A 137,755-nucleotide genomic window follows, 5' to 3' on the forward strand; every position below is an offset into this window, starting at 1 on the left:
AAAACACCCAGACACAAACAGAGCAATGTAGTGTATGCCGTTCAGTGCAGTGAGGAATGCACAGACCTGTACATTGGGGAAACAGAAGAATCGCTCCACAAGAGCAAGGCCCAACAGGTTAGAGAAGCGAGCTCGGGCTGGGAGGTCGTCAGTTCAAACCCCAGACAGGATAAATCTGAGTGGGGAAGTGAAAGAGCAGCGCTTGTCCCTCCCTCATTATCACCACCACTGAGGTGCCCTTGAGCAAGGGCCTCAACCCATAAAGCTCCAGTGGAGCTGCTCAGTGGCCAGCAGATCAGACTGTGGTTGTACTGGGTGGCTTCCAGGTATGAATGTGGAACTGTGTGAATGTGACAGGTCGTCGTTGCAAATGAGAATTTGTTCTCATTTGGTTTACCTGGTTAAATAAAGGTACAATTAACATAGAAGAGCCAGCCTCTCAGGTCAGGACTCAGCAGTAAACCTGTTGCGTCTAGGAATGCAGGCTTGGACCTAAAATTGCAGAGACGAGGAGGCAGTGGAAGGTTTAGAGGATTTATTAAATATACGGCTTTCAACAAAGGGAGTCCTGAGGCAGGCAGGCAAAAGGAGTTCCAAAAACACTGAGAGAACTGAAGACTAGGGAATCAAAAAACACAAGGAACGGCGCGACGTAGGGGGCAACAAACACAATGATCTGACAACAGACAAAGGAAGCACAGAAACTAAATACACAAGGTAATGAGGGTAGTAAGGAGGGACAGGTGACATGAGGGCTGATGAACAGGTGAGACACATCAGGGCAGGGGAGACAAGGTGGGAAAATACAAGGCAGGAAGTAAAACAAGACATGACACAGGAGAAACAGACACTACAAAGTAAAACAGGAAACCGAAGCATGATAACACACAAGGATGGAACTAGGAAAACAAATCACAGAACGAACACGGGTAAAACATAACCATAAACAAATAACAGAGAAACAGCAACACACAAGGAATGATCTGACAAATTAAAACAGGAAAAACCACAACTGAAAACCACAACCATGACAAAACGTGCATCTGAAGGGCAAGGGACACACACTTGAGAATAGCAATTCATTTAAATTTGATTTATAGTATCAAATCATAACAATAGTTATCTCAAGACACTTTACAGATAGAGTAGGTCTAGACCACAGTCTATAATTTACAAAGACACAACAATTCCAATAATTCCCTCAAGAGCAAGCAATGCCCACATTTTGGCCACAGAAGACAGGTGATTTAAAGTGCTCATATTATGCTCATTTTCAGGTTCATACTTGTATTTAGATGTTATAATAGAATAGGTTTACATGGTTTAATTTTCAAAAAACACCATATTTTTGTTGTACTACACATTGCTGCAGCTCCTCTTTGGAGAACCACACCGTGTAGCAGTAGGGCAGGAGGCAGGTGTTGAGGGAGGTGAGCGTGCCTCAGCTTTCTGAGGAAGTAAAGCCTTAGTTGGGCCTCCCCCACCTGATGGGAGATGTGTGTTGTCCGGGTGAGGTCAGCCGAGAGGTGCACACCGAGGAACTTGAAGCTCTCCACTTCCTAGGCCTGTAACAATTATGACATACTTGTCTAATTGTCACTTTTCTTTACATAATCGCCGTTTCTTTGTTTCTTTTCTTTGCTAACATTAAGGTCTTAAGGGGTATGACTGGTAATTGTTGATTTTGTTTAGATATGCAAAATTGTAATTATATGAGTGATTACTGGTCGGACTAAATACTTGTATTATTATTTAAACTGTTAGTTGTTGGCATTTGACCCCATACACGTTCCTAGCAACAAAGATGATACAGTTAGAAAAATGTTTATGATAATAAAGAGGCGTGGTTTACTTCATAGGCTGTGTACTTGTGTTACTACATGATATGGGTCACATAACAGCTATAAAACCAAAAGACATATCCTGGGATTCGTTTGAATTTATTAAAAAAAGTAATAAATAAATAATTATTTTTAAATTTGACCGAAAGAGACAATTATATTGTTAATCGCAATTATTTCTGAGACAATTAGTTGTACAGCAAAATTTGAAATGGTTTCAGCTCTGCCTCTGCCTCTCTCCCCGTGAATGTAGAGGACAGAGTGCTCGGTGCGCTTGGATCTTCTGAAATCCACAATGACCTCCTTAGTTTTTGTGGTGTTTAAGTGTTTAAGTCCAGGTTATTGTGTGACACCAATTTGTAAATCAGGGGTCCAGTTGTACAGTTGCCTTTGCTCATCACAGAGAACTACTGAACATGTTAGACCCTTCTATGACTACTGGAGCCTCCCTGTGGTCTGTTTTGGTCAGTGCAGGAAAACAGGGACACGTCTAAATAAATAGTTTTTACATTTTCTTGCTTTTCCTTTCATAGCATCCAAAATCCCTCATTAACATCACATTCAGAACAAACACCTGTCACTGTCATGAAAACATAATAATAGGCTTTTTTTTTTGAAAGCAGACAATTTGACTTGTCAGTAGGAAAAAGCACTAATGTTTTACTAATGACGTTACCGATGGCTCTGTTGTGTTCAAGTGTCCCAGTAAAGTACTCTATCTGTAAAGTGTCTTGAGATACTAGAAATAAAATTGAATTGAATTGAATTAAATCATGACAGTGTGACAGTGAGCAGGACTGCACAGTACCAGGACCCTAAAATGGAAATGGAGTTCAGCCACCATCATTAATTCTATTATTTACAACTGTGTTTTTCTGTAAAAAGGCCAATACATATATTTACTGTGTTTTGTTTACTCTGTACGAATGACTATACTTTATTCATTTCCTTTGGCAATTATTTATCACCTAATATATGCTCCCAAAACACATGCTATCACTTTTACAGAGGATTTAAGATGGAGAAGAATAGAACCAACCTTTCACACACACACACACACACACACACACACACACACACACACACGCTGGTAGACTACACTATGGCTAAAATGCTGTCAAACTAATTATACAAACTATATACCTTGTATGCGGGAAATATGATACAAAGTTTGCTATGTAGAACCACATATCAATCCAATTCAACTCATTCATGACACATTTGTACTTTCTACTAATCTTACTCCATTGAGCCATCCAGTGGTAAAATGGAAAACTACAGATATGGTTTACACTGCAGTCAGGGGCTGTTGGTACTGCTGTTAGATGATCTTATTCAGTGGTGGTAGAAGTATCCGCATCTTTTAATTAGGCAAAAGTATCAAGTCAACAATGTAAAAATACTCAAAAAAAACTACAAAATCGTACATCAAAAAGCGTTTTCAGCAAAATGTAGTCTATTAAAAGTATTTATAAAGTACAAATTTTGCAGTAAAATGACCACTTTGACTATATAAAGTAAAGTAAAGACATCTTTATTGATCCCCAGTGGGGAAATTGTTCTATCTGAAAAATTGTATATTAATGCTGTATGGATCAGTCATCAGCCACTGATAAGAACAATGTTTGGGTTGCCAGGCTGTGAAAGATCAATTTGTGACACTTTTTTTAAGCTCCTTAGTTCTTCATGCAGACCGCTCGGATGGCCTCTGAGTTTGTGGAAAAGAGCTGCATGGCATTGGCACCACCATCCATTTATTTTAAAGATTATTTTTTGGGGCTTTTCCACTTTTAATTTGACAGGACAGCTAGGTGAGAAAGGGGAGAAAGAGGGGAGAAGACATGCAGGAAATTGTCACAGGTCGGATTCAAACCCTGGACCTTCTGCGTCGAGGCATAAACTTCTCAGTATATGTGCGCCTGCTCTACCACTCAACCAACCCGGCCACATCCCCATCCATTTATTAACAACTTAATTACATTAACTGCAGACCTGATGGATTATTAGTATTTATGACTGCATTATTCCTGAATAGAAAGTTTAAACCAAAGGGATTTTTAACAACCTGGCAACCCCAAAGATCTTCTTATTAAAGGCGTATAGCATCCTTATATTAATGATTAACCATTGATAATCCATTGGTAACGTTCCTGTATAAAGCCTTTATAAAGTATGACATATTACAAAGTGGTACCGCTAAATGAAAATATGTTACATGAGAATCCAGTCATACACCACTTATAATCAGTGGTGGAATGTAACTAAGTACATTTACTCAAGTACTGTACTTAAGTACAAATTCCAGGTACTTGTACTTTACGTGTATCTTTTCTTTTAATGCTATATATTTTTTTACTTCTAGCCTACTCCGCTACATTTCAGAGAGAAATATTATACTTTTTACTCCACTACATTCATCTGACAGCTTTAGTTACTTGCACACAAAACACATGTAGTTTATAAAATACTATGTTTTATTATAAATTAACCTAACAATATACCTACAGGTAGCCTACAGCTGAAATGATTAGCCGATTAGCCGATTTCCAGTTTTTAAAATGTGAGGATGTTTCTGCATTGAGTACTTTCACTTGTAATACTTTAAGTACATTTTTCCGACTTAGCTACATACAGTGTGGGAAAAAGCACAGCTGAAATTAATAACCTTAACGATGGCTCAGTTCCATCAAGTGTCCCAGTAAGCTATTTCAGTGAGTCAGCATGCACAATACCAGGACCTCTCCTAATATATATATAAGTGGAATGCAGCCATCAGTAATGATTCTGAATACACCTGTGCTTCTCCTACTATGACATGTCAACATGTCTGCCGTGAAAAAGGTCTATTAAGGCAGGGAAATTGGGGTGTTTAGTGTGTAGAACGTATAAACGTTGCTACTCTCATATATATACAGTCCGATTTACTCAAGAAAACCACAGTCTCGTTCAGAACAGCTTACACCGTGGCAAAGGAACCCGCTCATGACAATGCAGGAGCTTAATGGAGCCCAAGTTGGTAATATCCACAGTTAATAACACGGACAACCAGACGCGCAACAGGTTGCGCGAAGACAGCCAGTCTCCGCTCCTGTTTGTGGACCTCAACGGACCTCCTCTGGACAAATTCGACCCAGTTCCATTCGTCAGAAGCTGGATTAAAGCAGGACATCGCCTCTCTTCTTCCTGGAAACCAGGACGGCAACCACAAGAAGTCGAGCCAAGGCATCTTTGGTCTATTCTAACTTAAGGTCAGAGGCTGTTTTTTTTTTTCAATCTTTGCAGTGGCTGAATTGTGATGATAGAACTGATTGTTGTGCATGAGATGAGTGTGTGCGATTGTGCGTGTGTCCTTCGTGTGTTCGGCATACTGCATGGTTATGTAGGCCTTGTGGTTGGTTGTGGTCTTAGTGAAGCAGCCTTGGAGTTGGAGAAGTTGGAGTGAGTGTGTGTGAGAGAGGTGGTGGTGATGTTTGGCTTGTTGTAGGCTGACTGTCAGCATCCGCCGTGGTGCTTTTTTCAATTTGAGAGATGGCCTGTTTTCACGGTTAGGCGAATGTGCTTTGTGTATGTGTTCAATGATGTATCTGTCTGATCATATTTGCTGTAGATGGATGGTTAAATAATATCACACGATCCTACTGCAGGCTCTCATTTGTTGTGCACTGATTGCGTGCCAGTCTCCACTAGGCTATACCTGGCGTTGATTCAGTTGATTGCTCTTGTAAGTGCGCCACATTGGTGCCAATTATTGTCATGTCTGCATTGTAATGCACAACTTTGCCTCTCCTTGTTATAAAACAACGTGCTCCAAACAACTTTAGCCAATGCAACCTCCTATGTCAGTGTTGCTTTACGAATACTATAGCATATCGGATTATCAAAAATTGTTAAGTGTGTGTGTGTGTGTGTGTGTGTGTGTGTGTGTGTGTATGTAGGCTATAGACTGATTGTCTTGGCTTGCATCTAGGGCTGGGCGATATGGAGAAAATCAAATATCACGATATTTTTGACCAAACACCTCGATGTCGATATTGCAACGATATTGTAAGGTTGACAATTGGTGCTTTCACAAAATATCTTCCACATTTAGATTTTAGATAAATAACCATCATAATGTGGATATAATGTCTAAGTGGTTAAAGGCAAATAATAGAACAGCTAGAACAGTGGTAAATTCAGAAAATGACATCACTTTACTGTAATGCAACCTTTGAAACCAGGAAAAGACTAAACTTACCATGTAACGATATTAAAATTCTTCAAAGTCTAAGACGATATCTAGTCTCATATCACGATCTCGATATAATATTGAAATATTGCCCAGCCCTACTTGCATCCATGAAATACTGTAATGTTATAGGCCTACTGTATATTGAGAAAATTTAGATCGTCATATCGCAAAAACTGGGAGATGGGGACCCCCCGAATATTGATGGGTATTTCGCACACTGGCCGACATAATAACATGGTAGATATGACAGAAAATACGGAAAAGCATAATATGTCTACTTTAAGTAAAGGACCTGAATACTTCTTCCACCGCTGCTGATAATAACTAAGCAGTTTATTAAAACTGTACTTTGTAAAAATTTATCTTTTTATGTTTTTAAATTCTTTGATTGTTCTGTGGAGCACTTTAAGCTCAACATTTCCATTAAGTGTGCAACACAAATGAATGATTGATAATGCTTTGCCTCTTGCTTGCTTGACTAATTCATTAATTAATTGATAGTAAGTATTTCTTTGCAAGATCCTTAGGTCAAGCAGTTGTAGAGGAGATAAAGAGGACCTAATGGAGTTTCTGGGTTACAAATCTCTTACAGTTAATTGGGTGTGAAGAATATGCAGCCAAATGATGTTACTGATAGAGTCTAATTTGCTTGTTTATCATAATGGTGACTTAGTTACGGCTATTTATCTAAGATTTGCTAATGTTTAAAGACATTAACATCGCAAATAATTACATATTACATATTCACACTTTTGTCTCGCATTCTGAGCTAGAATTTAAAGTGCTCATATTATGCTCATTTTCAGGTTCATAATTGTATTTAGAGGTTGTACCAGAATAGGTTTCCATATTTTTGTTGTACTGCACATTGCTGCAGCTCCTCTTTTCACCCTGTGTGTTGAGCTCTCTGTTTTAGCTACAGAGTGAGACATCTCACTTCTGTTCCATCTTTGTTGGGAGTCGCACATGCTCAGTAGCTAGGTAAGGACTACTAGCCAGTCAGAAGGCTGGACTACAATAGAGCTGTTTGGAGCAGTTTGTGAACAGTGTTTTCTGTTGGAGATGGTAAGTCCCTTTGGGGTGGACTTTGGGCTTTTTCACTTTGTAAACCTATAACATGCACAAAAAAGATATATAACACAATAAAGGAAAGGGAAAAAGCCAAAAAGCATAATTTTTTAACTATAAAACTAATTCTCATTCATATTCTCCTATATGCAAAGTCATTTCCTGTTAATGTCCTGCCAAAATAACCCACCAATATTTTAGGGGACTTTAGGATGTGGCCTTACCTCCTTAGATGAAAAACAAATCAGACTTAGCCTAATTTTGGCTAATGAGAGACTAACAAGGAAAGCAGATGAGCGACTGAGTGTAGCTTACATCAGCTTCTCATTAGTGGTCAGTACCCGCCCTTCGCTTTATACCATGATGTCCTCCGCTGTTTACTGCTTTAGACACTTCACTTGAGCTTTTTCCATCTGCTCAGGGATCTGGGGATAAATATTCACCATTTATTACTTGGTGTCGGAGTAAATTAGATAATCAGTTGCATTTTCACTGCATAATTGCACTGTAATTGATAAATAAGCAAATAAATGATCAACATCCTTCCCGTGAAGATGCCTTTTATTTTGTATCTTTGGAAATCGGCGGCTGTGAGACAAAGACTAGACATAACTTGTTTGCATCACTGTCTTGATGTAATAGTGCTTTCACATTACTTTGATGCAAAAAATCAGATGTTGCTTCAAAGAGCTGCTTGTGAGGCTGCTGGTTAGTCCTTCACAGCACGGCTGTGATGTGCTGTACATCCGACAGATCACAACACAAGTATTCCTTGTTCTTTTTAAGGCCTTGCTGTTTATTCATTTTTTTTTTTTCCTACAACAGCAAATTACAGAAGCAGTATTGAAAATAAAAGTCTCCTTTTCTCGTTTTTGTAAAAAACAAAACAAAATCTGCACAAAATTCGAATGACAGTACAAAACGAAGCGTTAATAAGCCATGTAAATGGAGGGGAGAGGGACATTACTGTTGGAAAAATCTTTTATGCCTTTTTCAATAATGAAAACATCTCAATAATTTTACATTTCAGATTTATATCACATAATCTGAAACTATATATATATATATATATATATATATGTATATATATATAAAAAAGATGAAAGAAATTGACACGTGTTTTTTGTGTTTTTGACCTTCTTCTGTTGTTGTTCTTTTGCAAATGAACGCTATAAACACATAAACCTCTTAAATATATTTATCAGTGCAACATTGTTTGGATTCCACGCTACAGTATCCTTTTTCTCTAGTTTCAGCAGACCTCGCTGGAGCTACAGTCCTCCGTAGCTGTGAGCACGGACAGAAAAGGTGTAGAGGTTGAGACAACGCGAGGTCAAATCTGAAAATGAACAAGCTGAATGTGTTCACCATGGCACGACATACAAAGCACACGGATGTAAAAGACGTCACCCTTGTCAGGATCAAAGTTTTTGATTGTTTGATTGTGGTGCGGGAAAAAAACGCACCGAGTCCCAGTCCCATGGGCCCTTGTGTCCTGATCCTGTCAATCTCACATGGAGTTCACACAGAGTCCCTTCCCCTTGTAGTGGCTAGTGGTGGGATTGACCCATCCATCCTTCTGCAAACAAGAGAGTCTCAATGGAGATTTGAAGAGTCCACATTGAGGTGACATTTGCACTTCTTTTAAGCTTAAAAAGAGATAGGAAAAAAAAAAAAAAACCCTGTCACACATTGCTCTTCTCTACGAGTGTCCTATCATTCCCCCTCTTGATTTTCTTTCTGGGGGCTGTGACAGGGCCAAGCAAGTAGTCAGTTCTTTAGTGAGCGATGACCATTGGTTGAACTGTGGTCTTCTAGTATTTTGTGTTTTAAGTGAGAACCCCCTGTGAACAAATAGGAGGCAACCATCCTTTGGTAAAGCCACGTAGGGGAGGCCAGGTGACCTGATTCAGGTGACGCCACTCGATCCCCCCCCCCCACGCTGTACCAGTGTCCCGTCCTAATGACATCAGCTCTGACATCACAACGTTATGGCTGCTACACGTGAAACACGGATAAAGTCTTTGCGGTCCGAAAGGCCTTAAGCTACAATTACAGCATGTGAACAATACAAACTGGGTTTATCATGAGACAAGTGTGTCCGGCTAAAGTAATGATAGCACCATTCTTAAGTTAGTGTGTTTACCCCTCTTTTAGTATGCTCCTATCATAAGGGGCATCAGTAACAAAGTGCATTCAAGCTGCATTGGCCAGTTAGGACTTCCTTCAGTGAACAATCCACAGTGACGTTTGGTGGTGACAAGCGAGCCTAGGTCTTAGCTAAAGCAAAGCAACAATGATTGTTGTTATTTTTTCGTTACCGTTTGATGCATTCGACATGTGGTTTTCGTAAAGTGGGTGTTTTTTCGATGACAAATGGCTTGAATGCACATTGAAATCGCTGTAATATCACACAAATCTTACTCGTCTGAGCAAAGTGATCTAAAATAAAAAATAAAAAACCCATAACACTTCACCTTCCACAAAACAGTCAGAAGATTGTATTTACACACACACGAACCCATGAAAAAAGGGATACTGCAGCTTTTTTACTTTTTACTTTCTTTAAGAAGGGCAATAAAATATATTAAAACGTATTTACAGTGTGTGTTTTTTGGGGACAGAAAACAACAAAAAAAAAAAAAGCTGTGACAGACTGTTATCCTGTTTTGCAGGTATTTATAAGATAATGTGCCCCTGTTTCCGGTCATCATAACTTAAGCCAGGTACAGTAAAAAAACACCCAGATCAACAGAGGAGACCAACTGAAATGTACTAAAGGCACTGTCAGAACCATACGTTGCCATGAATGGGACCCTCACTTTAGAGGGATACAGGTCAAAGGGGAAAGGGGGTATGTGTTTTAGGGTCATGGGTTATGGGCACACCCTGTACGCCACACCACAGGGCAAATCTACAGTTTTGCCGGATATGGTTCATTTAGGATTTTGATACGTCTCTTTCAAAAAACAGCTTTCGTGAACTGATAATTAAAAAAACATTTCTTTCCCAGAAAAAAGATAAATACTTTAAACATTATTAATAAATTGGTCTCAACACCAGCATCCGATTGTAAAAATGAATGAAAATCAAAATAGAAAATTAAAATATCATCTAAATCATCTGTACATATTTTTTTTTCTTCTGTATTTTATTTGTACACAGTGTCCCCTACTGGTGGGTTCTTTTTACTGCAGCTCCTGAGAAAAGCATGGATCAGTCCAAACCTCCCATTGGTTCCTGAACCTGTCCCTCATCCAGCGAGTTGAGGATGTTGGCAGTCCTTTGAGCCTGTCTACTCGTGGATATACGAGAGGATATGCCTACAGCCAGTCTTGTGCACGCTCTGCGAGCTCTGCACATCATTACAGTCACACCAATGCATTGCAGTCCCAACTCACGCCTCTGAGTATGAGCTCTGTACATTGAGTTTGTCCTTCTTTAGCTTCACACCGTCCACTAGTTCAAAGTTATAGTTCTCCAGGGCTGATAAGTTCCTGTCCGACATGCCGCCGTGCGAGCAGGCGCAGTACAAGACCACGCCGCAGATGGCACCCAAGAAGACGCCCAGGGCAGACATGGCGATGATGGTGATGAGGATGGGGTCGAGCGTCTTCAGCATGTTGCCCGCTCCGCTGATCTGGTTGGTCTCCACAAAGTCTGGGTATTCGGTGATCTCTTCAACTGGAGTGGAGAGACAGAAGCACAAGAGGAGAGTGAGATGTGAGGTATAACATAACATAGTCTCGCTTTGCCAGACCTTCCTCCACAGCGCTACGGAGGAGGGTCTGGTTAGTCCACACAGCATTCTTGGGATGGGAGAAAAAACGTGCTCTGGTTTATTGGCATTTCTTTAAAACCAATCACAATTGTCATGGGCGACGCTAAGCACCGGGCAAAGCCACGGTGCCACTGCAAAATAGCCTCGGGAAGGAACTTGTTTTGGTGGAACATGCGTACGCTCAAAAGTAGTTTTAGTCGTGCAACAGAAAACTCAGATTGGACAGAGAGTCAAGCTAGCTGTCTGGATTTACCCTGCAGAGATCTGAGGAGCAGTTAACCATAGTCCTCACAAATCCACCGCAGTTTAAAATTCCAACACAAAGAAAGAGGAAGGTAACGGACATCCGGTCGAAACGAATGAAATCCGGAGGAATTTCCGGCGGCAACTAGAGATGTTCCGATACTGGTATCTGTATCGGCTCTGATACTGCCTAAAACACTGGTATCGGTATCGGGAGGTACTGGAGTTTATCTGATACCACGTAATAAAGCCCTAAAGAAAATCTATGTTAAAGTAGTTTATTTATGTTCTTTTTCCATTATAACTGACTGTCAAACTGGATAATAAAAGAAAGTTCTGTGGCGTTCATTTTTTCTGTTTGTTCGTGTTTCACAAAGAGTTTAACCTGAGCCAGACCAACAACAAAGATATAAACCATATCACATCCATACAGGGATACTAGTATACAGATGTTAAAACATAATAAAATATATGACACACTGGTATCGGATCAGTACTCGGTATCGGCCGATACGCAAGTTCGGTATCAGAATCGGTATCGGGAAGCAAAACATGGCATCGGACCATCTCTAGCGGCAACGGAGCAATCCCGGAAGTGGAACATCGTGGATATAGACTAAACATAACATAATTATGAAGGGTCTGGAGGTGAGCAAAAAGTTCTCCAAAAAGGATAATGCTAAATAAACCCTCCCTGTGAAATGACTTACGGATTTCATTGAGGCGATCCTCTGGTAGCATCGGCTCAGTGGGTACGTCAGGATCTGTTCAAACAGAAATTTGAATGAAATCCAATGTCGAAAGAAAATATATGAAAAACATTTCAGATCAAGAATTGAATGCAGGCACTGTAACAATGAACACTAAAAGCCTCACCTTTACAGTCCATCATGCTGAGTCCATTGAGAACCTTAATGTCATCCACAGCAATGTCCCCCCAGCTATTTCTCTCCACCAGACCTTCGATCACCACCTTTAAAAAAAAAAAAAAAAAAGCAGTGACTTTTTGGCAACCTTTTCTTGAATGGCACAATAGAAAGAGCATGTGTTTAGTGGCAAATGCCCAAACAAGTCACAGACCAATTGTGATTTACCTGATAGGCTTTGTTGTTGCGGGGCACGAGGACACGCCCTTCCCTCCAGCGGTTGCCTTGGTGACCACTGATCATCCACAGCAGGATGTCAGCCGGTCCATCAACTGTCTGTTTGCGCTGTTTGATATGCAGTGTGCCAATGTGAGGCCCGAACATGTGGTACCAAAAGGACACACACAGGTCTGCGTCCGGGGAGCTGACCATGGGGCTGACCAGCCGAGCCACCTCCGTCTCTTGGGGACTTGTCGCTAAGGTGTAGATGAAGTTCCCTGATCCACCTGTTGGATAAAAGAACTTGTATCACTGACAAAAACTCATGTACTGCGTCAAGAGGTTGACCTTTACTTATGTATGGCCCAATTAAGCGGTAGCCTACAGGGTCCTCACCTGTGTGGTCCATGTTAGGTCCAGTGTTGAGGGTGGGGGTGCCGCTTGACTGGATCTGCCACCTAGAGCCAGTGTCATCTGATGTCCAGCTGCAGAAGGAAGGGTCATTGGCCCAGCCGAAGTCGCAGGCAAACCACAGAAAATCTGCAAATGACAAAAGGTCAAGATCATGTGTCAGGAGATCACATTTCATCATGCGCCTATCCTCCATTACAAAAGGAGAAATTGCAAAGAGCTCTGCCGAAAAATGACCTGGGGGCCTGTCACGATATGACTGCAGGCTACACTTTGGGGCTTCATTCACTCAGCCATATCAGTTACAAGCACTAGAGGGCAGCAAAGAACTGTGGGACGTAAGCTTGAACTCCCAAAGCTGGGTGAGATTTAAAAAAAAAAACAGCTAACTCAGGAGAGAGAAACAGACCGGGACAGTTATGGCTCTAACATGAGAAAAGAGTGAGCCGACAGCATAGACGTCATGTAGACCTTATTTCTTGGCTACAGTTAATGATCTCTTTTAATGAATGTAACAGGGTATATACAAGAGGTTCAGAGGGACTCTAAGAACAGGCACAGCACAAAGATAGGGACACGGGGAGAGGAAGATGGGGTCTGGACATGGTGTCCAGTTGAGAAAGCAACATTCATTGCAACCCGCAGAGAGCTCAGGATTTTAATGAGAGCGGGGACTTGAGGTTTGAAGACGGCTATGGTAACAGTTCCAACAATGCAATCCCCCATGGACACTCACCGTGCTGAAGGAGCCTCAGTAGAGGCACGGAAATGTGTGGGAGCTCAGGCTTTAGTGTTTTTAAAATTGGATAAAGAAAGACTTCTAAGGAACACAAGGGAGCGAGTTGTTTGGGATGTCAGCCACGGCCTTAAACTCCTGCATGAGATGCCTTTAGAGATACAGGGAGGCCACGCTCCAAATAACAGAATATATGAGCCAATATTCCCTTTAATAATGGGAAGGTTTTAACTAGCTTCCACAGGCAACGACTCTATTTACCCATTAAACACAAAGGATGGAATTCCCATGTGGAACCGCATTTCAGACGCCAAGCCACTTTTTTTCGTCGAGACATCTCATTCCCAAATAAAATGGCTTTGGCTTTTTTTTTTTTTTTCATTCTTGGGAGGCTTCGACTAAGGCTACCATCAAGCTCTGGATAAGATGAGCAGCCACATGACTCACTTGGCCATTCGATGGGAATAAAAAGAGACTTTTTCTCGCCGAATGCCAACGGAAACTACAACCTCTGAGATTAGAGTGCACGACACGCCCACAAAAAGAAAGAAATACACAGAACTGATTAACATGCAAGGTTTGAGACCCTTGAAATGAAAAGTCAGACTGATAAGTGTTTACCCACAGAAATAAAGTCATGTTCATACACACACACAAATATACATACACACACACACACACACACACACACACACACACACACCTGCCACCTCAGCTCTCATCTACTGTATTGTAGCTGGTGCCCCAGCAGACTGCAGACAGACCACAGAGCCAGCTGATAGAGTGAAGGGGGCTGGGTGGAGCCTATGGCCCATTAGCCAAGGTCAGACTGGGGCACAGCCTCTCAGCTGGCTGCTGCCTCATCAACCTGCTACAGGAAATGGCACTAAGTGTGTGTGTCTGTGCCCCCCATTTTCTGTGGTCATTTGCATTGTGCTTCCCTGTTTTTGTGTTGCTGTGTGTGTGTGTGTGTGTGTGTGTGTGTGTGTGTGTGTGTGTGTGTTTAGTGTGCGGCAGTGTCGGCCCAGTGATTAGTGATTATGCTGAGAAGGCAGCAACAGAGCACCAGTGCTAATCATCAGCTAGCCCTGCATCACACAACCTCCCTCACCCTGTCAGCAGGAGCCTCTCTGGGCCATATCATCAGCTTTAATAACAGACACACATCAGAGGACCTTGAGCTGGCAATTATTAGCTAAGGTAGGCTTCTTGATAATTCTATGGTAATGAATTCAAAAAAACCTTGAGCAGTTAAATATTTACTCATCACATCCAGCGCTTAATAAGACGTAGAATCATTGATGGGAGAGAAACATATATTGTTTTTTGGCTCACCTGGGATTGTATCCTCTTCAGCAGTAGTGGTCTCTGGCATCGTGGTAACCCCTGTCACAACACAACACAACACAAGACATTAGCAAGGTTAGCCTAGCCTGGCAAGAGTTAAGTTTCTTTTCAAATAGCTGCACTCATGCACTAAATGTATCCATGCTAGCAAGATCTATCTAATCAACACATGCCTTGTCTTTCTCTTCATTCTTACAGGTGCCCTGTCTCGGTATTTCTACCATGACACACTTATGTAATACTTCTGAAACACGTGACTAAGACGCTGCCATGCTCATCATTGGAGACTGCTGGTTAATGGGGAGTGCAGGCAGCAGTGCAGGCTCAGAGAGTTACTGGGTTAGTGGGAAATGAGGCCAAGAGAAGTTAGTGGAAAAGAAGGTGGGTGCATGCATGCGCGCTTGCAAGTGTGCACAGTTAAGTGGCAGATTAGCTGCGGTAATCTAACTACAACAGAAAGAGGTGAAGCTGGGAAAGCGGAGCAGATCGAGTGTGAGCCATGGCAGACGGAAGGGCAAGAGGGGGGCAGGTTTTTTTTTTTTGCAGTCTCATGAGGGCGATGTTAGCACCTGTCACATCGTAGTCATCACCTGTGCCGCTGTGGCAGCTCGCCTGGTCGTCGTCACACTCGTCCGACGGGGTAGTGCTAGGGACTAGCGTGGTTGGCGGGAGTGTTGGAGCTGTAAAGATGGAGAAGAAGGGAGACAGCAGACAACATACATTAGAATTGAAGTTAAACATGGAAAATGCTTTTCTGATTTGGTTCACATTTAAACATTTTAAGCAAACCTTTGATTTATGCTTTTCCTTATTATTCAGAGAAGGTTCGCTGATGTGGTTCATTAGCTATTGCAGAACATTACATTCCTGTTGTTTGGTCGGATCAATGTCGGATCATGTTCTCAGCTTAAATGTTACACAGAGATAAAGAGGAAATATGCTGCAAGGATTTGAAATTACATTCATTGGGCAGACACTTTTGTCCAAAGTGAAGAGTTAATAAGTGCATTTCAACATGATAGGGACTGGAAGTGAATACGTCTTAGATAACCAAACACTAAAAGTGTGTTCAGACTGCCAGGATAAAGTTACTTGAGAGGTAAGGAGTGCTAGCATGGGGTGTAGATGTTGTCTGAAAATGTGTGTTTTCATAGCTAAAATAGAAAATAGAAAAAAAGCCAAGAAACACAAATATGTATTCGGAAGCTCAGCATGTTCTGCCCACAGTTACACACTCTGCTTCAATTAAGGCCTGAGCTATTACAATCATTCCTTTTATCATGCTGTGGAGGTGTGGGCGTATAAATAAAGTTGAAGCTAAAGCATGGTGCTTAGGACTTAGGCGGTTGAAACTATAAAGATGCAGAAACAGGGCTTGTTATTGGCTATAGGCAGGGCCCCTGGCTGACATAGTGGCCTATCATTACAGCCCCACCACACTTGGATGTGGGCATGGCCGTAGATTGCCTCCACGCTCCGCTGCTGCACAGCCGTGTTGTGGTGTGTGTGCAGAGAGAGAGAGAGAGAGAGAGAGAGAGAGAAACAGATGGGGGAAAACTGCCTGAAAAATGTATATGTACTGTACAGTATCTGTGTGTGTGTGGGAGCCAATGCTCTCGCTCTCTCTCCCTCTGCTGGATGAAATATGAGGCAGATCAGCCCCTGTCAGATTCAGGGTGGGGGAGGTCAGGGATGGGGTCAGCGCTGCGTCAGGGGAGCCTCTCACAGAAATGAGGATTTAGCCCTCCTGCTGTGGCTTGCTACACACGTACTGTACACACGTGCTTGTACACACTTCTACAAGCACCTGTGTATGTGCCTGATTGTGTATACATGCCTGTAACCACATATTTGGCAGGGTGATTGCGGTTGCTCCGTGTGTGTATACGTCTGTGTGAGTATGTGTGTGTTTGGCATTAACATTGAAAACAAGCATTATCATCTGACTAAAGCTCCCGGTGGGAGTCCATGAGGCTTACAACGGAATGGGCCTCCCTGAAATCCAATATGTAAATCCACTTAGGGCTAGCGCGCTACACACTCTTATATCGCTGAGCTGTTTCTATGCTACATCAGCTTTGAGAGAGACAGATAGAGAGCTGGGAAAAAAAATAGGGGTCGTTTTAAAGATAGCAAAGTGTGTGCGGTCCTTTGAAAGAAGAAAGACATGCAGAGGTTGGGAAAAGTGCGATGGGGGCCAGGCTGCAATAATCCTACTGGGCCAGGTGGGCTTTCATTTGATTGCCTCTAGAAGTGGCTAGCTATGGGGGCAGCTTTGATGTAACAGGAAGACAAGACAAATGTCCCTTGTAGGGATAAAGAGCAGGAGCTGGGCAGCTGTGGGCTCAACACAAGGAGCCCCCACATCTTTAAATAACCCCGACTGTGTCAAAGACATGAAGCACAAGCTACTTACAGCCATGTCATTAGCTAGGATGATAGATGGCTCACCTGTGAATAGGTGTTGAGTTAGGTTGTCATCATGGGTAGACAATTAATAATCTGTCTAAAACTGTCTACACCAGGAGTGAAAATGTCATTGGAAATGTAATCAACATACGGGAAAAAGGTTTTCACTCTGGGTAGTAACTTTGCCACCATAGGTGGAAACGTTATTGGTAGAGAGATCAGCACTACATGTAGAAATGTCACCACCATAGATAGAAAGAAATAACATTGCTTCTTAACCCCCCTGTTGTCCTCGGGTCATTTGACCTGTTTACAAAAACTTTCTATATTAGAACTATGACAAAAGAACGTTGGAAAAAGCTTCAGAAATGCAGGAAAGAAATCGACAAAAACATTATTTCTTTTTAAACGCTGAAAAAAGTGACCAAAAACATTGCCAAAGGTGACAAAAAAATTGGAAAAAAGTGACAAAAACTTCGAGGAAAGTGTAGAAAAAGAACAAAATGTCGAAATTTCGACCCAGAAAAACACAAGGTTGCATGGTTGACGGGAAGACAACACAAGGGTTAAAAAAACAACAAAAAAAACAAAACATGTTGTGACATTCAATAACTGCATTTAACCCATCCTAAGTATTAGGATTGGAGGGCAGCTGTACATAACGCATCCAGGGAGCAACTTGGGGTTTCGGTGTCTTGCTCAGGGACACTTTGACATGTGGCCAGAGGAGCCTGGGATCAAACTGCCAATCTTATGGTTGAGGGGCGACCACTCTACCCCTGAGCCACAAGCCACCCCAAACCACCCACATTGCAAGACAATACAATAGATTTGAATAGAAGTTCCAGTTTACCTTCAATCTCGCAGCCCAGGAGCTCAAGTCGCAGGCCCATGCCAGCAGGAGTGGCCCTCTCTGGGTAAATTCTGATGAAACGAGTCAGCAGGGGCTCCACCGACCTCAGCTCAGGAGTGTCGTAGTTGCTATTCCCTTCGAATATCTAGCAGGGAAAAGGAGAGAAGGTGCAAGGAAGAGGGGCAGAGATGAGAAAAGAGTGAGTGAAATATTGCTGATAAAGTCACAGCTGGGTATTTTTTTGACTGATACAGCTCTTCAAATGCAGATGCCCCGAGGCACACTTATCCCTGCCTTCTGAAAACCAGAAGTGGGGCATACCAACATGTGCTGGGTACGTGGTAAAAAGAAACAGAAGATGACCAGATCTCTCTTATCTTGCTGACATCTAAAGCACAGTTACATCTTAGGCAAGTGAAGCAGGGAACCAGCGGCAAAGACAGCATGACACACACCTCTGTCAAAAGGCGACTTTCGGCTCCTTCAACTCTGCCTCAGATCCTCCTCAAGCTACAGAAATACACGATGAAAAAGAGGAGGACGTGGGATGCAAGAGTAGCAAGCAGAGGAGGAGACAGAGGACTGATGGAAGTGGATTAATGGGTGTGATCACGTGAAGGAGCCTGGTGCACCTTAGATGCTGGGAACCTCTCAGGCGAGAGGAGAGAGGCAGCTAACTAGGACAGGGGGATATGGATCCTCCTCACTCCCTTCATAAATCAACCATCAACCCATCTGGTTCAGATTTATGCCCTGTCAGGGACGCTTGTAATTGGGGACGGGCTATTGCAGATCTTCTTGGAGGTGTGTGTGATTGTATATGTGCTTGTGTGTGTATATATATATATATATATATATATATATATATATATATATATATATACACACACATTCTTTGTGTGTAAGCGTGTGAATGCATTGGGCAAAGTTGGCGTGTGTCTTCTGTGCATGTGGTGACCCTGGCAGATAAATCTTGGGTCACTTTTCTATGTTGTACGTTCTCTCCTCTCTCGTCCTCCTCTCTTCCCTCTGTTTCCCCCTGGCTCCCTTCGCCCCTCCTTCTACCCTGGAGAGGTTTCACTATCCATTGAAAGGGTTGAACGGTGTGTGTGTGTGTGTGTGTGTGTGTGTGTGTGTGTGTTTGTCGTGCAGAATACAAAGCAGGAAGAGAGAACTGGGAAAAGGCTCTGAGAGACTTGCGATGCTTATCCTAATGTGATTCAAAGCACTGCTGAAATTGACTTAAAAAACGACTCCTGAATGACTCACAACTGCCAGGCACAACGCTCGGGTGAAAATTGACTAAATGTGTCATCATCGGCATCAATGCTCTGATGTATCCGAGAGACATTTTTAGAAGCATTTATTTAAATCATTTCCCACAATGCTGAAGGTAAAAGCCTATCTTTTGGATCGCGTTAGAAATCAAACTAATTCCAAGAACTTCAGCCTCGACCTAAAGAAAGCATTAAGGTGCTTACACACCAACCAGACGGCCGACCGTCGGCAGAAAAGCCAGTTGGACTGATCAGTTGGGTCCCCGAGGTCCAAAAAATGCCTCAGAACACACTGAGGCGACGCCGACTTGAGCGTACGCTCTGCGTGTGCACGAAACGTAATGCGTCTCCATAGCAGCAGGCGGCGCTGCTCTGTATTGTTTCCCAGAAAATGAACACCGGCAGCTGATTGGACGAAGGCGTCACGTGGTTCTTTTTTCTCCGGAAATTCACAGCCAGACTGTCATGGCCGGCTTGTTCAGAATATAATCTCATATTGTACTAAAATAGTTTACCGAAACATGTTTCTGAAAACATTTTAAGAGAGAAATAGGCCACGCAGTTTCTGAATCTGTCTTCATTTCAGATCGACAAAGGTCAGTTTAAAAGATTTTCGTCAGATTTTGAGAGGCTCATCCGCTCGCCGTTTCCGGGTGAGTCCCGACTGAACATGTCGGGTCGGCCAAAATAAAGGCCGACGGCTCCTCAGACGGACGACGGCACGGAACACACCGAACAAACTCGAGTCACCGACCTCGCCAGACGGTCCGACGGCTGATAATCGGCTCTGTGTGTCAGCGCCCTTAAGGGTTCTTTGGTTAGGGTTATGCTTCGGATGTGTAAGCAAAACGGAACACATGTCCCAGTCCATTGTAGCATACGATTAACAGAAGCCACGTAAAGAAAAACTCTCACCTTTGGCTTGCTCCCGCCGGTGTCCAACACCATCCTCCAGTCGGAGCCATTGGTGCTGTAGCCGAGGCGGAACTTCTTCATGAAGACTTTGTTCTCGCGGTGCTTCCCCCCCTGGATTATCAACCCCTTCACTAGCTTATCCTCGCCAAGATCCACCTGCAGCCATTCGCTGGTGAAGGGCTGGGGTTGGGGCAGCAGGGTCCACCCCGTCCTGCTGGTCAGCAGGCGGGCATTCTCCGGTACCCAGCTCCGGTCCGTATGGGAGGATGCAGTGATCTGGTTGTCAGCGATCAAACCTGATACCATGCCCAGCATGCCCAAGCACTGGTACTCTGAAAGACAAAACGGAAAGCAAAAGGTGCTCAGCTTTTTTGATACAAACTAATGACAACCTTCAGAGATGATGGCCAACAAAAGACTCGATCCATATCCAAAAGCTTGATGTTCAACATCATTAACCAATGCCACAAGTCTAGTTTGAGTAAGAGGTTGATATGAAGGGGCAACGGAGATAGGGAAAGTCAAAGTGAGGAGGACAATTCCCCAAACTCTTTGTGATGTTGCTGTGATCTCTCCCTCTATTGTATTTCTCTCTCTGTCTGCAGATCTCATGCATACTAATTCCTCTGCCTGAAGCGGTTGTCTCCAGGCAGCCAATTAAAACCCTCCACCCGGTTGGTGCTTCGACGTCCTGCATTCTGGGAGTGCTGTTCCTTTTCATCTCCCTTATCCAGCCGCACCTCCCTCTATAGGCTCACATATACTGACACACAAAACACATTCTCTTTGTGTTTTATCTGCTGCTGCACTCATCTACCTTCTGCTCCACAGCTGTCAACATCTGTGGGACTGCGTCTTTTAACACCTCGTTGTTTCCCGTCCACATTTTCGAGCTTTCTTCTCATCCTTTTATTCTACTCCTCTGATCTTACCCTATTCTAAGTCTCTGTAGGTGTCGACATCTATGAATATGTTTCTCATTCGTTTCAAAAGGGAGACAGCTGTTTTCACATTTATTTTCTTCTCCTTTTTTTCATAATGCCATCCCTCCATATCAAAAGCCGAACAGGACAGCAACCTGTTGCCGCAGCTCGGAAGCATTGTCGTGTTTAAACCTGAATTTCTTAACTTTCCACATGTTGTCACCTCCGTACAAGTACAAAGATATCCAGTGCCATGCTTTCTAAGTTGTTGCTGGTATCCTACGTAATAAAATGTTATTAATTGTTAAGGAATGACAACATTTCTACTGGCACTGTGAACCAGAACAGATCCAACTTAACCTGATAAACATTTCAAATTAGCAAAAATACATTTTTTGAGCAACAGTGCCAGTTTTTGTGTTTAACCCACTCTCCTCCCACATAAAAGAAATAGCAAATATACTGCTTTTTTTTTATGTTAGACTCTCGCTTTGAATTTTGACGTTACGTTTTCAAGGATTTATTACACTGTTGGAATTTTGAAAGTAGTGAAGTTATGGCCTGAAGTGAATTGTGCCTGGATTATTTTTTGGACAGGGCATTCTTTTTGAAAATGACCACATGACCAAAAAGATTCCATTCAATTCTATACATACATATATTATTTGTCCCTCTTCATGTAACATTTAGTAGTACTAGCCTCATAGTTCTTGTGTCTTGTGGGTCTAGTATTGAGTTTTGAAGCCAAAAGTAGAGCTCACAAAAGTTTCTCCGTGATATAATCACTAGAATTCTGAAACTTAGCAGCTTGTATTAGGGCTACATCTTACTTTTTGTCTCTTCCTAACACTTAATCCCAAGACACTGAGTCAGGGACCTGCGGTGAGCAATAACATATTTACTATCTGGCTCCCACGGAGGGATAAATCTAGGCATTATTACATCTTCTGTGTCTGTCTGTACGAGACAAAGTGCGCTCTGTACCGCTGCAGGACTCAATAGCATAGCTGTATCTGGGAAGAAAGAGCGAAGACTTGGGGAAAACAAGGCCTCATTCAGACTTCTCTCTCTGGTTATCTAAAACAGCTCCTATGCAGACCCGTGAGACAAATCTCTGGTCCTGCACTATAGAAAATCGAGGCTCAAGGAACAAACGCTGGCGGTGCGGAAGCCTCTTGACTGTTTTTGTGGGTTTCTCGACCTTCTTTCTTTCGTCTTCGGCCAAGATCTGTTTGAAACGGATCACAGCCTCTGGTAGAGCAAAGCTAAGGCACTGCACACTGATCGCCTTTGAAGTGGAAGGATATGAGGGAAAGGTATACTGTATGTGCGTGATTGTGTGTTTGTGTGTCTGATCTGAGTTTAGACACTTGGGTGAACTCCCCGGCTCATCTGGAGCTCTTAATTGACTTCAGCTGCAATCACAGAAGCTTCACAGATGACATGCATGCAATGACACACCCAGAGGAACAAACGTGTGTGTGTGTGTGTGTGTGTGTGTGTGTGTGTTTGTGGACTGCAAGCGTGTATATGGTGATACATGGCGGTGTGGGCATTTAGGGTTTGGGTGGAGCATCAGTGGTTCATCAGAGATATTTATACACCATGGCGTATTTACAAACAACAGGGCGGTGGATCTTTTTATTAATGAGTAGCTATTTGCATCAGCAGGGGCACGCGACCATGATGATTTAGGGAAAAACATCTTGCAACATTCTGGGGTACACCTCCTCCTCTAATCTGATGCCTGAATTATGGTCTTGACATCTCAAGTGGAAGTTGGAAAAAATGAACCTTAGAATAGTTTTATATAGCTCTATATAGCTCACATTTTTGTGCACTGTATATACTTTTCAGGAGAAGTGGAGATGCACTAAAAAGTTCATATTTCTTTCAACAAAAGTTCCTGCAGTTATCATAACTCAAGGTAGAACGGAGTGAGTCATCGAGTTTATGCAGCCCTCAAGAGCCTCGCACTTTCTCTCTCTCTCTCCGACAGTGCTGCTAGCCTACAGTGGAGCTGGCAGTGACTTCATAGCACCCAGGGGTGCTGACGTCCTTACGGAGGCCCTGTGGTGACTTCAGTCCTGTGATGTGTTTACGCTCTGTGCAGCGGTCTGGTCGCACGCCCGAAACACACGCCCCAGCTGTAACCCTGCTGTACCCACAGTGCCCTCTGCTATTACATGAACAGCTACACATATGTAATGCATAACTGCATAACTCCACACACACACACACACACACACACACACACACACACACACACACACACACACACACACACACACACACACACACACTTGGCTGGTTACAACTAATCCGGACCCTAACTGTAATCCAAGGCTTAATGCTGAACTAACAAAACTGACAACAAATGGCAGTTTTTTTCTTGTCCTTGTAAGATACGCTCCCTATTCAAGCCTATCCAAGTACAGAAGAACAAAATACACAGGCAAGCACTAATTAACATTCAATACACATGCTCATAAACCCATAGAGATGCAGACAGATGTGCTAAAACCATTTGAAAGTGAGCCGCACACACGCACACACACACACACACACACACACACACACACACACACACACACACACACACACACACACACACACACACCACTTATTACAAATAGCATTGACAAAAAAGCAAAGATGAGAAGAGCTTTTCCAAAAATCAAAGCTCTCTAAGCAAAAGGCAGACTGTCTAAAGAGGAGGGTTGAGACCATATAGATCCCACCCATCTCCATCTCTTTCTGCCTGCCAGCTGTCGGCTCCATTTATATTGAATGAGGTACATCTAAACATGGGGTAACATAAATAGGTAATCCTCCTTCCTGTGCCACTCCTCTATTATGCAGCAGTTAACTTTAGCCTTAGAGCAGAACTCTCACAGAGATAGAGCTTCATCTCACACCTGGCAGAAGTAAGGTGTTTGTGCAACTGGGGCCAGAGTGGGAAATACCAAGTATGTTGCAACAAGAAGGGAGCGAAACTAACATCTGGGCATGTGCAGAAATCCTAAATCGAGTCAGTGGCATCATCTGATCATTGCATTTAGTTAGAATATATGCAGTATAATATAGAGTTGTGCGTTGTCAGTGGCAGCTGTGAGCAAATATAAAGCTGAGGTGTGTGTGTGTGTGTGTGTGTGTGTGTGTGTGTGTGTGTGTGTGTGTGTTCAGATCAGCAGGGATCTGAGCAGTACCAACCTGATATCTTACATCCATACACCTCGAAGCGCAGTGCGATGCCTGTTTCCCAGGTAACGGGACGGATCCGGACGAAGCGCGTCAGCGTGGGTTTGGGCAGCATCGTCTTGGCAACGTCTGTTGGGTTGGTGTTGCCTTGGAAAACCTGTGATAGAGGCGGAAGGAGAGTCAATTATTGACATGTTGAATCGAGATGCTGTTTGGAAATTTGTCTGAGACCTTGGCTGCATTGAATCAGGAAAAAGGAGAGCGAAGTCAGGGAAAGGTTGTCATTCAATGAGATTAAGATGCAGTGAAACGGCAGGAGCTGAATGATTGGTCATATTTGTGTACTGAGTCAAGGTGCATTAGGTAGTGTTGGAAAATCTGTCTTTTCACCGTGGTGCTATGCTATGTACGACTAAACTGACCCCTTAAATTGCCCTAGCGCTTCGTCTTGCGCCATATGTAGCAGCACAAACAGGCTGTGGCCTATGACTGTGAAACCTAAGGCTGTATGTGTAACACTGACAAGACCATATTGGTTCAAGATGCCCTTTTTCTGTCCTCTAGTTCCAGATTTGGTGGAGGTTTTACTGCAGTGTCTTGTTTAAAGGTCAAAGATGCCACTGTTCTCCCCTGGGGTCGGTTGACAGTTTACTATCGCCATTCCAAGAGGCCGACCACCTAGCAAAACAACTCCCCGCAGTCCGTCACAGTTCATTCTGGGTAATTGAATCACACCGGTGAACATGTGACCTTCTGACCCGCCCACGGAGTAGCTGTGAGGCAGAGAGGAATCCAGCTGAGAGGAGCAGGATGGACACACTGATAGAAAGGACCTAAGATGAGCTAAAACAACACCAGCGCTGATCCATTAGTCCATACAGCCTGCCTCTGCAGCCCAGTCCCTGAGCAATACCTGTCAACCACGTCACTAAGGGACCGCAACAAAGTCATCCACTCTCTTAAATGTCACGCCGAGTCTCCTCTCCACTCGCTAACTGTAAAGTGGCTTTTTCCAGAGCTAAGACGCCAAACTGCAGGCTCAGCATGTAGCAAATGGCAACCCTCCGCACAAAAGCACTTTAGAGTCCGGAAAAATACAGGCCTGGCCTACCACGGCACCTTTAAGCCGCCACTTTACAGAAGGGACTGTGTACTTTGGGGAGACTATAAAATAATCAGGCCCGGGGATATGTGTATACAGCAGCACAAACACTTGTTCGGATGCTCTGTTACTGTTGGGAACTTTTTTTTCTTTCACTTGCGGCTTTGCAGTCTTTTACTCAAAAATGCCTTGGTGGTATTTACATGACACACAGACACACACATGCATCTCTGACCCCTCCGGAAGACCCACAGTGGACGGGGTGTTTGCCTCCAGGTGGACAAAACCTGGTCTGAAACAGCAATCAATGGTTACAGCCTGTCACGCTCCGGTCAAGCATGCCATTCCTCCCTTCCCTCCTCTTCTTTTCCTCTCTGTTCTGGATGCTCCTCTACCAGCTGCTCAAACATGACAGGCTTTATCCCTATCCCCTTTAACTCTTGTCTGTCAAGTCTTTTGTCATCCTTGTCTTTTCTTCGTCAAGTTGACGGGTGCCTGACATAAAACAGAGACTACATTCCTTACATTATCCTTTCTATAGCTACTGCAGTGCTGCATTAGCACCGCAGTCTGTGCTGGAAAATACCATCCACTTACAGTATATACTGTGGACGGTGGGTATATTACCATACAGAGGAAAGTGTATAATTGTACGTTGGGAGACAGACACTCAAGTACATATGGCTGGGTATTCCCCCTTTTGTTGAGTTCAAAGGCAACTTGGAATAGACCACAATTCAAGTCAGCTGGCTGCTTTTTAGAGACAGGATATTTCAAGTGCAGTGCATGCACAGCAGTGGCTTTTATGACGCAGTCACTGGTCAGGCAGAAGTAAAAAATGAACCATTATCTAGTCTGAGATGATAGTCTCACGTAGAGCTCAGGAATGCAAAAGTATCTAGAAAAGTTATCCGAGCTTTTCAGATTATCATTTTCAATTATAGTTTTAGAGCCTCGAGATGATGTCATTAGACCACTGCTGGCTAATGAATAATGAGGAACAGGCACTTTGTCTACACCTTTAACCTTAAACATATCATCTGTTTCTACGATAATTCAGATAATTCATTTCATCATTCTGTATGCCAAATTTTATATTCACAAGCAGAAATTTTCTAATTCATCTCCTAATTTTGCACCTTTTCTCATAGAGTTTAAATCTCTACCAAAGTCACTTAGATCGTTGGATAACAAAAAAAAAAACTGGAAACTAGAGCTTTTTTTCCCTGAAACCGCTGTAATGATTATCGTTTGTATTGCTTCGTATGTTTTTTATTTTTATCTTCATAAGTTTGTACACTTGATGTTCATGTGCTATTACTGTTTACCTGATTCTCTGTATACTGCATTTTGTCAATAATAAAAAATAAATAAATAGATGGGCTCACGTTGTAGGAGCTGAAAAATAAATAGAAAGATTTGTGCCGTAAAAAAATAAAATTAAAATAATAATAAGGAACAGGGTCCCCTACCTTCTGTTTGGAGCCTTCCTTCAAAGTGATCCAGTCCTCTCCATTAGAGCTGACGTCCACTTTGTAGGACTTGACATAGTAAATCTTGTGGGTCTCCTGGGAAATGGCGCCCTGGGTGCCAATGGCCGAGACGAACCGCAAGAAGCCAAGGTCCACCTGTAGAGGGTAAAGAGAGAAGATACACCTGAGAAAATGCTGCTTGAAATCTTCAACAGGAGCTGTAAGAATGACAAGATGTTTCCTTTAGGTGTTTAGGAAGATGCTGATTAACTGGAGCAGATATAGATGAAATACAGTGCCTGTTAAAATGCATGAACAATTTCAGTAGAAAAGGCTTTCAATGCATCGTCTGTGTTAATAATGCACTGACAAGCTGGAGAGTTAAAAATATAAGCCCACTATTAGAATCACCTCTGGCCACAGCTACCTGGAATTTAATAAACAGCAATGAAATGATATTCACATTAATGAAAGAGACACAGGATGACAACTTAATTTCCTGAGAGGGGAGACAAGAGCTTATCGGATAAAAGTGAATGTTGAATAGAGCGAGGTCTGCAATCACATTATCAAAATTAGTCAGGAGGAAAGAGAGATACAGAAACGTTGAATATCAAATATTTTGCCTTTAAAATATGCAGGGCTTTATAAAGTATGGATGGACTGCGGTACATTACTGGAGGGCTTTTATATTTTCACACGAGGAAAGCCAGAGGTGGTAGGTCAGAGAGTGTCTGGGTCTATGTCTGTTCTGTCATTGCATGTATATATATTTTCGTGTGTGTGTGTGTGTGTGTGTGTGTGTGTGTGTGTGTGTGTGTGCTGCATCCAGAGCTGATGCTAGGCAGAGAAAGTCACTGGTTTGCATCAGACCTGTGTCTGTCTGCCAACCATCACTGCAAGGAAAGGGAAAACACACGCACACACAGTCCTCTATATGTCACCCTGGCTTCTGTTTCTACGGTAAGAATAGCCTTTAAACTGGCTTTTGATGATGTTAATGAAGCTGCCTGACTTGACTGGGACTATAAGGCCTGACTAGCAGCCGGGAGGTGAGGTCCGCTATGGTTAGTTCTCGGACACACCAAGGAATGTTTCAGCCACGAGTGAAAACTAATTGTCTCCCTTTGACCTCGGTGGAGGCTCCTTAACCCCACTGTATCATACCTTCATCTATAACAGGAAAATAGTGAGTGTATTGTGAAACTGAAAGGCTTTAAAAGGACTGCTAAGTCCTCAGCGTACTGTATGAAGCAGCGGGCTTCATTTTAACAAGCGTTAACACCCTCTCTGACAGGCTGAGCTGACGTTAATGAGGAGTAATGGTGTTGCGTGCAGACGCCGCAAAAACCCAGCAGTGTGGCAGGATGACGGAGCATTGGTGGAACAGGTTTCCAGATCACGATGAGAGACGAGGCCTTTGATGTTGACGTGAGATGGAATGGCGACCAGAGTCTTGAGTCTTTTTCTAAGGAGATCTTCGGTATGTGCATGTGCAAGTGAAATCCTTTATGTGAGAGAGGGCAGACGGACACGGATGCGTGCACATATTTTAGAAAATCAAAGCCAGTGTGATCTGCCACCAAAAATCTTCATAGAGCCCCAGCATGCTTAAACCATACAGTCAGAGCCAGCTAGCTTTGTCAGCCAACCTTATATACAGTACTGCACCACACTTAATGACTGGGAGCAAAGAGCAGAAAAAGGAACATCTGCATGCCACAGGACGCTGGTCATTCCTGCTCCTCAAATTCACTTCCAGAAGTAAAAAGACATAAACAGATGGGGGCAATAAATGAGGTTCCACCATGCTATTCTCTCACTCTCTCTTGGCTACTCAAAAGGATTTGGATGGATGGAGACTAACAAAAAAGATACACACACGTCACATACAGAGACAGAATACTTTTGTTCCTGTCTACAGGCTTATGGGGCTTATACAGTAAGTCCCAGATTTCTTTTGGGTCCACAAATAGAGACAAAATCAAATCCCCTCAGCTTCAGACGGTTCCCATTTAATAACGCAGGAGCTGAATTCCTCTCTCTTAATGGCCATATGTGCCAGCGCTGGATGAGGAAAGTATAGCGGATGGCAGCGCGGCCCATGCTGGCGTATATTAGCCAGGCAGGTCTTTACCATCTGTGCTTAAATGGCCAGCATGACTCATTTTCAATCTGGACCAATAGCAAAGCAGCTTACTGAAAAGGCTTTCATCAAAAAAAGGTCTAATGGGAAGACTTGGCCTTGGGATTGTTCTCTAAAAAACATCTCATTAGGTGTAATGGAGAAGAAGAGCCTCTGGGAATGAAATGAGTGGCAGGGCTAATTGGGAACACTCATGGGTGCTCAGACTCAAACAATCTAAGACCCTGAGTGTGCTGAAATATGGGTGGTTTAAAGAGGGTTGGATTGATGTATGACTTTAATCAATATTCTGGGCTAGTTGGAAAGTTTTTTTTTGTTTTTGTAAATTAATGTTTTTATTTAAAGGGTAGTCATTTTTGAGGGCTTCTGTGCTATATGATGGGTGTGGTGAATTGGCCAGTTTTAAGGAGCTGAAAACTCTAACATACTTTAGTCATTTGTGGTTCAATAGTTTTAGGGCCACACAAACCGTAGAGATGCCGGGCCAAAAAGATTTATTGTACGTTTTTGGCGCAAAAGCTGAAATTTAATGATACTGAATATATGCGAGTCCAAAAGTGGCATCAGGGTAAGCTATGATGGGATGTGACCAGGAGGAAGAATGATGAAAGAGTGGAAAGAGGAAAGAGGAGAGAGAAGAGTGCAGAGGAGAAAGTTGGGAAGGGAAACAATCCGCTGACAGTGACGCCTTGGAAGATGTGAAGGACAGAAGCGTGGGGTCTCCAGTGAAGACGTGCACAGACTAGATCAATTTCACAGACACGAGCTGATAACAGAGCCTGGGTAATGAGCAAAGCATGATTTATTAACGTCTGCTTGTTAGAAGCAAAGTAGCGAGGACGAGCCTGCGCCAACAGACCGAGGTTATGGGTCAGGGAGAGAAGACTGGCTGCCAGGACGCTTTGGATGTAAAGCACAGTCCATCCCACACCACAGAGACCACAGTGAAAACAAACAGGCCCAGATAATGATTACTAGTGGGACTCCTTTTAGCCCAAAGCCACGGACAGCACTAGCTGAACTATATACATCAACCAATAACACTTGGAAATCGCAAGCGTGTGTGTGTGTCTGTGTGTGTGTGTGTGTGTGTGTGTGTCTGTGTGTGTGTGTAAACCAATAACCAACACTTGGAAATCGCAAGTATATAGTGCACAGTGGATCTCGGGCAAATATATCACTCTCTGATGATAAACTATTTGTCATCGAGCCCTGAAAGGCTGAATCATGCTCAATGGATGGTGTAATCACTGTGCAGAAAGGTGTGAATTATGACTCCTGATTTAGTAACTATAGGGATCAGCTGCATTTTGGGACTCTGCTGATCTAACAGAAAGAAGCTTGTGTCTGTTACTCATATACCATATTGTTATTTCTCCTATGAGAGTGCATGTTTGGACTGAAGCCCACCTAGACAAATGACACCATACATTCTGGGCATTTTGGTGCACAGTAACTCATATCTCAAGGGACACACACACACACTAAGCCGTAAACATGCCAGGGAAGGTAAGAAATCACAGAGACATCTCAGAGTCTTTCCATAAAGCAATGTCAGGCTGATATGTGGACAGGACTTCTGTGCGTCCTTGTCTCCCAGGTGTTTTTTCCTGCTCGAGGTAATCCAAAATATGTTTGACTCTGTGTGTGTGTGTGTGTGTGTGTGTGTGTTTTGTGTGTTCTCTACCTTCCTGTTGTGAGGCAAACCGATGACTCAAAGCCCCTTGCCTCACAACAGCCACTGTACACGGCTCCAGTTGTTTCTAATGACTAATGAAATCCGAGAAGCAGAAAAAGAATCAGTCGTGCTCGGGCTTGTAACATCAGCCGGTTAAAGCCTGGTGTGCATGCAATTAGATTTGTTTGAGGCCTATATGCGTGTGTAAGTGTGGGAAGAAATGATGGGGAATGACAGACGGGCAGTGTGTTTATGTATTTATGTGTGTTTGTACAAGTTTGAAGAGACCATTTTCCAATTATCCTTCAACAGCAGCAGCAGCTGTGGGCGAGATCATTACATCTATCCGTTTCTCAGAGTATTGTCTCTGTGCTGTGTGAGTCAGACGTGCAGCAAGGCCACATCATATGTATTTGAGGCTAAAGCCTAGTCATTGTTGTGTGGGTGCAGTGAGGAGACATGTGGTTTATAAGACCAGGGAGGGGGGGGGGGGGGGGGCTCAGAAGCTTTATCTCTCGCTGCTTGATTGGCTTATAATTGAGTTGCCAAGAAGTTGTATGCAACAATCGGTACTCTGGGAGAAGTTTACCAAATTCTTTCTTTTGAATCCATTTCCCTGCTTCCCCAAACAGAGGGGAGAAATAGCTATCTGTGTGTGTGTTTGTGTGTGTGTGTGTGTGTGTGTGAGTGTGTGTGGGCTGCTGACTGAATAACCGAGGCCTCTGGGGAATGAGTTTATTCGTTTTCCCTCACTAAAAACAACAACAAGAGAAATGTCGAGGGTGAGAATGGAGGGAGCGCTTCCTCTCTGTTCCAAAGTCAAAGAGCAGCTGGTAGACATAGACACCGGCCCCGCGTCCTGGAAACAACCTCTGGAAATGCTTTATGGATCTCAAAAGAATGGTATAGTTAGAAGAAAGATATCCTGGAATCATTCCGGGCCATAAAGTATGTGCAGAGCCTCTAGTCACTTTTTTTCTGCATACAAAATATGCATGTGTATATATAATATAATGTCCTTTGTATATTAATGGGAGAAACATTTTTGTGAACTGACATACATACAGCTACTTTACCATGCAGCTAAAGAGACACTTTCTAGCCCCAGATGCTGCATTTCTAAACCAGCTTTCAGCAATCTGTTCACTCATTTCATCTACTTGGGTAGCAGAAGCTTTTTGGAATAGCCGTATTACCTGAAAGTGAAATTAATTCTCCTTTCATGAAAATTGTATTACTCAAATGCTGCAGGACCTATGAGCTCCGCTCACGACCTTCCATTTATCACGATATTCACCTGACAGAGTCACAGTTTTTTTTAGCCCCCGACACCTCTTTGGTGGCATTAAATTATGCATGTCTTCCCATCTTCTCATTGCCGATCATCTGTTTTCCTGACAAAGAGGGATGTATAGGTTGGACGACAGCTATAATAAAATAAGAGCTTGTGTGGTTTGTTGTGTGTGTGAAGTGAGCTCTGATATGTACTGCCGCATGATTAAACAGACCAGCTGTTAGAGGAAGCATTTAACAGAGAGGTTTTTAAGATTTCCTTCCTTCTGAATCATCTTAAAGACTTTAACTCCAGGGCCATTCCCATCCTTGCAACACACACATGACTAAACGCTCTGAGTCATGATTATGGAACCAAGTAACAGTGATCAGGAAGGAAAGGAGGGCAACCTGAAGGTATGTCATGTCTGGAAGCACCTGACGATCTTATCCCAGGATATACAGCCGTGGAGGACCGTTTAGTGATGACGACTGGCTATAGCTGTGAGGAATTTTTTTTGGCCATAGTGCAGACACTGAAAATGACACTGATTACGGCTGAGCTGCCGAGTTTTCGTCTCGGGGGACTTAAGCAGCGCTGTTTCATTTCATTACATCATGCCATCCCTCATGTTTTCGATTTCTAGTCCCACTTTTGGGCTATCCTCCACTCGAGTGTGCTTCTCTATCCTCCCATTGATTTTCCAATTGAGAGCCAGGCCTGGGAGCAGCGAGGCACAGACAGCGTCCATTGTTTCCATTTGTACGACAGGATGATGATCTCACCGGCAGCTACATGCCAGCCTCCGCTCCTCCACTTTCGCTAGACTTCATCAACCGAGAAGCTGCTGTTAATTACCAGTCCATATTCTAATTACTCATCACTCGGGCACGGCGGCAAGCCCTCGAACAGGGACAGAAGTGAAGACAGACACAATGGCAATGAAGGGGGCATTTCTGCAACTCATTGACCTGGGGTAATTGGAAGCACATTCGGATGAGAAAGAAAAGCAAGGCATGGCAGAGCACGCTGGTTTAGCGTCTGAGCTTAGCTTAAGTAAGACAAACGCTACGGTGGCCGGAGCGGTTGTTGTCATCGAGGAAGTGTGCGATTAGTGGTTGTTTGGTTGGTGAGGCAGTGGAACTCAACCTGTTATCTTTGCTACGTGGCCCATGTTTCACAGTGCTGTTTGCATTATGGATTTACACGTTTTAAACTCCCATGTAAAGCTGTGACAAGTTCCTCAGTAAATGGTTTACTTTACCTTAAGATAAGTATCACATGCAGGAGATAAAGGAGCATACTGTGCAAACAAACACTGATATACTTCTCATTTTTAGTGATTAGACAAGCAAGATGAAAGAATTTCTCAAATGACTGGAGTAAATGGACTCACTATCTCCTCTCATGATTAAACTATTTAGGTTATCAGAGTTATGTAGAGGCTGATAAATACATAAATACCAATGAGGTAATTAAGGTATAATGCATCCTGGCAAGAAGATAATGGCAGAAGCCATTGCAGCTAAATTATACATATGGAGAGCAAAATCAACTCAAGCTAGTGTATGGGATAACGGACTGTATATTGCCATTATGAGATGCTCAATAAAGAGGCTTTCAGGTATTGACAGTTGGGTTCTCTCCAAGACAGTGTAAATTATTCATGTGCGATCAATGGCAGCTGCCTGACAGAGATTCAACCTTAGGTTTTATTGCATCATTCGGATGGTGCGGTGACTCTCGGTGACCATCAGATCCTTTCTCCGACGTATTTGACAAAGCCATTCCACACTATGTCAGCTTCTTTGCAATCAAACTGAGGAACCATCAGTTCTCAGGCCATGACGCGCCAAAAACATATACCTTCCTCTTAGAGGCGTATGTGTTATGTGTCATTCAGGTTTTCCTTATAGAGCCAGTCTGAGTTCATAAAGCAAGGATCAGGCTATAAGCTGCATAGTCTGGGGGTGTACCCTTTTGTTTTTGCTGCAACCTACTGCAGAGACCCCCGTTGTTCATCCTCTTAAGCTTCAAAGACAGTCATGGCTCACACAGGCAGATTATATGCACAAATCTCCCCCTACCCTGATATAGATCTGTAGACCTGAATTTTCAAGAGATCTGAAGAGAAAAGGGAAGAAGAGAGAAGTGAACAGATCTGAAAGGAACAAGGAAAAAATGAAATGAAGGCCTGTTTTGAAGGATTATTGCCTCTTTCTTTACTCCGTCCTCAAGCCACACAGCCCCTCAAAGGACATCTGTCCATCTCTGTGTACACCAAAGGGCTGATTAATGGCCCGGCTAACCCAGCACTCAATGCCGAACGACACCAATCTAATTACCCAGAGAAGAGCACACAGACTCTAGCATCTTGCCCACCTCCTCTCCATGCATCAGAATGAAGCAGCATTAAAATGGATGACAAATCTGGATTATGTTCAGCAAAAAAAGGAGGGCAGAGTGAAGGAAAATGCCCAGAAATCAAAAGGCTGCCTGTCATGAATAATAAAAAAACAGTCTGCCTCAGACTACAGTCAGGGAATGATAATGAAATAAATAATGAATTGATTACCATGCATCTGACGGCGCACTGAGATGATTTGTACGTGCCGCGAGGGGGCCTTAGCTTGTTGCAGCACTACGTACAGGCGTAATGAAAGAGGAATGAAGAATTTTACTCTTTTGATACCACTTGTGATAATTGGACCTCTGCTCAGAGTGCTCGACACAAGTGCATCGCACTCTTTCGAAAACATAAATTACGTGGCAACCACAGACTTGGCTCTTTCCCTGCGTCTGAAATTAGAAATTAGAAGAGCCCCAGTTTTGGTTTGATTAGTATTGGGAAATCAGCATGCCCATCAGAGCACATCCCCTTTAAAAATCCAGAGTTTACTGCCAAATCAAATCCTCAATATGATCAATATTATAGCAGGGATGGTCTAAAGTGGCAACAAATCATTGTGATCACTTGTAATTTCCGCTGACAAAATGGCAAACCGGGGTAGAGAAGCCTTCAAGCCTATGCTGTTACCCTGAATACACATATCTGACTATGAACAATGGATTTTCCTTTCAGAGAGAAAAATGCTTTACTACAACAGACTGTCCAGCTGCTAGAGAAAGTGGTAAGGGAGGCCGTGTTTCATCCTGACCCACTCAGATACATGCCGAGTTCCTCTGCAGGACAATATTGACCTGGCCAGACCCTTTTACTCAACCACAAAGCCAAGAATGCACACATGGGCACACATACGCATGGGAGACTGCACTCAAATCCGCTCAAACACTGATTAAATTAGTCTGAAGGAGCAACAAGGGCCCCTAAGGACAATATTTTCATTGCAATAATAAAGGAAAAGCTTGCTTATGGCCCTCCCCAAGCAAATATTTGGCTTTGGGTCAGCTCTGTTATTCATCCCCTGAGGAATATGTGGGGGCCAAACCTTTCAGCAATGAAGCAAAAAGACTGTAGAAAAACAGTAGAAAAAGAAAAACAGTCTGGGCATTTACAAGGCCTAGAGGCTTTCGGTTAATAAATCAAACATGCTCCAAATGCATCAAGGTAGTGTGCTTGTGTTACAAGGGGGGTTTGTGTTGTGAGTGGACTTGGCAAATGTGACTTAAACCCAGCTGGGAATGGAATAACTAAATCCTTAATCTTTCTACATAAAGTTCCCCCGGTGGGTGATGATCACTTTGTGCAGATAAGCCGACAGACAGGAAAATATGACAGTGTGTGTGTGTGTGTGTGTGTGTGTGTGTGTGTGTGTGTGTGTGTGTGTGTATATGGCTGGGCAGGATGCCTGGACTAAATCCCAGCATCCCCGGAGGCGGCCACTGTTATCAAGGAAAGGGGAAGTTATCAGGTAGGACAGGAAGACAGACGGAGAGAAAAGACACAGACAGACAGGTAGACAGTGACAGAGAGAGTGGACAAAGGCAATTTCTGTGAGGCGTGGACTCCACCACCCAGAGGTCCATCAGGCTGACATTCATCATCAAAATTGTTGAGTCTCGTCAGTGTTATGGAGACACTGCACCTCCCGAGACTGAAGGACAAACACAGAACACTCCTACTGTGTTCAAGCAGGCAGTAGTCACTTCCAATACTGCCTACCCCCTCAGACTGTGACTCACCTCCAACAACATACTGCAGGCAGTTGGCGAATTGTTCTATGCTGCTATGGTTTACTCTCCAGATATTCTCAACCTTTCATCAGTTACCGATACTTCCTTTAATGTAGATTTCTGAATAGTTTAATCAAATAACCGTCACCTCTGTGTGACATGAGAAAGGACGTGGTACCTGTATCCACTCTTTGTTTGAGTCCTCGGCCGGCGTCCATGCATTTTCATAGTAGTTGAGTCTGGAGCGCTCTGGGGACCAGCTGGGGTTGTACTGGGACGAGGCCATGATTTGGTCCGACGTTATCTCTCCGGATTCCATTCCCAAAGGGTCGCTACAGTCAAAGTCTAAAGGGAATGAAAAAAAAAGGAGAGTAAAAGTTGAGTCCTGAGCACCAGAATGTACCCAGCAGGGGCTTTCAGTGTCCCCCAGAATCAAGAGCTCGTCTCTGGGGAGGAGGACGCCACACGACAGGCACTCAGTGCTGCTGGCAGGAAAAGAACAGCACATCAGCGACGCCTCAGTAAATCCTTTCTGTTTCTCTCCTTTCTTTTTTGTTTCTAATGGAAGCCGGATGGAAGTGTTTCGCATTAAGACGTCTTCATAAAACATTCAGTGTGGGCTAAGATTAAGCCAGTATTAGCCGTTAAAGTGACTTTCACTCTAGTTATTTCTTCCACTGACTGGATCGGTTTCCCTCATCTCCCTGTGGGCAGTTTATCTTTTTTGCACACACTGACTATTTTGCCCAACTTGGTCTCTTGGGGGAGTTTAGGTGTGTGTATCTGTATTTTGGGGCCATATATCATACTTAACAGCCCAACCGCCTATGCTAGGAGTGGCTTCCCTTGTTTGTGTTGACATGGGGCAGCCGTTTTGAGGCATCGTGGGCTCCGGGACTAAAGACTCAGATGGGTCAGCTTGGGGCCGGCCTCTCTAACCCCTGGGGGTCAGACATGCTGACATTGGTGTGGACGGAGCTGCAGCGACAGATCGACGAACGATCTGACCTTTTGTTCTGAGCAGGAGTCGTATAATGTCACCACAACAACACAGAGGTATGGGAAGGCACACTTTCACACATTCATGTGGACCCTTCTCATTGTTTATTTACTTCATTTTTTTTGTTCCTGGTGGTAAAGTCATAAAGCACCTCGACAGTGTTTCTGTTAACCGTTCGGTGGTCTATATCCACGACGTTCCACTTCCGGGAGTGTTCCATTGCCGACGGAAATTCCGCCGGATTTCACACTTTGGATTTCCGCTTTCTTGTGTTTTTTATTTATTTTTTATTTTTTTAACTGCGGTTGATTTAAGAGGACTATGGTTAACTGCTCCTCAGATCTCTGCAGGGTAAATCCAGACAGCTAGCTAGACTATCTGTCCAATCTGAGTTTTCTGTTGCACGACTAAAACTACTTTTGAACGTACACATGTTCCCGAGGCTATTTTGCAGCGACACCGTGGCTCTGCCCGGTGCTTAGTGCCGCCCAAGACGATTGTGATTGGTTTAAAGAAATGCCAATAAACCAGAGCACGTTTTTCTCCCATCGTGGAATGCTGTGTGGACTAGCCAGACCTTCCTTCGCAGCGCTGTGGAGGAAGGTCTGGCAAAGCGAGACTAACCGTTAGTCACAAGCCCGCTTCTTAAGACGCACTTCCATAAATGGACCTTTGGCTTGTGCTTGTGTGTTCACGGTTGCACACACACACACACGCACGCACGCACGCGCGCACACACACACACACACACACACACACACACACACACACACACACACACACACACACACACACACACACACACACAGCGTGCACAGGACAAGGAGCAGTGTGGAGCTGCTATGTGGCTGCTGCCTGTGAGCTAACACAGATGGTCTCCCCATCTGCCACTATGCTAACACACCTCAGTCACCGGGTCAGCGTGTGCGTTTGTGCTTTACAGTGTCAACGCGCGCTTGCATATGTATACGTGCTCACGCGCGCAAGTGTGTCAGAGTCTGAGAGTGAGGCTGACAACACTGTCTCGCACCTCTCCACCCTCATCATCGTCTCTCTTTGAGAAGACTGCCCGTTCTTGTCAAACTTTTGTACTCAGACCCACATCACGTAGATAACTGGATCACAATCATACAAAGAGGCGTTTGTTTGCAGCTAAGGACGGTATCTGATCATGTGGGTTACTGACCAAAGCGGGGCTAATAGCCGAGAAGATAGCGAGGGTGGTTGGATGGGGTGGGGAGGGTGGATGGAGAAACGGGAACAAAAGACAAGCCCTCCTTTCATCACATTATCACCTCCCATCAGTAGCTTTCAGCTCGAGTGTACCCTTCCCTTTGCCATGCGGAGGCGAGAAAATCCACCGTTTATTATGCATAAGGGGATTATGAATGATTCAACTGGTACAAGGCTGGAAGAGTGCAGACAAAGTTTTGAGATTTTTATTCCTATCTTGGATATGCCTTGGTCGGTGATGTAAGACCAAGCAACTCATGTAAATGAAGGTATTTACTGATCGCGGGTCAGATATTTCCCCATGCCTCTTAATGGTGAATGTGAAAAGTTGATTTGTGCAATCTGATCTTAGATTTGTGATTAAAGCGACTCAAGTAACTCGGAGGAAACTGAGGAGAAATGACATCAGCAGTCGCATCGTTGTGCATATTACTGTGAGGTGGGGTTGTTTGTTGTGTGTGTGTGTGTGTGTGTGTGTACTCTGCGCCTGTCTTCCCTCTGGGCAAGACAAAATCCTTTTTGGAGATGATTAGTAGATTTGTTGAATGTCATCCATCTCTGTTGCTATTCAAAGACTGACTGTGTGTATGTTTGGGGTGGTCTAGCCTCTGGACAGATTTATGGCTCCTACGAGCTCTCGTCTTCCTTAATGAAATGTTTAGTCAGAGCGTTTTGCAACATGGGGTCAGGGGGTCGAGCCCTGCGATGACGATGCTGGATGTAAAAGCCCTAGGGGTGTGCGTCCGGGGTGGTTACTGGTGGGGAAGCTGCCTTTTGGAGTCTGTCTGAGCTCACCGTGTGTTAATGGGGCTTGTAAACCATGGGAGGCAGACTTATACACTGTAACACATTACCCAAAAAAAGAAGCAGGAGGTGTTTATTTATTAACTCTTAAGCTCTGTTAAACGTGGGGGAATTCATCATGATAGGAACATGTGTGGCTTTAGTTGCAGACAACATCTGCTTCTTACTTTAGAAATACTCTTTGGGGGGTTACTTTATTGCCCTCTAATTCAGGCTCATTCAATCCAGATGTTCGATTGAACAAATCTCTCTGGATTGTTATTTAATTTTGATTTCTGCTTTTTTTTTTTTTTTTTTTTGCCTCCCTGACATCCCCATCTGTCTGATTTTTCATTGTTTTCATGCCAGCTCACCCTCTGGAACAGTCCTTTCGATTACAGTGAAGTTGGCCGAAAAGCCTTCCTTAGCGATGGCGCTGTCAGTGTTGATTGTCAGTGCCAGGATGCCCGTGTAGGAGATGATCCTGCCTGGGGTGTTCTGACCACAGTACCTCCCAATGTATGGGCCGACTGGAGAGAGAAAGAGAGAAAAGCACAAACATTGTTACTCGGGTTAGACTTGGGTTAACTCAATATTTGTTTGTTTGCCAGAGCCATGTCACACATGGGTTTAACTACCAACTCCTCCCCACTGAGGTGTGAAAACTAGAGTGTCAGTGAGGTACGGCACCGGCTGCGGGTTTTTTTTACCACATAAAGACGCTTAAGAAAAGAATCCCAACATTCCTGCTTCCCTGTCGGACACAAAAAAGAGCAAAGCGGAAGAGGGACCTGTGGTGTGGGCAGGTCACGGTCTCTGTCTATTTGCTGGCTGTAAATTCCTTTGCTGTTTCTTTAGTCTTGAGGCGCACACAGCCGTGGCCGGCTGAGTTTTGTTGGAGACTGGGCAGAGACAATAGGGAGGCATTAAAAGAGAGAGAGAGAGCAATAAAAGCACAAGAGGGACATGTTCCACTGAGCAGGCTGAGTGGAATGGGGACGCGGGAGGGACGGAAAATGGCAGCTGGAGGGAGGGTAGACGAGACAGAGTGGCGGAGAAACATGGGAAAAGAGTGATGGGGAAACGAGGGAGAGGGAGAGCAAGAGAGCACAATGACCTTGCCCTATGTCTCTGATGTGTGCTATGAGCCATGCACATGTGTGAGTGTGTGTTCCCTGTTGGTGTGTAGGGACCTGCAGCTTATCTGTGATTAGTAATGCTATGATCAGCAGCGAGTGACAGTCCTTTGGCCTGGGCTGAACATAAAAATGCCATCTCCCGGATTATCTGCATGACTTCCCAGTGCTATGAAAAGAGTCTCGCTATGAAGTCTGCATCCTGCCTGCCTCTCCATTCCTCAGGGAAGAGGGACGAGGGAGTGGAGGTTGTTCTTCCATAGCACCTGTCCAGCGAGGTGCGAGTACCCCCGGGCGGATGCATTTGGCCCGTACATCTCCCACATCTCTACACACCCCAAACGGCGAGCATGCCTCCAGCCTTCTGTGCTAATGCACTATTGATCCAGCAGGCACCGCAGGAGCCACCTGGCAAAAGCCGACACACAATTCTCCTCCCATGGCTTATTTTTATACAAGGCTATCTGTCACATCAAGCAACACTTGAAGGGTGTGATGCCACGTCAGACACAGCATAGTGTCCAGTTTCTGCCCTGAATAGGCTCACTCTTGGACAAAAGAGATTCCGCTGTGTCTTATTCCGCTTCTTTTGCGTGGTACTTTTCACTGCAACAAGTGAGAAATCTCTGAATTTTAATAAGTTGGAAGTAGCACAGGAAATGTTTCTATTCCAGACCCCTGAGGTACCTTTTCTTTGTAAAAATATGCATTAAAATGTGATAATAATGTGAGATATTCTCAGCTCTCCAAGCCTTCCCAGGTCTCATTTATTAATCAACGTAAATCTGCAAAATGAAACGAATGTTCCACCTCTAGTAGAGAACATACAAATGAGTTATGGAAATACTTTGTGGAATCAAAGGTCAACTACGTTCAAATCAAATCTACGGAGATGTGAGCTCGGAAAACATTGAACTTCAAGTAAAACTCACTTGAAAAGGCGCTGATATACACTTCAACCTTATCGCTCGGAACGCCACGGCAGAGAATACTGATGTGCACCAGTAGGTTGAATGCTCCTAGATAAGATTCTTTCAATTTTCAGCCACTGATGGGTGAAAAAAAAGCTTTCATCTGGTCTGCACCCCGTGCTGGAATAGCCAGGAGAAAAACTGAAAAACTTCAAGAGGTGAATTCTCTCGCTGAGTTCAGAGCTTTCTCTCGGGCCGTGGAGGCATTGCTTTTGAACACCACGTGCCCACTCTCACTCTGGGCCCTATCTTGACCCCCGGCGCGGCGAGGCGCAGCGCAAAGCCCGACGCAAGTGTCTTTGCTAGTTTAAGACCGACGCAGTTGTCAGTTTCCCGTCCAGCGCCCACGTCGTTTAAATAGCAAATGCACCTGCGCCCATCTGTGCGCCCATGGCCGTGCTGGTCTTACAGGGAGGTGTGTTCAGGTGCATTCTTGCCGTTGAGGCATTGGAAAGTGATCGCGCCATTGACCGACAAAAAGTCAATAACGTAGCATTTCATTGTTATTTTAACGCCTGCTTCACCTCGCAGAGTTTTGGTGGCCTAGTGCTCGTGCCATATATGATCTGCTTGCGCGCTTTCACTTCACACACGATCAGTTTCTTCTCCTGAAAATCTCTCCTTCCTGCTTAACAAATCCTCCATCATAATAGCAGTGCGCCAAGGTACAAACGCACCTGGCTTTTAAAGGGAATGGGAGAAGACACTCTGATGGGTTTATTGCATGTTACGCCCAAAACACAGCTATGATTAACGAAGACACTAAGTACAACTCTTTTGAACCATGCGGCTGACGCACGGACCCTTTTTTTGGTTTCGTACCCACCCTAAATGCACCTGCGCCAGGCGCTTCACGCTGTGCGCTTAGATCGTTAAAATGGGGCCCTCTGTCTCTTACCTGCTGATTTTTAAGACAAATGCTATTTTATGGCGATACTTTATTGTCTGTCTGAAACTCTGAATCTACACGGGAGCTGCCGCCTTTGCTCAACCCTGCGATCGAGAGACGTTGGCTCTCAACAGCACCAAGCCGGTTCAGTTCAAATACTCTCAAGGAAACGCAAGGAACTTGAATTCCTTTCAGAGTCATATCCTGCAAGATCAAATTATGTTTTCTATGTGTCAGAACAACTTAAATATCATAGCCTAGATTAGACCTTGAATTCCCAAATGTGCAGAAGCTAACAAATCCATGCAGCCTGTGACAGAAAAAGGAAGGGCGGGAGGCTGTCGTAATCAGGAAATGTTTGGAGTTGAGTGATGACGAGGCGTTCACACTCATGCTGACAGACTCTTGGACCCCTGCCAAGTGTGGTTGAGGCAGTTAGCCAGTCACTGGCCCGGATAATGCCGTCATTTTGTGTAAACCTGTTGATTTTCTCTGAGAAAAGCAGGGACAAGTTACATTGAAACCCACCGTCTCCCTTTTCACTACCTAGGAGAGCAGATTCAATAAGCAGTGGGATTTCAATGATACCTTTTTTTTTTATACCAGTGCTATTTACTGGAAGTTTAAGAAATGAAAAAGCACAATACAACACAAAATCGTAATACTAACAAAGAGAAAACTAGTGTATGATTATATTAGAGACCTCTTGTAGAAAACCTCTTGTTTTGTTTTGTCTCACTTTAAATTCCAGGTAAAACAGATCAGGCACAGATCAGAGCTCGCTCACCTCCAGGGAAGCCATCCCAGATCTCCAGTCTGTCATAGCGGCAGAAAACACCAGTAGGGGGAGTCGGGTCAGGCTCCAGCTCAAAGCTCTCGAACTCCAAGATGATCTCGGACATCTTGGGGGCAAAGATCATGAAAGTGCAGTCCAGGTTGTTGGGGTATTTCTCTGGGAAACCAGGCGACTTTATGACACCACTGTTGGAGGTGAAGTTCCTGGAGCATTCGGGGCCTGCAGGGAGGAAACGAGATGGCAAGTGAGAAGATGAGACGAAACGGGCAAAGAGGAAAGGGGCGGGGTTGATTCTTTTGAATGACTGTTGGTTAAGTGATCTTTTTCGGGTGGCTTTGTGTGGTGGATATTGAGAAGCTCTGCCCCCCAGCTGGTCTATTGAGTGGAGGGCAGTTTACGGCCCAGAGACAAGAGACCACCTTGACAGTTCTTCTATTCACTAGAGGCTACATCTGGATCTCTCAACTCTCCTCTATATGTGCCTTTTTTTTCATTCCCTCATGGGCACAACCACCACACTCCTTCATCACTGTGTGTGTGTGTGTGTGTGTGTGTGTGTGTGTGTGTGTGTGTGTGTGTGTGTGTGTGTGTGCGTGTGTGTGTGTGTGTGTGTGTGTAAAATCTGTAACTCCTGGAACATCTGGACTGTGAGTGTAAACATTTGTGAAAGGCTTCAATCACCAGAATTGGGGAGCGATGAACAAACAGCTTGATTCACTGTGCAAAAACCTGTCTTACGCACACACGCACGCACGCACGCACTAACATACACACACTAACACACACACACACACACGTCTGTGAAACATATGACAGGTGCTCAGACAGAATGACAGTGTCAGTGATGGAAGGCGAGGGCAATGACTGCGCATACATCAACACACACACTCACACTTAAACTCACAATTTTACACACGGAAAAGTCAAAATATTTATTCACAGCTCCCCGGAGAGCTGCGCTGATGTGGAGCATTAACACATTTCTCCATGTTAGCCACTTTTCTCAGAGCATCATGAGCACAAGATTATGATTTAAGAATGAGTGACGTGATTAAAAAAAAAAAAATGACACTAACAGCTGCAGGACATTTCTTTAAGAGAGTGATAGATAGGACATTAAGATGTGTTTACTATGCATGCTCTAGCGCTGGGCCAGATTGTTACCAAGCCTGGCTTGAAAAAAAAAGAGGACTACTGCCATTAGTGGCAGAAATGTGCACAGGATAATGTCATTTCCATGCTAGTCTGACAGCCGGGCCGACCGAAACCAAAATTGCAGGGAGTTATCGCTAGATAGAGCCTCCTTGCTACAGTCATTGCAGCTTAAATAAATGTGGCGAACTGCTCTTTCCACTGTCACTCAAGCTTCTTACTTGGCCCATAATTCAACACAATCAGGCCAAATCTTTGCCTGTCCACCAGTGGAGTGAGTGAAGGGACGGAGAGCCATGTTGATTTTCTCTCTCCCCAAGTTGCAAGCCACGGCGAGCGGCGTTTTGACTCTAAAGAGAGCTGACATTTAGTGCTGCCGCTAAAGTGTGGCTTTCAAGAACAGTGGGCACCATTAATTTCACAGCTTCCCCTCGTATTTACCCGCTGGAAAAGGGAGAGATGTTGTCGAGAGAGAGAGAGAGAGCGCATCGGCCGAGATAAGAGGGTTGCAGGATGCTGCAGTTCTGCACTTTACCTCATCGTATTGAGGTAAAGAAATGTCAGTCAAATGACAGTTTTGGGGGGAAAAAAAACTATAGATGTGAGCCACTTCTTTGAAAAAGGCACCCATGATTCGCTGAGTGTTCTAGACAGCTGCAGTATGCAAAGTGCATTTCAGGTCAGTGTGTTGAATTTCCTGTGGATATTGGCTCAGAACTCCACTCTCCATCCATTTCATCAGCCTCCACCATGACCCTTATCTCAGCTCAGCAGTTGACCAGAACAGATTTGGTCTTTGGGAATTGTTCCCTCTGAAACCAGTCAGAGGCAATATAAACGCCTACACTGATTCAAATATTCCATTATATTTTGCCAGTATTAAGTTCAGTCTTATAATTTAAGGACATTTTATTTAATACATGCATTTGTGAAATGTAGAGTGGGGCCAAAATATTTAATGGCACTTATTCCCGGTTTAATTTACATAAGTCACTATCACCATTAGGCCTTCCTGTTTCTGTGCTTTTTCTGAGTTATCATGACTGAGGCCGTGCCAAGGACAAACTCTCCTATTGTCAGCTTTTTTGTGTCCCCGGCTTTGTTTATACCCCCTCAAGAAAAGGACAGAGCGAAAAAAAACATCACAAACAAAATAGAGCGGCGAGAGAAGACGGAGCACTCTTGCCGGTCCCACCGGCGAGATAATCATCCAACAGATCTCTTTTATCTAGTGCCTCCACATGGGAGGGCTTCCATCCCCTGCTCCCCTCGCTGCACCCAGGATGCTTTGTGCTGATGTCTGCGTGAGAGGCATTCAGTGATATCAGTCACGCTTCTCTGTGGCGGCGTGGGTCCGTACGGCGTGTGTGCATGCGTCTGTGTTGACAAGGAGCTCCAGGAGACAAATACGTCCTGTTGTCAGCCACACGCTAACATCCCTGGCCCTTCTTCTCTCCGTTCCTCCTTTATTCTATCGCTGCAGTTGCTGGTGTCTTTCCTGGCGGATGTATCGCCTCAATATAAAAAGGGGTTAAAATAGGTAAGGTTTGATGCAGGTGAGGCTAACAGGAAACACACATTTTGATTTCACTTTCATTTCATTTCATCTGAGATGTAAAAAAAACAAACAGTTTGGCCACAGTGCACCCATTAGTCCAAACACTGCTTTTAAACAAACAGCTGAATTTACGACAGGAAGTTGGAAGAAAGAAAAAGATGTAACCTTGAACGCACGCTACATTTAGTGGCAACCTCCAACCAGGCGCTCAAACATTTACTGCCGGCAGTGATGGATTCCTTTAACTCTCGTTTATATTGAGGCCTTCTGCTCTGGACGGGGGGAGTAAACGAATGTCACTGCGACTCGCTCGCTGAGTGATTAGAGTTTGGTCGTAGCCGACAAAATGATATTTAATGTGGATCTGATTTCAATCTTTGCAAGTGTTAGAGATCGAAAATAAATCTTAAATAAATATGTTTTCAACATGCCTTTCCACCGTTAGTGTCCCTGATGACTTGTCCTCCATGTCTCTATGAAGCGGTTGCTGTAAGTGCTGAAAGCAGACCGCGGCGTTAATCATTAGAACAGCATTGCGCCAAGGAACAGGCGTTAAATGTGACAGCCTCTTGCTTTTTTCATTTTTTAAATCCGTCTCTCTCTCTCTCTCTCTCTCTCTTTCTCTCTCTCTCTCTCTCTCTCTCTCTCTCTCTCTCTCTCTCTCTCTCTCTCTCTCTCTCTCTCTCTCTCTCTCTCGCTTTTCCCCACTTCTCTCTTTTTTTCCCCTCCATCTATTCATCTCTCTCTCTTTCTCCTTCATATGGGTTATTAGAGGCCGGAGCCATAGGGGCTGGAAGTGTTGTTGTTGGACTGCTCAGTAAATCACCACTGTTTATGTTCCATGTTGCTCTCTGGCTGATCATTAGCCCAGTTCACAACCCTCCAACCCTCCAACCCCCATTACTGCCCCCACCCCCTTCGTACCTCCTTTCCCCTTTACTCTGTCGTTACGCCACACAGACAGAGGGCTTAATTGTTGGTGGAGAATTCACTCTTTCAACACTGAATCAAACATTAACCTGAAACCTGGTGCGTGTCAGTCATTGAAACAGGGAGGTTTACATTTACCCATACACACACACACACACACACACACCCCGAGGGACTGCACCACTGACATGGTATTTAGCGCATTTACTGTGCCTGGGCCGTTGTTTAAGGGATGACACAAAGCTGATGGGATGGAGGGGTCACAGTCTCCCTCTGACTCCCCTTAAAGAGATTTGTTGTCTTAGGTTTCCATGAGGTCTGTGTGTGTGAGTGGGTGTTGTGTGTGTGTGTGTGTGTGTGTGTGTGTGTGAGATGACAGTACGTATCCATGCCAGATGTGACCTATGCCATCAGGGCGTGCTGTCCATGAAAGCAGAATGTGCCCCCTATTAAGCCCCACCCAACACACACACACACACACACACACACGCGCACACACACACACACACACACACACACACACACACACACCTTGAACGTGTTTTCACAGGTGTGTGCTCTGAGTGAAAGCGCTCGCATCCCAGTGACATGATAAACAGGGCTGTTGCGTGAAGAGATGGAGCTTTTTAGTGTAAAGATGAAATAATGCCAGGCTTAGTCATTCTGCTGAGTAATCGTGAGGAGAAAGGGGGATGAGCTTGTGGGTATATGCAAGTGGGAGGGAGGGAGGGGGCACTATCTCTGCCTCCGCTCCCACTTCAATGGGCCCTCTGCCAGCATTGATGTGGCTCTAAGCTCATCAGAGCTGTTAAGAGAAAACATATGTTGTGCATGTGCGCATGTGTGTATTTAAAAGGGACGGATCTGTCCAGAAACACTTGAGGATTTTAAGTGAGATACTGTCAGATGACAGGATAAACACAGCTTTCAGTCTTCCACTGAGCAGCATCAGGCACCAGGATTTTGGTAACGGCGGTTGGTAACCCCAGCCTCATCTCAGTTTACTCTGACATTACTAATTTTTGATCATACTGGTGGTTGTTTATCAAGTCAAGGCCATAGTTTGCCCGACTTTTTAATGCACCATTTCATTACCGCCTGGAAGCCGAAGGCCTCCGCAGAGACATACACAAATACAAACAGCTTGCTAATCTTTGAGCTCCCTGCAGCTCAAATATTCCTCACTCCCCGATTTATCCCTCTTCTCTATCTCTTTCTCCCCCACCATCTCGCTTTTCCTGCATGTCTCTTGCCAGACTTCAGCCAGTGGAGCGAGGCTGCCAATTTGCAGGCTACAAAATAAATTGCCCATGCTAATTAAGATGGTTGGATGGGATTGAAGAGTGGAGAAGGGGTAGAAACGGATGTGGAAGCGGCCATAGAGAGCCGCAAAACAACCTGTTCTCTTCCAATTAGACCCTTTGCAGGCTACTGTTGATGAAAGCCAGGGCTACAAACGCCAGCATGTTGAAGTGTGTGTGAAAGTGTATTTACATAGTTTATTGCTTAAGTGGGTAAACCTGCACATGTAAACATACTCGAATAAGTTGCCGTGTGATCCCTGAGGGGAGTACGTGTTTACACGTTTGCTTTGTGGGTATATTTATCTTCCATGTGACCTTTTGCTTGTAGAACCTGAGATGATAGGCAGTACCATCCCTGAGGTTGACTTCCAGTGATCTCCACGGCTATAATCACTATGATAAACAGGCTGAATTCTTTGAATTTCCCTTCATTGGCATGCACAAGTGCGAGCCTCCCATTCCTCCATCCGTTATCAGAGCATCTGTGCATCATCATTAACGTTACATGTGTTAGCCAACACAATGTTTTCCCAGCTAATACCCTGCTTGTTGATAAGCTGTGCTAATCAGCAAGCTTTGAATCTCTCTTTCTGCTTGGTTCTCTCTCTCTCGCTCTCACAAACAGGGCTGTTAATTGATCTCAGAGCCCTGTTCTTGGCGGCAGCCAGAGCCGCACTAGTCAAAACATGGAGTAAATTCAAAGCACAACGAGGGTCTGGATCCACTAAGGTAGCGACGGCACACCCATGGTGCTCTTCTCCGCAAGGGGGATGGCGCTAGGTGCAAAACACCCAGGAGAAAAAGTTCTGTCCTGGGTTTAATCTACAGCAACGCCCCTGAAGCCCCCTTTTTTTTTCCCAAACCCAGATTCCCATTTAAATTCTCTCTCTATTCCTGACTCTCTATTTTCTGTCTACACTGGCATCCATATTTCTTGCTAGTTCCCTATTTCCTCATATCTCAGCCCCCCCTATGAGTGTGCTCAGCGGTTCCCCTACCACCACTGGGCCCCCTAACACGCCTTATTTATAATCAGTCCTGGCTAATGGATGAGACTGGAAAATACCAAGCTAATCATGGAAGAATGTAGTAGATTTAACTGGCCTATCAAAGGGAAAATAGGGAGTGTGTGCAGATGAGTGTGCGTATGTCGGGGTGGAGTGTCGCTTTGATCTGGTAAATGGAGCCACACTCCAGCAGCTTCCCTGCCTGGTGACACGCACAAACCCCAGACACACAAACACGCGCAGGATAACACACACTAGCCCCGATTAAAAGGAAGGAGGGACCTCGCAGGGACATTCATCATGTCTCCGAGGTCACGGGAGGGGCGTCCCATAGACTGCTGCTAAGGTTAATTAATGAAAGTGGAGTCTGTAGCACCTGTCTGCCTACAAGTCACTCTCCAGATATGTACTGTCCTCCCCCTCTTCCTCCTCCTCCTCCTCCTCCTCCTACTTCCAGACCAAACAAAGAAAGGCAGCCAGCTTACAGGAAATTCTTCCTCCTGGGATGCTGTGTTCTGATAAGATAGACATCCCCTGAGGATATCTGTGTGTTTACGATACATGCTTTCCCACTAAAATGACGCAAAGGACTTATTTTTGGGTTTAACATTAAGGATGAACCTCACACTGATTGTATACCACTGCAGTGAAAGTACTTCCTAATCCCAGTTTAGTGGCTTTAATTCACTTCCTCGACAACCTGCTTGCCAGTTCTTATAATGGCAGTATTGGTGGATTATGAGACCCTGGGCACTCACAGTTTTGCGTCTCTTTGCAGTCATTTTATGTCTCTCTGCGGTTGTTTCGTGTAGGGCTGCACGATACGGGGAAAATATGCGATAATGTTGTTGAATATCATGATATTACTTGCGATAAATGAACAGATCAAAGTGTACTCGGTTCCGCATTTCTGCTACTTGCAGTATTCCGCTAAAATACGACAAAGTGCAAAGGCCCGTCGAATAATCCGGCAGGTTCATACTCTTGCTGTGGATTGCCGTCTGATGAATCAATGCTCAGCAAATTATGCCCTTGCTTCTCGTACAATCATTCACACCAGCTAAAAACTGCTACAATTATGGAACATATGGGACTGTGATTCATTGGTTTCGAATAGAGCATATTGCATGCCATATTGTGATTGCATAATTTGATGCTCTGATGCCTTGACTAAATCGCAAACAAACCATGAAACTACACGGAGAGGCTCTTTCTTGCCCAATTATCAGATTTATTCCTACAGCTTTCATAATGTATCGCACTACGTATGTGTCACAGCGTCCGCGAATGACAAATTAGATTGAATTGACTTGTAATGTGGAGCATATGTTATAACACTGGTTTCCTAACCTTAAACCAAGAACTTAATAGCTCCTTTAAGAGGTCAGGTGGCACGCTTAATTTAAAAAAAAGATATATTGATATATTGCTGTAGATCTATTGTTTTGATATTATATGTAACATGTGAGGTAATATTACAAATAGCTGGGACAAAGTGAAGCTGCAGCTGTGTTAGGTCACCCACCCGTCTTGAAGATCTCATATCGAATGGAGAAACCCGCTCCATGCGTCTCGTAGTCAGACACAAACTTGATGAAGAGCTGGTTTCCGGAGGAGACGACCGGAGAGGGAGCGATCTTCCCGCAGTACTTCCCCACTAGCTGGCCGCTCTCGTCCACACCATCTCGCACCTCCACGTAGTCATACCTGAGCAAGACAAGAGAAGAGGAAGCAGTGTTAGTCACACATGTGTTTTAGGAAACATGTTTTTCTCTTCAGGTTTGGTTTTCATTTAGTTCTGTTCTTGCTCTGTTCCTGTAGATTGGGTTTGTTGGAAATATATCACTGTTATTACGCTCATGTTGTGCATGTATGAAGACACACACAAAAACACTCACACACATGGAGACAAACACGCAGATTCATACTCAGAGGACCACATACACGCAGAGCAACACAGCATATTGTGCAGGTAATGTAGTGGAAATAAAACACTGTGTACTAATGAAGTCTCAGGTTAAAACTCAGAGAACAGGTGGGCAGGTTAAACTTTCATTATATCGACCTGGCACACACCAACACACACACACACACACACACACACACACACACACTGTGCAGAGGTTTTGTGCGCCCAGCAGCACTGAGGTCAGGTTTACGTAACTGCATTGACTACTGAACTCCGGCTGAACAGTTGTCTCTCTCCTGTTTAACCACTAGATAACACTGACAGTGTGTGTGCCTCTTGTATGAGTGACAAATGGAGTTGAGAGTGATTATATCTTGGCCTTTGGCTTAGGCTGGTGTATAGAAAGAGCAGGTGTTAAAGCTGTTAAACACACACCCACACAAACATCACATTCAAATGGAATTTCAGACCTACGGCTATTGAAGGGAGCAGCGGCGCATAAGAGGAAAACAGCTTTGAAATAGGACTGGGAGCCGGAGCCATGACACACACGCACACACACACCCACACAAAATCTGGCATGCGAAACGTAAACTGGCCAACGAGGGTGGTCTTAACATCCTTTGGTCATCAGTGTGTGTGTGAGTGTTTTCAGGCACTTAAATGCACTTGAGTTGTGGTTTTAACTCCAGTGCCTGTGTGTGTGTGTGTATGTGTGTGTGTGCGTGTGTGGTTGAGATTACTTTTCCGTGCTGTGTTTTGACTGTGAGTGAGGGAGCTGAAAAAGCAGATTTCAGTTTAGGTTTCCAAAGTTCCTAATTGCCCAAAACTCCCGTTCCCGCCAAGGTTTTAGCTCTGCAGGCCACTTATTGAACATATTCCTGCCCAGACCCTGATGACCTGCTGCGACGGTCCTCCATCTTCATCAGAAACCAGATGAAAAAAATGCAACTCACACACAATAAATGAAGAAATACATTTTGATGCATGTTACGTGTAACGTGAAGCAGGTGTGCGGACACATTCAGTCACACACATGCTCTTTCTGTTTCCTCCTCCCTTCCTCAGAAAATATGTGCCTTCTGGGCAACAGCGCCTATTTTCATAGTTTTGCTTGATTCCTAAATTACTGTCAAAACATCACGTCTCCTTAGCGATCCTGAATTCACTTAATGCACAGGATTTCATACAAAAAGGCGATTTACACTTTGAATGATGGCTCGGGGTGGGCTAAATCCCTCAGGTGGGGCCTGACTTGTATCCACACGCACCCTTTGCCACCTTTTCCACAAAAACGGTTTCCTTCACCTGCTTCAGATTTAAAAAAAAAAAAAAAACATATTTGTAATACAGAAATTACCAGAGGGGATTTGGAGGAGGTAGGGAGGGTAGTCTACTGGGTTCTTATACACAAAATATAAAAGCAAGAAGCAGGAGGGAGCTAGTGAGAGAGAAGGACAGAGTGTAGAGTGTAACTAAATGTAGAGCTAGACAGATTGTGGCACTTCTTGAAATTGAGTCCCCTGAGGAGTTGCGGTGGATGGATGACTTCACTCGTCCTTCTGCTCAGACGGAGTGATCTGAGGTGATCTGGAGATGTCAACATGCATGCATCAAGTGCTTCTTCTTCTTCTTCTTTACATTTTTAGTGTCTCAGGTTAACCCTTGTGTTGTTTTCCCGTTTTTTTGCTGCTTTTTTCCAACATTTTGTCACGATTTTTCAGCACCTATTTCGACGTCCCAACGTGGTATCATGACGTCGCGTAAACATACACGCCGACTTTCTTAAGCCAAGTGGCGTGTTATCTGTACGCATATTGAGCTATCCGCGTGTATGTCTACGCCGTATACAGCGGACGTAAACATACACGCCACGTGGCGCGTTTTCGTCGTCTTGCCGTGTTATCGCGAGAACAAAATAAAATGGGTCAAATTTGACCCGAGGACATCGTGAGGGTTAAAGGTTGGTACGTGGCATGAAAGCTGCTGCTTGTCTATAAGACCAATGATATTCAGCCCTTTGCTTCTCAGGGTCCACCCCATACAGGCATTCTAGCATTTCAAATCTCATCGAAAACTGGCTGGAAAGATCAAGGTTTCCTTCACTTCTTTAAATATCTTAAAATCCTTTTAGGAGCTCACTCCTCTTATTTCTGTGTTAAACCCCCTGCTGGAACCGTTTGGCCTCTCGTCATTTCTCCGTTATGTGTGATTTCAGACCAGGTCTTCTTCCTCTCTCGTCGCCGGGCCGCCAGCTGTGGCAACAGCCAAGCTCAGCTCACACAAGTACCTTTGTTTCAGCTACTTTATCAGCTGCAGCACAGTCGAAAAATACTAGTTTCATTTGGTGTTTACGATGTTATTCCCGCCTGCGCTTTGCAGCTAAATGGCCATGGAGTTACTTACTATTTAGTTTAAAGGTCTCCCCTGAAGCAGAGATCACGTTTCTTTCTGCTGTAACGATGTCATCGTCTAGTTTAGTCACCGGGGCAAATATTTATGAAGAAAGAATTTAAAGTTACAAAACTCATCATTTTTTTCAGTAAAAATGTAAGTTATTGTCTTCTTAAAAGTATGTTTGTTACCGAAAGAGGGGCATATATATATATATATTTCTTAATTTCAATTGAACTTTGGGTTGAAGTCATGTGTTTCTGCCTGTAGTGAAGTGGACAGCGTTCATCAGCATACATTAAAAGAATATTCCAAGAAGGTGCAATAAAAAATAAGCGAAACAATTTCCCCCCAATGTTTGTGCAATCTCTTCTCTTCTCTGCTCTCCTCTCCTCTCCTCTCCTCTGCTCTGCTCTCCTCTCCTCTCCTCTCCTCTCCTCTCCTCTCCTCTCCTCTGCTCTGCTCTCCTCTCCTCTCCTTGCTCACAACAGAGAGCATCAATCTTTCCCGTGGCTCTGCTCTGTTGTATCAGCAGACTTATAATTCACCTCAGAGCCTCTGTTTCTGCAGCTATCTCTCCCCCACCTCCCTCCTGCTCCACCCAGCCAAACTGCCAAAAGCTAAACATTGCCAGACGCCTAAAAAATGTATGCTAAGATGCATCGTTGAGATGAAGACGGAGACAAGAGCAAGCTGCAGTAAGCAGCTGAAGGAGCTGAGCAAGTGTTTGTGTGTTGCTTGTGTGTACATATGCACGACATATGTGCAAACGTGTGTGTGTGTACACTTGCAGAGCATTATGCAGAGCATGTTTTTATGTGTGTGCACATGAACCGTTGCCAACCAATGTTTGCATTTTGCCTTTCCTCACAAACTCCTTATTCACCATGCAAACAAGAGGAATACTCTTATTTTAGTTTCTATCTCGACTCCTCACACCTCCAGAAAAGCTGTTTATTGCATTTGTACCCTAGCGCATCATCATCAGCTCGGATGGCCCTCGTAAAGGCAGCACAGCGGGAGAGAGGATGCAGATGGAAGGGAGAATACGCCCTGGGGATCCTCGCTGTGCTCTATGTGGTAGGAGAGAAAGAAAGAGCACCTCCTTCTCCAAAAATGTCTCTATTTGTGCCTAAATGACTGGTGTGTCATCCAGGACTCCAACGGTTCTGCGCCAGTGGGCCCACACGCTCTGCTCTACTAACACAGATCCATCCAGGCCCTTATCATCTGGAAGACATTATGTCTTAACGCTTGGCGAGGCAGTTTGACGGCTCCGAAAGGCTCTCCTGTTGCCAGCTGTGTTAAACGTAGCTCTAATCCATTGCTCTAAACACCGGTGGGGACTTGCTTCTAGGGTTGAGAGTCCATAGGGAAGAAAGGGGACAGTTAACAACCTCTATTTAGGATCATAAAAGAAGAACATGGCCTACATTTTAAGCCCCGAATGGTCCCACAGTTTTTGGGGTCCTCCCGACCTTCCAATTTAAACTTAAATTCCTCTTCTTAGAGGGTCTGTGTGGTGATTTTTTTCATGTTGTATCACTCCTGTTGTTGTTGTTCTTATTCCTCGTGACAGTACAATCCAGTCAGGCCATGCACCTATTTATCTGTCTAGTCTGCTTTGGGTCTGGATGGGCCTCACAACACACACAGACGATTACACACACGGAGTGAGCTGCCTATCACAGTGCTAATAGTGAAAATGGTTTGCCAATCCAGTGGGGAAATTAAAGGGAAAAAAAGAGAGCGGTAGGTGGGTGAGGGAGTGAATGTAATTCTCAACGACCTTCGCTTCACCGACTCAAATGTATTAGCCTGCCTGCTTTCTTCAGGCACAGAGAGAAAGCAATCCGCTAGTGTCAAACGAGAACATTAGCCCTCCTTGCAAAGCCAAAGAGAAGGCGACAAACCACCGGCCTAACATTATAACAGTTATATTGCCTGAAGCTTTCCCATGGAAACAATCTGTCCTCCCTCTATAAATGTCTCCTTGATATGGTTCTATAAAAGCAATACAATCTGAGGCAATGGAATAACGCTATGACAGACTGTATAAGCCTCGTACAATTGGTTAGATTTCTTAATCAGACCATTTATAAGCTCAAGTATGCCGTGGAACCCCCAGAACAAGAGCGTTTTTCTTTGCTATTGCTCCCTTTGGTTCAGCTGCATGTAGAACAAACGCCCTGTGCTTTTCTCTGGCATTTTTCTTTCTGTGGTTGTTAACAGTACAGCTTGCTAACACGGAAACATGGTACCTACGACATGTCAAAACATATCTGGGTAACACAAGTGGAGAGGCCCAAACAACGGACTTGGGACAGCTCTGTGAGGCTCAGGGGACTTAGCAGGAAAAAGGACTTTGTTGTCAGCTGTCAGAGAACTCCGGAGACCTCACGTGTTAACGAGTCTCGGCTAACAAACTCGTCACTTGGGGCTCCGGAAAAACATCATTAACGTTTGTACAAGGGGGGCACAAGACAGGCTGATCCCCGACTTACTTTTTTCCAAGCCTGGAGGGGACATACCTCGCTGAAATAAAATGGTCTCTCTTTCTTTACTTTCGCTCCAATACTGCCTCCCTCGTGCATGTGACATTCATTAACCCGCACTAGAATAACAGGTTCTCTCTTTCCTGTAATGACCCCCACATCAGCTCGCCTGGACGGACTAAGAAGTACGAAAAAAAACCAGGGCAGTACACCGGGTCTACATCTTAATGCTCTCAGCTGAAAACATTAACCCTAATTGACTTGCTAACGTTACCATTTTCATTACAGGTCAAGACCTCATCGTTAAAACAGAAGCTTGGACCATGAAGCTGAAAAAAAAAAAATCAGATTTTCTTTTCCGCTATCATCCTCTCCGCTGATGTGTCTCCACTTCTGAATCCGCAGTAAAAATTATTGCAGGCGTTGAGGGCCTCAGAACGTGACAACCCACCCAGCGGGACAAACCACCGACCAATCAGAGTTGATGGGTTTAGAAGTGGTTCCTCGATGGCGAGGGGAGAAGGGCATGATTGCTTTGCTCGCTACCACGCTGCCACATGGACGGATGGAAGATAAAAAAAGATGGATCAAAGACGGATATTCCTCCTGCCCAGACGGCCCAGCTGCACCCCTCCGACTGGCCTCTTTGGGTGTCACCCCCACACGGTTACACTCAGCTCGCTCATATTTTTAGATGCCGTGGCTGATTTTTTTGTGGCGGCCGCGGCCACACTTTGGTAAAGCATGTTCGTTTTCCTGAACAGCAATTATCATTAGCATTGATGGATTTAGCGTGCCTCCATCCATTAGCTTTCCTAATTACACTGTTGAGAGATCTGCTGTCGCCAACAATCAAATTAATGAATTTGGCTATTTAGACTCAATTATTGCATCCCCCCCGCCCCTTTGCAACATGAACAATAATCCTTTATTCGGAGATATGAGCACGGACTGACAGGGAGAATTCTGCCCCAGGGGGGAAGCTCAGCCTGCTCAGCTGCTCAGCAGTGTGAGCCTGCTCTGCTCCACACACAGCCGGCTCACACTGCTGTCAACTGGGCGGATAAGGGGTGGAACACAAGCAGGGGAAATAAAACTGACCACAAAAGCTCCCACTGTTAGCAGGCCGTCTAAATCCCCCAGTGCTCACCTCGCATGTAAGCCCTATTACACTTTGAACCCTGGCGATTGCTGAAGTATGTTCCACTGACTTGCTTTCTATTCCCATGGGCGACTGACATGCCTAAAGCAGAGCTGTGCATATTTTCAGTCATCCTGTTGTGCACACTTTGACCTTTCTTCCCCTCATTAAAATTGTGAAGCATGACAAATAGGTCACGATAACGTGATTATAGAAATGAGAAGTAAACAAAAGACGCAGTCAATTTGCTCGCTGTTACATAGGCCTTTTTCTTATGTGGCCTGCTGACTCAAAGCTAGAATATTCAAAGTGATTATTAATCAAAATACCTATATCTGGTAAAAGGGCTTATTGGTTTATAAAAATGCATTTTTTTTTGGTTGTGATGCATCCGAAAAGAGGGCAATGTTCACCACATTTAACAGTACAGATGGTCTTCTTACTGAGCTTCCACTAATAGAAAGTCAAGAGAAGAATGTGAATAAAACACAATATGCAGATGATTATCCCTAAAATTGAATAATTAAAGAATAAATGGTTGGTTTTACCGCAAAGGGCCTTTGTAAAACCTGATTTTCATCTAGACATTATTGAATATTTCTATACGATTTCAACTGTATTTCTTTTTAAATATTCCAAATAAAAAGTGATAAATTAAAAATATTTAATAAGAGATAAATATTGTATATTTTTTAATGAAAATCAATACTCATCATCTACTGTATCAATGCAGTACAAAATTACAAGCAACCATTTTAGTAATAATAATGTAATACATTGCTGATGTGTAGAGTTCAAGACTATATCAAAGCTGTATAAAATAGCTGCATTTAGAAGATTTTTTTCCTGCTAAGTGAGCTTCGAAATGAAATTGCTTAGCATACAGCAGCGCTCTGTGTGCATGTTAGTGTGCAGACATAAATATTCACGCGTGGATGTATGCTTTAGCAAATGAATCCCTTTGGGTACATTTCTAAGAAACACTTCATAGTAAAGCAGTGTGGTTATGGCCTCATTATAGAGTCATTTTGAATGGGAAATATTATGCAATATGTCAGTTATACACCCTATCCCGAAACTGTTTAACATGTTAACAAAACAAAGCCAGAAACTCTGTGATATGATTTACAAAAAGGCCAAAAGAGAAAAGCAGGAAATTGGCATTAAAGTCAGAAAAATACAAAGAAAGAAAGCAAGCCAATAAGATAGAGAGGATGAAAAGTCCTGCGTGTTTCCTCAAAGAGGGAAGAGAGACAGAGGGGGAGGGAAAGAGAAGCAGTGCAGCCCATTTCTGGGGCCATTACAGGAGGGAATGGCTCCCATTTGTCCCACCTTGACATTTGAGAGGATCTCTGATTACACAGGAGAGAGGGGCAGGCAGAGGTGAGCGAAGAGAGAGTCCTCCACAGGGGTCTGTGGCACAGCTCAGATGATATACCGTTGTTACAACAATGAGAAGTCAAGGGTAAAAATAACAAAGGAGCCAATGTGGCACAGCAGGGCTGACGTGTGAGCTGTCTTTTTTAAACCAATGTCATCACCCTGCTCTAGTCGCCCACTCGCTCCACAAGGCACCTATAGGACTCAGGGGCATAGATACACGCACACCCTGCAGGGAATAAGGAAGTATACGGTTGCTTCATCTTATTAATAGACACAGTGTGTTCAAGTCCCGCCCCCACCGGAGGGGAGTCCAGCAGAGAGAATGGGAGATACTTTGGGATCCTGACACTAAGCTAACGATGTCCGACATTACGCGTGTTAGCTTAACTTACAGACATATAGTATATAGCCTAAAGCTACTCTGGCTTTGCCAGACCATCCACACGCTGCAAAGCGGAGGAGGGTATGGCTGGTCCACACAGCATTCCGGGATGGGAGAAAAACATGTTCTGGTTTATTGGCATTTCTTTAAACCAATCACAATCGTCGTGGGCGAATAGTCGTGCGAGAGAAAACTCAGATTGGACAGATAGTCCAACTAGCTGTTTTAATTTACCCTGCAGAGAGCTGAGGAGCAGTTAACCATAGTTCTCATAAATCCAGCGAATTTAAAATTCCAACACAAAGAAAGCGGAAGGAAACAGAAAATACATGCATCCTGCGGAATTTCTTACGTCACCGGAGCAATCCCGGAAGTGGAACGCTGCTGATTCCTCACATCTGTCTATCATCCCACCTTTGTCTTCATAAAAACAAAAAAAAGTTTTTTGGGTCGGGAGCTAATAAAAACTTAAGTGATGGGTTATTTACCCTGTTGGTAGTGAATATTGCCGCACAGCAGCTTTTAGGCATTTTTCTGTTGTTTGCTAGCACATGAAATTGAGGAGGAGGCACCTTAACGCAATATAAGTCAATGGAGAGTGGAGAGTATGACGCGATGCGCTCTGTCGCTATGAAGACTCAAAGACCCATAATCCTCAGCTTAGTTCATAATGTATGAATATGTACCATATCTCGATGAATTACAGGCCTTTAAGCAGGGGTCCAAAATGGCCCAGGATCATGACCCTAATCAAAAGAGTCCATGAACAGTATTTTGAGTAAATCACAAAAAAGGGGGGCTTTTTAGGGGACTAACTATAACTGGATATCCTGTTCAATGACTACATGTGTAGGATGTACATGATGCTGCAACTACTGTATGTGACAAGAAGAAACATGAGGAAACACTGAGATAATTGTCAACAACCTCGAGCTAGTGACCTACTGAACTTAACATGGGACTAAAATTAGCCAAGTGAACGCTACATAACCTCGCATTTTACGGGCTGAGGAGAAAAAACGGCGGCGATATGCACTCCCCAAAATGGAGCGGCATATAAAAAAGGCAATCATCTATCTGTTTCTGATGCTGTGAGAAGCTAGCGGTGCTCCCCGCTGGGTAATGAGCTGTGTGTGCGAGGAGCACGCCGCTTTCAAAGAAGGCAAGAAGAGCTGAGGAGAAGAGTAGAGGATGGAGGGAAGGGTAGGGAGGAGGGGAGTTAAGGCTGAGGTCAACTAGAGGTAAAGCCTTTGGGTGCTGTTCAAAAACTCTCTTTCTCATCTCCACAATGGGCAGGAAGGGAGTGTGGCGTGGCTGAGATGGTGGTGTTGCTGGGTTTAAAGGAAACTGAGTGATGAGGGAGATAGAGACAGAGTGTGAAGGCATGTAAGTTGAGCGGTTGAGAGAGCGACGGAACTGAAACAAAAGAGAGAAGTAGTGCAAATAGCTGATAAAGGTAGTTGGCAAACAGGTGGCAACATGAATCCAGCAAGAGATTCAGAAGCGTACAGTAAAGCATTCTCTCTCTCTCTCTCTCTCTCTCTCTCTCTCTCTCTCTCTCTCTCTCTCTCTCGCTCCTCTCTCTCCTCCTCTCTCTCATCTCATCTCCTCTCTCTCTCTCTCTCCTCCTCACTCTCGCTCTCCCTCTCTCCTCCTCCTCTCCATCTTCTCTCTCTCTCTCCTCGCCTCTCTCCTCTCTCTCTCTCTCTCTCTCTCTCTCTCTCTCTCTCTCTCTCTCTCTCTCCAAGATTGTTGGAGAGAGAGATTACATGGCTCAGCAACAGCTAGGAAGCTCGAGGGCAATGGTAGTAATAACTGCACTGGGAATTATTCAATTAAACGCCCCATCCGTCCCCCCTAGCATTCTCCCTCCTCTTTCTGTTCTTTGTCCTCCCTGCAGTCTGTGGAGGTGGCGGGGGATTGAGGGGGTCAGAGAGCAGTCTGGGCTGGGTGCTCCGTGACCCGGTCATCCGGCTGGACATGCAGTCACTTGGCTGGGAGCAGCGGAGACTGTGAACAGGCCCTGAGAATGTTGTGGAGGACTGGGATTGTACAAACAGCTACCTGGCCTTCAACCACACAATAACCTTAAGACAAGACAAGCTATTTCTAGTTCTTAACAGGAAGAGGAAAAAGGATGGTGATCAAAATAAATAAGGGGAGTGTTTTTACAATAGCCACATATTTGCGAGTTGATCAGTTGTTGCCAGATTTGGTCAGTTTCCTTTTTGAACGATGACCAGCTCTTGGACACAATATCTACAGTTTATAACCACATCCTTCAGTTCAGTCTGATGGCTGTATTGTTCTCACTGCATGCAAAGAACTCAGATTTTCCAATGATGCAGCACTTTGGAAGCCAAACAGGCCATGCTGTGGGGGCCACATGCCAAACAGTGTATCTATTCCGTGGTGCTGGGCACACAAGCGGAATGCTTGGCATTACAGAGCCGATCTAAGTGCTGATGGCCAGCCAGCTCTTGCCAGCATTTTAGAGGGCAAGGTGACTCTTCCATTTACTGGCCCAACAATCAAACTTTCCTGCAAACTTGGATGCCGTCTGCCCAGTAGTCTCATTCCCCTCTGCTTTCTGGTGAAATCCTCTGGAAAATTGTGTAAGTATGCATGAAAGAGAGGGGCGGGGGACGGCTTGACAGGCACCGGGGGTACAGGCTACTAATAACACTTTCAGGACTACCCCACTGTGATAATGCCACAGAAGGTTGCTGTGAGGCTGAATTTCTGTCCTTTTCTTTACAATTACTGCCATCTAACAAAACCAATAAAGCTGTGAGAAAAAAATAAATAAAGTGGTAGCACTTGTGAAAAAGAAAGACCACAACTAATGTTGCCAATTTAGTGAGTAAAGATCAAGCAAAGAGCAAACAAAGCGAGGGATTGTGAGCGGCTCTAACTCAATCAGAGAGCAGTGGGGTACCGCCCCATCAATCACTGTCTGCTTGCCTCCCCGGCCCGAATCACGCCCGGCTGAGTGGTGGAAAAAAAACACCAGCGAGCCGACCGAAACACAGCGACCGAAAATGACCCCGGGGATTTGGGGCTGAGCCAGGAGGGTGGTTGGCTTAACTTCCTACCTACCTACCCTCTTACCCACTGCAAACAAACTTTGCTTTACCAAGAGCCTCTCTGGGGATTTGCTTGGTTTGTTGAATAAAGAACCCTGTGGTCGCTGAGCTGCCCCCCCCCCCCCCCTCCCCCATGTGGATCTGTAAGCACTGTGGCGTAAGGGCAACATAGGACCACGGCAACATCAATCAAACTCATGAGCCCTATTCAAGGTTAGGCCACTGAACGAAACATGTCTGACAAGCCTGGACACGCTATGTTAAAGTGTCCAGAACTCGCTCATCAATTCATCTAAACAGCCTCTTCTTCTTCCTTTCTCCCCTGGGACGGCAGCGTAAGTAAGACGTTGGGAAGTACTGTTTCAAAGTTCTCCTCTCCAGACTAATGCTCTGCCACCCACATATCATGAACTCAAATTATTCTGTATTCGTTTACCCTCCTTATCCCTTCTTGTTGTTTTCCATGCAGCCTCATAAACTGAGAAATGAGCATTTGATGGAAAGACCAAAAGGCGAGAGATGAAAACCTGTTGCTAATTATATTATATAAGGCTGGGAGAGGGGGAGAGGGTACTTATTGCCAACTGTCCTTTGGAAACAGAAACGCATAATTGAATCATAGCCTCAGTGTTTAATGCACTTTCATCGATGCTGGAAGGAAAATGAGTATGAATTTTCTTACAGTCAATAGACGAGATAGATAGATAGATAGATAGATAGATAGATAGATAGATAGATAGATAGTGTGTGTACAACTACCAGATGTTGTCCTCCAATCATGAGACCGTCCATACGGCTCCTTTTCTAGCAATCTGTTTTGGATAAAAAGTAAAAGAGCGCACGACTGACATCTCTAAGCTGTGTGGGCCGCGGCTCCATTCCACAAGAAACTTCCATGTAGGGAAGCTTGTATTGGTTTGGAGCTGGAAAGAAAAAGGACGGGCAAAAAAACAAAACAAAAATAATTCACCAGCCGGTTGCCAGAAACAGCTTAGTGACACTCAATCCCTGGCCAACACGAGCCGCTAACTCCCACACCGAGATGAAAAACATAACAGGCAGACACGTGAGACTGCATGATGCTTTTGAGCTGAAATGTGACCAAGGCTTAAAATCCGGCAGGTTATTTATGAGCATTGGCCTTGTCTCATCTATTCTCTCTCTTTCTCTCCCTCCCCTCGTTCCTCCTGTTCTTACTCCTCGGCCTGTGAAGTGGACCTCCCTCCCGCTGCGAGGCAGAGTGGCTCGCCTCCCGGTTGTGGTCAGGTTGTGCATGAATCAAAGTGGTGACAGAGCAGCGGGGAGGATGGCAGATGCCACGGCCAGAAAGCTTTTCAATCAGGCTGCCCTTCCAAGCCGCGGCCAAGGTGAAACACTTCACCGGCGAGAGAGAAAAAAAAAAAAAAAAAAAAATGACCTCAACCTCACGGTCACTCACACACTCTCAGAAATCCTGCTAATTAGCCAGGGAGTAACCCTTTCTGTGTAAAAGAGATGAAGAAGAGGAAAGAGAGTGAAGGTGCCGTGTCTGTCTGCTGCCCTGTTTCTTCTGCCCTGTGGTTAATTAGCAAGGTGAACACTTAACATCAGCAGCTTTCATTTGCTTTAAATGGCTCAACTCACGTCATCAACGGTTACATTTTGCGGGTAGCAAAAGGAATGATGAACTGCAAAACAGAAATTAAAAGATGCAGAATGCTTGTGTCTAGAAGTGTTACCGTGCTGACAAAATAAGGTTTGGTATAATTGCTGTGAAGTGCAAACAAGATATATTCAAAGTGAATTGCTCTTTGATATGCTGCTGACAAGCTAGTCTTTTCAAAGTGCGGTGTTTCAATGTAATTTCAGGTGTAATTTGATTTCCATTGTTTTGAACTGTTGGGAGTCTATTGTTGTGGAAAATACCAGCTGCATCATTTCAGCTGCTTTTGTCAAACCTGGTTGTTAAAAGAAGCGGCGTCGCCTTATGCACTCTTTATTTCGCTGTGCTTATGTGAACTACACCAGGACAGATTCTTCCCTGACATGCACTATGGAAAGAAGCACACACCAGACAACAGAAATAAATGTCGGCTAACAGGCCATAAGTATCTTCCGCAATCCATGTCACTCCAAATCCCCGGAGGTCAAAGCACTTCCCTTCTTTAAAAGCCTCCACCGCCACAGGTCTGTTAAGAAAAGGCTCCCGTTGCGTTCCTGCTTTATTTATTTTCCTCCATGACAACGGCTGATGAACGGTCACACAGCCCACTTCTCCTTATTTGCCCATGGTTGCCTTGCAGAGAAGCGTGAGAGATGAGTGAGGGGGGGGAGAAGGAGATGTTTAAAGATCCAGTAAGGAGTTAGCGCTCCTCACTCCCCCGGCTGTGAAGCTCCACTGCTCTTTATCGCGGAGCTGCTACATGCTATTCAGGTGGCAGGATAACAGGGGAATTAGGGAAAGTGGCCATGAAGATCTTTTTTTTTTTCCCCAAAAGCCCATTCTGTCCTCCACTCTCACTTATTTGAAACAGGTGGCACTCTTTGTTGAGCACTATGACCGTATGAGTGGAGTTAGTGGGATTCCACATGACAAAGAGGGAGCCAACTATAGATCCAGGGTAGGGTATTACCCACACTCCCCCCTTCCCAAGCTCCTGTTAGTCATCCCTGGAGTCCAAGACTGGTCAGGAATGCCAGGAGGGGCAGGAAGTCTATTGTAGAGGGTACACAGCAGAGAATGTTTGCCTTCCCAGCAGGCCAAGCAGCTCCATAGGGGCAGCTCAGCGGGAGATCGCAGTGGAAGGGGCAGAATGACCGAAAAAAAAAGGAGAGGACTACAATTAAAAATAAAGGGAAAAAAGAGTGCTTTTCCAAGCTTTGAGTTACAGGTATCTGAAGGCAGGGGGGCTCTCGCAGACTTTTGAAGCGTGGAGAGTTGGGAGGCTTTCGCTGACTTTCCCGTCGATCTCCCCCACAAAGAGCTACTTGAGAAGGCATTCCTCAAATATCTCCGCTGCCTAGTACCACCCTGCCATACATCTCATCTGAACCAGCCCCCCTCCACCGCCTGCACAGACTGTCACACTGGAATTTCTGTTGACTTCCAAAAAAATACCATCCAGACAGAGAGAAAAGCAAAGAAGCGAGGGAGTGCTAAGAAAGAGGAGACAATCTCTCTCTCTCCCTCTGTTTATAACCCCTCCAAAAGAAAAACAGTGCAGCCTTGACTGACTGACTGACTGCAAGGGATTTCAGTGTGCTGAAGAAGTTTTTTTGGTCTGGTCAGCAAATCCGATGCCATCAATGATTCATAATGTTTTCAGGGGGTGCATCATTTCAATAGAAAGTTGGTTCTCCTCTTGTCAGCAGGAGATGGAGAGAACAGCCTGCAGCTCAGGATGAAAGTTGAAGTGCATTCAAAACTGGAAACTTTTTCAGATTTCTAAAAAGAAATATCTTACTTGAACAGTAAGAACCATAGTCTGTCTTAGAAACGAGAGAAATTGCCCTTCGGTCTGCGTTATGTGAGACCTGTCTGTCACTTGTTTAGATTCAAATCCACTGAAACCTCCATTTTTCGTCCGAATGGCAGAGCTGCGAGAGTCAGACGAGCCTGACAGCCCTTATCAGATCGCAGAGAAACAGAGAGTGCGTGTGCAGGGAGGGAGCGGAGCAAAAGCATATCTATTCGCTTCAGTTTTTCACTTGAGCTTATAGCTTTCTCATTCCACTGATTTTCAGAGCAAAATTGACTTCAAATATTTGCCTTGATGCAGGCTGCGTCTTCGCCTCAAACTTCATTAGCTGTGAGAGCGGCGAGGGCGGCCCCCGAAACTCCACTCTGTGAAAGTCTACAACGGTGCGTGAAAGGTAAACACGTTCTGCATTCAGAATCGCAGGGCTCACTTAGTCTCCTTATCTCTGTGATGAAGTGCTTTCCTCCTCCAGCTCTCAGGATACAGGCCTCCGCGCTTCCCCAAACAAACCTGTCAAGGGTAGCACACACGTGCAACAACACCACCCCCGCCAGACTCCACTCAGTAAAGGCTGTTTTTCTTTTTACGAGCGGCACTTTTGAGTGCTTCTTGTTTGGTTTGCTGATAACAGCCATGTTGGAGAACATGTGGAGCATATGTGTTCCATTTGCCCACTAATTAGATTGCAAGGCAGTGCACTGAAGCATGCATTGCAGGCCCCCACCACCTCCGCCCACTCTGCCAGTCCATCAGATAAGGAAGCTTTTCTGGCTCTTATCAGTTTCCATTATGTAAGGGCTGATTTGGTGAGTGGCGCTGCGACAGGGAGTCTGACATGTCCAACACAAATCACACCCAACTACTGTCTACAAATACATAAGTCACTATTCCCCATCCCATAATCGAGTTACCTATGATATGCCGTGTCAGCGATTAGCACAATAACTCACTCTCATGTTACATAGAGCCATCATTTAAAAATGAAGAATGAAAAAAGAAAGGAAAATGGATTTCACTTCATGGCTTTTCTTTGCTGGCTACAGCCAAAGTGAAGCCACACAAGGTGGAATCCATTGTGAAGTGGAACTAAAGTCCCATGAAGCCCACTCCATTAAAAACATTTAAAATGAAATGGAACATCCAGTTAAAAAAAAGCAGGAAAAAAAAAAGCTGTAGGTCAGGTCACCCCGGTTTCCCGTGCAACCGCTGCGTGGCCACATGAATCGGAGACCGTCTGCCGGTGTCATTTGTTAGCATTTCCTCTAGAAAAGTGGTTTAAAACCTTCTGATCACACTATTGGTATAACTTGGGTTTTTGTCTGCTCCAAATGTAATGAATAAGCAAATAGGGTAGAGGCAAAAGAAGACGAAAAAAACAGCAAGGAGGGGAGAGAGAGGGAGACGCTTACAGATGCAAACACATGCTCTGCGCGAACTTCATCTGCTAACACATTTATGAACAACTAACTGGCAATCAACAGGCTGCTAAATGAAAGCACAGAGCTAATTTGTAAATGATACATGGATGGATCACTAAACTCAAAGCCCGCCCTCCTTTCAACTTGGAAAAAAAGCAGCCTTCTGTGAGCCTGCAGGGACTCAATTCTTTTTACTGCATGTGTTTAGAAACAGGAAATTCATTCCTGACTAATTTGATTAGCACAAGCATTGTTACTGCTAAACCCCCCCCCCCTCCTCCTGTCCCTTCCTCGCTCTCTCTTTCTAACTGAGGATCTTGGACAGTTTAATGGTCCCTCTGGTGTTGAAATCGGACCCAAAAGAAGTGTCAAGGAGCATCCAGCTTTTAAAAGACAGCAGCATTCGGCCTGCCATAAATCTCTGACAGCAGTAAAGAAAGGTTAAAGTGGGATTGAAATCCGGGATTAAAAAAGCAAACCCTGCAGACATATGGGGGGGGGGGGGGGAGTCATTGAGGGAGCACAAAAGAAGCGTAGGGTCCAGGTTTAGGGTGGAGCGGGGATACAGTAACAGGATCCAGCAAAGCCCTGTACTCTCCCGAGCCCTACAGCGTAAACAAACAGCTGAGACAGAGCAGGGCAGAGGCACCGACACACGCACCAAAACCACACACACACATGCATGCACACACACACACACACACACACACACACACACACACACACACACACACACGCACACAAGCAATCAGAGTGAGGCAGTCGGCCCAGGCAAGGCTCACCTCAGGGCGCCCACACTGACACAGGCTCATCACATTACTGTCTGTCTCCTGTTTCATCGGCTTAAACTATCTATCTGACAACAGGTTAGCCGCTTAGCCTTATGTTGGATGCGACAGCTCGCAGTTTACGAGTCAAATAAGGATCAGCGACTAACTGTCACTGAAAGATTTACCTTAAAAGGGTAAATCCACCTAGTTTTCAGATGAAATCTAAGTGAAAAAACTAGGGATGCACCGAATCCAGGATTCGGCTTCGGATTCGGCCGAATATTGGGCTTTTTGACGGGTGTTCGATTTCTGCCGAACCTTAGAATTTTTTTTCCACCGAACCGAACCCTACGCTTGCACTACGCGCGCTACGCTGGTCAACATAATGACGGCGCCGTTGATTACGGGAAGGTGTTTACGTAGGTGGAGCGCTCAATGCAGTAGGCTGTGAGAAAGTGAAAATGGAACTTGTGTAGTTTGGCAGTACTTTCAGTCAAAAGAAGGCCATTCAAGTCCAGCTACATGTTCAATTTGCAATGCCGGTTTGTTTCGTGGTGGCAAGGACCCTAAACAATACACAACATCGCCGCTGTTAAAACAATTGCGTATGAAACATCCAAAAGAATACGAGTCGTGCGTGAAGAAATCTACAGACAGCAGCCAAAATGCAGCAACTTCAGGTACGGCAAAGGAAGGACAGTCACAGCTAAAAACTTGTGTTAACCATTTGTTTACTTCATTAATGTGTTTACTGTGTTAATGGACCGAGGATGGGAGTAGGAGTCGGTATTCGGTTTCGGATTCGGCAGAATCTTAACCAGTGGATTCGGTATTCGGCCTAACCCCAAAAATCTGGATTCAGTGCATCCCTAGAAAAAACAAACGTCAAATAATTTTCCTTGTTTCCAACTCTGACTCTGACTTATTAAAATGAGATAAGGCTTGTTTTTTAAAAATTTTATGGAACCCGTTCTTGGAATTTCACACTTGTTTGGAGAGTAATGGTATTGTAAGGGGAAATATGAAAGTTAATGGCTCATTCATTTGGACCTTTTTTTTTTTTTTTAAAGTAACCACAGTTAATGGCCTCTGGTGAGCTTTTGGACCCACAGCTCTGTCTCAATGCCTTCTGCAAAAGTACAGCAATTCAAATCAATATTATACCCCAGTGACTTCATTCCACAAGAAGGAGAGGCGAGGACATGCCAAAACCAAGTAGCAGGGATGAGACATTCCTGCCGCCCTGTGTAGTGCCAGAGCAGGATTGTATTGACAGTTTCAGTGAGCCTGCGGACACTAGATGGCGCAGTTTCATGTGCAATATGCATGAGGGAAAGGGGGGAATGAGACAATGACACATGCCATAAAATAGGAATGTAATGGTGTGTGTGTGTTTGTGTGAACAGCTTCTACACAGCCTGTCAGTGTGTAGTGGCTCCCAAAGTGAGGTCTGGGGGCCACATTGGTACTTTAAAAAAGCTTTCCAGACAGTTTAATTTCACTAATACTGTTATTTCATTCACCCGTTTCTTTTGCAGAATGAAAGCATACATCATTTCCAAAGAGGTTTCTCAATATCCATCTTTATTCCGGACTAACTTAAAATCAAATTGTGGCCCCGGGACAAAATCTGATTGAATAGAATAGAGTTTTTTTGGGGGGGACCAAAAGCACATCTGTTTTTCATAGACAAGATTGCGGCGGTGTACTTACTTGCACTCCCGGTCCTCCAGATCGAAATGCGGATTGAAGTTGATGAGAATCCGCTGGTGAGGGCCAGGCGCAGATATCACCCACACACATCTCTGAGAGGAGGGATAAGACATGGGGTATCCGGGCGAGGTGAGGTAGTTGGCGGTTGAGATTCTGATGTTGCCTCCACATTTATCTGCAGAGGGGAGAAAAAAAACAGTTCCTTAAGGATGGAAACCAAAATGAAAAAACCTCATAATTCAGATTTCTGATTATCCTATTATATACATTTGGCTATAGCTACACAGAGATAGAATAGTTGGACTACACCAAGTTATTGTGTGCCTTCAGAGACAGTACAAGTTTGTTCCTCCTATATGGATTGAAGTCAGGGTCCAAAATACACTATCTATCTATCTATCTATCTATCTATCTTGTACAGACTTTAATTGGAACATATATATATATATATATATATATATATATATATATATATATATATATATATATATATATATATATATATATACTGGTATTATTAATATTGGGTCTAATAGATGATATTGATACTTTTATGAAGTAGACACGTTTTTAATTTCTTGCTGTGGCGCATTGGGATGAAGGAGTAGTTCCTCACATTGAAATAAGAAAAGATGCAGCTTTGGGTATAGATGTATAAGCGATCCAAATAAAAAGTATGAATGGAGAAGTTCAGGAAAAAAAAGTTTTTCTTTTGCCGAAAAGTCCCAGGCATCTACAGTGTGTTCCTTTAAACTACAGTATGAGTCTCATCATTAAAAGGAATTACCCTTTGTTTTTTTATCAGAGGCCCGCTGCTCACATTTATCTTCATTTGTGCGCGTTTTCATCCTTTTATCAAAAAAAAAAAAAAAAAAAAAAAAAACTTCCACCATCTGCTGCTCTAACCTAGCGTGTGACACGCCTCGTGGAAATGAATGCAATCGAAATAAAAAAATGAATAAAAAGCGCAAAGTAGAAACGAAACTGTAACCGATGCTGTAAGAGAAGAACATGGGGAAGTGGTGTATAAGCCGAGGATTTTGGGGGACTTTTTGAACTTTACCGAAACACAGACCTTCTTAACCGAAAGCTGTCACCACAAGAAGGGATTAAAACATGTTCTAAAAAGAGCTTATTATGGGTTACAAGTCTCACAAGTGACTCTAATTACGTAGCCTAAATACAAAATGTATAAAGTTGTATAAAATGTAGGAATTTAAATGGTATCATGGTATCAAAAACTACTCAATATAGAGTTTACGACAGGAATATCAGAGGAATATCAGAAACAAAAGTTATATAAAACAAAGAGGGAAACACAATTGATGACGGCTACGATAACATCTACTGTATAAAGTCATTATTGAGCAATAATTAAAGTCTCTGTTGAAATATAATAAGAGGGTGTAGGCGTAGTGGGCAGGTGAGCGCCTTGCGAGTTTGCCTAAAGATCAGCGGAGATCAGAGCAGGCTAATCTTTTAGAAAAATATTGGGATTAGTAGCTTTGCAGAGTACATAAAGGCTGTATTTCTATAGATATCAGATGTCACACTTACCGTTTTTGAGAGCCTTGGCCACCAAAAGGATTCCCATGAACAGGATAAAGACTAATCCACAATGCATCCTTGTTTCCTCAACAAAAAAATAAAATTACGCATACAAAAAAAAACTCCGAATTTAAACTCCTCCAACAGGTTTTCTTTTTTTTTGGCAAGTTTTTTTTTAACTCGACAAATAAAGCAGAAGAGTCTTTTTTAGCGAAGTTGGAACTGATCTGAGAGCGGGCTCAGGTCGCGTGCATCCTGCCATTCAGCTCCTGTTTCCTCTCGCCTGTGCCGGCTGCGCTCCTCTCTCCAGCGCCGACCGTGCCATTCCCTCTCCAAAAGAAAGCCAAGATATATGAAGAAATGACCCACTCCTTTTTTTTTGTTGCGCTGTTACTCCGTCAAACGATGCCCGGGCAGGAGGTAATCCTTGACTGTGGAGTGAGAAGATAAAATACGGAGATGTGAGCAGGTTAGGAATGAGTGCTGCGGCCGTGCGCTCTGGACATTTCCCGATCTGTCTAAACGCGCTGTTACAGATGCAACAAGACTATAGAGACATGGATACACCCCCCTACACCCCAAATTGTGAACACTTTGCTTCTATAGGTTCAGCGTGGGCACTCGGAGAGGTTGATGATTGGCTTGATTACAAATAGTCAACCTATGTGGGAAAAAAGCCCAGTGTCTTTATATGTAAGCGGAGCTGCACACTGAGTCACAGAGTACCAGCAGTCCGTTAAGTGACATGACTCTCTCTCTCTCTCTCTCTCTCTCTCTCTCTCTCTCTCTCTCTCTTTTACTCACTCACTATTCCCCTCCCCCTCCCTCCCTCTCTTCTTTTACAAAAATGAGCTAGACATTAATGGGATATGTAGTAGCCTGACAGAACATGACTCCCCCAGGAACATTTTAAAACATTATTTGGGTTAGGCCTACCATAACCAAATAGCCTATGATATTTGGCGAAAATATGCTACTATAAAACATCATGAACTGTAACAATTACAAATCTGGATTATAGAGAATACTGTAGGGGTGTTTCCTCGGGATGTCCTCTCCGGCATCTATCCGGGACCGGTTCTTTTTTATATGACATACTGGACTGCCTAATCTACACAAGTTCCCTTTTGTGTCTTCCAATTCATCTGTCTCTTAAAACACTGTTTCCCCAGCTCTGATAAAAGCATATCTGCACCGCAGTGCTTATAATAGGCCCCGTTCTGTTTGGACAGGAGCTAAATAATAGAAAGTGTTTTTTCTTCCTCTTAGACCTTGTGGGTTTCCTTTAATGCACCAGGAGCTATCCAGATGCACCGATTGTCTTCCCCACAGCAGTGACACCATTACAAACGGGCACTCTGAAATTTAGGGGAAATCAATTAAAGCATAAATTAACGTAGCCTCGAGTCATTTACTCAAGGCTGCCCTTACTGGGTCACTCTGCACAAAAAGGAACAGAGCAGGCTTGTATTCAGCAAACCTCAATCACACAGTCCTGTACTGCAAAACCCTCCACAAACACAATGCGTGGCAAAATCCTACATGAAAAGATAGTTTTAACATTATTGTTATCTGCATGTTTGAAACCCACAAAATAAAGGACTGCAAAACAATAGCGGCATCATATTGAGCCACATTCGTAAAATTGCATGTGGAATGATGGAAACAATTATGAAAAATCTATGCTCGTTTCTGTGCACTTTAACGCAGCGCTATTTCTTTCGGTCCTATGGATAAGGCAAATAAAAGCAGCTGCATTCACCTGCGTCTTGAGGACTCGCGAACCCGCAGGCATCCAGCCCTCCTCTCTCCACTTCCGACATGCGTGGAGCAGAGTGTATACGATCCGATAGACTTCCTCCGTTTCTGTTACAATGACACCAGATCTTCTCCAGAGCCCCACATAAAAGCAAGTCAAGTTATTCCCCCCACCCCAAACCCCGTTTTTGTACGTCGGGGGAGAACCACAGCGCAGTCAAAATCGGTCCTGGGTCCCCACCGCGCAAAGACGCACAGCCGATGCCCGGAGACTCGCTCTCCTCTCCGCGTACAGACAAGTCTTCTCCCCGCTGATCTCTCAGGGTCTCGCTCCTTGTTTCGCTCCCTTTCATTCAGCGCTTTCACGAGTTAAATCCGGCCAGTGTTAGTGGAAAAGAGGCAGTCCCCGAAAATGTCAAAGGGATGGATAGAATAGCCTAATAGAAAAGTCCTGGTTGATCTAATATAAGTTTTCCTCCCTGTCCGTCTCTCCGTGCGCCACCGCTCTCGGCTCCTCCACTGATCCAAATGCAGGGGGTTTGAGTCCCTGCCAGCCCTACACGCCTCTTTACGAGGGATGAATACACGTGATTTCTCACAAGTAAAATACGCGGGCGCGCGTGCTTGTTTGCGTGCGTGTGTGTGTGCGTGTTGCAGTCAGTGTGTGGAGGGGGTCTGCAATCGAGATGCAGATTTCACCCAGCTGCCTCTCTCTCTCTCTCTCTCTCTCTCTCTCTCTCTCTCTCTCTCTCTCTCTATCAGTCTGTAGCCTTCATTGGAATCATCAAAGTCACTTTTGACACTAACCCAATGACGTCTTTGAGCTTGTAAGCCATCTTGAATTAGATCCATTTTTTTTATTTTTATTTTTATTTTTATTTTGGATCACTCACATAAAATCTTTCTTTCTTTTTCTGTCCTTATGAGAAACTATAGTACTTCTATTATAGCCTACGTTTTAAAAGGGTGTGACACGAACATCAGAGTTAAGTATTATTAAGTATTGGAATATTATTAAAGTGATATTGGCACTATTGAGCTCCATAAACACTACATGTTCCTATCTAGAAATATCATCAGAATATCATAGAGGTACACTATGGGCTGATGCCCTGTTTCCTGGGAGCCTATAGGGGCCCAGGGGAGTCAGTGAATGCACACTGTTGTGTCTGTGTACAAAGAAGCTGTTCTCTGTTGGCGTATGGACGATCTGTCCGTCTGTCTCACACTTCAGCCTGTACCAAAAATACACAGCTTATGTCATTTTGACTATGATCTCGTCATTATAGGTGGGAGACGTGACACCAACCAGGGGTGCCAAGTCACTAAAAGCAAACACACACAAATATAAGTCCCTCTAATTGGTATTATTAACGACAGAAAGCAATCAAATGAAAACATATGTTGGACTTGGCATGGATACAGTGTTGAATGAGCATCAGAGGTGACAGGGAAGGATTCTGGAGATCTGAAAGAAAAAAAAACAGGACAACAATGGAAACGTCCCTCTGTTGGGACAGGAGCATAGACTGTACAAATAATGCATGAAGCTTCAGGGCCTGAAAAGTGAAGCCTGAAACCTGCATTCTATCAATCTTGTCCGTGTTTGAATCCTAAAATTTGACCCTCTCACTGTGAGTCACGTGTCTCAACTGGATGACTCTCTTCAGAAGGGTTGAAAACCGGCAACTTTCCCCCTTTAGCGCCATTGCAACCATGAACAACACAGGCTTGGCTGCGTCATCCTCCCCAGCTTCACCCTGATTTCAAAAAATCGTCACATCCAGTTGCAAAAAAAACCAAGACGGCGACGCCCGTATCGCCAAACTCGAGGCTTCAAAACGGCAGTCCACAAACCAATGGGTGACATCACTAATACTACATCCACTGCTGTCTTATGGGCAGGATTCCCAAAAATATGAATTACGAATGACCCTCTAGTTGCATTCACAAACCCCTCATTTGAAATCCCTTAGCCTGCAGTTTCCTGCATGTCTTCCACCCTCTCTCTCCCCTTTCTCGCCTGGCTGTCCTGTCAATTAAAGGCGGAAAAGCCCCAAAAAATAATATTAAAAAAAAAAGAAATCCCTTAGCCTATTCCAGGAAATGCCACAATATATATTTTTTTTCTGTTTGATACAACTGATCATAAAACTAGACAGCTCCCTGACACTGACAGCGGAGAGAGCAAAACATCCATTCATATTTTTCTGTCATTGTGCAACTGCAGTAATAAGAGGAACTGAAAGTAATCCAGGCTAAAAGTTCCCCGACCCTGCTTCTCTAACGGCAGTCACTGGGCCTTAAGGGTTAAGCCTGGCACACACTGCTTAAGTTCTCTGCTGTTTTAGCTCAATTGAGTGCAATAACTGGAGGTTTCCAGCTGCAGGTCTCTGTGGTTAGGATGCTTTCTGCCCTGTAGGGGGCATCAGAGCTGGTGAGCAGCTCAGAGAGAGCCACCCATTGCTCCTCAAGCTCACCTTACTGTAATGCCTTTATGATTGCACAGCTGGGTTTACAAACAAGTGCGCTGATTAAATGTTTTTGCAGACTTAATCACTATATTCAGCATCAATTTTGAGTCAGACTTCCCATGCATCAGCATTAACGGCATTCTTCACCGTAGCAGTTGTGAAATCATTTCAATGCACTGTGTTTAGAATCGGCTTGTTTTCAGAAATAAATCATTGTGTCGCCCTACTAGGAATGTAAGCAGCACTGTCAATTCCGGAGTTTGACATGCTTTATGCACAGTGTGTTTGAGATGTCCCTCTTTTGAAAAGTTTTTGTGACACAATAGAGTAAGATAAGCGCACAATTCCTTAACATTATTATTTTCTGTTCCTAGAGAGAGGGGGAGACAGAGGATTGAGTGGCTTTATTCCCATCCCAGCCTTGCTAATTCTCTGTCTTGCTGATAACACAAATGTTAAAATGGTGCCAGGCATCTCTATCAGAGGCAGCTCTGACTAGCCTTTCGTGTCTTCAGGATAACACAGGAACAAGAGTCATTTCACAGGGGTGCCTGCCTGTGCCATATCTAAAATGGGGGGTTGGGGGGGGGTTGTAGGGGAACAATAAAAGAGCCATTTAGGGATTTGCTTCTTCATATATATCTGCACTAATCTTTAGTACAGCCCCAATGAATAATTAGCTCTGGTACAAAAGCAGGCTTTTTATGGCTCCTGTGAGCAGTGGACTTGATTTCATTAGCCTGGCCTCCATTCACCAAAGTGAGTGAGTCAGAGTGAAATGTACAGGTTCAACCCATTTGGCACAATGGCAGTGTGAGCATTTCATCTCTGATTGAAAAGTCTGTCTTCGGAGTCATCTGCCAGAATATTGACATGATTTAACACTTTTCTTTTAGCTATTTTGGGTTAGAGGTTGCAGGTAGGTGACAAATTAGAGGAAACACGTGAATATATGATTCTGTGCAGTACACAAGGGCTCACTGAATGGTTGGATGAGTGAATCATATGTTATGGCCTTCACAGTCAGATCTCCACTCAACTGAACACCTATGGGAGACAAAAGAGAAATAAGACAGTGCTGCCACCGATATTAAAAACCTCATATGCTCATTTTCAGGTTTGTAATTGTTTTTATAATTGTTTTTAATTTAGAGGTTGTACAAGAATATGATAACATGGTTTAATTTTCAAAAAAACACCATCTTTTTTGTCGTACTCATGAACAGGGGCCCCTCGGCAGTCCTCAGAGTCACTGCAGGGGGGCCTCCAAATTATTGTTAATTTTTAAAAGTTATGTTTTTTTTTATAAATGTCTTAAAATGAATCCAACATATTATTGGCAAATATAACTCCCCACTGATGATAGGCCTATTAGCCTATAGGTAACGTAGTCATTAAGGTAGCCATCCACAGAGACAGTTCACCCTAAGGATTCACTGTATGTTTAACGTTAAAAGATGATTTATAAAATCATGCCAACAATTATTATTTTAATAGCTTAGCATTGTATGCAAAAAAGGTATGTATAAAGGCTTTAGGCCGCCCTACACGTTACTGTAGGCCCAGTTTAATATGCAACTTCATTTTATACAATGTATGTAGTAGGGGGTCCCTGCTCCGTCTCTCTTTCATTTAAAGCGTTACTCTAGCTAAAATGCAACCTAGGGTGTTTTTGTGAATGTACCCGAGTCAAACTTTAGTTTTAAAGCATAATTAGGACGGAAGCGCCACCTTTATGATTTACCGTATCTTCGTTTTTCGGTCAAATGGCCTTTTGAATGGGAGTGCTAGGGGCACTTTTATGCTAGCCTCAAAATCTGTATTTTTAAAACACTAAGAATGCTCAACACAACATGAAACTTTGCTGCAAGTATCACCAGGGGCTCTACACGTGAACTCCAGCATTGACAACATTGTTTGTGTTCACAGAGTTTACTAAAAAGAAAGGTTTTGAACGACTTACTTTAGCAGTTGTTGTTTCCCGGGCGCTACCACCTCGCTAGTCAAAAAGTGTCGATCTCTGAATGCGGATGAACGGACTCCATAGGAGGAAATGTCATTCTTATATGAGGCTCCTTTTTCAACTACGAGGTCAATATTGTGTTTCACTAATGACAAAACAATGACAATTATCCGTGCATTTACATGGAACTAAGCTTTAGGAGCATTCTATCTTTACTTTCCTCCCCATTACGTTGCATTTGGAGATGGTAGCGCCCAGGAAACAACAACAACTGCTAAAGTAAGTCATTGAAAACCTTTCTTTTTAGTAAACTCTGTGTACACAAACAATGTTGTCGATGCTGGAGTTCATGTGTAGAGCCCCTGGTGATACTAAGTTTCATGTTGTGTCGAGCCTTCTTAGTTTTTTAAAAATTTTGATGCTATCATAGAAGTGCCCCTAGCACTCCCATTCAAAAGGCCATTTGACCGAAAAACGAGAATACGGTAAATCTTAAAAGTGGGGCTTCCATCCTAATTATGCTTTAAAACTAAAGTTTGACTCAGGTACATTCACAAAAACACCCTAGGTTGCATTTTGGCGAGAGTAACGCTTTAAGGGGTCCGTGGTTTAAAAAAACATTGAAGACCCCTGCTAAAGCTACAGTATATTAGCACCCATCACAACTGGACTAATCACTATCCTGGCTAGCCTTACAGGCTTATAGTTCATAACAGTACCCAAAACAGTTTACTGGTTAGAAGAATCAAACCAGCTAGCAGCCTCACAGAATACGCTGGGCCACCCATTAAGAGATTCCGTCCATTTTCCGCTTGCAGCTGCACAGCAAGGTCTGATATTTTCAGCCCTGCTGCCTCAAATGACTGGGTGCAGGATGCCAGTCCTGATGTCACATCATCCAATGTATGTTGCACTGATCTCAGCCAGACACTGGATCTTGCTTGCTGCTGTCATTATGGACACTTTAATCTCTTGGATTTATGCACTAAAAAACCCCAACCTTTTGATATCAACTACACCATATCCATCTTGGCAGAGTTTCCTCTTTGAAAACAAAAAGTACTCTGACTGTCCCAGAGTGCATCAGGGACATCGCTATGGCGCACACTGTGGACTTTTAAGTTCCGAATGAGATGACAGATATGGTATTTCCTCCACCAGCAGGAATATTTAAATGCATGCTCCCGTTCCATTGCATTACAACGTGGATTAGAGGTGCAGACCATGAACATTTTTACAAGACCTCGTTACCTACTAATCATACTGTGTTCCAGTTTCTCCTCCATGACAACCGCAGTGAAAGACAGCTACAGGCTGAAAGGTTATTGTGCATGTGAATGGGTGCTGTAAGCTCTCGTGCTATAGAATCCGCTGTACCTGTTTCACAACATCTGCAGCTGTTGATAATTACAAGCCCAAGAATGTTTCACGTCCTCTTGAACAGGCTTTGCTGGCACAAACGGCACACCTTCAAACTCTGTCAATGTGTTGTAATCGGGGCCCTTTTTGTTCGCAGGAATGCGGAATGCATATGTGCGTGTTTGTGTGAGACAGTGAGGTGAAGCAGGGAGAGAGAGGAAGGTGAATGGAATTGGGGGAACTATTGGAATTGTTGGGGCTTCATAGAGTGTGGTCTAGACCTACTCTATCTGTAAAGTGTCTCGAGATAACTCTTGTTATGATTTGATACTATAAATAAAATTGAATTGAATTGAATTGAAAACAAAGCGGAGAGAGAGAGAGACAAACAGAAGCCAAAGTGAGCTAGCTCTCTTACATTCACTTTCTGAGGCTGTGGGTGAAGAAACAGAGGAGACCCTGAAAAGTCCCTGCACCGCTGACTCTTACGGGTGGTGGTGGTGGTGGGGGGGGGGTTCAGTCAGATCAAGGTCTGGAGTAATTGCTACAAAGGCAGCGTTTCTCCTCCGAGACATTTGGCTGAGGTGAAACTAAGTGTGAACGGAATTAGCAGAGGGCTGAATAAAGTGCTTCTGAAGTTTAGAGACATTATGGTAATAGAGAAAGAACAACGAACCTGAAACGTTTTCAGGATTATTCCTCATTCAAACAGATGCAGGGGGGTAACACAAAAGAAGAGGAGGATGAGGGCGGGGTAGAGCGAATCGAACAAAAAACATAAAGAAATAGCTTCATTAGAAGTAGAAACATTTACAGTGACATTTAGTGAAGCGGGGAGGATGTATGAATAAATATGCATAATGTTGCCGGGAAGCATCGAGAGCTTCTCAGGGGCAGAAGGAGGGTGAGAATGATGGCTCCTGAATTAATGATGAGGCAGCCTACTGCCTGTCTCTGGGTGTGCATGCGGGTCTGTATGAGTGTCTGCACATGTGACAGCATTTAACAGCAAATGGGTGTGTGTGTGTGCCCTGAGTTCACATACACACACACGCACGCACACACACACACACACACACACACACACACACACACATATTCAACTCACTCTTGCAGCACCCCAATTTCATATCATCACTGATGGAAATTACCCAATTCTCGATACCTAATCAAGCGATCTTTTTTTTTTTTTTTTGGGATCCACGGCGATTTGCGATTGCCTCGGATGCTTAATTACATTTCTGGAAAGCCAGGGAGCGAACCGCCTGGCAGAAATTCCAATTTTTGGTACAGATATGTTTTTTTCTCTTCTTTTCGGGTTAATGTTCTATTCTCCACTTGTTTTTTTTTTTTTATTCTCCACTTCGGAGATGATGAATATTGTGCTGCTCATCATCAAACGCACAGGGAGAAGCCCTAGAGATCAGGGCAATGGAGGGGAAGGGAGGGATGTGTAGAGCGAGAAGGAACTGTCAGGGAGAAATGCTATGTAGGTCAATGAAGAATTGCACTGGGATATTGCCTCCTCAGCTCACAGGCTGGGGAGCTGATTTGATTTCCGGTGAAACCACCAGACTTGAATTATGAAAGATTACCCTCACTAAAATCACCTTAGAAACCCTCTGCTCTCAGGGGGGTCTATACATACAGATCCATACAGTACGACGGCTGATATATATACTCAAAGTCTGCCCAAGTTCTTCAAAGAAACCTTATTCATACAGTTTCTCCATTGTGAAGGTGTGTCCTTCAGATAAAGGCCGACATGTAGTGGGAAGGGAACTCTCCTTCACTCCGTTTATCTACACTTTTGTAGCTGACATAACTTCCTACTGTGTATATTAAATAGCAAATTATAATAAAAGCAACCCTATCCCCGTACAAGAGTGTTGATATTGGACGATTCTGCAAAACCTCAAAATATATTCAGTGACAAAGTTTTTAACATTCAGTGCCAACATTTTCAAATTCTACAATAGGGGTGTAAGGAAATAATGTACGGTCAAGCTTAAATAAAAGATTGTGGTTATGGATATGAATCAAAACTCTAGTTGAATTCAAATGCTGTCCAGAAGAACAATGTTGAGTTCAAGGAGTGAGTCTACCTGGGATTCCACATCAAAAGCCAGACGTGAGCAGCGAGTAACAGTCTGCCCAGAGCAGTGTGGCATCACTGGGTTCCCCACGGTGGCACACAACGCTTGTGCGTGTCTCGCAGCCTGTTTGGATTGTTACATTTAATATAACAGAAGTGTATCTCTTCCATGAGATGGGAGGGTGACTTACTTCAAAAACACTTTCTGTGTGGACTGCCTTTAGGATGCACTCGAGAAACAAATTGTGCTGCTCTTGAAGACAACAAGAAGAACGTCAGGCCCTTGCACACACAGGCGCAAAGTGAAAGTTATGATAAATAGCCTTTATGCTTTTTCATTGTAAATGGGGCCATACCATTAACATGACTTTTGAAAGGTCTTCATCGAGGTTCAAAGCAAAAGAAACCGCATCAGCTTGACTTTTGTATACATTCACTGATGGGAAACTGGATAATTGGGGCAACTGGTGGACAGTGATGAGTCTCTGGGCACTTTGCCTAATGGCAACAGAAAACAAGAGATGAGAATAAAAGTCATTATCATACAACATTACGTATGAAAATGTATGTATTCATGAATTATTCTCTTTGAATTGGTTGTATTTCCTTCTGCTTTGAACCCAGATAAACAACTAGCAAGGTTTCAACTTGTTTCTAAAATGTAGCACTTGAACAGTTTTGCTGGTTTGATGAAGATAAGCCCTATTCACACAGGATTAGTATCATCTGGGGACCTTGGCTGATTTAGCTTTTTCCGATGTTTTTGTCTTTTCCCGATGTTTTTGAGGCTTTCATCCAAGTTTTTTTGTCACTTTTTCTGATGTTTTTGTCACTTTTTTTTCGAGGTTTTTGTCATTTTCCGATGTTTCTGAAGCTTTGACGACATTTTAGTCCCTTTTCCCAACGTTTTGTTGATTTTTTTTTCTGCGCCTTGAAGTTTCTTTGACATTTTTGTAATTTTTTTCATCACGTTGTTCAACTTTCTTTTATCAGTTTTTCTTCAAATACTATAAAATTGAAAAAAAAACCCACAGTAGTAGTTTATGTGTAGAGCATGGTATGGATCCATCCACGTTATTGACAGTTTGGTTGAAAGAAACCCAAATTTCTGATATAGACACTTTATGAAAATGGGTCCAAATTGACCCGAGGTCAAGTACTTGTTCCATGCTGGTTATGTAGTTTGTATTTCATGACATAAAAATCTACAGCAGCTTAATTGCTCGTATTGAATAATAGTGGTGGTAGTTTGCCTTCTGATGATGATGACTATTTCCTTAAAATAAAAAAGCACTGACAGGTAAAATAAAACCCCTCCTTGCCTTCAATGCTTTGTTCAGTTAGTAATTGCCACAACAGGTGGTAAACCTAGCTGGCCCTCTGGCCATCCAGCCTCACAGGGGGGTTAAAGATACACAACAGGGTTAGAAATGGAGCCTGACACAGCCGCACAGTAAGCACAAAGCCCAGTTTCCTGGTAATTAAGAAGAGGAAATCCCAACAATGGCGGCCCGGCCTGTGATGGTAAAGATTAGCTGAAACAGTGAGATGGGCTATTGAGGAAGATGAGACGCTGGACTTTGTTCATGTGTGTGTGTGTGTGTGTGTGTGTGTGTTTTGCTGGAGGGTTGGGAGGTACCTTATCAGTCTTACTGTGTGAGCTTGTGTGAGTGGACATACAGTATTTGTGCTGTCATGCTGACATTTTATTTGTAATGTGGCTATTTTAACATCTTGGTGTGTGTCTCATGTATTTCTGTCTTTGTCACAAGGTCTGACTGTTGTCATGAAGCTGCTGCTGACAAAACACTGTATCATGTGACAGATCTGGTGATTCAGTCTTGGATTATTTACAGAAGACTTGACTGGCTTCCAAGGCTGAACCACTGAGATCATAGAAAAAAAGCTCTTGATTCAGACCAAACTTGGACAGAAAGTTGTAGTTGCTCTACAATATCTCATTCACACAGAAACACACTCACCAGACCACATTTATCAACTCAATCAAAGTTGGTAACAATCAGTAAAAAGGAGTTTTTCCTCAGAAAGCAGAACAAGCGAGGGGACTTTTTTTTTTTTTTTTTTTTTTTTTTACATCCGATGTATTTACTGAGGGTTTTTTTCTTTCTGTGAGTTGTGACACAAACATACTGACACCCGTAGTAAATGCATGAAGGTACAACATTTAAATGCCACGAAAATGCAATCAGAGTACAGGATTTATTTGTCAATAAGACTGAAATTCCTCCAGCAGCTGATGCACTACACTTCAACTCCCATGCTGCTCAGGATGTATCATCATCCTCAAGCTTTTCTATTTAATTACGTTTTCTAAATGAATCTGGCATCCACTCAAAAAAAGAAGCTAAAAGCTAATAGGCTCTCCAGTCTCCTCAGCACAGCTAAATGAGATTCTACGGTGTAGCAATAGTGACAGGGATATAGTTCAGTTATGGATACCGTTCCTTCTTCTCTGTAGACTGGTAAATTACATTTAACAAAGAAAAACTCACCTGTGGGCTGTGACATATTTTAGTCTTTACAATGACTATGATGTCCTTTTCTAGTTTCTTGGTTCAGAGCTGTAGTTTTTATTGTCATTGCCACTAGAGGGTGACAATTGTTCAGGACTCCCGCGGGTCATTATTGTATTCCGGTACAGGAGTCAATTTCATTGTTGGTAACGTGATAGGGACGGAATAGAGCGTAGAACTCAATGGGAGCGGGCAGGAGCGGGACGGAGCCGGAGATTAAATAAAAAAATTACGCTGCAATGCAGTGAGTGCGCCCAAAGATTATGAGGCATTTTGTTTTAGAAAAGAGAACCACTTACAACTCACAATACGTTTGTTGATTGGCGGCTACCAGTAGCCAATCAGAGTAGCCTATCAGTGCAAGACAAAGCAGCTGCCATGTTCACAAGCCAATCAATCAGCGGCAGCGACTACACCGAGAGAGTCGGCAAAATGGATTCTGGAAAGAAGCTAAATGTGTGTGTTTTGAGTGTGAGATCTCTCTTAGGAATTACGTAATGAAATGGCCTAGGCCTGCAGGTAATGCATGTATAGTGTAGCCTAAATTTACGAGGCAACCTCAGTGATTTGACCGCAATTAACCAAACATGCTACAGTGGGGCAACAGAGTCTGATAGGCAACATAGGGAACGAAACGGGAGCGGGACGGGATTCGGGAGTCTTTCTCTCTGGATTTCGCAGGACAGGATATTTTTTTCTTTTTTTTGGAGGGGGGGGGGTGTGAGACTGGGCTGCTAATTGCCTCCCAGGGAGTCAAAATTACTCAGCCCAATGGTAGCCGAAATCCAACATGCCTGTTGCCAGACACAATGATGGACGATGCACCAGAATTGGTCCCAGTTCATTGGGCTGATTCACTGGCCCAAAGCAGGCTATGGTAAGGTTTAGTCCGGTAAGGAAGTACTTAAATCCTTTAAGTAACGGTACAAATACAACAATATAAAAATACTCCATTAAAAGTAAAAGTGCATTAAAAAAATTTTCACAATTTGGCAGTAAAATGTACTTAAAGTATCAAAGGAGAAGTACTAGTTTCATCCTTGTTGTATTATGAAATACAACATTATTAGATTGGTTATACTACTATGTATCAATGTGTATGCAGCATATTACTGTTAGTACTGTAGCCGCTCAAGGTGGAGCTAGTTTAAACTACTTTATGTACAGTTTAGTACTAGTACTAGTTTAATCCACTGGATCCCAACCTAGGGTTTGGGCCCCTCCCAAGGGTCACCAGATGAATTTGAGGGGTCGTGAGATGATTAATGGGAGTGGAAAAAAGAAAGAGTTCTGCTGCAAAAATAGCCTCGGTAAGGAACTTATTTTGGTGGAACATGTGTACGTTCAAAAGTTGTTTTAGTCGTGCAACAGAAAACTCAGATTGGACAGATAGTCTAGCTAGCTGTCTGGATTTACCCTGCAGAGATCTGAGGAGCAGTTAACCATAGTCCTTAGAAATCCACCGGAGTTTAAAATTCCAACACAAAGAAAGAGGAAGGTAGCGGATATCTGGCCGAAAAGGACATACGGCGGAATTTCCGGCGGGAACGGAGCAATTCTGGAAGTGGAAGATCGTGCATATAGACACCTTAAACTGATATAAATTTTTTAAGGTGGGCCTTTTTTTCTGATGGCTAAAATAGGTTTTGCCGCTACCCATGCTGGCCCTGTCAACAGCAGCATGTTGCTTAGCTTCTGTGTCTCTACTGTTGTCTACTTTTACAAACTGGGACGTGCCGTCTGCCATCTGTAGATAATACACTGACTATGGATACCTTATACAACCCCACTTTAAAATATCCAAACTATCCCTTTAACACAGAGGTATAAATAAAGCTTTAATAGTCATGATCTGTGAACATGGCAACATTCCCAAAAATAAACCCTGATACAAACTATGAAAATAATGTAAGATCCAAGTTGAAACAAACCATATGCCTTAAGGAAACCTACAGCTGATGTGTGCAGCATGTTAAAGCTTCACCTCTACTTCTTGCCTGCTCACAGTGACCCCTGAAGTCAACTTCCTCCTCCCCGTCAATATCTGAAGTTGTTATCCTCACTGCAAAGTGCCGCCGTCGCTGCAGGAACTAACTACCTCCATTTCACCATGTCGGTGTGCAGCCCTCAGAGAAACCAACATGTCCACTGAGACAAATAGAGACAGACAGCAAGAGAAAGTGATGCAGCCTGGACAGAGACGGAGAGGAGGAAGAGACAGGCATAGACAAATAGAGGCAGGATGGGAAAGAAAAAAAAAAGGATAGAAATATTTGCAGTCAGATGCAGAGAAAAGGGACAGTGAGTGAGAAATGTGTATAAATCAAGAGTGAGAAATGGAATTGGATGGAGAGAGATAGAGAGAGAGAGAGAGAGAGAGAGAGAGAGAGAGAGGGATGAAGGGAGAATTTGTGTTCAGCAGAGAGAGAAATGGAGAGAGTGGGAAGGAGAAATAGAGAGATTTGGAGTTGGATGCAGACAGTAAGAGAGGTAGAGAGAAATGGAGGTTGACAGGGAGAGAGAAAAATGTAATTGGATGCAGACAGAGAAATAGAGCAGGGGAGTCAAGTAGAGAGAATGAGAAAGTGAATCAGAGGAATATACTGTAATCACATCTGTGTGTACAATAAAAGATGCATATCAATTAAACAAAATGATGCTGCAGAATAGTCAGTACTATTCAAACCTTGCCTTCATAGTGCACCTTTAAAATACTTTAAAGGTGCACTATGAGTTCTTGCATGACGTCACTTCTGTTGACGTTCCAAGTAAATACCAAACAAAACAGAGCAAGCTCGCCCCTCCCCCCATGTTTCCGTAACTGTCATGACTAACTGACTAACTGTCACTAACCCCCACCCCCTCCCCCAAACATCTTGTCAGTGATTGGCTGGAACGTGGTTTGTTGTATTTTGGTGCACAGCCTGTGCCTCTAGTGTTAGTTTGACGTTTACGACCCCTGTGTAGTCTCCCGAGACCGGGCTTTTTCACAGTGTGTTCAGTGGGCAGGCAGCTAGCGGATCAAGGAGAGATGACTACGATTTGAGACTAAAATGAAATCTCGCTGAAACCATGCAGGAACTCATAGTGCACCTTTAAAGGATGAGGCTGGTGATATTCTATATTTTTCTTATTGTCAACACATCCCATGAAAGGACAAGCCAATGAATGTATCTACTAACAAGTAATGTGTGTGTGTGTGTGTGTGTGTGTGTGTGTGGTTGTGGTTGTGTATGTGTGTGTCAATTTCTAAAAAATAAAAAGCACATTTGCAGGAGATAGACAACTGTTCAGCCGAAGTTCGGTAGCAGTTACGTTTACCTGACCTACAAAACCTCTACAGTGTGTGTGTGTGTGTGTGTGTGTGTGTGTGTGTGTGTGTGTGTGTGTGTGTGTGTGTGTAAATTACCAGAAATGTACACACTTGGTCGGTGTAGCCCGATAGTCCACTGTTGGTAATTTAGGAGTGTATGTGTATGTGTGTGTATCTCAAGCCTGATATATCTTATTAATCTGTGCCATTAACTATTAAAAACACATCAATGAGCCACACTGTTGAACTGGGTGACATGTAATTACAATGAAAACACACACACAAACACACACACACACACACACACACACACACACACACACACTGTAGAGGTTTTGTAGGGTCAGGTAAACGTAACTGCTTTGACTACTGAACTTCGGCTGAACAGTTGTCTCCTGTTTAGCATTTACACATTTGCACCAAATATGTAAAAATAAGTTACAAAAATGTAACTTCTAATAATGCAGAGTGGACTGTACTGTGGGTGGTAGCAACACTTTTTTAAAATTGGTATTCCCATGTTCTTTTTCCCATTTACATTCTATACATTCTGTATGTTGCTCTTGGCATTGTTTGCTCTGCAAAATGAGAGAGAGAGAGAGAGAGAGAGAGAGAGAGAGGGATGAAGTTGGGCAGAGAGCGGGAGATAAAGGGACACAGGGAGACAAACAGAGAGAGAAGTAGACAGTGAGAAACTTGGGTATACAGAAACTTCCAGTTCCACAGCTTTCACAGATTTAGTGGCTTTTTCAAACAAAAAACTGTTATCAAAAAGAAAACCAACCTGGTCCCCAGTGAACATCAGCTTTCTGAGCACTGAGCCTGGAGAAGTACATGTTTATTGGTGCAGGCCTCCAACGCCTGTCAAACCGGTTATTAAGTAGCTCCATTATGGTCTTTTCACTTTTTCTGACATGATTCTCAAGATAGCAAGAGGGCTGGCGAGGGTGGGTTAAAAACACAAACACACGTATCATCTGTCTGGTGGTAGATGACAGGGTTTTACCAGTACCTTGTTTCAATTATTTACATTTTTGACTACCAGATATGTAGAGAAAATAAACACAGTCACACTACTCTGTTTTAATTTGCTATAAAGACTCGTGAAATCATCCTACAAGAGGAAGCCAGGCTCATTTTTTGGACAGAGGACAAACGCGACAGCTCACCACACTTCCTCCAGTCATATTTTATGGTTAATTATAAAGCGTTTGATGAGAGTGGCTGTTTTTAAAAGGCCGAATGGATTGGATGGCTGCGAAGCTACAGCGCTCACAGACTAGACATATGGCTGGGTGTAATCGCCACAAGGTTTCAGCAAACGCTTTAAAAACAGAGGACTGGCGTGAGAACAACACACTTGCTCCCAACACATTGTATTATTGTTACTTTCATTTTGGAAACAATTATTTCAGGCTCTGTAAATTCACTGATGTGACTCATACGCCAGACTATGAGCTACTATTCTGTTTGTTTTTGCAATAGTGTGTCAGAGCTCAGCTGTTAGGTTATCAGCTCCCCTGTTTCTGCAAGACTAACGGTCATACCACCAGCAGACTGAGACTGACATTGTGATGTTTATGGCCTTCTATGACCCCATTTGTTTCACTGCCGGCGTCTGATGTAGTGATATGCCTCTGTCTGTTTTATCAGGACTGGTCTGTGCTTCTCCAACTGTGCCACCTCCACAGCCTTACAATGGTCCCTTGAGGCAAACCGCACACACAAATACACATATACATACAGCATGACACATACGGACAGAGGTTATCTTGTCACGACATGCGGGTGGTAATCAGCGTCACATCACACTGTGTGCAGCATGTCCAACAGCTCTCCAAATGAGTCTTATACAATGACGTGTTTTCAGTTGCATGGTTGCTTGTCTTCTCTTCACATCTTTCCCCATTACTTTCCCCGTCATCTTGTCAAGCTGAGGAAGTGCGCCTAAGCAGACACTTAATTTGTCTTGTTTTGTCATTAGCTCTGTGGCCACGGTGCGACCCACAAATACATGACCCCCCATATCGATTTAATGTCAGCCGCTGCGTGGCAGTGATGCACGGATCAGCCGCCCCTTGTTTGGGTTTTTAAAAAAAAAACTGACGGCACATCGCATCGACAAGATACAATGGGCAGCGGGGTGACAAATAGGACTGATGACATTGTATATGTCGTTCCGTCACTGCTTTGAAAAGTCAACACATACAGCAGGCGGCTGTATGTGTTGATGAACTGATGGAGGGCTGCCTCATGTGAAGGGCAGGGAATCCTGCCTGTCCTCTACATAATGCTTCTCATCTGACAACTGCATCTATAATAATAATAATAATAATAATAATGATAATAATAATAACAATGTTCACAGTTTTAAACACGTGAAACAACACATTTTAAAATGGTTCATTGTGAATTGAAACCAAACTACTTGGTTAGGTTTAGGAAAAGATCATGGATTGAGTTACAATAAGTATGATTGTTACAAAATTTCAGTTACGTATGTAAGTTAAGTAATTGACGCAAGTTAACTTACGTACGTCAGTTAAAATAAGTCAACGGTGACTTTTGGTTTCATACGGGACTCGAACAGCAGTCTCCTGGGTAAAAGGCCTATGTTTGTTTGACTTTGTCACTCTTTATACTTCGTCACCTGACTATGTCAGCTGACTTCCGCCTTTGCTCCGGTCATAATTACTACTGTACAGGTAAGGCATAGGTCACTGCCTAACATTAAGCGTAAATATGGGTCCTAATAAGCTGCTATACAGACATTTTTTGGGGAGGACAGTCTGTATATTAAAGATAAATGATTTAATTATTCAATGTACAAAAGAAAGGGGTGAGAGAAGGGGTATTCAATTGGTTGCAATTGGCAACCTCACCCCTTGATGCCACAAAATTCTACCCACTGGTCCTTTAACGAAGTGTCAGCAGATGTGTTTTGTCAAAATGGATCATGCTGTGGTTTATTTGGCATTTCTTTAAACCAATCACAATCGTCATGGGCGGAGCTAAGCACCGAGCAGAGCCACGGTGCCGCAAAAATAGTCACGGGAAGGAACTTGTTTCGGTGGAACATGTGTACGTTCAGAAGTAGTTTTAGTCGTGCAACAGAAAACTCAGATTGGACAGATATTCTAGCTAGCTGTCTGGATTCACCCTGCAGAGATCTGAGGAGCAGGCGGCAACGGAGCAATCCCGGATGTGGAACGTCGTGGATATAGACTAGGTGATGTATAGCTCTTGATACAGTCCGAAAGTGAGGCATAAATACATAATCAGTCCTCAGCTCGTTGAAGCACACACATGCATGTGGTTTGATGTTGGATTGGGATTTAGGCCGTCACAATACCACCACCAAAACACCAGCACCTCTTCTTATAGCAGAAGTCACATCACAATCAATGTTATTATTTGCATTATTATTATTGTTGTTATTATATTTACTTATGGATTTGTTGAGGGAAAAAATGCCACTCCATAATGGCTTATCATGTGTAGGCGGCTTTATAATGATCATTTGTATATTGTCCCATTTTACCTTGAAATCTTGCATGCCTCCACAGTGAACAAAGGAAGAACAAAGAACAAAGAACTTTACTTCAAATTATCAAGAATATTCTCAGTTTTGGGATTTTTTTTCGTTCAATGGCATGCGACAAAAACTATTTTTTCCTCAAGAATTCAAGGTAACACGGGGTGTGTAATATATAAACTAGAGATGGCCCGATACCATTTTTTGCTTCCCGATACCGATTCTGATACCTGAACTTGTGTATCGGCCGATACCGAGTACAGATCCGATACCAGTGTGTCATATATTTTATTATGTTTTAACATCTGTATACTAGTATCCCTGTATGGATGTGATATGATTTCTGTCTTTGTTGTCAGCCTGGCTCAGGTTAAACTCTTTGTGAAACACGAACAAACACAAACAATGAACGCCACAGAACTTCCTTCTATTATCCAGTTTGACAGTCAGTTATAACTGAAAAAGAACATAAATAAACTACTTTAACGTAGATTTTCTTTAGGGCTTTATTACGTGGTATCGGATCGGTGCATAAACTCCAGTACTTCCCGATACCGATACCAGCGTTTTAGGCAGTATTGGAACATCTCTAATATAAACAGATGATCATTTTTAGGGTGAAGTACTCGTATAACTAAATAATTGTCTTAACCCAAACCATGATCTTTCCCTAAACCTAACCATGTTGTTTCTTTGCCTAAATCTAAAAAAAAACAACTAACTATAGCATTGTCACATCATAAAACAGACTTGTATCTTCAGCCATGTAGGGTAGATTAATGTCTACATTGTCCTAATTTTCATTACAAATGTCAGGATCCAAGTGTCCCTGGTTGCCTTAGACATCAAGGATATTAACTACCCAGTTCTCTGGAGTCATACAGTATATCAGCTGCAGACCTAATTGCAGAGGACACAGACACACCAATGCTGCCCTACTGCGAAGGAAATGTTGATCTACCCAACAGTTCCCCTTAATTGAGCCTCACTTTCATTCAAAAACTTTGCATATACTTTATATAACAAGGTTTACTTTGTGTCAGAAGGTGTTCTCTTCACTTGTCTTCGTCAAACTCAGTTTCCAGGCAACTGAAGGGCACAGTGATGAGAACAGCAGAGCACAATACAGGGCTGGCATAGATGCAGCAGGATCTTGACAAGTTTAATGAAGACAGGCAGGGAAACAAAGAGGAGAGAAAAAAGGAAACAAGCCGGCGATGACTGTAGGTCAAACGAAGGAGGAGAGAATGGAAGTGCAGCACAGCAGCTCACAGATGGCTTCCAAGTCTCCCACAAATTCGAGCAAGACCAAGCACTGGCCTTGATATACTGTATATGGTAATAAAGTTATTAGGGGACTTTTAGGCAATTCGCTTCAGGGGGCGATTCAACAGAATGACCTCACTTAGATATGATGCTGCTTTGGAAATGGCTTCGACAGGCTGCCTCGCGGAACCCACAACTCTCCCAAAGCCCCTCTGATACCAATACACGTGGAATGTTTTACTTGGCTCGGCTAGTCAATGCAATGCTTAGGATCTATTTGGGTTTTCAATGTGGGTGAAGGTTTTTCATTAGAGAGGGCATTTTGAAGTCCAGCTGAGAGTGCCAGGTGGGTTTTGGGGGGTTTATCTCGGATATTGGATGATTCAATAAGACGTTTGTGGAAATCCGGCACATACTTGGATCTTTTATTGCTTGTTTAATCCAGGATTCAAAGGGCTTCGTTGCTGCTTCCCACATTCAGTTACACAATTTGACGGTTGATGTACCCACAAAAGGTGATGTTTATTGTGAAGAAGAAATGGTTCATTTTTCTTTTGACCTTTGAATATAAACATATAAATCCCCCTATAAATATAGAGGGTAAGATGTTAAACCAGAGGACAATAGATGTTATAAAAGCTAAATCAAACAGCGTGGATCGAGATACGCCTTCCTCAAACACAGTATCACCACATGAGAGACATATTTAGTTATTTGCCATACATGGAAAAACCCTCCCTCCAAACATGAAAACACAGCTCGCCTATTTCAAAAAGCACTCAATACAAGAAACAGGCTTGAATAAATACAACACAGCGCTCTGGTTTGAAGTTTGAAAAGTACGAGTTTACGTGTCGCTGCTAGTTTAGAAAGACAGTAGCTCCCAAGACGGCGGCCGCCTGTATACGAGAACGCGACTGTCTTTATAATCTATCTTTTTAATAAACTGTCTGTACACTTACAATGTTCTCAATGCTTCGGTTAACATTTAGGGACCCTCATTGTGCTACAGTTGAAGTTTGGTGATATTTTGAGCCGTTTTAGTGGCATAAATAGGTATTTGTTTTTACTTTCCCTGTGCCCCGAATACTAGCGTTGTAAGCTAATCGCGGTCCGCGCTAGCTTGTTTCAAGCTACAAACACATTCGATTAGCATGAAAACATGTCCCAGAGAGCGACAGAGTGGGTACACATCTGTTATTAACCCCTAGGTTTGTTTTGCGCCGGAATTGTCCTTTAAATAAGGAGTGACCAGGTGAACCCAATCAGGTAATTAGGGTGGAAACAAAAGCCAATCATTGGTGAAGACAGAGGAGGAAAGGAAGTGAGGTACAGGAAGTGAGGTAGGTGTGGAAAGCAAGTGCCAAAATAAGATCTTTAGTACACAGAGGTTAGCGCTGACTGCAGTCACTCATCATGCCTCTTCAAAACAACAGTAATTTTCTGCATTTTTCATCTGCGTAAAGTTTTGCATGGAGTAACGGAACGGAACAAGAAGGAGCAGCCACATTCAGCTGTTAAATGAAGAGCTGCACACCTTCAACTCCTCAGCAAGCTAACCAACTCGCTTTACTGTGTCCTACTCGCGCCGTGTGCACAGCATGAAGTTAGATTACCATTGATCATGGTGAATTACCGACCAAATTCTTTATCAGAAATATGTGAGACAACTTTAAAAGCTGGTGTTTAAAGTTCACAGTTAAGGGGCTTAGAAAAAAAGGCAATTTGAACTTCCACACTTTGTAAACTGGGCAAAGTACATCTGCTGATCATGTGATATGATCGAGAGCCCAGAACAGCTTCTATTGACCTCGAGGTGAAATTGTTTTCTCAACTGCTGTTTCTAATGTCAGATGTGACCTTTGAACCCCAAGAACATCAACATTTGAATTACTGCAGATGCCCAGAAGTCCACATAGTTAGTTGAAATTTTTACTTTTCAAAGAGGGGACTTCACTATATGAGGTTCAGTTTGCTTGTCACGAGGAGTACTACTCCTGTTAACAAAATTTTGTACAGCGGTGGCTCTGGAGGAAACTCTCTTAAGTTTGAAAAGTAACCCGGATGATGTCATCAGGGGAATCTCAAAGCTTTAAATGTTTAACGGAAAGCCTGCATTACTTCTACTACTACTACTACTACAATTACTACTACTACTACTACTACTACTATTTCTAGTCATAGTTACATTATCTTTATCGTGACTATAATGGCCACTGTTCATCACACCCCGAACCGGCAGTTGCACTGAATGCTTGCTCTTTAGAGAGAATTGTTGAGTCTTTGTAAATTATAGAGTGTGGTCTAGACCTACTCTATCTTGTCTAAGTGTCTTGAGATAACTCTTGTTATGATTTGATACTATAAATAAAATGGAATTGAAATGGAATTGAATTGCATTACAAAGTGGAGGTGTAGGGTTTGAAAGAATACACCGTAAACCCAGATTTAGTTGTAATTAAACCTTTTAGTGGTCACTACTTGTTCTTTCATGTTTTGTTAAAAAGCATAGGCATTACTAAATCACATTAGTTGTTTGTAATAATCATCTTAAGTATGCAGTGCACAGATCATATTAAGTAAAGATAACTAAGGATGTTAAGTTTCTGTATGGGAGGGGCGGGTCCATTTGACTGTTCCGTGCTAAAAGCGGTGCAAAGGCTCATGGGAAAAATATATGTTCTGAACAGCCCATGCAGAGCATGTTGGAAATTACAATCTATGCATTGTCATCCTTTCTGTTTTACTGGAATGAATGTATTGAATACATTCTTCTTAACACTATACTGTTATAAAGAAAAAAACATGTTTATAAGTTTGAGTTCATGCTTTAGTTTTGATAAGTAGAGCCTAATATTTATTACATTTTAAGTAACATATGTTTACTAATGATTTTTAGTAATGACTACTTATATGAACTTGATTTGTCTACTGCATCAAACCACCAGTCTGTGCTAATACAACTTCACCTGTTAAGTTTCACCTTGTCTAAAAACTTAAACGGTTTAAGGCAACGGGTTTCCACGCACATTTCTAGTAAAGTCAACTAATCCGGGACAACAATGTAGGCCGCTTAGGAGGCAGGGAAGGTCTATTGAAATACACTGTCCCGTTGCATTATGGGAAATGTAGGATCCAGAATTTCTGAAACATGGCCCATATCATATGGACATAAAGTCAGGACATCTCTGCCTCTGCTGCTTTGATTTTGACCATTGTTTTTTAATCTGTCCCCCAGCTTTATGAGAGTTCAGTACCAAATTGGAATTCCCCTTTAAAATCTGCTTTCGCCACTAAAACCATTTTGGCAAATGTAAAATGAATTATGCTTAAAGCAGGAGGAATGCAAACATAGCGGAAAACTCCTGTCTGTAGGGCAAAAGCTCCAGTCAGAGATTTTCTTACTCACAGCATCTCATTTTTTGCAGTTTCTCACTGTACCAGAGCTGCTTTTAACAGTTTACACTGAATTATTATGTACTGGCATATTTACATTGCAGGGAACTCCCACTTATTGATGTACGAGTCTTGTGTTTCAGGATCTGTAGAAGGATGTGAGGCAAATGTTTAGTATTTGATGCCATAAGTTGAGTTCAAACCTCTCGTTCTTCAACACATCCGAAAACAAAGATTCCCACATTCCTCACTTTGAAACTATTTCTACATGAAGCTGTTCATGCTGTCGACACATTCTGCATGTCCCCAGCCTACCTGTTTATCAGGGAGGATAGATGTGGAATGTGTGTGTGTCTGTGTGTGTCTGTGTGTGTGTGTGTGTGTGTGTGTGTGTGTGTGTGCGCGCGCGCATGTGTGTTGAGTGCACATCAGAAGGGAGCTGCTGGAGCTTTTGTCTGAGTTAATTACTAAAACAGCATCAAACAACAGAACAGAAAAGCTCTCCATGGATAGCCTTAGCTGGCTGGACAGTTTGTCACAGCTTCAAAAACACCTCCCACTGCGAAGATAAGGTGTGTGTGTGTGTGTGTGTGTGTGTGTGTGTGTGTGTGTGTGTGTGTGTGTGTGTGTGTGTGTGTGTGCGTGCGTGCGTGCGTGCGTGCGTGTGTGTGTGTGTGTGTGTTTATGTGCGTGCAGGTGTGTGCATGTTTGTCAGATGGATGGCAAAAGAGTCTGTCTATTTGTCTGCATTTACCTGATGTGACCTTGCGTGTGTTGTCGTGCTGGGTGTCCCACAACAATTTTGACAGCGAGCAGATAAAGAAAAGTGCCTGTGTGTGTCCAGCAAACAGACCAGTGTGGACACATTCCGGTAACGTTTGGTGAAATATTTCCAAGGCAGCAGTTGAGGCAGGCTTTCAAAGATAAGCCCTGTGGCCTTCAGGCTTTGGTACAGTGTGACTTTACCTTTCTGAGATTCAGTCACAACTGTTTCAGCTTCCAAATCATGTCAACCAGTCGAACGCTCTTAGAATTTTTCTCGATTTGATAAGACATTTCTTGAAACCCTCACCCATTTTCTCAAAACTGTAAACACAAAACCAAATGCTCAAACTATATTCACAAACACCTGACTCTGCTGGCAAAATCAAACAATGTTTTCAGATCATACACCCAGCCAGTCAGTAACTAAACGCTACAGAGCATTCATTAGACATTACCTCAACAATTCCAGAACACAGTGTCCAGGGCATGTTACAGAAAAAAGGTTTATTTCATATGGTGAATGCAATGAAAACAAAAAGTTGATCACAACTTGTACAGTGAATATCTCGTACACTGCAAGAAGTGCTAGTACTACAGTTTTTCTCAATCGATTTGGCACATTTATTGAAACAAACTTCCAATTTTCAAAATTCTAAGTACAATCCTCGTGGTACATTCAGCACACCACTCTTATGTGACCTGCAAAAGGCGATTACTCAGTCAAAATAATGAACTCGTTTCAAATGTAAATAAATCCATCAATGACTACATCATTGCCATCAAAACAAAAGGTTCCTTCAAACAACCACCAGATGGGAAAAGGGTATTTTACAATAACTTTGAATGCACTGCGAGGCTGTAGGTTACCAGTTTCAGTGAACGCACCGTCTGTGTTTTTCCGACGTCGGCATCTGCTGCGCTGCAGAGCAGACTGTTGCGTCCCGGTGTTGAAATACAGTCACACTTTACACTGTTTAACGTTAGCTGTCAGCATTTTAACCGTGTTTGATCCAGCTGCTAGCTAAAGGTAGGCTAGCGTTACCTGCTGTTGAGTGTAGTGTAAAGTCAGGCACCGAAATAAGGCACCGAAATTTTCGTTCTTATTCGGTCTCGTTACTACCGTTTAGGTTGGAACCGGTGCCCTATTGGCACCGCGTTTCATTACCCAACCCTATTCATCATAGACCAAGACAGTCAAAATCCAAAAACATCTTGTCAAATGAATGAATGCGTGTACTCTAAAAGGGTGATAGTTGCTCACTCTATAATATTGTCCAGGTGCTAACATTGCATATTTAGGCAGCTGAATAGTAATGATGTCAGCCATGGCACACACTATACTTGCTTAATGTATGTACACACCAGCCAGCCACAAATACACAAAGGAAGCTTGTACAGAAAAAATATATATACAACAGCAAAACACTGCCTAAAATGCTGGTATCGGTATCGGCGAGTACTGGAGTTTATGCAATGATGCGATACCACGTAAATCAGCCTAAAGAAAATCCACTTTAAAATAGTTTATTTATGTTCTTTTCTCTTGACTCGCTGTCAAACTGGATAGTAAAAGAAAGTTCTATGGCATTCGTCTGTGTTTGTTCATGTTTCACAAAAAGTTTAACCTGACCCAGGCCGACAACAATAATAGAAATCCTATCACATCCATACAGGGATAGCAGTATACAACTGATAAAACATAATGAAATATATGACACACTGGTATGGGATCGATACTCTGTGTCGGCCGATACGCAAGTTCAGAAATTGGAATGTGTATCGGAAAGTAAAATATTGTATCGGACCATCTCTAGTTGTGACACTCAAAAAAATGTATCAACTGATTTACTCTTTCGCCATGTAAGTCTACGGGAAAAAGACTTTTTGGGCCAGAGCGCATCGCATGATTTGTAATTCCACTGGCCTTTATCTTCAATTTGCTTCAAAGCCTGGTGCACTTCCTGGGGGTCTGGTTTGAAGGCTTATCAGATGCCAAAACACGGCACAGCTTGTCATAAAACTGATTTCACTGAACTGAGACTTTAAATAATGCACAAATACCTCAAAGTTGCACTACAGTACATGGAGACATTTAAAAATCACAGCGTGACGTGAAGATTGTGAGAGAGTTATGAAAGTGCTTGTGTTTGTGAGCTTTCAGCAACATCTCTAGCTCTGCATGTGGATGTTTTGAGTACTTAAGATTAACAGCTATCAGTTTGGGAATACTATTCTTCTCACGCTATTGTTGGATATTTCCTACCCTCTTCAGGTAGAATCATATCTTTAGCTCCCTTTATTAAAATCCCTATTTCAATATCTTAGTTTCCTATTGGAGTCACGTCTGGGACTCAGTGAATGACACAATAACATGATATCTTCTTCAATTGAAATGCCATGGAGCAATAACGATTTGCTACAGCAAACAGCTTGCAAATAAAGCTTGTCTCCCTGAGCGGTAATAAAAAGCCTCATGTGGAAGAGGTTATATTAGGACTGTGAGAAATCAAATAGATATGATCTGGATTGCTTGATTTCACTCAGAGCTTCCGAAAACAGAGTTAGACTGCCTTGTGGGGCAGGGCCAATATTGAAACATTGCACTCAAACTATGTCAGGGGAGTTGAGCAACATGCTGAAATGTCAGCAGGTCACAGACATACGTGCAAAAGCTGCCACATATTTGGCCTCATTGACTGAGTTTGGTCATTCTTGAGTCAGTGTGTTTACATGCACTCAAGTAACTTGGTTACTGTGGGCTTTCTGCAGTAACATCATTTCAGTAATATCCTTAAAAACCTGGTCTCCTTAATGGTTTAGAGAAACCTTATTTCCCCAGCCAGATTTCTATTTATAGCACATTTCTTTACCATGTACGTATATGCGTACCCAGGTTTCTGACAGGGTTTTAACAATAGTGCATAGGGATGTCACAAGAACCGACACTTGTTCAGTTCAGTTCACTTTATTATCCCAAATGGGAAACTTGATATGCAGTCAGGAGTGAAAGATAAAAAAGAAACACATTCAAGCAACATACAAATAGAGGCAACAATACAAGACATGAGTACAAAAAAGGTTTCCTGTATGTAATACACACAACGCAATTTATCACCACTGGAACAATCTCTAAAAACAAAACAAAAAAGTACTACATTACATGTGCAAATTAAGTTGAGTTATTGCACATGGGACAAAGGAGTTTTTACTCCTATTGGTCTTGAACCGAGGTACTCTAAATCTGCGACCTGAGGGCAAGTCATTGGCAAAATTTTGAAAACGTTACAGTAGTCATTTTTGTACCAGAGGTACTTTATCAGGGTACCAGGGATGCAATTCTTTCAGACCCGGCGGGGGCAGCTTATACGCCTACAAGTGTTCTATTCTGTTGTTAAATGCCGAAGAAGAAGAACACTTACCAGCACACTGGTCGAAAATCGACCAATTTTAGTCTGCATACTGTCTAGTTTGAGTATACTTTTGAGTATTATTTTTGTTTCTTGTGTGCATTTAATTGTAGTGAATGTGCTTTGGATATATTTGAATTGATTACAATTTGGGCTTTTGTCAAAGGCGAACCGGTCGAGGCAGATAGCCGCCCACCTAGTTATGTTAGAGGTTTGTGCCTGTTAAAAGGAAGTTGTTCCACACAGCTGCTCCACTAAGTGCAATTTTCTTGGGGGAATTGTTAGGTCTCTGTTAATTATAGAGTATAGTCTAGACTTAGTCTATATCCATGACCTTCCACTTCCGGGATTGCTCCATTGCCGCCGGAAATTTCCCGTATGTCCTTCTATTCGGCCGAATGTCTGGTACTTTCTGCTTTCTTTGTGTTGGAATATTAATCTCCGGTGGATTTGTGAGGACTATGGTTAACTGCTCCTCAGATCTCTGCAGGGTAAATCCAGACAGCTAGCTAGACTATCTGTCCAATCTGAGTTTTCTTAGTTTCACATGTTCCACCCAAACAAGTTCCTTCCTGAGACTATTTAGTAGAGGCTCTGTCCAGAGCTTAGCGCCGCCCAAGATGATTGTGATTGGTTTAAAGACATGCCAATAAACCAGAACACGTTTCTCTCCCATCCCAGAACCATAACCATAACCCACGGTTACATTTTCACATTTAACATCATTCCCTTGACCCCATTTACACTCTACATACCTCATATATCGCTCTTTTGTACTGTTCCCTTCTATTTATCAAGTTCATTTAATACTTTTTAACCTTCCTTTTTCTTTTTGTAGTAGGCTACTTTAATTTCCACGACTGCCAGGCAACCCCCCCACCCCCCACCAATACATGAACAAATGTTGGCTTTATCTTTTATTTGATCTTTCATTCTATTTGTGCCCATTTGTGTTTTGTTTTTTCAATATTTACATATTTATCTATTTCTCTGATTTATTCTTAATTAAATAAACTAGCTACAGCTCACATGCTGACTTCATTCCTCCAGCTCCTCCCCTCACATGCTGACTTCATGGATGGAAAAGGACACAAGCCCTGAACTATCCCCCATGCACAAAACAAACCAACCAACCTATATCTCAGAATACTGTGTGGACTAGCCAGACCCTCCTACACAGGAAGGTCTGGCAATGCTAGATTAGACCTACTTTATCTGTGGGGTGTCCTGAAACAACTTCTGTAATGAATTGCCAGTATGAATAAAATTGAATTTAAATTGAATTGATTTAGGTGTCAAAGACAGTACAGAACAATTACCCTGTGATTTGCTTGGGAATAGAATGTAGAATCTTTACATATATACTTATGTACACTTACACAGGTGATGAGGTCCATGCTGTCAGAGGTCACAAACTACAAAAAACGTTTTATTATGCGGAGTGTTAACCTTTAACCAGAGGCAGCTTTGAGGTTTTTACATACACAAAGGCTAACAAGGTCACACAAGCTTACCATCCTGTCCACATGCCTGCAGGGTCCAGACTCCACTTCTAAATGGAGATAACCTTCCTAAACAACAGAGGTCCTGGGACCCAGGGCCAAATGAGTCACTTATTATCTGTGTTTACAAAGGTCAGCGTTGTTATAAGCCTGGATGTGGAGTGTCCACCCTCTTATCTGTCACCTGGCCTTGATGGCCCAACTGGCTCCTGTGTGAAGAGGTAAGAGTGGAGCTGTGTGTGTGTGTGTGTGTGTGTGTGTGTGTGTGTGTGATAGTTAGCCGAAATAGTCCAAGTGTGTTTGTGAAGAAATAAGAGTATGTGGGAGAGAGGTAGAGAGGGAAGCCCCTCTCAGCCCTCAGGGTATAATTAGACTTTCCCACTCCAACTAGTGCAACGTGGTGTTGAGTCTCCATCTCCAGTGCTCTGCTAAATCTTTTGATTAGCCAGCCAGGGCTTGTGGTAGAGCACTCCCTTTATCTCTCCCAACCGTGTGCCTTGGAGCAGAACATGTACATGAAATGTTATTAGGGAACAGGACATAGACACAGGGCATAGAATTCATATTTCATTTGTAAAATTCTAATATTGTTAAGTGAATAAAGGCTGATTCCTAAAACCTCTTGCAAACCATTTTCTTGTCAACACTGGGGCTTTCAACCAGGCCTGCTAACAAATGCTATTATCATGATTAGTGTGTGTGTGTGTGTGTGTGTGTGTGTGTGTGTGTGTGTGTGTGTGTGTGTGTGTGTGTCATCCTCTGTATGCAATGGAAGGGTAAGTGATTGTCTATGATGCCAACTCTTAAGTACGCAAAACACATTTGCAGCATAATTATGCACATCTAGCTACTAAATAGCCATGCCATTTTCTCCCTAGAATTTTATTGTCTTGGCTCTCACTCTCTTTTTCTCACACACACACACACACACACACACACACACACACACACACACACACACACACACACACACACACACACATCCCTTATCAATCAAGCAGGACAGAATGAAGAGGCATCCACAGGGCGATTGTAATCTTTACTGTGTATCATTATTCTGTACACCTCTTCTATCTTGTGGAGGAGAAAGACAAAATGATCTCCTGCCTCTATTAGAAAAAAGACAGAAACCCTTTTCATCATGTCAGACGTCCTATTACATATGCACATGAGCAAAATAGGCATGCACACAGGCAAACATGTACCCACACACAACCTGAGGGATGCTGTACGGTGAAATAAACAAAGTGTGCAAATAAGTAAGAGTGCATACAAGCTGTAAATAGAAGGAGGAAGGAAATAGCCAAAATTGAAGGGTGAGATCATGAAAGCATTGCTGTTGCTTTGTTATTTTTACTTGTGGCAGTTGGTGAGTTTTGAAGCTATGCTGGTAATCCTTTATTGCTGAACCTTTATTTCAGCTTGAAAAATAGAGCAAATGCTTTTGGCAAAACAACAAGTCTTCCACTGTTGGCGAGTAAGTGCAGAAATTTGGGGATTGTCTGGCTAAGGGCACCTTAAAGGATAAGGCTGGTTTTATTTGATGCTTTTCGTATTGTCAACAGATCTCATAAAAAGACCAAAACCAAAAGCGCTTTATACAGATAGATCATAGAGTCATAAATTGTTTCTGTGACTTGGCCCGAGAGATATGGCAGACTACATTTTGGTCCCCGACCAATCGTAGCTTACTGTCTTTTACAATTTGCATGATGCACATTGGTGAGCCGAGGAGGTTCCAGGGACCAATTTCTCTGTTCCAGACAGCACCAACAACATTATTCCACTTTTGCTTCACCAGTATTCCAGTTGTGTACAAAGGAGTGCTCTGTGGATGGATGGATGAACTTCATTGAACATGTCTTAGAGGTTGTCACACTAGGAACAACATGGCGAAAAATTATTTGATAAATGCCTCGAGTGGTGTCACTCGAGTTGACTGACTAAAAGACTACAAGTTTGACTGTGGAATTAAAAAAGAAGTGATCTTACCAGGCTTCTGTAGCCCACTCCTCCGCTCTGCTGGAGGCTAGGGTTGAGGCTATATTTTGGGTATGCTAGCATACTAGTAGCTGTCAAGTTGACCTGTGGGTGATGTAGGTGCTAGGTTTTTGACAAGAAAGAAGAATGCGTTACTCCAACAGGAGTGAACATTGCATTTGTTGGGGACTATATACAGCTTTAAATCAATCCACATTTTAGTGCCATAGTGAGTATTTGGGGCAGCAAGCTTTTTATTTATTAACATAACAGCACACATATACATACATAACACACATGTACATACATAACATAATACACATACATACATAACATAACACACATATACATACATAACATAACACACATATACATACATAACATTACACACATATACATACATAACATAACACACATATACATACATAACAACACACATATACATACTTAACATAACACACATATACATACATAACATAACACACATATACATACATAACAACACACATACATACATAACATAACACACATATACATACATAACATAACACATATATACATACATAACAACACACATACATACATAACACATATACATACATAACATAACACACATATACATACATAACATAACACACATATACATACATAACACATATATACATACATAACAACACACATACATACATACATAACATAACACACATACATACATAACATAACACACATATACATACATAACATAACACACACATACATACATAACATAACACACATATACATACATAACATAACACACACATACATAACATAACACACACATACATACATAACATAACACACATATACATACATAACAACACACATACATACATAACATAACACACATATACATACATAACATAACACACATATACATACATAACATATCACACACATACATACATAACATAACACACATATACATACATAACATAACACACATATACATACATAACACACACATACATACATAACATAACACACATATACATACATAACATAACACACATATACATACATAACAACACACATACATACATAACATAACACACATATACATACATAACATAACACACATATACATACATAACATAACACACATATACATACATAACATATCACACACATACATACATAACATAACACACATATACATACATAACAACACACATACATACATAACATAACACACATATACATACATAACATAACACCCATATACATACATAACACACACATACATACATACATAACACACACATACATACATAACATAACACACATATACATACATAACATAACACACATATACATACATAACATAACACACACATACATACATAACATAACACACATATACATACATAACATAACACACATATACATACATAACAACACACACATACATACATAACATAACACACATATACATACATAACATAACACACATATACATACATAACAACACACATACATACATAACATAACACACATATACATACATAACATAACACACATACATACATAACATAACACACATATACATACATAACATAACACACATATACATACATAACACACACATACATACATAACATACACATATACATACATAACATAACACACATATACATACATAACATAACACACACATACATACATAACATAACACACATATACATACATAACAACACACACATACATAACATAACACACATATACATACATAACATAACACACATATACATACATAACAACACACACATACATACATAACATTACACACATGTACATACATAACATAATACATATACATACATAACATAACACACATATACATACATAACATAACACACATATACATACATAACATAACACACATATACATACATAACAACACACACATACATACATAACATTACACACATGTACATACATAACATAATACATATACATACATAACAACACACATATACATACATAACATAACACACATATACATACATAACAACACACATACATACATAACATAACACACATATACATACATAACATAACACACATATACATACATAACATTACACACATATACATACATAACATAACACACATATACATACATAACATTACACACATATACATACATACATAACACACATATACATACATAACAACACACATATACATACATAACATAACACACATATACATACATAACATAACACACATATACATACATAACATTACACACATATACATACATAACAACACACATATACATACATAACATAACACACATATACATACATAACATAACACACATATACATACATAACATAACACATATATACATACATAACAACAACACACATACATATATAACATAACACACATATACATACATAACAACACACACATACATACATAACATAACACAGATATACATAACAACACACATATACATACATAACATGACACATATACATACATAACAACACACATATACATATATAACAACACACACATACATACATAACATGACACATATACAGACATAACATAACACACATATACATACATAACATAACACACACATATACATACATAACATAACACACATATACATACATAACATAACACATATATACATACATAACATAACACACATATACATACATAACATAACACACATAACACACATATACATACATAACATAACACACATATACATACATAACACACATATACATACATAACATAACACACATATACATACATAACATAACACACATATACATACATAACATAACACATATATACATACATAACATAACACACATACATACATAACACACATATACATACATAACACACATATACATACATAACATAACACACATACATACATAACAACACACATATACATACATAACATAACACATATATACATACATAACATAACACACATATACATACATAACATAACACACATATACATACATAACATAACACACATATACATACATAACATAACACACATATACATACATAACATAACACACACATACATACATAACATAACACACATATACATACATAACAACACATAACATAACACACATATACATACATAACAACACATAACATAACACACATATACATACATAACATAACACACATATACATACATAACATTACACACATATACATACATAGAAACATAACATGCATACATACAGTAAATGTACAGAATCTTTATATTTAAATACGAATTCAAATATACCCAAAATCAAATTAAGTAATGCATGGCAGGAGATAAATATATAACAAAAAAATGGTCAGCTAGTCATACTCTGCCTTTGTTATAACCATAGTTTTCAGTTTATCAGATTCTTTAGCTCTATCTATCAACATAATTCTTTAATAATAGTCTTTGTATTGTTGAAAATAAAAGTTTTTTTCCAAATAAAACAACAGTATTAAGTAAAATCTTATAATTCTGCAAACCCCAAATTATATAAAATGGTGATTAATGAAAAAAAGATGCATCATGATAAGCCAGCCAGTCTGCCGCTGCCGCTAGTAACTTTTTTAATAGTTTCTGGATGATAAACAACAGAGCTCTATGGCACAGAGGAATACAAAACAAACAGTGCAGTACTTGTTAGTTGGATCTATTCATTGTTGGTTTTGGTCTTTTAATTGGATTTGTTGACAGTAAGAAAAAAAAAAAAGATCGAAACAGTATATTTGAAAGGAAATTGTTTCTCATTCATCCGCCCCACTTGAATTGTCGCATTACATTATTTGAATTGACAAACCAAACAAATCAGAACATTTCTGTGTTGTGGGGAAATGTTTCATTAAAGAACACAGTCAAATTACCTCTCTCTCTCTCTCTCTCTCTCTCTCTCTCTATTTTTTAGCTCTACACAGACCACAGTTTGATGAGGCCATTTCATTTGCTGGAACCCCCATGCAAAACATAGGTGTTGTTTTAATCAACACTGGCTTGCTGATTGCAAATCCGCCACGAAACTTCGCCTCCTCTATTTGCATCCTGCTTGGAGCTGTCATCGTGACCTCGCCGTGGCCTGTCTCCGGGATTCACCCTTCAGCGGCCCAATCAGCCCACCCACTTGTGTGATATCATTCCAGTACAGTGTTGGGAAGCTTGTCACGCCCACTCACATAGCTCCAGAATCAGTAATGCCTTTGATGGGAAGAGGAGAAAGAACAAAAATATGTTCTTGGTTTGGAACCGTGCAGAGACATGAGGGGAAGAGAGGCGACCATGAATCTTTGAGGTGCTGGCTGATTGGTTTCAAACAGCAGCACATTTGTGCGTAATGCAACGCTGAGAGGGATGGGATCTGTCGGCTGGGGTACCCAAGATGTGTTGATGTGATGTGCCACATTCACACCGACCCCCTGCTGCTCCCCCTAACATCCTGCATCCCTCTGTTGCTCCCTCTGCCTCACATCCTTTCTCTCCTGTATTTCTTGTCCACTTTGGTTACAATCTCTTTATCCCCTTTTTTCTTTTCTTTCATGTGCTCTTTATTGTGATATGTCAAGGAAATTATCCTCTCTTTACTGATTCCCTCTCCTCTGGTTGAAGGGATAATGTGCATGGGAGGCAGGGACACGCAGCCTCTCTCTGTCTTTCTCCTTGGCTTTTTAATTTAATGCTGTCTGTCTGCTTGACTCTTCCCTCTCGCTCTCAGACGGGGGAGTTGTGGTGATGAAGATGCTCATTTCTCTCTCCCCTGGAGGGCCAGATTGCAGTGTTGTGCCATTAACCAGAAGTTGTGCTCATTCCTTGGCAGCTAATTAACATATTTCATCTGCATGTGCTGTGCTCTCCCTTCACAATTTCATTGCGCTTCTTATTTTTCTTGCGGTAATGTGCCCGCCATAAGTTACAATAACTTATTTTGGTAATTCAAGGGAAATAATCACTGTTTCGGAGGAAAGCGTTTTAGCATATAATTACACTGTGAAGGGGAAAAAGGCTCTCCGCTGAATTATGGACCTATCAGCAATGTTTTGGGTAACGAAGAGATAGTGGTGATCACATGCATACACAGGGGGAAAACAAAAAGTTGGCCACACACTGACATATAACCACACATCTGTCAAACACGCCGGTGAAAGTGTGACAGAATCAGGGAAGAGAAACTGTGGAGGGAGAGAGAGACGTTTTTCCTAAGTGGCGGCACACCTCCATCAGTTGTCTCTGAGTTGTTAACAGTGTATTTCAGGGACTGTGCATGCATGGGTACACAAAATCATGCGCGCACGCAGACACTCATTGAAATGCGCCTGCCTCCACATTGCACTCTCTCCCTATCGCACTCTTTTGTCTGCCTGCTTTGTTCAATGCTTCAATCTTCGGTCATCCTGAGAGGCAGGAATGTTGCACGGAGCAACAGGGAGGGGAAGTAACCCCAGCAGCAGGGAGGATCTAGAGTGGCCGCGAGGAACCAGAGCTTTTTACACAGCAATCACACTGGATTAAACTTTGACCCAGAGTGTGAAGAACCTTCTGCTTTTTTGTGTTGTAATTCTAACCTCCGGTGGATTTCTGAGGACTATGGTTAACTGCTCCTCAGATCTCTGCAGGGTAAATCCAGACAGCTAGCTAGACTATCTGTCCAATCTGAGTTTTCTGTTGCATGACTAAAACAACTTTTGAACGTACACGTTCCACCAAAACAAGTTCCTTCCCGAGGCTATTTTGCAGCAGCACCGTGGCTCTGTCCGGCACTTAGCGCCACCCATGACGATTGTGATTGGTTTAAAGAAATGCCAATAAACCAGAGCATGTTTTTCTCCCATACCAGGAATACTGTGTGGACTAGCGAGACCCTCCTCCGCAGCGCTGTGGAGGAAGGTCTGGCAAAGCGAGACTAACTCTCAGCTGGACTCAGTAGTTCACCATGAGGCAGTGAGGACAGTACCTTGTTTAACATGACTCTTAGCGGGGAGCTCTGGCAATTATCTGAAGTTTTTTTCACTGCTTTTTCTGTTTTGGCGTGCTACATAATACAATTATTTTCAATACACAATTTAGGAAAGAATCAAACTGTTTTGAAAATCATTTAAATAGTGCAACACCTGTGAAATAAACAAACTATATTGATATGATTTGCTTTTATTACATCCAACTGTCTACTCGCGTGAGAACATCAGAGATAATACATTTATTTCACTCCATTAATGGGCCTCAGCGTGCTCCTTGCAAGCTTGTCGTCAGTGGCTCTCCACGATCGAGCTAATTATTCCTCATCATTATCCAGCAGGTAGTAATTAGGCCTTTGTTACTCGCTATCATACTGTTGATACAATAGACAGCTCTCAGGCTGCAATTGTTCTTTGCAATTGTGAAGAGGTAAAGGAGATTATGCATTTTAATAGGTGAGAATTAAAATGATACGAGGCAAAAACCCAGCGAGAGGAGAGACCGACCTCTTTGTGTTTACTAGTGATGTTTATTCATGGAATCTATGAGTACAATATCATGATTCAAAGTGACTCATTCACCGCGCTCAATCAGTTGTTCTTGACTGCTGCTGATGATCAAAATGGAAAACCGAATTGACTCCTGTCTCAGTTGATATACAGCAGAGGCAAAACAAAGAACTAATTGGCTCTTTAAGAGATCGAGCTATAAAAAAAAGCTGATTGCTGAGTGTGTTTTCTGCAGATGTTGTTTGTCGTACAAAGGGATGAAAGGGATTCTGAGTGATGGGCTAGCCGATTTTGAAGAACACAACACTCAGAAGACTCTTTGCTGATTGCTGTTATACCCACAATCACCCATTGGCAGGGACCTATGCGCAAACATAATTCTATTTATGATATTTCTTTTTAAACTGAATGTTTCTTTCAAAATATGATTGTGACAGGACAAGAGTGTCCTCACAAGAAAAACAGCAGCATTGCCCAAATGTAAAAAAACAACCCATGTTTGCCATTTCCTAACAAAGACCTCTTGTGGTTTGGAGACTGAGAGACTTCAGGAGCAGCAGTCTGCACTTTTTTGCAAGTTCCTTTTTTGAGAGCTTGCACAATTTAGTATGTGGACTATGTGTCCTTATCCTTTGTATGCTGCTTTATCCCTGCACATGTACCTACATGGGGTTGGATGTACACTTCTTTTTACATATTTTGCTTGGGGAGATTGTCCTTTTCTCAAACGCAAAGGCAGAAGTAGCTGTACTTAAAGTTTTGCATCCTGTCTACTTCAGGCAACCGTGTTTTCTTTTAACCATTACTACTATTTTCCCTATCCTTCACAAAGTAGTTTTAGTTATCTATAATCTTAATTAAGTGGCAGAAAAGAAACTACTCTTATGAATCAGTTTTGTACAGTCATATTTTTGGAATTCAATGGCAAATGAGCATTCTTCATCTTGGAAAGAGTGAAGAATGTTTCTGGGACTTTCTGCCGGAAATTCCGCCTGATGTCACTCTTTTCGGATGTCCGTTTTTGGATGTCCGTTTTCCTTCCACTTTCTTTGTGTTGGCGTTCTAAACTCCGGTGGATTTATGAGGACTAGGGTTAACTGCTCCTCAGATCTCTGCAGGGTAAATCCAGACAGCTAGCTAGACTATCTGTCCAATCTGAGTTTTCTGTTGCACGACTAAAACAACTTTTGAACTTACACATGTTCCACCAAAACAAGTTCCTTCCCGAGGCTATTTTGCAGCGGCTCCGTGCGGAGCTTAGCGCCGCCCATGACGATTGTGATTGGTTTAAAGAAATGCCAATAAACCAGAGCAGGTTTCTCTCCCATCCTGGAATGCTGTGTGGACTAGCCAGAGCCTCCTCCTCCGCGCTGTGGAGGAAGGTCTGGCAATGCGAGACTATCATAGAGATAACTCATCACATAAATCATGAAGTATGAAAATTTGGTCATGTGCTGACATGTGGTCATATACGGGGAGAGATCGTAACCCCTGTCTTTATTCAAAGATGGTCTCTGACATTGGGTCAACCCTGATCTTTCTCCGGGCATTCACTGACTCCTACTCTTACTCGATTGTTTACTCCTTCCTAGTCAATTTTTGTGGTTTGGTCTGATTTTGTCTGTTTCCGTTGTTTCTGTTCCTGGACACTCCGGAAAAAGCTTGGAAATGCCCCAGATTTAAGAATATTTTGTCAAAAGACCTCTTTGGTTGTTTACGTGCTGTGTAAGGACTTGTTGAACCAGACTTGAAAATAAGACAACTTAGAGGAAACAAAAATTTCTTAAGAATGCGTTAAGTATGATTTGTAACAACAATAGGTTTAAACCCTTATAATCCTTTATTATACTTATTCACATTGTGTTGTTTCTTATTCTATCCAAATCCATGCTTTCTTTGGAATTTCCAGCTGTACAACGTGCTGACCTAAAAAATATGAGATATGTCTGTGCGTATGGGGGATAGAGGGGGAATATGAATTAATGTATGAATGTGGTCAGTGATCAGTGTCTCATTGTATTTCATGTATCTGTGAAAAGCAGGCAGGCAGACAGAGAACAGAAATGTATAACTCACTGTGTCTATTTCTAGTGAGCTCTGTATCTCAGGTCATAGCTATGATAACAAGCATCACATTTTACATGGACACAAATCAGCTTCCAAATCCCAGCACAATGATTTGTCATAGATTATTTGAAATCCAGCCAACAGCACAGCTGTTTTGGAGTTGGCATAGAAAATACTTCTTTCCTGCTGTCATGCAATCCAGAGATCTTCAGCTATTTCTATTTTCGTACAACATAACATAATCTCGTTTAAATCTCGTTTAAAAACATATTTCTATTCCCTGGCTTTTGATTCACCATGAGGCTTTTGATTCACCATGAGAGCTGCTGTGGTCTTCGTTGTCGCTGTCATTGTTTATGTTATATTATTTACATTCATTATCTTTGTAAAGCACTTTGGTAACCTTGTTGTTTGTTTAAATTGTGCTATATAAATAAAGTGGATTGGATTGGATTGGATAGACTATAATCCTCTCCATCAATTACAGCTAGGGATTAAGGTGAGGTTAGCAGAGAGAGACAAAATAATTAGCCTTTCGCCGAGCCCCGCCCCCCTTAGTTACTGTTGCTACGTCCGACAAACAAATGGTCAGACACGACCAGTGCGACATATTACCATGATGGGAAGAGGTATACCTGTGCGTGTCAATGACCTTTTCTGGAGCAATACCTCCGCGATATCCTCCAGATCGAGGCAAAAGGGGTTACAGTATACAGTCGAGGGATATATTCAAAATATAAAAATACGCAATGAAGGAGACACGACTACTATCGAGGCTAATGCTTAAAGCGAAATCTGAGAAACCCCATGACCTGTACCTCAAATGCGGGATTGGGGAACAAAATGCTACATGAAAGATAAAAACAAAATTATTTAAAGTTGCTTGTTGGGGCGCTATGTTCGACTTTGTTGTAAACTGACGAAAAATAAAGTTGGGGAGCTCAAAGACCCAACACAACAGCAGCTAGCAATGTAGCTAGCGTTAGCTAACATGTTAACTAATGTTGGTAAAGCTAAAGGGCTCGTTAAACTTAGCTTAGAGAGTAGGTTAACATTCTGGCAATGATATCCATGGTAATCATAACTTTGGTCCAATTTGTGTTCTTGCCTCTAGTTAGTAGATCTAGACAACACGGTAACTAGTTAGCTGTTAGCCTTACCTTTGAGCAGACGTATTTATGCTTCATAATGTTCGACATTTAACTGGGAGTGGGACCGTCCACATTGTTTTATCCATTGTAGGCACCGCTCACGTTGTGTTTTCGGCTTTGGGAATGGAAAGAACACAACTCCTCCCGACAATCTCTCGGGGTATCTAGTGTCCGATTTACAAACGCCGTGGGCGCACCGCTTCACCATCTTGCTTGGAGTCAATGTTTGTCGGACCTGCTCACATAGTAACGGTTGCTATGATGTGTGATTGGACAATGGCCGTTTTGGGGGAGGGGCCGGCGAGAGGTCAATTACGTATAACGTTTTTATTCATACACAGTCACATACAAAGATAGCTTGTGGGAATAAGTGCTGTAAGGAACAATCTGTAAAGTCTAAAAGATCCACTGCTAAAAACCCTTCATGCCTATTAGAGGTGTTGAAATTAATCAAATAATCGATGCATCGAATTGTGGACATGGACGATGCTACATCGATAATCGGCCGGGCCATAATCGATTATTTCTGTTTACAATTTAATGTAGGCCTAACAACCTTTCTGTTTACATATTCTGTTAAGTTTTGCACATTCAGGAAGTGTCATGTGCTCAGTGCTGTAGTTTTATGCATCCAAATGATTTAGTATTAGAGCACTGCAGAATGTTTTGTTTTTGAAGCTTGAAAAGCTATCTATTAAATATCCTATATGGCTTTAATAGAAAAATGTATTTGATGCATCGTGATGCATCGAGATATCGAATCGAATCAAAGACATGATAATCGTAATCGAATCGAATCGGGAGATCAGTGATGATTCACACCTCTAATGCCTGTCTTCACATAACACATTTTGGGGACAATGGACAAGTCTTCACATTTGACAGGCTCGAACCAGGAAATGTTTGGCCTTATTTATTTATTTTTTATTCAACATTTTGGCGAATGCGCTTATTCTTGTCTAGTCATGCAGTCATATCGTTGCCAGGAAATGAGAAGAAACTCCAAGAAATAACCTGGGAAATAACCCCCTCTAAAAACCCACAACTGTTTACGGTAACACTATATACTAACTAACTACTACTACTACTACTACTACTACTATAATAACTACACACTATGAAGCATAGTTAAGTGTCAGTAAACACTTAATTCATCATTTATAAAGCATTCTTCCTACGTTACTAAACAATAGTATGTAATTCATAAACACAGTTATACATGTTTTGTTCTTGATTAAGAACCTAATGTGTTTAATTGATGTACTTTCAGACTTTGTGAATGTTGGATTCACCATTAGGTATTACATCAATTACAAACCAGTTATTTACAAGTTGTTAGGTCCCATGGCATGGAAATTAATTTAATGATTTGATTTGATTTGATTAACAACACTGTTGTTGTTTAATTTTATGATAACTGACTGATCAATTAAACCATGGGTTCCCTCCGTCGCACAATCCTGTTGACTACATCAACATACTTAGTGCCTCATCATAAAACCTATTTTAAGTTTGACTTGTAAACACGTTGTCATTCTTTGGATGATATTAAAGTATTTTTGAGTGCTGGTGTCTATAGATAGTCTGGTAGATTAAAAGTGACTTCTAAAAAAAAATGACTCATCAGTTCCCTTAACGATGTAAGATTTATATGAGTCCCTTTTTGCTCCTCACTTTTCATTAAGACTTCACAGCTTTTAATAAGTTCTACCAGAAGCAAACAGACAAATGACATCTGATAAGATAACGACTTGGCCGACTTGCAAAAATGTTGCCCTTCACTGTGTGTGTGTGTGTGTGTGTGTGTGTGTGGTGTGGTGGGGTGATTCATCAAGTGGTGAATCGGTGTGATTCATCAAGTCTTTCATAAACCTCTGTTTTTGTTTGTTTTCTTCATATTTGTGTTAAGAACCGTCATTAAGAGAGTAATAGACCACCTCAAGAGTAGTGAACACAGGAAAACTCCTGCCGCCCCCACACCTGCATCACACAGTGTATGATTGCTAAAGTTTCTCCATTAGTTCAGACATTTTTTTCTTTCCCAAAATTTCCAAAAAGGAAGGAAGACAGTAACAAAAGTTTTAACCTTGGGGGGTTTTGAACTGAAACAGTGAATAAACCATTTTATCACACTCACACGCAGATTAATATTTCCTTCAAGTGATGGAAAACTGGTATCAACTTCTCAAACAGCTCCCACTCAGGAGGCTCAACCTGATCTGACTTTGAACCACTCCTTAAGCTGCGGAATCTGTAAATCGCCCTGATTGTTTCACGGTAGCAAGTTGGTTGAGTGTTTTCTCAATGATGCTAACACCCTCAAAACAGTGTCAACATTACATTTTCTCCTGCAATTCAAGAGCTTAGAATCACAGACGCTGCCGGCGTGATGAATCAAGTGCTGTGTTTGTGCTTCTTGTGAAGTAATGCATTTGCTGTGAATGCACCTCTTGAGCCCTCCTCGTGCATCTCTATTGTCCTCTCCATGCAAATGCTATCAAACACAACAAATGCATTGCCCTGTTATATTTTCTTAGGGGCTTTCATCTGTGCTTGCCTTTATCTGAGAGGGGGAGGACGGGGAGTACTGCGACATTTATCTACGAAAAGCAGTAACAGAAAGATGAAGATAGCAATGCACGCTGGAATGCTGGTATCTCACTAGGTTTGCAACTGAGCACGGCAGGGGAGGCTTACGTATCTGCATGTGTATGTGTGAGTATGTGTGTGTGGTAATGGCATTCGAAGGCTTTATGAAGTTCATCTGGTAAGTCCAGTTTGAGACTGAGAAGCATAACCCTGTAATAATGTATAAATGCAGCGGCGCAAGAGTAAAGTTTCTGAGCTAAAAAAAAAAAACTACAGTGACTCATCTGGATCTTAGATCACCGTCAACCACAAAGACATTCACCAGTTTATGATTAAACCCCTTACACTAAAACAGATAGAACCTCTGGAAGTGCTTAGGAAGTCCCAGATAAGAGCAGTTGTGGTTTTCAAAATGTGCATTCTGGCACGGTTCGGCCCTTTGAAGACATCACAAGGCAGCAAGCCTCCCGCCTGCAAGGAACACTTCAGTATGAGGGATGCTGTGCCTCACTGACACACATTTATCATTTTGTCTTCCTGCTCACCCCTTAAACAACTCCAGCATTTACATAGCCCAAACAACATCTGTCTTCATGTCAACCTCTTTCGCGCAACCCCAAAACACACCGCTGAGTGTAACAGACCTACTCGGTTTAAAATATGGCCTTAAATTAGTTTGTTTAGATGTCTTGATGTGGCTGGGAGACTTCTAAGCAAACGACTTCTACTAAAGCATGGCAATGAATAACACAAGTGGTACAGTGTGTGATCAGCTTTCAAAGGAACCTTCAGGAATTAAAATGTGAGTATCTTGTTTAAAACCACAATTATTTTTGCCTTTCTATGCAGATCATCCATCCCCATTTAGAATCGTTTTATTTAGTTTTTCAACACTAATCACTGATGTTCAGTGCCAAGCTGGGGTAATGGATTTAGTAGCAACTTGTGTCAAATCTTGACAAATCTTCAAAAAGATGGACAGAGATTGTGGCTGTTCTGATGCATTGTCCATGTCAAAGGAAATGTCAGCGAGCAAACAAACAAATAACAGAGCTCATCATGAGCTGCTCATTTCAGCTGAGTTAATGAAATGAAAGACAGAAAAAACTGGGGCTGGAGCACAGTCCTTCCTGTCTATAAGAAAGAGGCGGTCATATTGACGGGCTTTACTGAAAGGCGGCTAAAGTGCTAATGTCCGCTGAAATGTCATCAGTCAAATCAGCGCCTTCATCTTCTGCTCCCAGCTGCTTCGACCGAGAGATTTCTTTCAGCTCAACATTGATTGACAGAGGAGGGATTGATGAGGGTTTCTACGTAAGCTTGTCGGCCCTGGCAACACATCTATTCCTCTTCAACAGTTGTGCTCTAAACAGACAAGACAAAGTGATTGGTTGCCTGGTTGCGCGTTCCCCCGACATTCCTCTTTGTCTAGAACATGCAAAGTGACAAATCTGTCTAAGCGCACATCATTTATTTTGAACATCACTGTTTTTTTCTGCACAAGCCAAGAGTTTACTAGCTCCCCATAGTGTATGTGAATGGATTCTGAGCAACTACAGCATGTTGGCTCTTTTGATGTCCCATGGGCTCGGTCCTGGGCAGCAGATAACTCACTGCTGGTGAAAGGGAGGTGAAGAGGTGGGAGCAGAAGCTGTGAAGCCGGTCTGAAGGCCTCAGCGGAGGGCTGTGTCTTGCAGGCAGGCAGGCGGGCGGGTGTGATGAGTGACTGGCACCTGCTCTAGAGGCACCAGATGGCCAGGCAGGGGCCCGTGCCAGCGGGGTGAGGGGACCTCGTGTCACTCTGTACATCTGCAGCCTGTGTCAGGATTCTGGCAGAAGCGCCATGTTCGACCAGCCGTTGCCACTCAGCAGCCTGCAGTGATGAGGATGAAAACTCAAGTTGGGCAAGGGATGAGTCGAAATGTTGCCACGCACCTGATGCTGTGTTGACGTGCCGGGAATCAGTGGCAGTCATCCAAATAGGATCTGAGAGTATGGATAGGAGAACGAGCAAGTTTGGCTTTGGCAGGTAAAGTAAAAGTTACAGCTCATCAAAAAGTCCAGCTTAATTATAGACTCAGTCAGGTGAGTTGCAGTGCCAAATAAGTTATGTTTTGAGCATTCAGCACCAGGTAACATGGCTCAGCTTTCATGTCTGAGTCCCCTATAATTAGGGTTGGGTACCATTCACATAGAAATTCGGTGCTGGTACCCAGCGTTAACTTTTTTTCAGTACTTCATTTTAGTTGTAAAATAATTTCAAACCTATTTATTCTATTACTTAGAACATTTTGTTGTTTATTTAGAACATTTTACACACCACACAAAAAAAACACCTCCCTTTCCCATCCCTTACCCGTCCCTACAACCTATTAAACCAAATAATTATTCATTTCTTACACTACACTGTAACTTCTATTCTTTTATTTTCTATATCTTTCAAGACTGTTTAATTGCTCTTTCATGTTTTATGTAAAGCACTTTGAATAGCCTTGTTGCTGAAATGTTGCTATAGAACACTGCAATCTTCAATCTGTACCCATAATCCCCAAGAAGTCGTTTCTATGGTTTGATCTGTACCCATAGGTTGATCCATCCGTATCTCACATTTCACATTCCAAGATTTCAGTTGTTGAGAAATGGGGAAATGATGCTATTTAGCACAGAGTTTAAAAAATCTTAGTGACAACCTTGAGGACTGACCACATCTTCCATGTAGCACGACTTGTTTCAGTTTTGTAAATGTCTTTCATTTCTTTGAGTGTAACAATGTCTGTGGATGTGTGGCTGTATGACAACACTGAAATCAGACACTTCGATCTTATGGCCTATTGACCCCAACTGATCAACCGTCCATCCTGGGTCCATCCTCAGGGATGCATCATCTAGCAGTGCTGAGCAGAACGTCAATACAAAGGTGAGGCTCTCTCCGAGGACTCCTACTGTGATAGAAGCAGCGGCATCTACCAGTGGAATGCAGATCGAGTCAGACAAGCTTGCAAGTTCTTGCTCTCTTTGTTGTGTGGCCTTTTCCACCCATCACCGAGTCCCGCGGGCGACTGACTGGCTGAGACTAACCAGCTCAAACAGCCACACTGATCAATATTTGAGCAGCTCAGCACTGCCTGAGCGCCCCATCCATGTCATCAGGGTCCCCATTCCTCTCGCTGGACAAGTGCCAGGACATGCCGGGCTGTTTGAGGCCTGCTTACTGAGGTGATCCAGTACTAGCAGCGAGAACATTCCCTTGATCCATTATAGATGACCTGGGGAATTCGTTGGCTGGTTGTACACGTGTAATTAAAGGAAACATGGCGGCGAAACTGGTGCATGAACAATAAACACATACACATGCTGAACATGTGCCAGACACAAACACAAATCTTATCTTAGTACAGACAATACAGAGGTCTGAACAACAAAACAGGTTGGCTTCTCAGGACCTAACTCAGGAAGAGGTGGGCAGATGACAGAAAGTGACACTTCTTTCATAATGCACTGTTTGAGTCTTAAAATCTACAGCTGTTAAAGCAGAACCGTGGGCTTTGAAAAGAAGTGTCTGCATGATTGTGTCACAAATGTGATCCAGCAGAACTATCATTGCAGTGAAGGAAGGAAGGAAGAGCTTATGCCTTTGATCACTGTGAGGCTGGTTGCCACAAATAGCAATTCTTCAAAAACCAACCACCAGTAGAAAAGAGTTTGTGACAGTTTCCAAATAATGCAGAAAAGAAAAAATCTTTCATTTGAAGTCTTTATAACTTTAATTTAGACTTTGAAAATCTTTCACATTCTTCTCATTGACTACCTATAGCTTATTTTGCTGATAATTTATGCAGTAAATCTGTTTTTTTGTTGTTGCATTCTATCAAATCAAGCAATACTTTGATCAGTGTCTGATTACATGAGAGAGAGAGGAGAATTGTGTTGCCTGATAAGTACTTTGGAATACATTATCAGTTGGATGTATGCAGAGCGCTGATTTATTTTGTTGCTCTTGTAATGCTCTGTTAATTAGAAGAGGGGAGGGATGTTTAATTAATGCTGGTGGGGAGGATTAAGGACGGGGGCAACAGCGTTCAACTTGTCAATTAGAAACATGGACGTAAAACAACACAAGCCAGATAACTGTCAGATACACAGACTGAACACAAACAAGATGCTAACAAGGCTCTGCAGTTCGTCATTGCGGCTGCTGGTTTCCATTCAGGTTGAACGTGCGGCTTTGAGCTTTCATGTTTTGCTGTCATAATTCACATAAAGTTTCTCACACTTCCCATGTTAGTTTGTGTTTTCTGGAAAGAAAAAGCACCCATACAGTACACTTCAAGGACGGAACCTTTCATTACAACTTTGTATTCAGTTTTTTGAAACAAGCTGTACTACCCATACAGAAAAGGCTTTTCTTTGTTTTTGCACGAATAATGCCTCAACGCTCCTTTTCCACCTATCACTATTCTGTATTTCTACACACGTGTTATGCAGAACAGAAATGATTACAGATTTAAATCTTTGCTCTGTAAAGTCCTGGTCTCCTATCTTGCTTCTCCCTCAACCTTCTGACATGAAACTGTAGGTTTCTTTCATTCGCTGTTTCCTTGGCAACTCTCTCCGAGAGACCAGCAAGGTTTCAGCAGGAGACACGAGTGCGGCAGTGGAGTCATTATTTACTGCAGGGCTCAAGCTCTGATATTCACTGACATGCTTTACAGCGTCACCCCCTTTTCTCCCATGTCTATTTCCACCCCTCATCAGGACGTACATAATTACAGTCTCCAAGGCGATGCTGGTGGTCAGGCTACTGACTGGACATTTTGAAATACAGCAATTATCTATTATGAAAAAAGAGAGAGAAAATAATACCTTATTGTTTGTTGTTTGTGGCAGGTGGAGAATGCATGTTAACATCTAAAAGTTACATATTTAATAAGGCTCCTAAACTGTGAAGAGCTTGTTGAGGTCCATTTACAAATATGTGCTTCAAGGCTAATTAGAAGAGTTATTCTACGTGCTAATCACTGTTTGTTGGTTCAATGTCTCGCAGTGAGGCAAGGCAGGCGGCAAGGCCACCTTTTACTGGGTGATAAATCTAAATTTGAAAAGTGTAAAATTCAATAAGCCGGGGTCCTAATTACCGGCGCCCATGTTCACTTTCTCCATTCATCCATGACCATAAACTAAACAAGAGTGCTCTGAGCGGCTGTAGCATGCATGGAGAAACAAATGGAGTTCACCTTGTCCCAAACCCATGCATCATCAGCTGTCATCCCCAGGGCAATGTTAGCTCACTTTCATTACTAAACACTTTATGAACTTTGGTTAACAATTAGATACTGCAAGACAATTGTCAACAACTTAGATAGTGGTGTAAGTGTTGTGTCTTCAACCAAATTGGGTTTCCCCCAAAATACCCTGTCGTTTAAATGTCACACCCATTTTGTTCTCATCTATGACAAAGTGTTCTATCACTGGTAGGTTAGTACTGAAATGGTAAAGATAACCAAGAAATGTAAAATTGACTATTGCACTGTTCATCGAAACAGTATTAAATGTGTATAAAGCTAAACAATGTCGATTTGGTGGCAGCGGTAGCTCAGTTGGCTTGCCTTGGGAACCGGAGGGTCACAGGTTCAAGTCCATGGACCATGTACGGACTGTGGACTGGTAGCTGGAGAGGTGGCAGTTCACCTCCTGGGCACTGCTGAAGTGCTCTTGAGCAAGGCACTGAACCCCCAACTGCTTGGGATGCCTTTCATGGGCAGCCCCTTCACTCTGACATCTCTCCATTAGTGCATGAATAGGTCCTGTTTGTGCATGCGTGTGTATTTCGGGCCTGTGTGTAAAGTGTAATTTCAACAGAATGTAAAAAATGTAATTTCCCCCCTGGGGATCGATAAAGTATGTCTATTTCTTTTTCTTCTTTTGCCTTCTTTAGTTTTTTAGCCACACTGTAAACCCGAATAAGTTACCAGAACTCAAAAAATGTGAGGCAATCAGTTGCCACAATTTTTTTAAGTTGATTAACTTAAAAGTCAAAATTTTCCAGAACTTAAAAGGTTGGATGAATTGCTACATGTACCTTTTGATAACAGTTAAATTAAAAGTGCTCATTTAACTCAACTCAAATATTTGCAGTTAATATGACTTACAGTTTTCTGTTAAGGCAGCTCAATTATTTTCAGTTATTATGACTTAAAAGTTTTGAGTTTACAAACCACAGGAATAAGTTCACAGAACTTTAAAAAAATAAGTACACAACCACACCAGTTTATGTTAACCAAACTCAATGTTTATTAGTTTGTGTTGTCATTGTTTTAAGTACACATTAGTCAAATATGTTGAGTTTGTTTACTTAAAAACATGTGACTCAAAACTTAAAAATTTTGTGGCAACTGATTGCCTCACTTACATTAAGTTTACCTAACTTAATATATCTAAAAGTCATGAAAGTCCGCTTTTGAACAGTTAAATTTAAAATTAAATACAAAAATAAATAAACATTTATAAATTAAAATAAATAGAATAAAAAAATAATTTTAAAATATACTTAAATAAATTGTATATAAATAAATAAATACATTTGAGAGATTTTTAAGAAGAAAAACTTCTAGCCTTCCAAATGTGTTCCTGGTCACTTAAGGAACACACCGACTTATTGGGACTTTAGCTTATTCCCCATATCCCCCAGAGTTAGATAAGTCCATACATACCCTTCTCATCTCCGTGCGTGTCTGACGCACCCACTGCTAGCTGCTGAGAAACAGCCATCTTCTAACCGTATACATACTGACAACTATTCTCAGAAAGGGTGAAGCACTGATACTTCTGCTACTTGGGCAGAGTGATTTGCACCTGAGAAGCCCCGTGGTGAGGAGCAGAGAGTTCGCCTGGAGTTCTGCAAGCAAATCACTCCACCCAAGTAGCAGTGCTTTGCCTTCTGAGAATATAGTTCCCAGTTTGTATACGGTTAGAAGATGGCTGTGTCTCATGTGACCTTGTTATTCGTACACGCTGTGACTATACAAATCACAACATGTAAATAGGAAAATGTTGGCGTTATTTTGTCACTTATTAGGAGCATAGATGGAGCTGGTTACCTCCAGGATCTGTGCTAAGCTAGGCGTGGGTGCATCAGACAGAGTTACGACACGCACGGAGATGAGAAGGGTATGTATGGACTTATCGAACTCTGGGGGATACGGGGAATAAGCCCCAATAAGTAGGCGTGTTGCTTTAAGGCCCTAGGAAATAAATATGTATCACAAATTTCTGATATTGACCAGACAACTAATCAGATAGTCAGGAAAATAATCGGAGTAATCAAAAACAATAATAAATAATACCAAAATGAAATTATTGTTTGCTACAGCTATAAAAGAAAAAAAAACACTGCTTTTGGCTTCCTGGTTAATTCCTGAGTAAGGCAACAGGGCAGCAATTTGGGTGAAATTTCAAAAATTCTATAGACTGTTTAAGAACATTTTCACTTAAAACTCTAAAATGTAAATGTTTTACATAACCAGTATCAAATGCACAGTGAAATGTGGGTCATCTTGTGCAGCCCACAATGGTTAAGAAAAACATTAAAACATACAAAACATTAGCGTTACTTTTGCATTATATTAATGAGAACAAAGGCATATTGTGTAGTTTGGGCCTATTGGCTGAACACCTGCAAAGTAGTGCAGTAACTTTTTGAGGCATTATTTAGACAAAAGGAGATAACTTTGAACTAGCCTTTTATAATGCTTTACCCTGCAGCCTTTTTTCAGATGAGTTTCTACATCATTAAGCCATTCTTGAGGGTCTGCAACCTTGGTGGTAGTTTACCACTTTCTAACCTGTTCACATCTTTAATGCAATCAGACAAATGGCAAACATAAAGTGGACTAATTGCAAAATTCACAAAGCTCATTTGAATCATTGAACCTGTTCAATGTTCCACTGGGTCAACCTATGAAATGTGTAAAAATCTATTTACCTGTTCATCATTGATTTTTTTTTAATTTTAGCCAGAGCATCTGCTGTCTTCCCAGTTTTTGATGCCTTCTGTCTGAATAAGGTCATCGGTTGAGGAAGATGGCGGTCAAGCTCAGGATAGCATGTGTTGGGCAGGTTCGGATTTGTAATCCGCTGGAACTCTGCATACAACTGCATAGAAATAACAGCAGGAGGAGAACACTTAAAAAAAACAGTCCAATTTGAAGAATCTAGCACACATTTATAAAGCAAAAATATCGGCCAAATGAGTAAGAATCACAATTTTCACTTTAAAAGAGAGAGCTGATCCATATTACCTCAGACTCTATTTTGAGACCAGGCCAGAGGTCCATGAGCTCGTTCACTGGTGGGCAGGATATCACTATGGTCTGTCGGCATAGGGGGAATGTGGTCTCCATCATCTTTCTTCAACAATATTTGCAAGCAAATACAAAGTAAAATATGATCTGTTCAGTGCCAAAGGTTAAATATCAATTAGGAAGATGATATTCGTGAACAGAAGACATTCATGAACTGTTGACTTGAATACGGCAAAAAGCATTATTTTGATCAAACAGGCAAGTAGAATAAACAAATGATATGTGTATGTGGGAGTGTGTATGATTTAGGGTTACCACACTAAAACATTGTCTGAAAAAAAAAACAATTTAAGTTACTGGTATTTAGAGGTGTGTGTGTGTGTGTGTGTGTGTGTGAGAGAGAGATTCATTGGATTACCTGGTATCTTTATCACATCTCCAGTTATCTTCCTTAACTTTTTGAAACTGGAACAGAGAGATGCAAAGGCATAAACTGATCTGAAACGGAACAAGTAAAAGCATTCAAAGAGTGTCGAATTATAAATACTTATAAATGTTCCCTGTTAATGATCTTTTCATTTGATCCCTAAAGTGTGAAGTTACTAAAGCCATCAAGCAAAATTAACATTACTGTAAAGAAAAGCAGCAGCACTTGAACCTTACTGCATGCTTAATCAACAATAATGCCATTTCTACAAACCAAAGCTTTACTGTTAAGGGTTTTTACTTTATTCATCTTTGTCATGAAAAGCAGCTTGCCTCCAGCAGGGTCGTTTGTTTTAAAACCGACGCAACACAAGTGGGCGAGCACGGGCAGTTGACTCGTGTTCTGTTAACCGCAATCTCCGTGTCTCAGACAGTCTGCTCACACAGAATTTAAAACGAGCGTCCCTAGAAGCTACAGGGAGCGCGGACTTGCAGTGTAGGAACTCAGTTTGACTCATTATGCTCGTTTATGCTCTTTTAATATGATATTGGACCTTAGCGGTGCACTATTGAAAGTTTCCATCAACAAAAAACTAACTATCGCATATGAGGTGTCTGTTAGTGCTTCTACTAACAACTCATTTTCTAACACCACCTTTAAGCGGGGAATGAGCGTGTGATTACTAGATTCATCCGTCGTAAAATTCTTCAGTGAGTCTGGTAGTGGTAGGTCGCTAGCTGTGCTGCTGGAGTGTGTAACGTTAGTGGTCGCGCTAATTAGCTAGCTAGCTAGCTAGCTAGCTCTTTAGCAGCTAACCTATATCTGACAAGTTGCCAATCCCTACAAGACTTCCGTGATAAGCCAGTGAAGGGCGGGGGCTTGGAGAAGTTCTACACTCTCTGAGACAAACGCATGTAAAAATGTATAATGTATAAAAGAAGTAAAAGTGAATGAATATTAACATTCAAAACTTACAGTAAGTCCAGTGAGGCTGATTGCTGCTGCGTAGGTAGTAATTTCTGCAAGCCTACTGTCTGTTGCTTCCCGCCTTGCTGCGTTGTTCAAACTTTTCTTCTTCTGTTTTTTTCCAAAGAGCGGTAAGGAAGGTAGTATGCATATTAGCACCACCTTCTGCTTCGCAGGTTGAATCAGAGATTAACTCGGCATAAAAAATTATCCCTGCAGCTGCTCAACACTTAAATAAAAATAAAAAATATATAAGCAACATTAAATTGATGACAATAAAAATGCAAAAAATAAATACATTTTGTCCTCCACTAATGTCTAATGCATTTCAGACCATTTGCCTCAATCAAATTGTTACTGTTTTAAAAATACAAAAAATAAATAAAATAAATACATGTTGTCTTCCACTAATGTCTAATGCATTTCAGACCATTTGCTGATTGCAATTTATTTATTATGATCAATTTTACTTATTTGGTGAAGCACTTTGAGATTTTATTGTATTTTAACATGTGCTATATAAATTAAGTTTTTTTTTTAAATCACCCCTATTTGAAACAATAGAAATAACAGGACTTTATCATTCTTAGTATGTAATTACTTAATTCTATTAAGTTGCACTTAAGTTATGTTTTTAAGTTATGCTTACTTATACACAAAATAGTTCCATTTAATCAAAAATTATTAGTTAACAATACTCAAAAATGAAGAACATGTTACACCAACTTGACAAAATTAAGTTAGTATAACTTTTTCTAAAATTTTGAGTATACCCCACTTAATCTATTTAATTACTTTGAACATTCGGGTTTACAGTGCACACTAATAGCATGGCTCTAGGGATGGCAATGCTGGTCTGTCGGTCAGTCCACCTCTTTGGTCCAGACTGAAATATCTTAACACCTATCGGATGCTGCAATGGAAAATTGTACAGAAATCCATGGTCCCTAGAGGATGAAGCCCACTTTTCCCTTAAAGTGTTCATATTATGCTCATTTTCAGGTTCGTAATTGTATTTAGAGGTTGTACCAGAATAGGTTTACATGGTTTAATTTTCAAAAAACACCATATATTTGTTGTACTGCACATTGCTGCAGCTCCTCTTTTCACCCTGTGTGTTGAGCTCTCTGTTTTAGCCACAGAGTGAGGCATTGCACTTCTGTTCCATCTTTGTTGGGAGTCGCACATGCGCAGTAGCTAGGTAATCAAAGCTAGCTAGTCAGTTCCAGACAGTGTTGGGCAAGTTACTTCCAAAATGTAATACATTATAGATTACTAGTTACTGTCATTTGAGAGTAATTAGTTATATTACAATATTCCTGTCTCTGAATTGTAATGCTTTACACTACTTTTGCGTTACTTTTGAGTTACTTTCAAGTCTCCTCTTTATCGCTTTAACATTTCTTCACAAGAAAAAAAAAAGCTGTGTGTTATTTCCTGTTTCTGTATTCGATGGTTGAGATGACTGCAGAGACAGATACATTTGCGAGATGGACATTATTTTCAGGAGTTATTATGCTGCGTTGAAGCGAGCTGTCCCGTCACTGTTTCCGTGGTCAGAGCCAGAACCACAGACGGTACGGACAACATCTGTGTCCCAACAGGTGACGGTACGTCAGCGCGGACAGCAGTGTGTCTGAGCTGCTGACAGATATAAACATGTCGGGAATTAATGTTTAGGCTTGCTACACGTAAATATCATTGCATTTTATCAGCCGTGGAAAGTAACTGTGCTGTACTTCAATACAACTGTAAGGTACTTTTAATTGAGTATTTTCATTTTCTCCTACTTGCCTATTGTGTTGTTTTAATTCTCTATTTTTATAGCTTTAGTTACTTTGCATATTCATATTAATCATATAATAATACAACATAATATTATGAATAATCTATGATGTATTAAAGTCGATAAAGAGGAGACTTTATTTATCTGGTGGTGAAATTCACAAGCTACCTGCCAAGTCAAACTTCCGCTGTTATTTTGGTGAAAGTAACTCAAAAGTAATGCAAAAGTAGTGTAAAGCATTACAATTCAGAGACAGTAATATTGTAATGTAACTAATTACTCTCGAATGACAGTAACTAGTAATCTATAATGTATTACATTTTGGAAGTAACTTGCCCAACACTGGTAACGCGTTACTCCCAACACTGGTTGCAGAGTGTGAGGGCGTGCCATGCTAGCAGCTAGGTGAGCATTATAACGTGTGTTACAAAGTGACCACGTTTGTCTCTGAAGTAAAGGCTGGACTACAATAGAGCTGTTTGGAGCAGTTTGTGAACAGTGTTTTCTGTTGGAGATGGTAAGTCCCTTTGGGGTGGACTTTGGGCTTTTTCACTTTGTAAACCTATAACATGCACAAAAAAAGATATATAACATAATAAAGGAAAGGGAAAAAGCCAAAAAGCATAATATGAGCACTTTAAGCACCACCATGACATTGACATTTGTGGTTTTGAGTGAATTATAACTATCATTACTTACTTAACTATTCATTTTAATAACTTTGGTGATCCCCTGACATTTCATCCAGCACCATTTACAGATCACAATTAAAATGTGTCCAACACTTTATAACCAAATACCTACAAAATAAATGCGATCCCATCATTCTAAGTTGTATCCTACTTTGTGTTTAATGCTGATTAGCTACTGTTAACATGCTAAGATGCTAAACTAAGATGATGAACGTGGTAAAAATTGTACCAATTCAATTCAATTTTCAATTCCATTTTATTTATAGTATCAAATCATAACGAGTTATCTTAAGACACTTTACAGATAGAGAAGGTCTGGACCACACTCTATAATTTACAAAGACCCAACAATTCCAGTAATTCCCCAGGTAAACATTAGCATGTTAGTATTGTTACTGCTGCGTCCAACCGCGTCCACCCAGGCTGCTGTGCCACACTACACCCCGTAACGCCCTGCTGTACCCTACTATGACATGAACTACTACGACTACCATTGTGATCATTGTTTCACTATCTTTTTTATGACTATTATTGCCACCAATCACCACTGAAATTGAATTGAATTGAATTGAATATTGTCACTGTTAGCATGGTTGCCTGCTGATGTTAGAATTTGGCCCAAAACACACAGCCTCACATCGCCGCTTGCATTGGCTGTGGACTCTTAGTTGTTTCTCATGCTGTTGTTAACACTACATTTCCCCACTTTTCAATAAAGCATTATCTTGGCATGTCTTATGTTATCTTATCTTACACAAAACTATATGCACACCGATTAAGAGGAACTATTTAGGCCCAGCAGTTCCATTTAAGGGAATTCTTAATGTTACAACATGATACTTCATACAGTAGTTGTGGCAGCAATGCGGGAAAGACGTTTTCCTGTTTCAGCACGACGGTGCCCCTGTGCACAAGGCCAGCACATAAAGAAATGACTTTCCCAGTTTGGTGTGGAACTAAACGAACTTAAGTTAACTGACCTGCAAAGAGCCCTGACCTCAACCCCATCCAACACCTTTGATATGAACTGGAACACTGACTTTGAGTCAGACCTTATCACCAACATCAGTGTTGGACCACCTCACTAATGCTCTTATGTCTGAATGGGAGCAAATCCCTGTAGCCAGGTTTCAAAATCTTGTAAAAAACCTTTGCAGAAGAGTGGGAGCTATTATACAATTAGTACCAATTGCTTATCAATGAGATTGTATCTTATCATCTAAAAATACTAATTATTTTATAACGAAAAAGAAAGATGTACTGTAGTATGAAGTACACATTTTTCTCATGTATTTCTAATTATATTTGATTAAGTACAACAACATACGAGAAATATTAAATAAACACAGACTCAATTAAGCTTGAAAATGGTCAGGTTTTAGCAATAGAGCAATTCTGTCAGGCCACACAACATCCCTTCCCATTCTCCATCTTGCTAGCTGTTAATGACCGGTTTTGAAGCAGCACTTTTCTCCACAAATGGAACACCTTGAAACAAAGAGTTGTGCCTATCAAAGCAATGTGATTCCAAACACCCACCAAGCCTCGACAGACACGCAGGTGTTATTGGACCTCCTTGACTGACCTTCCGGATTGCCTCGCACCAAACACTGTCTTTGTCTCTGAAATGGCAGCAATTAGTGGCTGGAGCCAAGCGGAGGGGTTATTTTGAACGTGCACGGGGGCAAACAGAGCGAGGAGGGAGTGAATGGGAGAGAGAGGAGACCCGAACGAGCCAAAGGGGCCCGGAGTGGGAGGCAGAGAGAGAGGGAGAGCCAGAAGGTCAGGGATAATTAGAAGCCTTTGTGGCCCTCTCAGGAGGCTCAGGAGGAAGCCCACAGATGGGACCTCAGCTCCCAGACACCATGGAAAGGGTGATATACACACACACACACACACACACACACACACACACACACACACACACACTCGCATACACCTAAGGGACGCTGTAGTGAAAGCAGACAAACAAATGACAGTGGACACAGGTGTATTTGGAAGAACGACGGACTGACAGAAAACATGAAAGTCTAAATGTTACCCAGTCTGCTCTCTGTAATTGATAAATGGATATAATGACCGCTATTTCAGCATTTTGCCAAGAGGATACTGTTTATGAAATTGCTATCACATTCTGGCAGCCAGTTTTCTTATTCACAAAACACAATCCTTATAATGTCACACAGTTGTGCTGGCTGAATTAACTTTCTCGCTGTGGAATGTGCTGCCACCAGTGCTTGACTTTTAACTTCAAATGTCAATTATGTTACCTGGGTCCACATCCGGCGTTAAGCTTGCCTTTCCTCTGTGACCCGGTAAAAAATCAATTAAAGTAACCGTGACTTGCTGGGCCTCAGGTATAGAAAATGCGAACAGCCGTGATCCTGGCAATTAACGGCCTGACATTTCTATCCAGGCTCCATGCAAAACCACTGCCGGAGTGTTTAACAGTGAGGTGATGGAGATCATTTCAGAGGGGCTGCAATGCTGTTTTCTGCAGGTGGATCAAGAGTTAGAAGCAGCATGACACAAATACATTAAATGGAATGGCATTTATTCTCCTGGAACCAGTAATACCCATCGGTTTAGGCCTTGACAAGCACTCCAGCAGGCCTCACAAGGCTGTCTGGGAGCTAACCTGCTGATATAAGCACTTCTGTCGCCGGCAGTTGTCAGTCAGGTAACATCTCCATTAGAGGTGTTGATGGCAGACCTTACCGTCACTGTCATCTGATTAATGTAAAAAGCAATCACTATCGCCTTTTTTTTTTTGCTGAGGTGAAATCATTTCTGAAAGAGTGCGACACGGAGAGGGATCCACCATACAATTGCCCTTACTGCTTTATATTCTCTTTGTTGCTGGTGCCATAACATCATTCAGTGTTTTTGGAGTCAGTGTAGTGAGGGATGTAAATGGTAAACAAATGTATTATGACAGAGGGTCAACATTTGACTGCAGCGCTGACAGCCGAGGCAGTGGGAAGAAATTACTTCCGATTGATATTTTGCCTCTTGTCAGCGGAGCAATTTCAACCTGAGCAGACGGACAGGATTGAAAGTTCCCCCTGCAGAGGTACTGTGTTTTGCTTCACTGCTATGTCAATAACTTGTGTGTGTAACATTTTAATGAAGGTTGGGTGGGAACCAGGACTAAGTGGATGTCTTGGCTAAGCGGGTCACCTGTAGTAGTCTTTGCGTGATAGATTGTGTGTAATTACTTAACTTTTCTTAATCTGAAGCTTAGTGTTTGGCATGCTAATTCGGCATCATGCATGGCATGTAAATATCAGCTAAATGTCACGTTCATTAGGGGATGTGGAGCCGTCTGGATGTGGGACAGCCCTTCTTTCTGTCTTTGCAGTGGATGTAGATGAGTGAACATGCTACTGGAGGCCCGGGGTGGAGGGGGCTGGGGGGAGGTGGGGATAGGTGGGGCTCCCCAATCTGGGGTCGTCCTCAGAGACCACCTTCAGTATGTGTGTGTTCATGCGGAGATGCACAAATGTGTGTGTGCGCTGGCATCAAATCCATTATGCAAACTGTTTTCCCCCCCTTTTTCCTCAGCCTTGTGCCGCTAATGAACAATGGCTTGATTGTTGACTGCGGTGTGAAATGTCGGCTGTCTGTTTGTCTGTATGTGACATATCATTTTGACAGGAGCGTTGTTTTTGTGAAGGTGTTTATATTCTCAATGCTGCAGCTCTCCTCAGCAGGAACCATTAAGAAAACTCATAGATCATTCCCATTTCTCATGCTGTGCTGCTGACATGCACAGCATTTTGGCCCAATTATTGCTGTTTCCATTGTAATGATGGATTGCATATGTGCAAATTTATAGTTTTTAAATGCCCTTTGCACAGTGGAGGGGATACTTCTACTTGTCCATCAATAAATCCATCCACATCATGCTAGCTGAATTAACCACATAAGATATCATCACACTGACCTCCCTGTGATCTGGTGAACAGCAAATACCCAGGTTTGGCTAGGGTCAATACTGTGAACATTCTGAGTATTGATAGCAGTACATGGAAGGTCAACCAGATGGCCAATAGCTTCCTACTTCCTGTTCCCATCATCATCCATCCCAGGGTCCTCTAAGCTCTCTGCAGTGAGGAAGAAGCTCCCTGTGGTGTTGTGTTGATTCTGACTGGCAAAGCTGCAGCTTTGGCCTTTCCCCCTCCGGGCATGCCATGGAGTAAAGTAGGGAGTGTGTTTGTTTGGAAATAACCAGGAGATATTTATGTACATGTGCGTACTGCCCTGATAATTAGCTAAATAGCATTCTAATGGCAGACCATGCCATCTGTCCAATGGGGTGGGGGACACAAAAGGTCTCACATTTTTGATGAGGCTTAATATTCACACAGAGCAATAATAGGACTGCACGGCGTGACTCAAACTCTTGCATTTTAGCAAAAATGTATTAGGATAGGCTGCCAATCAGCCCGCTACTGCCTAATTCATTTAATTTTCTGTACTGCCATGCATGCAGATGAATGGCGCCTGCTCCCTGAGGTTTTACCCACCGGTAAAACTCTGCCAGATGACTGGCATCAGAAGGGTGGAAAATTGGCCACATTCTCTCCTTAGCGTTTAGCTTGGTGCAGCGTCATCACAACCATAGAGACACTGTCTTAGCCGCGTCATCCTCCCTAGCTCCACACGCTTATTCAAAAACGGTCACATCCGGATTTAAAACATCAAAAGATGGCGACGGACAAATAACCAAACGGCAGTCCACGAACCCAGAGGTGAAGTCACTGATGCTACGTCCATTATTTTTGCAGTCTTTGAATATATACCCAAATTTATATTCATGTATGATCAACAGTGCATCTTTAGATAGTGTAGCTAAAACAAGAGTCTAAAGCAATGCTAGCGTGAGCATGCTAACATGTTCACAATGACTAAATGCTAACATGGTGATGTTTAGGAAGGTATAATGTTTAGCATGCTAACATTTGCTAATTAGCACTAAACACCAATATAGTTGAGGCTGATGGGAAGGTCATTGCAAGTATTTAGTTATAAACCACTGGACAAATTAGAAGTTTGACCTGATGATGGTGCTAGATCTAAAGTCAGGGTATCACCAGAGTTATCAGCTGACCTGCAAGATGTCAGATCTTCAACGTTAAAAAATAATTACAGCTGCCAGTTGGGGTCGAGCCATTAGCAGGTAGAAAATACAAAATGGCATCTGCATGAAACCACTCCATAACCATTGCCGCCGGAAATTCCGCCGGATGTCCATCTTTTCAGCCGGATGTCCGTTACCTTCCACTTTCTTTGTGCTTCGATTTATGAGCATTATGGTTAACTGCTCCTCAGATCTCTGCAGGGTAAATCCAGACAGCTAGCTAGACTATCTGTCCAATCTGAGTTTTCTGTTGCACGACTAAAACAACTTTTGAACATACACATGTTCCACCAAAACAAGTTCCTTTCCGAGGCTATTTTGCAGCGGCACCGTGGCTCTGTGCTTAGCGATGCCCATGACAATTGTGATAGGTTTAAAAAAGAAATGACAATAAACCAGAGCATGAAACATGTTTCTCTCCCATCCCGGAATGCTATGTAGACTAGCCAGACCGTCCTCCGCAGTGCTGTGGAGGAAGGTCTGGCAATGCAAGGCTACTCCATAATCATAGAAAACAAGGAGTGATATTTACTGATTGCAAACAATTGATAGATATTGTAACCAGAAGAGAAAAAGCAAAAATTCCCTGAATGGTTCATAAAATGCAGCTCAGGTTCAACGTCAAAAATATGATGGTCATCTTTTCTTTTCTCAATACCTTGTCAACCTTTTTGAGTTAATTTATTTTAGTGTCAAACACTGCAAATGTTGTCCTCCGTGAGCCTCCATACTGTGGCTGGTGATTGGTGAGAACTTCTGATGACATGAAAGCAATTGAGAAGCCTGAAGCAGAGGAAAATGCTGGCACCATGCAGCCAGAAGTAGAAGAAAATACAATATCACATAAACCACTGTGTCAACAAAAACGTCAACCAATTTTGTAAATACCCAGAGGATAGACAGGGAGGGCGTCTTCACCAGCAATCAGGTTCCAGAAGTATTTAAAAAATATTTAAGACAGAATCTTTGTGGTCGCATCAATTATTTCAGTGAGTGGATCTACTCTCTGAAACAAATATTATGGCAGCCACCCAAATATTTTGCATGTTTATATCAAGCTTAATCTACAGAGAAGCAAGTGCCTGCAATCATACCTGATGCAAAACACACATTATGTTTGGATGGCACGTTGATGGCTGTAGCACTTTCTCCACTTGTAGATTGTCTTTTTAAGCACATAAGGCAGAGTATCGATCGCATATATTGAGGTCGGTCACGGGCCAGCCATTAGTGAACACAGGCTCAAGCAGAACATGAGGAGACGGGTGGGTGAGCACTAGCTACTGGCTTTTTAATAACAAACCAGTGGGCTCTCATTTTTAACCACTCACGGAGGAGCGTTGTTGATTGGTTTCATTCTTCAGCTAGAAATATTGATATGCCTCATGCCCCTTGTTGTGGAAAATCAATGACAGGAGTCATGAATAAGGAGAGATGGAAAAAAAGAACAAGATGGAGAGAACGATGAAAAAACAGTTATATATACAGAAAAATACAATTCAAGGTAAGAAAGCTGGAGCAGGAGGGATGGTGTGATTTCCTCACACAATGGCTTTGAAAAGAAAAGGGAAAGACATGAAGAAAAAAGAAATGGAGAGGATAGGAAAGTAAAGAAAGCAAAAGGAGAGAAAGGGACAGAAGAAATGAGAGGGGATGATAGGGGAGAAAAAGAGAATACGAAAGGAATTGAACAGGCAAGAAAGAATAGAAAGCAAGGACAAGGAAGGAAAGGATGAGACAAGAAAGGACAGGAACAGAAAGAAAGAAAAGGACAAGGAAATTACAGCGTTAGGTTTTGTAGTTGGACTCAAAGGCGGACACAGATCCCAGGCAGGTAAGCTGGTTAGCTGGTGTTGAGCTCCAGGTTACAGATGGCGTGGTTGGAGCGACTTCATAGGAATAATCTGACGGTGAACATCAGGAACCCAGGAGTCTTTAAGCTGGATGGTTGATTGGTAAGAGACTTTCAGGTGTGTTGACTGGCTATGATCGTCAGGTGTGTCACTCAGCCAGAAGCCCAGAACAAAGGTGCTGCCCACAAACAGACAAACAAGTACAGACACACAAGAGGGAGGGGAAACACAGGAGAAAAATAAAAAAAAAACTGCCCAGGGCAACAGCTCTGACTAAGGCCGGCTGCACAATGGCTGCGTGGCGTGAGCGTGTCAGCTGCATGGCATGTCTGTTTTTATTTCGGCTCCCATGTTAACAGGTTAGAGCTTGCACACTGCCTGCGTGACACGCACGTCTCGCGTGCATGCTAGAAATAGGACCGACGCCTATTATTCACGCCACACGCAAGCGTGTTGGAAGCGTTTCCAGGCAAAATAGAATAGGAAAAGATGTTTATATGTCATTTTGACACAAATACATATTAATAAATGACATTTTGATGTTTGAAAGTCTCTAGGTTTTGACATAAATGCAGATATAAATGTAATTAAAAAAATAATAATAAATAATTATCGATTTTCAAATATTGCACCTGTCAATACAGAATGTATTGCCGTCAATACTGCCGACTTTGTCTTTGCTGTAATAAAATCAGTATATATTTATGTTTAACATGGTATTTCATTTTATCAATGGGAAACATACATGTGTACAGACGAGGCTAGCAGCAGCAGCGCCGCGTCAGACACGTTTCTGGTGTGCAAAGGCATAGAAAACGCCATGCAGCCGCCACGCAACTGAAACGCCACGCTCACGCCATGCAGCCAGTGTGCAGCCAGCCTAACCCTTATTTTCCACCAGGCGCGTCTGCGCTGCATTCAGGAGGCGCTGCGGGCCCCGCGAGCAATCACGGCCATTCAAGTCAATGCTTTATAAACCACCAGCCGAGTCCCAGAAGCGGGCGTGAAGCGGCTCTCCGCTCCGCTAAAGATACGCGCCAGGTCTGTTTTCACGCGAGCCGCGGGGCGTTTGAACAGCGTGGCGGGAAGTGAAACAGCGAGAGCATTCAGTCAATTTACAAAAACAACCCTCCACCCCCCCCCCAATATCATATACGTCTCATCTACAAATTCCACGGACCAAGAGAGATTCATCTTGGAGGTGGAAAAACATAATAGACATCACAGATCATTGTTATAAAGACAACACCAGAAAAGAGAAGGCATGGAGTTTAACTGCAGGAGTGGTTGGAGTGGAAGGTAGATACTAGCTTAATAAACACGTGATTGTTCTGTAAAGTACTTGTAGAGACAATATAATCTGCAAGTCGGGCAGCTCTGCTTCTGAGACGCTTCCGGTGTGGTATGGTGCGTGGCGGAGGACGGAACAAAACCAGGACGCAGCCGGAACGCAGCGCAGATGTGCCCAGTGGAAAATCGGGGTAAGACAGACAGGGAAGGAGGAGAGAGAAAATGAGAGGAAGCCACGAAGAAAAAGGGAAGAAAACAGAAAGGGAAGATGGCGGAGAAAAAGAAGCGGAAGAAAAACATAAGCAAGGGTCAGGAAAAGAGGAAGAGAAGAAATCATAGGAAAGGAAAGAGAGAAGCAAGAAAGAACGAGAAAGGAAAGGGAATGGAATTGGAATATACGGTATATAACGAGGGCATTTGAAAACATCACAGGGGAGTATGAAACATAAAGAGTGTGGTTCGACTGACTGTTTATTTGAGAGTGACCCCGCAGGCTCCACAGGAAGAGGTCCACTGCGTGTTGTTCTCCCCACAGACGGAGCTCCACGGCTCTGATGACACAGCCAGCTGAAGTCCCGGGACTGAAGAGGCCTGAAGAGCAGCGGCAGGCCATGCCAGAGCTAATTACCCCTTCGAGACATGAAGAGAATCACTCAGCTGTGTCTCAGACACACATACACTGAGAGCACAGATGAATCCTATTGCCCCTCATCTCTGGTGACAGAGACTTTTTTTTTTAATGAATCAAATGAGGTTTTTAAAGCATCTCGTGTCTTTCACTCTCCCTCCTCAATTTAAATTGAAAAGCAAAATCTCCATTTTCCCCTGGGTCAATCAATGACAAAAGCTTATTTGGATTGACCCGATTTTGGTGCGACTGTTGAGATTCGCACATTTTGATGCGCCGACACATTTCATCATCTTATTTGTATGCCTGCTATGCCGATATTTGATATCTGCAAGAGAACTGAAGCAATCAATGCAGTGGCTGGTAATGGCACTTGCTCAGACTCTGCTAAATAATTGGACCAGTTGGCTAGTCCACACAGCATTCTGGGATGGGAGAAAAACGGGCTCTGATTTATTGCCTGGTTTATATTTCTTTAAACCAATCATGAGGTTGCGCCAATTTAGCGATAACATTATATTTTTATTTTTTAGTAAATGCCCAAATATATTCCAAATTCACAAGCATGCTTATGATAGACAAGGGGAATGCATAATATATTTCTTAATGACCTTAAGTTATTAAATATTTTGGTTATATCATTTTTTTTCTACATTAGCCAATCGTGTATCTCACCATCCAAGAGCACATTCAGCATTAAGAGCTGTAAAGACCGCCCAGTTCAGCAATTTAAATAAGTTCACTTTGGAGCTTCTGGGTCAATTTTAGATGAATTTAGAAACTATGGTGCAGTATTATGCAACACACAGTTCTGAATTTGCCACTGTTACGATTTGCAGGCTTCTCCATTTCAGTGGCAAATGAGGCATCTGCCATGCTAAAGTGTAAAAAGTGAATTCTCAGTCATGTCAAAATCACTCCATTTTACTATATAGTACACTATACACTTTCTGTCATTTTGTGTGTCCAAAATTAATCAGTGCATGGTTTCAAATTTTTTTTTTTTTTTTTAAATCGTCACAATAGGTTAAATAGTGTTAATGGAATGCCATCTTTTTGTTAACAATCCAATCCATTATACTTTCCATTTATATAGATGCAAAAATGTTATGTTATGTTATGTGACACTGTACCAGTCGGTGATGACACAAAATGAGGACTCATCAGTATGAAATCTCCATAATTCTCACTATAAAGTATATTTTTGAGTATCTATTATGAATTCATTATCATGAATCATCATTATCATGAACTGCCAATGAGTGAATGCACTCTGCCTTTTTTTAACAGTAAAACTTGAATTAAAGCCCTTAAACTTTTACTTAAAAGAATTACAGTAACACATCTATCCTTACAATGTGGATTAGGTGGCTTGTCAGTGGAAACATTGTTGGTTTGACATCAGGAAGTTATGGGCCCCCGGGGGATATGCCTGAATGATGAGACCCGTGTGTGTCATCATCATGCTTTCTCTTGAGGCTCCCATGGGTGTTCTTCCCCGAAGGCAACACTCTCTCTGATGAGCCAGCATCAGAACAATAAGCTGGTTATGACAGTAGAGGCTTTTATGTGCCAATGTGTTAATTGTGTGAGCCTGCCTATCTTTCAGTTAGTGGTGACTTTTCACTGTCTACTGTTTTTCTTCATATTCCCTGCTGTGTAGGCTAACCCTATTCATCTGTCATTTCAGAATGCTGCAAATGTCAACGACATGCAGCAGCTAGAGTGAAGACTTCACAAACTGTAGCAGTGTACAGCTCAAAACTGGCACATCATGGGACACATCACACATTTAACATCACAGGGCCCTGTTCATGTTGCACATACATTTTAATTGCATTTTGTGTCTGTTAAGAGGCACAAAGGCTCTCTTTAGAACATGCCCCCACAACTGGCATTTTAGCTAACTGGGAGTTCTGGCCATTAGCTGCAGCAACTCCAGTATGCTAGCACCGATTTTGGTCGTTTTTTTTTTTCCTATCGACAGTAATCGGTGACATCTAGCGATCAAGATTCAGGTAAAAATCGGCCGGATTTCTCCTTTAAGGCTTTACCAAAGGGTTATTTGTCCAAAAGGACAGTTAAAGCTTTAGAGCGTAACTTTTTGATATTCAAAAGTTGGGGGTGTTTGCTGGACCCGTTTGATCTTTCCCTCCTGCAACCCTCACAACCCTTCCTATCAGCTCTATTTTCTGCAAATATCCCTTATAGTCAGTGGTAAACAACACCTGAGTGTTCAGTCCTCCCATGCCCACGCCAAATGTGTGTGTGTGTGTGTGTGTGTGTGTGTGTGTGATGATTTGTGTGTATCTGCTTCTATCCGGAGCCCCAGTGGGCCATCTATCTGCGGCGGCCACACCATGGGACATAATCACCTCTCTTTCCCTCCCAGCTGCCCGCCAGGACCACAGAGGTGTG

At 42.4% G+C, this 137,755-nt stretch overlaps 1 protein-coding gene and 1 long non-coding RNA gene across 3 annotated transcripts; one reads left to right on the forward strand and one right to left on the reverse strand.

Annotated features, from left to right (window-relative positions):
* Positions 1 to 9,414: 9,414 nt before the first annotated feature.
* On the reverse strand, positions 9,415 to 72,980 carry nrp1a (neuropilin 1a). Of its 2 annotated transcripts, none has more exons than XM_031320179.2 (18): positions 72,345 to 72,980; positions 70,592 to 71,013; positions 69,035 to 69,209; positions 50,411 to 50,592; positions 42,926 to 43,153; positions 39,517 to 39,672; positions 36,305 to 36,471; positions 26,896 to 27,051; positions 24,334 to 24,478; positions 20,198 to 20,529; positions 18,006 to 18,150; positions 15,313 to 15,423; positions 14,732 to 14,782; positions 12,646 to 12,789; positions 12,259 to 12,536; positions 12,041 to 12,137; positions 11,875 to 11,928; positions 9,415 to 10,824 (listed from the first exon to the last, which is right to left on the reverse strand). In XM_031320179.2, the coding sequence occupies exons 2-18, from the start codon at positions 70,656 to 70,658 to the stop codon at positions 10,538 to 10,540; spliced, it is 2,775 nt and encodes a 924-aa protein (XP_031176039.1). In that variant the 5' UTR covers positions 70,659 to 71,013; positions 72,345 to 72,980; the 3' UTR covers positions 9,415 to 10,537. The 2 variants fall into 2 exon arrangements, with proteins under 2 accessions (XP_031176039.1, XP_031176049.1); XM_031320189.2 differs by having other exon boundaries at positions 15,334 to 15,423; positions 72,345 to 72,979.
* An 11,075-nt stretch (positions 72,981 to 84,055) lies between these two features.
* LOC116064864 lies at positions 84,056 to 97,546 on the forward strand. The gene is made up of 5 exons (XR_004896506.1): positions 84,056 to 84,157; positions 85,951 to 85,956; positions 89,760 to 89,767; positions 93,351 to 93,352; positions 97,535 to 97,546. It is a non-coding gene; the product is annotated as an uncharacterized LOC116064864 (long non-coding RNA).
* Positions 97,547 to 137,755: the final 40,209 nt, after the last annotated feature.

The sequence above is a fragment of the Sander lucioperca genome, chromosome 23, assembly GCF_008315115.2.
Source record: "Sander lucioperca isolate FBNREF2018 chromosome 23, SLUC_FBN_1.2, whole genome shotgun sequence".
Taxonomy (NCBI): domain Eukaryota; kingdom Metazoa; phylum Chordata; class Actinopteri; order Perciformes; family Percidae; genus Sander; species Sander lucioperca.

Excerpts from the sequence above, each read along its gene's own strand:
- nrp1a (XM_031320179.2), bottom strand. The coding sequence starts at position 70,658 with ATGCATTGTGGATTAGTCTTTATCCTGTTCATGGGAATCCTTTTGGTG. Across the intron at positions 27,052-36,304 it reads CAAACAAAGAGTGGATACAG|GTGGACCTTGGCTTCTTGCG; the intron begins GTACCACGTCCT and ends TACCCTCTACAG. Across the intron at positions 24,479-26,895 it reads AGGAAGGCTCCAAACAGAAG|GTTTTCCAAGGCAACACCAA; the intron begins GTAGGGGACCCT and ends CCTCTATCACAG.